This window comes from Panthera pardus, unplaced genomic scaffold (genome assembly GCF_024362965.1).
Source record: "Panthera pardus isolate Hobbes unplaced genomic scaffold, ASM2436296v1 HiC_scaffold_6, whole genome shotgun sequence".
Lineage (NCBI taxonomy): Eukaryota > Metazoa > Chordata > Mammalia > Carnivora > Felidae > Panthera > Panthera pardus.
In genome coordinates, this window is record NW_026526991.1 from 4,119,333 (window position 1) to 4,257,293 (window position 137,961).

General features: G+C 53.4%; 5 protein-coding genes, 2 long non-coding RNA genes and 1 other non-coding gene across 12 annotated transcripts; 5 read left to right on the forward strand and 3 right to left on the reverse strand.

Moving 5' to 3' along the window:
- The first annotated feature begins 6,480 nt into the window (after nucleotides 1-6,480).
- SERHL2 (serine hydrolase like 2) lies at nucleotides 6,481-27,926 on the forward strand. Of its 3 annotated transcripts, none has more exons than XM_019447083.2 (12): nucleotides 6,481-6,573; nucleotides 7,515-7,664; nucleotides 7,777-7,890; nucleotides 8,267-8,308; nucleotides 8,732-8,751; nucleotides 9,221-9,295; nucleotides 10,765-10,874; nucleotides 11,538-11,617; nucleotides 18,619-18,653; nucleotides 24,991-25,073; nucleotides 26,563-26,659; nucleotides 27,478-27,926. In XM_019447083.2, the coding sequence occupies exons 1-12, from the start codon at nucleotides 6,570-6,572 to the stop codon at nucleotides 27,589-27,591; spliced, it is 924 nt and encodes a 307-aa protein (XP_019302628.2). In that variant the 5' UTR covers nucleotides 6,481-6,569; the 3' UTR covers nucleotides 27,592-27,926. The 3 variants fall into 3 exon arrangements, 2 of the variants coding, with proteins under 2 accessions (XP_019302628.2, XP_019302627.2); XR_002079290.2 differs by lacking the exons at nucleotides 6,481-6,573; nucleotides 27,478-27,926 and adding exons at nucleotides 6,580-6,724; nucleotides 25,272-25,871 and having other exon boundaries at nucleotides 26,563-26,665; XM_019447082.2 differs by lacking the exon at nucleotides 6,481-6,573 and adding an exon at nucleotides 6,580-6,724.
- On the reverse strand, nucleotides 27,891-35,489 carry RRP7A (ribosomal RNA processing 7 homolog A). 2 transcript variants are annotated; one of them, XM_019447085.2, is made up of 8 exons: nucleotides 35,372-35,489; nucleotides 33,216-33,358; nucleotides 31,504-31,629; nucleotides 30,719-30,836; nucleotides 30,201-30,298; nucleotides 29,636-29,834; nucleotides 28,268-28,401; nucleotides 27,891-27,996 (listed from the first exon to the last, which is right to left on the reverse strand). In XM_019447085.2, the coding sequence occupies exons 1-7, from the start codon at nucleotides 35,442-35,444 to the stop codon at nucleotides 28,316-28,318; spliced, it is 843 nt and encodes a 280-aa protein (XP_019302630.1). In that variant the 5' UTR covers nucleotides 35,445-35,489; the 3' UTR covers nucleotides 27,891-27,996; nucleotides 28,268-28,315. The 2 variants fall into 2 exon arrangements, with proteins under 2 accessions (XP_019302630.1, XP_019302629.1); XM_019447084.2 differs by having other exon boundaries at nucleotides 27,891-28,401.
- A 7,447-nt stretch (nucleotides 35,490-42,936) lies between these two features.
- Nucleotides 42,937-65,142, reverse strand: POLDIP3 (DNA polymerase delta interacting protein 3). Its single transcript, XM_053894873.1, has 9 exons — nucleotides 65,000-65,142; nucleotides 56,712-57,102; nucleotides 55,696-55,782; nucleotides 54,191-54,286; nucleotides 52,276-52,455; nucleotides 51,626-51,703; nucleotides 48,715-48,844; nucleotides 46,272-46,338; nucleotides 42,937-45,313 (listed from the first exon to the last, which is right to left on the reverse strand). The coding sequence occupies exons 1-9, from the start codon at nucleotides 65,056-65,058 to the stop codon at nucleotides 45,136-45,138; spliced, it is 1,266 nt and encodes a 421-aa protein (XP_053750848.1). The 5' UTR covers nucleotides 65,059-65,142; the 3' UTR covers nucleotides 42,937-45,135.
- A 301-nt stretch (nucleotides 65,143-65,443) lies between these two features.
- Nucleotides 65,444-65,593, forward strand: LOC128775108 (U12 minor spliceosomal RNA). Its single transcript, XR_008419768.1, has one exon. It is a non-coding gene; the product is annotated as a U12 minor spliceosomal RNA (small nuclear RNA).
- A 204-nt stretch (nucleotides 65,594-65,797) lies between these two features.
- LOC109265668 (uncharacterized) lies at nucleotides 65,798-70,077 on the forward strand. Of its 2 annotated transcripts, XR_002079293.2 has the most exons (3): nucleotides 65,798-66,174; nucleotides 67,767-67,917; nucleotides 68,557-70,077. It is a non-coding gene; the product is annotated as an uncharacterized LOC109265668 (long non-coding RNA). The 2 variants fall into 2 exon arrangements; XR_008419670.1 differs by lacking the exon at nucleotides 65,798-66,174 and having other exon boundaries at nucleotides 67,199-67,917.
- Nucleotides 69,168-96,855, reverse strand: LOC109265667 (NADH-cytochrome b5 reductase 3). The gene is made up of 9 exons (XM_053895723.1): nucleotides 96,725-96,855; nucleotides 88,850-88,981; nucleotides 85,469-85,541; nucleotides 84,977-85,083; nucleotides 82,799-82,928; nucleotides 82,204-82,287; nucleotides 81,900-81,985; nucleotides 77,255-77,354; nucleotides 69,168-70,335 (listed from the first exon to the last, which is right to left on the reverse strand). Exons 1-9 carry the CDS (start codon nucleotides 96,743-96,745, stop codon nucleotides 70,163-70,165), a joined length of 906 nt encoding a protein of 301 aa, XP_053751698.1. The 5' UTR covers nucleotides 96,746-96,855; the 3' UTR covers nucleotides 69,168-70,162.
- Nucleotides 96,743-97,828, forward strand: LOC128772481 (translation initiation factor IF-2-like). Its single transcript, XM_019447088.2, has 2 exons — nucleotides 96,743-97,270; nucleotides 97,547-97,828. Exons 1-2 carry the CDS (start codon nucleotides 96,744-96,746, stop codon nucleotides 97,611-97,613), a joined length of 594 nt encoding a protein of 197 aa, XP_019302633.2. The 5' UTR covers nucleotide 96,743; the 3' UTR covers nucleotides 97,614-97,828.
- A 1,624-nt stretch (nucleotides 97,829-99,452) lies between these two features.
- On the forward strand, nucleotides 99,453-109,341 carry LOC109265666 (uncharacterized). The gene is made up of 3 exons (XR_008419671.1): nucleotides 99,453-100,675; nucleotides 105,334-105,433; nucleotides 108,221-109,341. It is a non-coding gene; the product is annotated as an uncharacterized LOC109265666 (long non-coding RNA).
- Nucleotides 109,342-137,961: the final 28,620 nt, after the last annotated feature.

The window sequence follows — 137,961 nt, forward strand, 5'->3', positions numbered from 1 at the left end:
TTGGTTTCAGCTCAGGTCATGATCTCACAGTTCATGAGATCGAGCCTTATAGCCAGCTCAGTGCTGACAGCGCATAGCCTGCTTAGGATTCTCTCTCTCTCTCTCTCTCTCTCTCTCTCTCTCTCTCTCTCTCTCTCTCTCTCTTTCTCTGCCCCTCCTCTGCTCACGTGTGCATCTCTCTCTGAAAACAAATAATACATTAAAAAAAAAAAAGAGTGGGCTGCCTAGGTGGCTCAGTGGGTTAAGCATCTGACTTCGGTTCAGGTCACGATCTCACTGTTTGTGGGTTCGAGCCCCACATTGGGCTCTGTGCTGACAGCTCAGAGCCTGGAAGCCTGCTTTGGATTCTGTGTCTCCCTTGCTCTCTGCCCCTCCCCCACTCGCATTCTGTCTCTCTGTCCCTCTCTCTCAAAAAATAAACATTAAAAAAAAATTTTTTTGAAAGAGGGAAATTTGAACACAGAGGCAGACATACACGGAGTACAGACAACACGAAGCCCCAGAAAACACTGTGTGTAGATGAAGGCAGAGATTGGAGCGATACATCTACAAGCCAACAAATGCCAAAGATTGCCAACAAACCATCAGAAGCTGGGATAGAGGCATGGCCAGATTCTCCCTCACAGACTTCGGAAAGAACCAACCCCGCCAACATCTTGATCTTGGACATCCACCCTCTAGAACTGCCCGGCGAGAAATTTCTGTCGTTTGAAGTCCCCGGTTGTGGTTCTTTGTTCCAGGCAAACTCATACAGCCCATCACCAAACTTCATCTCCAACCATACCCACTTCTCAGATGATTTAAAAAGCAAAAGTAAGGAGGAGGAGACATTCCAAATAGAAAGCCATCCCAGGCCAATGTCTCTGCTGGGGTGAGCATGGGTGCCACAGTGGCCTTAGGACCCCCGGGGAAGATCGTGCCGAAGAACTAGAATGGTTCAGTTGTCTTACTAATGGCCAGTCGGGTTTGGACAAGCCTTTCCTTGACGGAGTGTGGTCCTCTCCACTGCAGGGGCCAGAATGAGCCTTATTAACTTCCCCTGAGCTTTCACACTCACTCCAGACCGTGGCCAGATCCTTGAAGGTACCCAATTACCACATGAGCACAGGAAGTAAAGGCACCTCTTTTCTCCTCCAACCCAATCTTGGAATAAGCCCTAATCCGTTTAAACTGGGATAGAATCAACGGAGTACGGTATAGAGTACAGAGGATGTGACCTCATTTCAAGGTTTTGTTTTGTTTTTTCCGACCCTTCTCTTTCCTCTTCTACCCATTTCGGTTTAAGTTTTATAGCACGTTTCTTCCAAATACTCTCAGGTGGCTACGTCCCCGGCCCCATCCTTGAGACCGAGCCCCTGGAAACCACAGCCTGGCCTCATTGCCTCCCCACCTCACCTCCCATTCACTTTTCAATTCTCCATGCCAGCATTCTGATGCCATCTTGGCACTGAAATGGGTGACCTTTTAGCCTCGCGCTCGCATTGACGTGGTTCCATCTTCCATTTTTGTTGTTCTCTCTGCGGCTCTCGACGCTGTTGACCACTCCCTTCTCGACAGGTTCTCCTCTTTTTGGCTTCCCACGGACCACGCACAGCTGCTTCTCTTGCCACGGGTCTGCCCACACTGCCTAAATTTCCCTTTGTCTGTCCAGGAAATCCCAAGGCTCCCCAGGATCTCCGGGACCTTTTCCCTTCTCGCGTGACACGCCCTCCCAGCAAACTCCGTTCAACTCCCTGGCATCATTTGCCGCCTGGATGCCCACAGTTCCAATTCTATATCTCCGTCCTTAAGAGCACTAAACATTGTCTTTTTATTACATGTCATATATAGAAGAGTGTAGAAGACACCTACGACATTATAAAGACTTGCAAAAATAATAAGGCAAACACCCAAATAACCACCACATGGGTTAAGATGAAATACTGCCATCATCTTAGAAGGAGTCTGTGTGGCTCTTCCTGATCACGTTCCCAAGAGTAAGAATTAATAGGTTCCAGGGATTAGGACGTGCACATCTTTTGGAGGCTTTTTCCTACCTACTGCGATATGTTTTTAGCTTTGTCCTGTTTCTGAACCTCTTTTTTTTTTTTTTTTTTAAGATTCAATTGATTCATTTTTTTTTAAGTAAACTATCCACCCGACGTGGGGCTCAAATTTACGACCGCGATCAAGAGTCTCGTGCTCTACTGACCCGACCTTGTTATAAAGTGCTTTGCCCTGTCATTCTCTTTCGCTTCTGTCGCTCAACATTATCTTTGTAACAGCATCTATGCTGGCGTGTAGAGCATTCCTTCTTTTGTCATTGTTGTATTCAAGTCCATCAAATCCATATACTACAATCTGCTTAGCCACGTCTTCGTTGACGGCACTCAGATCCTTTCAGCTCTTGGCTTTCGCAAGCAATACTACGTGCACCGGTTTCTTCAGGTTCTACACCTACGCGTGGAACCGCTGGGTCGCGGCGTATCAACCTTCAACTTAAACAGCTGAAGCCAAAACTGTTTCTCAGGGGGCCTCAAGTTAGACGTCCCACCAGCGGTTTCAACCGCTCTGTACCTTGCCCAGTGCTTGATGCCGTCAGACTTTTTCTCTTTCGCCCATCTGGCAGGTACGTAAAGGTATCAGCCGGTGTCTAAGTAAGTGAGCAGAGGCTTTTCAACCGGAAGAATTTAACAGCGGAAATGAAATAAGGGCTCAGGGCGACGTCGGCACGGAAGGGAGAGCACACTAAGAAAGACTGCAGGACTCGTAATCGCAGGAAGTCAACACAGTTCCTGGGACTACGGCAACAAAAGGGAGGAAGACTGATACATCCTCTGACACAAGCTGCTGGGAGCTAAGAGAAACGCACTCAGGAGTCTCTGGGAACACAGAAGGGGGCTCCCCAGAGCACCTCTTTGTAGCCTGCGGCTCAATGAATTTTACCTTTAGCCTCCTCGCCATTTCTTCTGTTGTCCTCATCTTGAGGGCACACACCAGTACCCGCCAGTCACCCAGGGTCAGAATCCTGGCAGTCACCCTCCTCTTCCAGACTCCCCCTTCCTCTTCAGTGCCTCTTCTCATTCCTGTCACATAACCCTGCCCGACACCAGACATGCTTCTCTATTCTGGCTCCCAGCACGTGATCTTATGCAAACTGCCTGCTCAGGAAATGTTTCTTTAATGAATCTGAAAACAAACATAACGGTGTGGGGACAAGAGGAACCCTAAGATCCCCCTCGAGTGGCAGGGTACCTGGCTGGCTCAGTCAGTTCAGCATGCAATTGTTGACCTCAGGGTTGTAAGTTCAAGCCCCACACTGGGTGTAGAGATTACTTAAAAATAAAATCTTAAAAAAAAAAAAAAAAAAGGGAGGGAGAGAGAAACTGGCTTCCCTTTCTAACCCGAGGCAACAGGAGGACAGGGTGGCTGGGCTGACAGCGTGGCTGTACCAGCTGCTGAACTCCTGAAATGTGCTCGTACCTGATGGTACAGGGTCTCCCCACGCTCCTCCCAGGGACTCCCTGCGGACCTCTCTGGCCACAAGGGGCTAGAACCCTCTAGTCTGGTAGGTGGTTGCACGTTTTTTAGTTGTGTTTTGTTGTTGTTGTTGTTTTGATGTTTATTTATTTCTTTTGAGAGAGACAGAGCGAGCCAGCAGGGGAGGTATGGAGAGACAGAGAACCCCAAGCAGGCTCCACGCTGTCAGCACAGAGCCCCACATGGGGCTCAAACCCACCAACTGTGAGACCATGGCCCGAGCCGAAATCAACAGTTGGACGCTTACGTGACTGAGCCGCCCGGGCACCCCACATTTTGACTATCACTCCAGAAGGGTGAGTTTGCAGGGGGAGAGGGTTTCACTGAGTCAAGATCTGTTGGTTTGAGTGAACCCTATTTTGTGACTCTTTAAAAAAAATTTTTTAATGTTTTTATTAATTTATTTTTGAGACAGAGAGACAAAGCATGAGCAGGGGAGGGACAGAGAGAGAGGGAGACACAGAATCCCAAGCAGGCTCCAGGCTCTGAGCTGACAGCACAGAGCCCGACGCGGGGCTTGAACCCACAAGTGGTGAGATCATGACCTGAGCTGAAGTCGGACGCTCAACTGACTGAGCCACCCAGGCGCCCCTCTATTTTGTGACTTTTAAGCCCTAAATGAAATCAGCTGAAAACCCACTGTCTCTGAACCAAAGAAGAGAAAAAGGAGAAGCTGTGGGTATTCTCAGGACGGGCTATTTGCTTTGCTTTGTTTGTTTGTTTGTTTGTTTAAAAGAGATATAGAGTCATCTCTCTCTCCCATATCAGTCCCTTTAGGGCTCTAAGGAAACAGGTCAGGGAAGGGCATGAAGGGAAGGGGCGGAGGGAACAGCTGACCTTGCAAAGGACACTTCAGCCACCGTGCCTGGTGAGGCCTACTGGCACAGGGCGGGCTGGCAGGCCAGCAGTCAGTTTAAGTGGAGCTTGGAGAGCTCTTATGACTACAGGCAGGGGGCGTCAAAGCCTGAGTTACCGGCTCCAGGACTGCGCGCCAGGACTTCGTGCCGGCAAAGAGTTTTTTTTTTTTTAATTTTTTTTTTTTAACGTTTATTTATTTTTGAGACAGAGAGAGACAGAGCATGAACGGGGGAGGGGCAGAGAGAGAGGGAGACACAGAATTGGAAGCAGGCTCCAGGCTCTGAGCCATCAGCCCAGAGCCCGACGCCGGGCTTGAACTCACGGACCGCGAGATCGTGACCTGAGCTGAAGTCGGACGCTTAACCGACTGAGCCACCCAGGCGCCCCCCGGCAAAGAGTTTTTAACAGCTCCCGACTGCCAAGCTTCCCTGGAGTATGGCGCTCACTCTGAAGCCACTCGCACCAGGACCAGGCACACCACAATCAACCGGCATTTCTGCCCATCCCCGCTGGCAGGCATTGAAGCCCCCTCTGCACCCTCGGGCTGCTGAGATGCCCAGCTCACCAGCCCCTCCGCCATGGTAGGCTGGGCCACGACCCGGTCACCGTTGCAGTGCTCTGGCCGCACCCAGTCCCCTAACTCCCCAGCAGCATTCCTGAATCTGTGCCCCAACAAAAGAGGGTCTGCTCCGTCCTGAAGCCTCAGGAGTGCACTGCGCTCACTGGCTCCCTCGCGCCCAGCGTGCAGGGCATTTGCCTGGAGCCCAGTCCAGTCTAGCGGTGGGGCGGGGGACAAGGGGGACTGTCCGGAGGCTGAGTCAATGCAGGTCACCCTTTGTCAGGGCCCCTGTGACCAGGTGTACATTTGTGTAGAATAGTGACTTCTCTGTGCGATTCCCCGAGGAAGCAAGACCAGAGCTGCCACGGTGCTGTTGGTGGGGGAGGGCGGTCGGTGGCAGTAGTCATTGTTTCTGTCACCCCACGATCTCGGACCCCCAGCATAACGTGTCAAGGAAGCCAAAGCACTTCCGGAACTGAGGCACCACTGTGCATGTACCCATTATAGGAATGGACTCATCACTCCTAGCTCCAAGCCCCTCCCCCAGACTCCCACCATTCGGTAAGGTGCAAATTCCTTAGGGCCGCACTGAGCCCCAGTGCCCCCCTTCCCCACATTTTCCAGCCACCAACAACATTCCCTGCTTTGTGGCACACCCCCGCCTGCCCCCCTTCAGGGCCTGGATCTCCTATCATTTCCCGGGGAGAATTCACTCTCCAGCCCCCATCTGCTGGATTATAGTTGACCATTTAGGGACTCTGCTGGACTGTGACCTCTGAGGGGTCAGACCTTCCAATTAGCAAACGGTGGTGGATGTTCAGGAGGCACTTTCCCTTATTTGTCAGAGACTTGCCTCTGACTCAGAGGATGGACTTCAGTGACTTTATTACAGCATTTAGTACCCCAAACATCCCCTTCATGCGTTAGGGATCTCAATCCTTCCCAAGCTCAATGTTACTGTCCTTCCAAACCCGGGGAGGTTCTCCATGTCCCCGATTTACATATTCATCCATTTGTGCAACAAATATTAAGGCTGGTTCGTACCAGGCACTACTGGTGACCCCAGGACACAGTGAGAACATGCTGGAGGCAGCCTTGCCTTCCAGGCAAACATTTAACCACTAAAGAATCACGCCACCTTTAGTCCTACGGAGCGAGCCAGGGAGGACCCACCTGGCAGCCCCGCTCGCTGTGACTGCTCCCTGGGCCTCCGCCCGCTCCTGGTCCCGCACGGGAGCGAGGCCAGCCGTGGTGACTGCCCAGGGTCAGGGTCCGGCACCCACGTGTCAAGCAGAGACTTCACTCTCCTCGACATCATCCCGGGTGTAGCCCAAAAATTTGGAGGAGGTTTGGCCACCTCCCCAGGCCTCCCTAGCCGCTCTGCTCACAGCCTCTGCCTGGTGGGTGAGTCTCCGGGCTCTCAGGGCCCCCGGAAGGAGCCAGGCGGATCACGAGCCCTGGCAGGCGGCGCCAGCAGGGCCCTTGCGGGCGGTCGGGGGCGGGGCCTGGGCAGAGGGGCGGGGCCAGGCCGGGGCCGGCCCGCGGGGGCGGGGTCTGGAGCTCAGAGGTTCTGACTACCGCTGGCGACCTCGTAGCGGAGTGACGGCCCCGTGCGCCCCGCAGGACGACTGTAATGGGTGAAGACGCCGCGCCCCGGGCCCCTTATGCCGGAGTGGGATGGGGGAGGCCACGCGTGCCCTTTCACCTGTCCCAGCTACTTACGACTGACCACGCCGCGTTCCCCGGGGTCGCGACTCCACCACTGGCACCCTCGACCCCGGAGCGGAAGTGGGAGCAGGCCGGACCGACCCGCGGGAAGGAAGGGGGGGCAGGACAGGGCTACACGTGGCCTCTCAGAGGTCTGAGAGCCCAAGAAATAAGCGCGGGGGCGCGGGGAGTTCACGGGTCTCCAGCCCGGCGGGTGGGCTAGCGGGGTGAAAAGGTCAGCGCCAGGCGGTGGAGAAGGCAGCCCGGCCCAGAGCAGAACAGAGACAGCGTGGGGCTGGGTGGTCGGGACTGGGGTCCTGGGGCTGTGCCGCCTGCGCCAGATCCTGGCCCTGCTTCAGTCTCCGTGGTGACCTTGGGCATGAATCGCACCTCCCCGTGCCTCGGTTTACCGGTTTGCGAAGGGAATGTGATCATGATCAGATTTACTGTGAGGAAGCGAGGAGAGGGGCCATCCCATCTGCCCTTCTGAAAGTTTAGAGTATGTTGTTGGTACTCTGTTGACGCCAGCTTTACAGAAAAGAAACCTGGGGCTCAGGAGGTTTTTTTAGTAACTGGCCCATGGTGCCACAGCCAGCAGGTGGCAGAGCCGGGGTCTAGCCGATTTCCCCAGCCAGTTCCGTAAAGTTCTGTCGGTTTTCCTCATTCAGGGGACCCAGTTTACCTTTCCTTCCTCTGGGTATGCCCCAACCCACCTCACGCTCTCTCCTGGTAAGCCCCAGAGGGCAGTGTGGGAATCTGAGCCTCCCTGGGCTGTGCTGGGAGTGCTGTGAGTCCCGACACGTTGGGACACTGACGAGGCGCTCAGAAAGTGCCGGCTTCATGGATGAGTGGGTGGGTGGCTGTCTTCTAGGTCTGACATCAGAGATGAAGCTGGCTGTGCCCTGGGGACACATCGCTGCCAAACTCTGGGGCTCCCGGCAGGGCCCCCCGGTTCTTTGCCTGCACGGCTGGCTGGACAATGCCAACTCCTTTGACAGACTCATCCCTCTTCTCCCAAAAGGTAGGGCTGAAGGGAAGCCGAGGGGCAGCGGGGCATAGACTGCAGGAGAGTGAGAGGTGGGGGGAGACGTCTGACCTAGGTGCCTTCTCCTAACCCCTGTCTCTCGTCTCAGACTTTCATTACGTTGCCATGGATTTCGGGGGACATGGGCTCTCATCGCATTACAGCCCAGGTCTCCCGTATTACCAGCAAAACTTTGTGATTGAGGTCCAGAGAGTTGTAGCAGGTAAATAAGAGGCCGAGTGTGTGTGTGTGTGTGTGTGTGTGTGTGTGTGTAGGGGTGCACTGGGGACATCCCCTGTCCTCTCTGGAGTGGGGTGTGGTAACCAGGTAGCGATCCCGGCCTGGGAGTGACCTGGGGTCTGGCCTTAGTCGTGCCACGAATTCATGGGTGACTCTGGGAGAGCTGGAGAGGGCTAGCCAAAGAAGAGCTCTATTCCTCCTGTGGGTTCCGCTCCCGCAGGGAAGCTGGGGTCCCTCTGAGCTAGTTTCCTGAGTGGGGCACCCCAGATGCTGGGGAAGGACGTCGTGACCTCAGGGACTGCAGGACAGAGGTTTGCGGGAGGCTGGGCCCATCCAAAGCTGGCTCCTTATGTTTTCAGCTTTGAAATGGAATCGTTTTTCCATCATGGGCCACAGTTTTGGTGAGTATACATTACACTTGGGCGGGCAGGGGGCTGACTGGGCTGGGGGGCTGCGAGGGAGGGAGAAAATCGGTACACCAGTACCCTGCACTTCTGGGCACTGCAAGGAGAGGGGAAGGGGTGTGCGGGCACTATGGGCGCTCTGCCCTTTGGCCTGAGGCAACTCCCCCAAGGGACATACGGCCCCAGAGGTGGCTGTCTTCCAACGTGACAAGAGAAATGTGGCCTTTTGAGTGGTTAGGTCTGACGAAGGGGCCATATGGCCCCAGGGAGGGAACCCCAAGTTTGACGGTGAATTAAGAGCCCCAGGGGGAGAGAGGAGCCAGGCCCCTAGCCTGGGGTGGGGCAGCCCTTGGGAGGAAGTTTTCGTAGGACTTCAAGAGCTGGGAGAATACCAGCCCACTCTTCTTTTGCCCCCCCCAGGTGGCATTGTGGGCGGAATGGTGAGTAGATGGCTTTGCAGTGACCACCTCTGGCCACCTTGGGTGCTCTGACAGGTGGCGGGGGGGGGGGCGGGAAGGGGGTGGTGGTTGCGGGGGAGAGCGGGAGAAAGAAGGGGACGGCGCCAGGAAAGGAAGTGTGTCCTCCTATCACAAATTTGAAGCCAGCATTTTATGACCTAGTGTCAGATTGCTCTGTCACTGGCGGTAATCATTATTGTGGGGAGGTTGCTGAAACTGGAGATTCCTGATGGAGTTCAGAGTTTCCACATTCTTCATCCCCAGGGAGCCCTGGAATCTAGCCACAGCAGGAGGTGGACCTTGGTCTGAGTGTGGACCTTGTGGGGAGGGGAGAGGAGGCTACCCTGAAGGGAACAAAGACACTGGAAATACCAGTGTCCCCAGGGAAAAGCTGGAGTCTCATTGCCTTCTTCCTCTCCTACTCATTGTTTCCTTTTTGGGTCCCATCAAGTATTCCTGTACCTTCCCCGAGATGGTGGATAAACTTATCTTGCTGGACGCGTTGCCATGTGTCCTGGACTATAAAGTAAGAATAAAGGCTTTCATGCGTACCGTCATGGGGGAGACCCAGGCCCCCCGGTAGTGTCCTCAGCCCTGTCTCTTTGGTGGGTACCAGGGAGATGGGAGAAGGTGGCAGAGGGTAGACAAGGGGGGATCAGAGAGGATCCCCACAGAGGACAGGGTTGTGCAGCCTATACCCCAGGGAGTGGGCAGAGAAAGGGGTTGCAGGGGTCTTTGTGATCCTTGGAAACCCTGTATGCGGCATGGCTACAGAATGCCAGATCAGTCATGAAGTGGCAGGGGACAGGGAGGGTAGGAACGGTGGATTGAGGAAGCTCTGGGGGCACACAGCTTGGCGAGGCCACCCGCATTCATGCTCAGTTGCATGCTTTTGCGCTGTGCACACACTGGACAACCGCACACAGCAGCCCTGAGTGCAGACCAATGGGAAAGTGCCGATCCCTCTCGCCGCTGCCACCAGTGACAACAAACAGTGCCGTCCCTGCATCTGAGTCCTGGCTCTGCCATTGACCTGCTGGGTGACCCTGGGCAAGCGACTTGGCCTATCCGGACCAAAATGAGATGGTTGGGCTGGATGACCTCAGAGGTGTCTGCCCCCTCTCTCACATTCGGTCATCCTGCTTCCCGAGGCCTCAGCCCCTCGGTGATGACACAGCTTTGTCACCAACTCCAGTTTCTTATCTGTAAAATGGCCACAGATGCCAAAAGGGCATGAGCCACGCTGTCTTTTTATTACCACATGCCCAATCCCAGCATACAGTAAGCGCTCAGTAAGTGCTGGTTTCATGAGTAGATGGCCTGTGGGTTAACGTGAGGATCCAGTGAGACTTGGGCTGCTCTTCCTTCTTTATCTGAGTCACCGAACAACGTGCCCCAGGATCTTCCTCCCGGGGGTCTGGGTATCTGGTCCTCTTTGTCCTGCATTCTCAGGGGGTTGGATGGGAGCGTCACTTCCCACTGCTGCTCACGGAGCCGACCGTGGGCAGGGCTGGGATGCTCTCAGAGGGAGCTGGGTTGGGAATGGGCACACTCGAAGGGGGGGGCTGGCAGCCCCAAGTGCTCCGCTCGGCAGTCTCCTCTCCACCATTTGGAGTGAGAGCATTAATTAAACCAGATGAACTTGCCGACCCTGGGTGGTGCTTGACTTCCGGGCCTACCGCTGCACCTTTGCAAAGCTCTGGCAGTTGACCGAGGTTTCCTTTCCCTTCCATCCTCCTCCAACCTGATCCCTGCCGCTGTCTGACCCCGGGGGGGGTGGGGGGGGTGGGGGGGGGGCTGGCCTGGCTGTGACCGAGGCAGACAACTTGCCCTGATCACAGGACTAACTAGCAGGGGCTGATCCTGTGCCCCGCCCCCTCACTGGGTCAGAAGGACTCCCGGCTAAAGGGGGTGCATGGGGGGCGGGGGAGGAGCTGGCCCCCTTTGTCTGCAGCCCGGAGTCCTGCCCACCCAGCAGAACCTGCAACCCCCCAGGAATCGGAGAACTTGCTGACCTATAAGCGGAGAATGATAGAACACATGCTACAAATAGAGGCCTCCCAGAAGCCCCAGCGAGTGCTCAGCCCGGAGGAGATGTTGCAGGGGTGAGTGCAATCCAGGGAGACGGGGCTGTGGCGGAGCCGGAGGAGCTGTGGGATACCAAGGGAGGACATCTCTGGGGCACAGAGGGGGCATCTGTCTCCTCGCAGATGCACAGCAAGCCTGTTTCTCTCTGTGCTCCCCCTGGGCACCAGGCTGCCTGGCACTCTTCAGACACCCCAGCCGGGACTTGATCTGCCTCTTAATCCTCCCCGCTCTATAGCCACGCCCTTCATGTACCAGGACCCCTCTCCACACGTCCTCTGCCCCGCTTCTTCGCCCTGTAATTCTTCCCTGGTCGTCTCTGCAGGCACCTTGCTAACTTCCCCACTCCTCCTTCCGGCCTCGGCTGGCTGCCTCTTCCGCTGGGACTCTGACTCCCCCAGGTCCAGTTGCCCTGTAGGCAACTGAAGACCTGTGGTGGTGGCCGCTGGCGGGTTGCCTTTGTCCCTCCGGCACCTGGAAGTGTCGCTGGTAGTCAGGGATCTATAAATATTTGTGGTCTAAAGGGGTGAAAATACGCACACCTACGCACACTCACATACGCACCCTGCTGATGCGAACGTCCCCACCGACACATGCCTGTGTCCTCCGTGGGGCGGCCCTCCTCTCCTTTCCATCTGACCTCCCCTGCCCCAAGACGTTGAGCGTCCCTCTGTCTTCCCCAGGTTCCTGAAGAACAACAGTCACGTGGGTGAGGAATGTGCACGGCTTCTCCTGCAGAGAGGAACCACCCAGGTGGCCACAGGTAGGGACTGTCACCCTCCGAGACCGTCGCTTACTGGCACTGTTCTTATTGAGGAGTGATAGCTAAGCTCCAGGGCTGCTTGCTCTGGCCCTGGCATCACGCTAAGTGCTCAGCAAACAGTATCTCATGGAACCCCCCTGCTGCCCTATACTCACCCCCTCCAGGGCTGGAGAAACTGAGGCTCGGAAAGGCCAAGTGACTCACGCCAGCTCAGGCAGCTGAGAGTCGTCAGGTGTCTTTGGACTGAACGTTGGGGAATGTTCCAGCCATGCTGTGCTGGCCCGTGTGGCGGGTGCTGGTGTCCGAGGCTAGGGTTTGAGGCAGCGTGACTCAAAAGAGGTTTTTCAAAACGGACAAGCGGACAGGGTGCCTGGCAGGCTCAGTCAGTAGAGCACGTGACTCTTGATCTCAGGGTCGTGAGTGCCACCCCACGTTGGGCATGGAAAAAAAAGAAGGCGCGCCGTGGGGGGCTCAGTCGGTTAAGCGTCCGACTTTGGTTCAGGTCACGATCTCGCGGTTCATGGGTTCGAGCCCTGCGTTGGGCTCTGTGCTGACAGCTCAGAGCCTGGAGCCTGCTTCGGATTCCGGGTCTCCCTCTCTCTCTGCCCCTCCCCTGCTCTCACTCTGTCTGTCTCTCTCTCAAAAAGAAATAAACATAAAGGGGCGCCTGGGTGGCTCAGTCGACTAAGCGTCCGACTTCAGCTCAGGTCACCATCTCGCAGTTCGTGGGTTCGAGCCCTGCGTCGGTCTCTGTGCTGACAGCTCAGAGCCTGGAGCCTGTTTCGGATTCTGTGTCTCCCTCTCTCTCTGACCCACCCCATTCATGCTCTATCTCTCTCTGTCTCAAAAATAAATAAACGTTTAAAAAAATAAAAAATAAAATAAACATTAAAAAAATAAATAAATAAAAATAAAATAAAGACCCCAATTTCCAACTATCCCCCTTTTACTAAAACAAATCTAATTGTAAGACAGCCTTAGAGTTTATGGGTCTGTGAATTAGTCATTTCCAATTAGAATACGGCCAGGTTTGTGCCAAATTACCAGAACCTGCAACAACAAACCGAATGAAGCCCAGGGTGCTTCTGTTAGCACTGGTCTTCCCCCAAAAGTTGGAGGCTTCCCTGATCAACCCAAACAGCTCCCTGGTTTCCGGTTTCTTAGTCTTAGGGGCGGTCTCCTCTACTTGTGCGCGCATAAGAAGCTAATTCAGACGTATCAAGAGAATGCCCTGTGGCCGTCTGAGACTCCGGTTTTCCTTAAATTTCCCCATTTAAGTAAGAAGCACTTACAAGTACAGACTCACGTGTACCACGCAGCGACTTCCTGGAGTGGCCCGTGGCGGGCTGTTAGTTTTTCGCGGGACCGTTCCCTCCTTTGAAGCGCGGTTCCCTGTGCCTTTTAGTTTCGGTTTTATTTTTAGAGTAAGGCTGAAATAAGATCTAAGGATATTAAGTGAGGCGGATCCAGGGGATGCTGCTCATGAGTGTCGCTTCCAAAGGGCCCTGAGACACTCTCACGTGTCTGGGTTTCTCCCAGAGAGGTCTCAGACCACCGGGGGAGCTCAGAGCACCGGACGGTCGATCCTTACGTGTGCCTCCCTGGCCAAGCCAATCACTAGTTACCTTACGAGATGGAAGTGGCTGTGGGACCGCCACACGGCTGGAGGAATAGCCTCAGACGCTTCCGCTAGGCCGGAAGGAGCAAGTGTCCCCTCCCTTCGGAGCTGAGTGATTCAGTCTCTCCTAATTCTAGCCAGAAAACTGACCCAAGCCTCACATTAATAACATCCATTAGTATAAGGCCAACTTCAAACAGTCCTGTCCACTCCACCCTCTAGGTTACAGATCACCTTTAACAGCTCGAATAAAAGTCAGGACCGTCAACTCAAATTGAGGAGGTCCGGGTATCAGGAGAGCTCACCAGAGACACCTGTGAGGTGCTGAGAAGTCAGGGGCGGGGACGAGGGGCCCGTGCGGGCACCCAGCACCGAGTCCTGAGGACCCCCCGGGTGCACTCAGGCGAGCTGCTCTGATATCCTGCCGACCACGCCGAGACCTGTTAACACAACACAAATAAACAGGTATTTTCTCTTAGGGCATTTGCTCTTTTTTTTTTTTTTTTTTTTTTTTTTAATTTTTTTTTTTTAACGTTTATTTATTTTTGAGACAGAGAGAGACACAGCATGAACAGGGGAGGGGCAGAGAGAGAGGGAGACACAGAATCGGAAGCAAGCTCCAGGCTCTGAGCTGTCAGCACAGAGCCCGACGCGGGGCTCGAACTTGCGGACCACGAGTTCGTGACCTGAGCTGAAGTCAGACGCTTAACCGACTGAGCCACCCAGGCGCCCCAGGGCATTTGCTCTTGAGGCACCTGCCCAGTGTCTGCTCGGGGCAGAAATAGAGATCATGCCTGGGAGTTCAGTGAAGCCATCCTGACCGCAGTCAAAGCTCTAAGTGTAGCTTCCCTGGGAGCCTAGGGGCAGGGCCCACAGCCATTCAAAGTCCAACATTTCCTTTATCATGGTTTTCTTTTTAACAAGAGGGAGGCTCTGGCACAGTTTTCACTGAAGGGTGGGGAGGTGAGGAACCGCCTGAACTTGGCACTGGCTGCAGGGTGGGCCCCTGCTCAGGCTGGGGTCAGGGTGGCAACGGCAGGTGCTACTTGGCCAGCTCTTTGCTTTCTTGCCGCAGTTGGTTGAAGGTTTTTTTTTGTTTGTTTTTTTAAATTTTTTTTTTAACGTTTATTTATTTTTGAGACAGAGAGAGACAGAGCATGAACGGGGGAGGGTCAGAGAGAGGGAGACACAGAATCTGAAACAGGCTCCAGGCTCTGAGCTGTCAGCACAGTGCCCGACGCGGGGCTTGAACTCACGGACCGCGAGATCATGACCTGAGCTGAAGTCGGCCGCTTAACCGACTGAGCCACCCAGGCGCCCCTGGTTGAAGGTTTTAAGGAGTCACCGGGACCTGGTTCCGCTGGGGATGCCTGAAAACTACACATTTCTTTGGGAAAATGCCAGGAGTGTTTCAAGGTGGGATTCCCCCACTGGGTGCAGAGAGGGGACCATCTGGTGGCTGGCCTGCTGGGCATCTTCCTCTTATTCCTGGGGGTTCTTAGCCCAAGGGGTGAATATTCCCATTTTGCAGAAGGAGGGAGGGCTGGTTTCTAGAAAACAGATGCAGAAGATAACTGTCTACTCCGTGATGGTTTTCCTTCCTTCCCAAGCATATCGCGTTAAGGAGCGCCCGCCCTGGGAGAGCACGGGAAGGCAGGGGGTGGGCTGGAGCAGTCACCTGGTGAAGGTCCTTCTGGACAGCATGTGGGCTCAGGGGCAGGAGAAAGGAGGGTGGCCGGGAGGTGGGAGGTTGGAGGAGGACAGAGGGGAAGACCTCGTGGGCACGCTGAGCAACAGGTGGTGAAGGTGAAGGTGAAGGTGCCCAAGGTGGTGGGTGGGGACCCACTGAAAGGTGGTAGCCGCGCCCCCTGCCGCCACCACCCCGAGCGAGACTCTGCAGAGTCCAGTTCTAGAACAATCTGGAAGGTGGCAGGGGAGGCCAAGTGGGGCTGGAGTCGGGAGCTGGGTCTGGAGATGAGAGGGGAACCGAAGCAGGGGCCCTGGGCACGGAAAACGACTTTGTCTCTGTGAGGGAGAACCGTTTCTGTCCTGCGGAGCTGACACTGAGTGTGTGGGTGTTTCCCACAGTGACCGACTCTTCCAGCTGGAGGTCCTGTGTCTCACTTATCTCAGTTCTGACACGACCCACCCACAGGTTAAGGGCTCAGTCCCACGAGGCTGCCCTCACTGTGGATGCCAGTTATAAGTCCAGGCTCCTACCTGTGCTTCTGACTCACTGGCTATAAATCTGGGGTTCCCTGGGAATGCAAGCTGGTGCAGCCACTCTGGAAAACAGTATGGGGCTTCCTCAAAAAACTAAAAACGGAACTACGTTACGACCCAGCGATGGCACTACTAGGCATTTATCCACGGGATACAGGGGTGCTGTTTCGAAGGGACACACGCACCCCAATGTTTATAGCAGCACTATCCACAATAGCCAGAGTAAGGAAAGAGCCCAAATGTCCATCGATGGATGAATGGAGAAAGAAGATGTGGTGTATACACACACACACACACACACACACACACACACACACACAATGGAGTATTACTCGGCTATCAAAAAGAATGAGATCTTGACATTTGCAACTACGTGAATGGAACTGGAAGGTATTCTGCTAAGCGAAATTAGTCAGTCAGAGAAAGACAAAAATCATATGACTTCACTCACATGAGGACTTTAAGAGACAAAACAGATGAACGTAAGGGAAGGGAAACAAAAATAATATAAGAACAGGGAGGGGGACAAAACGTAAGAGACTCATACGTATGGAGACCAAACTGAGGGTTACAGGAGGGGTTGTGGGAGGGGGGAGGGGCTAAATGGGGAAGGAGCACTAAGGAATCTACTCCTGAAATCATTGTTGCACCATATGCTAACTAATTTGGATGTAAATTTAAAAAAAAAATTTTTTTTAAAAACAAACAAACAAATCTGGGGTTCCTTCCACCCACTCCTCAGTTTCAGAGGCTTACAGAACTTGGGAAACCCATTTACTCCCTAGGATACAGTTCATTATAAAGGATACACCTGAGGAACAGCCAGACGGGAGAGATCCAGAAGGCAGGGTGTGAGGGAGGGGTGCGGAGCGTCCACGCGTCCCCTGGGTGCACCGTCCTCCCAGCACCAATGTGCTCACCAGCCTGGGAAGCTCCCTGAACCCCCTAGTTGAGGGATTTTTTTAACGGAGGCTTCGCCGTGTAGACATGGTCCATCATCACAGTTTCTGGCCCCTCTCCCCTTCCCAGAGGATGGGGAGGTCGACGTAAAATTTCAGGCTTCTAATCACAGGTTGACCCTGAAGCCCACCAAGAGCCCCCTCATTAGGACCAAAGGTGCTCCTATCACCTAGGAAATTGCAAGGGATTCTGAAGCTCTGTGCCAGGACCTGGCCTCAAAGGCCAAATATTAGAACAAAAGATGCTCCTGGCACCTTTATTGCTTAGATTACACAGGCTTTAGGAGCTCTGGCCAGGAGCCAGGCCTGCAGACTAAAATATCTACTTCCTATTATATCACAACAGCACAGTCTTTATTGGCTGTGGCAGGAGACGGGTGGGGGGGCGGTCTAGGGTTCTGATCACATCTCCCGCATTCGAAAGTATTTTCTTACGAATTGTATGTTTCCCGCGACTTGTTAGGGATTCCAAAAGTCTTGGAGGAGGTGTCGGCTCACAAGTCACTGGCCCGGCTAGCCCGAGGGGCCCCAGCAGGGCTGGGGCAGAGCCCGCTCTGGGCAGGCCGAGCCCAGTCTCTCCTCTTTCCGGGGCTCACGCTGGCCTCATCCCTCTCAGTTCCTTCCCAGTGAAACAGGTTGTTAAGGGAGTTAAGTCAGTGCAAAGCCCCGCTGAGCAGCTGCTGGCCCTGATGTCGTGGGACCTGAGTCTGAGAAGAGCACCAAGCAGCCTTCCAGAAAAGGGCTGCTTGCTCTTGGATCTGTTCGTGGAACTCCTCTAAGGGGTATCTGTGCTGGCCTGCTGGTCTGAGAAACACATTTCTGGCCTTCGAAAGTCTCACTGTCTCATGATGGGGCGGGGGAAGCAACAGAAAAGCAGCCAGGCTGTGAGCCTGCTGGGGCCTGTTTAGGATGTGCCCAGTGGAAGCGAGTCTTGGAATAGGAGGAGGATGTGGCCAAAGAGAAGAGAAGCCATGGCCCAGGGCAGAGAAAACAGCTCGGTAGGAACCCCCAGGTACCTTGGGGGTCACCCCACCCTTAAGGTAACCCCCTTTCAAAGTTGTGTCACATCCTCTGAGCAGCTGGAGCCCAGGCCTGGAGGAAGGAGGAAGCAGCGAGCCCAGGTGGGAGCCCCGGGGTTGCCTGTGGTCCTGCACGGGCAGCGAGGGGCTGGTTGTCTGTGCAGGGAGGTCACGGCCAGAGCCGAAGGTCACCCAGAGGCCTCAGCCTTGGTTTCATTAGGCCGAGATGATTACACGGTCCTCCCAAGTATTTTGAGTCCCAAATGCCTAAGAACCTCTAATAACAGTTAATCGTCTATATTTAAAACTATGTCTAAAAGTTCCATAATCTCTCTAATTAGAGGGGGAAACCTAATAATTATGGAAAAGAGCTCTCCTTAATGTTCCCATAATTGTTTCTCGGAAAGCCATTTTGTATTCAAACATCAGTTTTCCAGCAGGGAGACCTCACGCCCTTCCCCTGGTGGACCCCCCCACCCGTGCGTCCTGCCCAAGTACCCCTTCCTCCGGATCTGATGGGGGTGTACGAAGGGCTGGGCACGGATGCCAACCCAGTCGCCATTTTGGTTTTGCTTTTTACGTGAATATTACTTTTTCGAACAGGTGCTACATGACGTGGTCTGAAACACAATGTACCATAAACAGCTGTGCGTGTCTCGCCGTGTCTTACCCCTTTCCCATCCTTGTGGCTCAGCTCACCCCCCAGGATAACCCGCTTTTTAAGCGTGCTCATATCCTTCCAGTCCACCGTCAGGCTGCGGCAGAGAACCGAGGCTTGGCCAGCAGGTGGGACCACGGGTCTCCCAACCCTGCCAGCCTTCTTCAACCTTCTGTCAACCTCTTTGACACTTGATGGCACTGATGCTTAGCCACTGGGTACTTCCTGGGGTTTAAAGATCACACGATCACCTTAAGGTTCTCAGAGATGACAGCCACCATCCATCACCGTCCTGCACCGCTCTCTGGGGTGGCCCGAGGGACGTGCCCGGGTGGGCCACACTGGCCCGTGTCCGGGTGGCCGTGGCCAAGCTCTGCTGCCCTGGCTCGGTCCCAAGAGGACACGAGTGCAGGCTGAAGAAGAGCACCCCGGCTGGAAGGGCCCCGGGTCCCCAGGGAAGCCGTGCCGAGTCCCTCACCCCGACAGGCAGCACTGAGGCCCCCGTCCTTGTGCTTCCGTTCCAGGTCTGGTGCTGAGCAGAGACCGGAGGATCACTTTGGTGAGTGCTGCCATCTCCCTTTCTCTTTTGTTATCGCCGTCCCACATGCGTGGCACAATAGCCATCGTTTTACAATCACTCGTAAGTGTCCAGTTCAGTGGCGCTAAATACATTCACAATGTCCTACAACCATCATTGCCCCCAGAAAAACTCTGTCCCCACCGAACACCGGTTCTCCACCCTCCCCCCGTCCCTGGTGGCCACCGTTCTGTTTTCTCCGTATGAACTTGGCTGGTCTAGGGACCTCATCTAAGTGGAATCATGCAAAACGTGGCCTCCTGTGTCCGGCTTGTTTCACTTACTGTTTCCAAAGCTCATCCGTGTTGTGGCAGGTGATGGAATTTCATTCCTCCCGTGACTGAGTAACATTCCGCTTGTCTGGATCGATCCACACGTCCGTCGATCGACACTTGTGTTGTGTCCCCCTTTCGGTGACTATGAACCATGCTGCTGTGAACATGGGTTATGAATATCGGTTCGAGCCCTTGCTTTCAATTTTTTTGGATCTACACCTAGGAGTGGAATTGCTGGGTCCCACGACGATCCCGTGTTTCACCTTTTTGAGAAAACGCCAGACTGCTTTGCGCAGCGGCGACCGTCTTCGTTCCCACCAGCCACGGGCAAGGGTTCCGATTTCTGCGCCACCTCACCAGCGCGCGTCACTTTCCTTTTCAAAAAATTTTCAGCCGTCCTGGCGGGTGTGAGGTGGTGCACAGCCTCTTTCGAATCGTTGGTCTCTTTGTGGCAAGGGCTGAGGTGGAGAGGGATCCCCAGGGGGGCCGGCACGAGTCGGGGCTGCACCGGGGTTTGCCCTGCACCTGGGAGACATGGAGGGACGCCGGCGGGAGGTGGCCACGGTGCAGCGGCCGCTCCTGGTCCTTCCAGGCACCTTGCACGTGTGCCCGGGTAGTCCTCACTGCAGCCCCAGAGGAGGGACCTGTCGGCCCCCGCAGGCGAGGACACGAAGGCAGCCTGACGACTTGCCTGCGGTCAAGCAGCACCGTCGGTGGGGGCTGCACACCCACGAACGACTGAAAAACCATTACTGACACACAGGGGCCCACAGAGCAAAACGTGAACGTCAAGGCCCACCGTTGGCCACGTTGAGGGCAGATTTTGCAGCCCCATTTGTGTTTTCGTGACTATGAACGTAGACGCCGACCTATTTTAGGGCTCTTTGTTTTTGCTGTTCGTTTAGGCTTTCACATAAGTGTTTGCAAATGCTTCCGTGGATGTGGATTAACTGGAAGGGCAGCAGGAGTTCAGGAAAGGCACTCTGGCGGCGGGGGGGGGGGGGGGGGGGGGGAGGGGGGCAGGCAGAGGGGGCAGTCAGAGGAGTTTCCTGGAGGAAGTGGGACGTGAGCCAGGTCCAGAGTGGCGGAATCGACCTGGGTAAGAAAGGGGAAGACTTTCCAGGTACCTGCTTACCACGTAGATAGGGGCTTAGAATAGGCTTAGAGCATGTGTTGAGATGGGGTTCCTGATGGAGGGTGTGAAGACCAGAAGGGGAGAGAGGGGCTGCATAACACGAGGCCTGGAAGCCAGCAGCCAGCCGGAGCTGTGCGACAGGGGCATTTGCAGAAACTCCACCACAGAGGCTGTGTGACCTTGGGCAAGCCACTTACCTGCTCCGAACCTGTCTTGTGTGCAAAAATGAAGTGCATTCATTGGTTTATTCATCCATGCAGCCGGTTAATGAAAAGCTAGGAGGTACCAGCCCCTATGCCCACCTTTGTGGGGTTGCTGTGTAGACTAGTTAAGGCCTGTGTGTTGAGCGCTCTAGCACATTGCTTTAGGTGCTCACAGACGGTGCTCTTAATGAGATTGTTTAAGAGAGTAACTTGTTTTGCACATGTGAGATGCTGTCATTAGAGGTAGGAACCTCTGGCCTCAGGTGGTCTCAGGGAGACCACTGAGAGTCGTCACCCAGGCCCAGATGTGGACATGAGGCCAGGACCAGGGCATTACCCAAAGGGATGAGAATGTTTGACTTTTGGTTTTGATCCAACTGGGATCTGTTCTCAATATGGCGTGAGGTAGGGATCCATTTTCATTTTCCCCCCAGATGAATAGCCAGTTGGCCCATTACCAGTTATTGGGGGTCCTCCTAACCACTAAGACTCACTCATCGTGTTTTGTCTTCTGTGTGCTGGTCCTCAGGCTGGGAGCTAATTGCCAGATTCTAACCAGTGGGGTCCTGGAGGCCCCTGTTGGAAAGCTTCCCTCCAGAAAGAGTGATCCTGGCTGGACCCCTGACCTGAGCCAGGCAACCCTCTAGGCAGCAGGGCAGGGCCCCAACTCTCCATCGCTCCGCAGTGCGGGTTGGGTTGGTTACTTTTTGTGGCATTTGGAAACACCCCTTCCCCCTCCTAGGAGCACACAGCTGTTCTGCAGCGGGGTCATGGTCAGTCACAGTGCCCAAAATGGGAAGAGTGCCCACCGATTTGAAGTTTATGTTTGGAACATAGATACAAATTCTAAAATTTCATTTTAGAATTCCATTTTTTGTTCCACTGATCTTGTCACCATCTGAGAAATACCATTCTATTTTAATTCCTATTTCCTTCTAATTGTTTTGATAGTTAGTGGAACCAGGGCTCTCTCCTTGTTCTTCTTTTACACGTTTCCTTGGCTTTTATTGCATATTTTCACTTCCAAATGAAGTTTGGAATGATCGTCTTCTGCTAAAAATTATATTGGGATGGGGCATGTGGCTGGCTCAGTTGGTAGAACATGCAGCTCTTGATCTTGAGGTCGTGAGTTCAAACCCCATGTTGGGCATAAAGCTTACTTAAAAAAAGATTATATTGGGATAATACTGAGTTTGTAGAATACTTTGGGAATTTAGTTACTGTTAAAATTATGAATGGGTATCACTTATTCATAATAAAGGCACCACCTCAATTTAGTGGCTTTCAGGCAATGGGTTATCCATATGAAAAAGTACGATCCTAGATCATTGCCTCAAACTACACACAAAAATAATTCAAGATGGATCACAGATCATAACATGAGAGGTAAAACAGTAAAGTTCTAAAGAAAACAGGGAATACCTTCATGACCTTGACGTAGACAATATATTTTAAATAAAACAACATACACATGTGAATCAATAAAAATATCGACAAACAGGTCTTTATTAAAATTTAGAATTTCTGTTCATCATGGGGGCACCTGGGTGGCTCAGTGGGTTGAGTGTCTGACTCTTGATTTTGGCTCAGGTCATGATCCCAGGGTTGTGGGACTGAGCCATGCATTTGGCTCCATGCTGAGTGGAGATTCTCTCTCCCTCCCTCTGCTCCTTCCCCCCACTTGTGCTCATGCACACTCTCTTTCTCCCTCAAAAAGAAAAAAATAATAACAATACTTTCTGTTCATCAAAAGACAATTTAAGAGAGTGAAAAGTCAAGCCACAGACTAAAAGAAGATATTTAAATGCATAGGTCTACTAGAGGACTCATACACATAATATACAAAGAGCTCTGACAAATCAATAAGATAAAAACTAACAACCTCATTTTTAAAAACAGGCAAAAGATTTTAACAGGCACTTCAAGAAAAAGGCTATCTAAGTGGGCAATCAACACATGAAAGGTGCTCATCATCGTTAATTAGGGCAATGCAAATCAAAAGACCAATGAGACACCTCTACATCACTGGAATAGCCAAAATCAAAACGCCTGACATCACTAAGTCTTTTTTTTTTTTTTAAGTTTAGTTTTTGAGAGAGAGCGAGCAGTGGAGGGGCAGAGAGAGAGAGAGAATCCCAAGCAGGCTCTGCACTGTCAGCGCAGAATCTGGTGTGGGGCTTGAACTCACGGACCGTGAGATCATGACCTGAGCTGAAACCAAGAGTCAGACACGGACTGAGCCACCCAGGCGCCCCCTGACAATACCAAGTCTTACTCGGGGCATGGAGCAACCAGAATTCATCTACACTGCAGGAGGAAGTACAAATTGATGCAACCATTTGGAAAATTGGTGCAGAACCGCTAAAGCAAAATACAGGCAAATCCTGTGAGCCCGCAATTCCACTCCTAGGTGTAGACCTAGCAAAAATACGTGCCGTGTGCATGAAAGACACGTGTGGGGATGCTCATAACAGCTTCATTCGTAACAGTCCCGAGCTGGAACTCACCTACATGTCTTTGAACGACAGAATGCATAAGTTGTTATATATTCAGACACCGGAGCACCGCACAGGAACGAGGAAACCAACACACTCACAGAGCAAAAGAAGCCAGAAAGAAGAGAGCACTCCGTAGGATTGCATTTACCTGAAGCTCAAGCAGAGGCAAATTGATCTCTGGGGCTAGAGGTCTGAATAGTGACGTCCTTGGAGAACACTCCAGGGGGGAACCTGCTGGGTGCTGGCGACGTTCCAGGCTTCGATCTGGGTCACATGATGCATTTATATGTGAAGGGCCATCCCGAACCGACACATCGATCTGGGGACTTTGCCGTAAGTTACACTTGAATTACAAGAGAAAATGTGGGGTGCCTTGGTGGCTCAGCTGGTTGGGTGACTTGATTTCAGCGTAGGTCACGGTCTCACGTGGTTTGCTCACAGCATGGAGCCTGCTTTGGATCCTGTCTCCCTCCCTCTGCCCCTCTCCAGCTCACGTCCTCGCTCTCAAAAACAAACAAAAAGAGTCAAAAAAAATTTTACAAAAGAAAAATATACATTGGGAAGTGAAAGTGGACTAGGGAAAGAAGGTAAGAGGAGAGGGAGGTAGACGCAGAGACAACCAAAAAAAAAAAAAAAAAGACAAGCACACCCAACAGCCTTTGCTCTTAAAGACTTTCTTGGAGAAATATCCTCCTATCGTGGCCTTGGAAGAAACCACTGCAAAACCCCAGCCTTGTGTTGCGCTTTCACGCCTGGAGACGTATGTGGAGGGAATATCCCTCGGTCTCTGCCTTGGGGACCAACACAGAATTGAGTCGAGGGCCTGAGCCCACAAGCCAGAGAGCCCCAGTTCGGCCAGAGAAGCCTATGGAAGCAAGGCGAAGAGGATGGGGGCTGGGGGCAGACACCTGAGCCGAGTCCTGGTGCCGTCTCCTGTTTGCTCTCGTGCATCTTTAGCCCGTGTGATCCTCCACCAAAGCACCGTTTTAATACGCCCATCAGCACGGGTCCCGGGGAGCCCCTCTGTGGGCAGGAGCCACCTTGGTGCTTTTCCTTGAGCTGGGCGCTCTGCCTGGAGGAGGGGGTGCAGCATGTCCGGGTCCTCGTAGACCGTTCATCTGGGAACGCCTGTTTCTGGAAGAGCACCCAAGGTCACTTTCGCCCAAGGAGCGGGAACTAGCTGGGAGGTCGGCGCAGAACAAGGGCAGTGTGCTCTCGTGGCTGTGACTGGAGGTGTGCCTGTGTGCACGTGTGTGCTCTCATGAGGATTTCATACTCGTCAAGGGGGTGGAGGAGTGTCGGGCACTTGACACAGTCAGCCCTCGTGGGAGCTTTGTGGAATTCATCCGCTCAGCACCCCTGTATCGAGCTCCTCCTATGGCACATCTCGAGTTCTGGGGCTGGGGCAGCACAGTCCGGTACAAGCATAACGTGAGCCTCGTGTAATTTCACGTCCTGGAGTAGCCATATTAGAGTAAAAAGAAACAGGTGAGACCAACTTTCACATTTTTTAACTCCATGTATCCGAGATGTAGTCAGTATAAACATTTCAGATATTGGGCATTTTTTCATGCTGTCTTTGAAATCCTCTGTCCAGTTTCCACCTACAGCGCATCTCAGCTTGGACTAGCCCCATTTCGAGCACTCATAGCCACGTATGTGTCCCTTGTGGGACAGCGCAGATCTGACGCCTTCAATGGTCATAAGACAGGGTGGTCCGGGCTATGATGGAGGCCTGCGGGGGCGGTGGGGACATCGAGGTATATTCATTCTGCCCTGTGGCTTAAGCAGATTTCTTTCTCGTGGAAATGGCCGCTGCCTGGCCCGGCAGCACTACAGGGCGGCCTGTGGATGGGGAAAGGGGTTTCGGGGCGAGGGGCCACACCTAGTCCTCAAATCTAGGCCCAGAAGCAGCCCGGGTCACTTTTCTGCATTTAGTCGCACAAACACACCAGGAGGTAAAGGGATTTGGAAACGTCTGGCTGGGCAGCCGTGAGCCCAGAAAGAGGGAGAACAGATTTAGGGGGGAAAACCAGTCTGACCCGTGGGGTTTAGAGAGGCCTCTGTTGAGGTGACGTGTTTGGGTACTGGGGCAGATGGCCACGGTGGCCCCACGAGGCCCCCGCTGCCCCCAAGAGAGATGGGCTTCGCACCCACAGCAGCACCCGCTAACCTGTGGGAGGACTCACTGTGGTTTTGTCTCTGCAGCCAGAGTACAGCATCGATTTCATCAGCAGGGACCTGCTTGTGCATTTCATCAGGAAGCTGCAGGCCCACATCCTGGTCATCAAGTAAGTTGGAGCCATGTGCCCGAGAGGCTCGACTGTCAGGAATCTCCGCGGCTCTAGGGGGAGGTTCCCGGTTCTACCAGCGAGACCTGGCCGTCATTTTTCATGGGTGGCTGCTCCCACTGCCCCAAGCAGTGGAAGGCAAAGCAAGGGGAGGGCTCGGGCAGCGGGTGGAGCGGATTCGAAGGCACCTCTCAACAGGGGTCTGCGAGGCAGGGGCCAGCGGGCCTGACAGCGGGACGCTCGCTCTACCGAATTCTCCAGCCACACCAGACCCCTTAGGGCCCCAGATCCGGGCTGCTCACCTGCCTTCCTCCCCACTCCCGGCGCCCGGCCGGAAGCAGTCCCACAGTGAACATCCTTCCGTGTGGCTTGGATGCCGCTTTCTGCTCTGCTGCGGCCAGCCTAGACTGTGGCATGCCTGAGGCAGGAACCCCGACTTCTGGGGACACGTGTGTCTCTGGTGCTGAGCACGGGGGTTTAGGAGGCAAATCCACACCACAGGGAAATACGCCGCACGTCCTCATTAGGACGGCCAGACTAAAAGATAACCGGTGTCGGCAAGGATGTGAGACACCAGGACCCTCGTGCTGGGGGGCTGTAACACGGAGCAGCCACTTGGAAAGCAGGCTGGCAATTTCCCAAGCCAGTGTTACCACAGGACCCGGCAACTGCACTCCCTGGGCATCTGTGTGCCCCACACAGGACCACACGACAGCTCGTACGTGACGGCTCAGAGCAGTGTTGTTCACAACGGCCCAGAGGTGGAGACGTCTGTCAGCCGGCGAGCAGATGAGCCAAGTACAGTACCTCCATACAGTGGGCTATGTTTTAGCCACAAAGGGGAACGAACTTGTACAGGCCACACGGGCGAGCCTTGGGAACATTATGTAAAGTGGAAGCCAGCCACACAAACCCATGTACCCACGTACGATTTGCTTCACATGCAAGTCCAGAGAGGAAAGTCTAGAGAGGGTTGATCAGTGGTTGCAGAAGATGGACTGGGCACTCTGTGTGTGTGGGGGGGGGGGGGGGGGGGGGGGGGGGGAGAAAGAAAACTACGGGTTTGGGATGTTTGAGACAATAACAACTTCCTAAAACTGACCGTAGTGATGGTTGTACAACTCAAATATACTAACAAACATGGAATGGTACATGTTAAATGGGTGAAGTTCTCTCAGTAAAGATGTCGGGAGAGAAAGCATCAACTTAAGAGCCTGTCATCACCTCCTGGCCCTGCCATTCAGAGGCTGTGGCCACAGGCAGGTCCTGCAACTCGATGGAGTTGAACCCACAGCACTTGGCTCACGTTGGCCAGTGAGCCCCGAGTGCCCGCAGGTGCCCGGTGCCTCGACCCTGATTTACACCTGGGCTCTGAGGGAAACTCAGAGGCAAGCCCGGGCCTGTCTCCTCTCGGCCTGGAACCCAGGGCAGGGGCGAGGCACCGCAAGGTGGCCCTAAGGTGAGCCCTGATTTTTCTTTGGCTTTCCAGAGCAATGCAAGGGTTTTATAACGTGAGAAGAGAGAACGACGCTGACAAGGAGGCCCTAAATCTGGTGAAGGACATACTGAAATCTGTCCTAAAGGAGGTAGGTGTGCGGGGCTCAGCCAGGCTGGGGGTCAGCAGGGTCCTCACCCAGGCTCTGGTCTGGCCCCAGGTCTAATGGGTGACTGCCAGGAACTACCAGGCCTCACTCCCCACTGTGGCCAGTCCCTGGAGCCACATGTGACTCAGCACAGGAAACACATTTAATTGGCAGAATCTCCCAGTTTTATTGTCCTCACATATCCTGTAGGCCAAGCCCAACTGGGCCAGAGGCCATCCCACAATTTCTAGGGTGAGCAGGTGACCAGTTACATCAGTGGGTGATGGCTGCAGGTGAGGGTGGGTCTCCCAGTTGGGGAGCTGAGACTCATGCTTTGTCCCTGGGAGCACCTGGCACTTTCCGACCATCACCCACCATAAACACCTGACCCCGGGGGGCCTCTGCTAACATCTCGGCATCATCACTGGAGTGGCCGGCTGGACGGTCAGCGGGCAGTGCCTTCCTGCCTCCCAAGGAGGATCAAGTTTGAAAGGCTGCTCATTTTTCAAGCCAACCTTAAAGTGGCAGAATGAACAGCACCCCGGGTCCCTCCCCAGCCTCGCTCTACAACCTCACCGCTCAGAACAGTCCAGAAGCCCAGGGTTTGGACACTTACCCCCCCAAACAGGCCTTTCTTGCTGGCTCTGAGCCAGGCCCTGACTTAACCAGAGGGTGCCCCTGGAGCTGCAGGTCAGTCACTGCCCCGAGGGTCACTGTGAGGGACCCTCCTGAGACACAGGGAGGCAGCGGGCCCTGGGAAGAGGGGCCCACGGAGCCCCCGCATCCAGGCCTCACCTCACCACGCATCCCTCCCTCTCCAGTGGTTCCAGTACACAGAAGTCCCGGGCAATCACTACGTCCACATGAACCAACCCCAGCATGTGGCCGGGATCATCGGCTCCTTTTTGAAGAGCAGTACCCCGAACCAGCTGTAGCCTGGGCCTGGGGCTTTGCCCCGCTCCCCCCACTCACCCCCCAGACTCCCTGCTCCCAATCCCCACAGCCAGGCCAGGTGCGGAGGGGACAGGCCTCGCGGGTCTTGGAGACCAGCAGGGGCTGAGGCAGAGAAACCAAACCAGGGTTTGGAGGGATGGGGCCAAGATTCTGACTTTTGGTATCCGAGACTTCAAAGGGGAGACACTGTTTGGACCTGGAGGGTTGTCCGTTTTGTGGCCGATAATCGGCAGTGAGTGGGTAGCAGATGGAGGAAGGAAGGGCCAGGTTGCTGCCCAGCTGGATGAAAAATAAAATGTTCTGTATTCGCACTGTTTCCGAGGCCGTTTCGCTGCCAGCGGGGGCCCTTCCAATGGGGGAAGGGGAGAACACAGCAGACACTTAACCTGAGAGGAGAGTCCAGGAACAGGCCGGGAACAGAGATGAGAAGGGAGCAAGCGCTCCCCAGGCTGGTGGCGTCCTGACAAGCCCTCACACCGGGCAGGCCCCGCCAGCATGGGGCCCCGAGACTGCAGAAGCACCAGGGCCCAGGGAGGAGCTGTCGTTCACCCCACCCGTGGGGACTCCGGCCTCGGGGGCTGGCTGACACGGTAGCCCCTCGGCCTGGGCAGCCGGGGACGAGCGTTCCAGACCTCCGCGTCCTCACCAACCGCGCACCGTCACCGTTCACCGTTCTGCTCCGTGGGGCCCGTGGGCCAACTCAGCTCAGTAGGGTCGGAATTTGCGCTGGGCCCGCATCAGTTCAATCCTCTGCTTGTCCTCCTCAAACTTCTTGCGCAGCTGGGCTAGATCTAGGGCGGGAAGCACAAGGGGAGATGGGGCCGGATCGGTCAGTGTGGCCCCGTGGGGGGGGTGGGGGTGGGGCTGTGCCGCGTGGCCCCCAAGCCTGCTGGCCTCTGCTCTGAGAAACGGTTGGGACCTTGCATGGAGACTGACTAGCATGCAGGCCCAGTCAGAGGGTGGAAGCTGAAGACAGGGCGGCACACCTGAGGTTTCAGAGGAACCTCCTCAGTGAAAGAAAAAGCACGGAGAAAGCAAGGCACCTGCTCCCTTCCCGCCCCTACCCCACAGACCCAAGGTGAAGGCAGGTGGCTTTGGGGGTGTCAGGAGCCCCCGGGGCACCTCTCCCAAACCCTCCCCACTGCAGCAGACTGGGGACAAGGTCGGGAAGTAAAGGGACTCCGCCCTGAGAGTGCCACGGAACCCAGATGGCAGGTCTGTCACCAGGTGAGCAGTCGAGGAGCCCAGAGGGAGGGCTGGCAGAGGCCCGCCGTCGGTGAATCTAGACAAAAGGGCAGGAGCGGGGGTGCAGGACACAGTGGGGAGCAGCAGTGAGGCCGGGGAGGGCACGGTGTGCCGGGCGGCAGGTTACCACCTGCCGCAGAGCTCGTCCCCCTGCCGAGGACGGGGCCAGGGCCAGCACCCTCTCCCCCAGGCCCCCGGGCAGCTGCCCCGCAAGCAGGGGAATCGGGGGCCACGGCAGCAAGCTCAGCATCATCATGGCCATGAGTCAACCACAGGCGATCGCTCACCCCAACACTCTCCTTGTGGGCCCCCCCCACCCACACATGGCGCCCACGCGCACTCTTTCTCTCTCTCTCACTCACACACACATGCACGGTGCACACTCGAGACCCCCCCCCCCCCCCAAATCATGTCCAGCAGCGGCCCTCTCTGCACCCGGTGAGCACTTGAGATCCACCCTCTGCCACACGGCCCCTTGCTGGAGGCTGACAGGTTCCGGCACCAACTGCTCAGGGCTCTGCAGCCTCTAAGCAACCCAAGGGCCCCCACAGCTGCCGTTGGGGAGCCACGAGGGGACCACCACGGGGGATGCTGCAGGCTGGGACCCCCAACTCCAGAGCCTATCGGGAAGTCTGTGCCCAAGGACACCCCCACCCCGCACCCAGGTCTGGCCGCCCTCCAGATCTCTGAGTTCCGGCCGCGGCTGGCAGCAGTGGCCACGGGCCGGGCCGGCCCCGAGGGAAGCGGGGCTGAAGCACAGGGGCCCGGGGCGCTCCTTACGCTCCATCTTGGTCTCTCGGTGCTGCCAGGCGTAGAAGTTGAGCAGCTCTTTGCGGGCGCGCTTCCGTCTCTCCCTCTCCAGCACCCGCAGGCTCGCCGCCTCTGTCCGGGGTAGCACCGGCCGCCGGCCCCGGCGCGTCACCTTCACCCAGCCCTCCTCGTCCGGAATCCCTTCCTCCTCCTGGGCCTTGGCCTCCTCCTGCAAGGAACAGACCCCGTGATGGGCAGGCGCCTGGGACCCCGCCCTCCTCTCATGGCTCTCTCCCTCCTGCGCCCGGAACGTCCCCGGGCACACATCACCACCTGCTGCGCCCTCTCCCTCCCGGTAGCTAAGGACGGGGGGACGGGGGAGCACAGGGGTGCCAACGCTGCCTCCTCCCTCAGACTGTTTTCCACAGACCACTTGGAGACTAGAGGTCACCCAGCTAGGTGACCCAGGACTCAGAAGGGAAAAGAGGAGTAACCGGGACAGGCTGCCACCCGCCCCTCCTCCTCAGGAGCCACACACAACACCCACGACACCTCCTTCCCTGTGGCCGCGCAGCCGCCCCTCCCGAAGCCCCACCTCAGCTATCCTCTTGTCATACGCCTCCATGAACGTGTCCACTTCGACCCTCAAGGCCTCAGGGTCCGGCACCGAGTCTGTGTAGTTGCTGACCCACTCTGAGGGAGAAAGGAGTGAGGGACGGGGCCTCCTCAGGCCCGATCCCTCAGGGCCAGCCAGTCAGGATCTTTTTTTTTTTTTTTTTTTTAAAGTGGGCTTCATACCCAGCATGGGGCTTGAACTCACAACACTGAGATCAAGACCTGAGCCGAGATCAAGAGCCGGACGCTTAACCCACTGAGCCACCCGGGCGCCCCCCAGTCAGGATGTTCTTCCACAGGCCACGAGGATGGCGACGTGTGGCCCAAGCTTCGGGAGCTAAGAAGAGTCTAGTGGCGGCGAGCTGGGCCCTCACCTCCGGCCACCCTGAGTGCCAGGCCCAGGCCTCCCAGGCACACGCAGCAGGCACGGCCCCCACAGCGCCTCCCCGCCAACCCAGGGCCCGGGACGGAGGTGCCCGACATCGCCGCGGTACTGACTGTGAACGCCGCTCTTCACAGGGTGACCGTCTGTCGAGACCAGCAAAGGGCCCTTCAGGGCTAAGGCAGCCGACACCCCACCTGGCTTCTGGAACACCACGTAGGCTACCTGGAACCCCTGGGGGAAGAAGGAGAGAGGTCAGAATGCCAGGGCCCTTCCCGTCCTCCCAGTCACCCAGCACCAGGGATGCCACCTGCCCTCAGCTTGGCTTGCTGCTGGACCAGGGGATGTGTGCTGGGCTGTTCCGCCACGAAGATAAGCAGAAAGTGATCTGTAATCCTGGGGAGGGACGGCCGCGCTCCTGATCTTCCCACTGGTGCTAGAAGCGACCCAGGCGAGGTGAGACACTCGGGACCTTCCTCCCAGTTATGGGAGGGACTCTGTGAAAAGCGAGCTCACCAAGCACCACGGGCGGACACCAGTTCACACGCGCTATGCCCGGAGCAGGTGCCTCACGTTTCCTCAAGGGGAAACGAGACCAGGCCATGGGGCCTAGGGAGGAATGGACTTCGGCGGACTTCGGGAGCTCAGAGAGGCTTTCCCCCAGGATGCTGGGAAAAGCTAGGCAAGAAGCAAAGGGATGTGGCAGATGCAAGGAAAGGAGCAGGGCGCCGTCTGCCCAACAGGCATCCTCAACCACACGAGCGAGGACTGGCCTAGGACCACGGGGACCACTCAGCCGCCCTGCTGTCACCCTGCCACCACCGCCCCACGCACACCGCGGACGCTGTCCCAGCCCCACCTCGCGCCCCATGCGAGCAGACCGCAGAACTTGAATGCCTACCCGAACGGGCGTGGGGTGAAAAAACTTGGACTTTGGTTCCTCTGAGCGGTCAGCAAGGTCCGGCTTCTCCTGTAACTCCACAGACTGGACGGGGCCGCAGGGAGAGAGGAGGCGGGCCAGGCACTCCTGCCGAAGCGGGGGCAGGGGGTTGGGGAGGGGGGAAGCTCGGCATGAGAGGCAGCAGGGCCTTCTGGAACCCCCTCTGCCCAGGGCAGCACCACTGGGGGCGCGGTCTCAGAGTCCATGTGTGCCCAACGAGGGGGGCGCACACACAGGCCCGGGCAAACCACATCCTCCTCGGCACCGTCCCAATCCTGCCTCCCGTGGCCCATGACGTCAATCTTGTGAATTTTCACGTTCAAAACTCTGAGCAGAAAACCGCAGTGCCGCTGGCCAGGGGACGTGGGAGGAAGGAGGCAGAGTGCGAGACAGAATCCAGGTATAAGCCTTTTGGGGCTTTGCTGGAAGCACATGCCCAGGAGGGGGTTTGGTTTGTCCCTGAAAGGGCTTCCTCACTTTGAAAGGCCATCTCGCTGAAAGATCAGTCCTTCCCTACCAATTTCTCTGGGTGAGTGATCCCCAAAGTAGGACCAGGTTCTATTACAAGAATAGGTGAGGACGTTTGGGGGTTATGCGGAACATTCTGATTTTAGGAGACAACCGGCTAACTTTTCCTCCCCACAGCAGCCGTTTGAAACTGAAGTTAAATCAATGTTGTAGTTGCTGGACTCAGGCTGGCGGTGACCCTCGTTGGGGGGCGGGGGGAGGGGCATGAAGGGATTTCTTGGGCTCAGGTCATGTTCGGTTTCTGGGTGCTGAGTACACGGGGTGTTCCGTCTGTGAAATGGAGCGAGCTGTGCGCTAGGGCCCAGGCCCTTCTCTGTATACACAATACGGTTCAGGAAAAGGTAAAAAATGATGCCCTCTCCTCTGCTTCTTTCTCTAGAACAATCTTTTAGAGATCAGTATTTCCTTTTTGAATCCCAATTCACCTAAAATCCAGCAACTCCCTTAGTTTCTCTTCTATAAAGTTATGGAAGGCAAAACTTGACTGTTTTTTGTGAAAGAAAGTTCATGTCTGGATAGATTGAGAAGTACTTTTATATTTTTCTTACGGAGATGTATCACTTTTATAATCAGGGAAAAACATGTAATTCAAACAATTCTGGGTAATAGTAAGAAGCTTTGAGCTCCTCAGAACTATAGTTTTTAACTTTTTTTAAAGTTTATTTATTTATTTGGGGGGTCAGGGACAGAGGGAGGGAGGGAGGGAGGGAGAATCGCAAGCAGGCTCCACACTGCCAGCGTGGAGCCTGATGTGGGGCTTGAACCCATGCACCACGAGATCATGAGACCTGAGCCGAAACTCAGAGTCAGAAGCTCAACCGACTGAGCCACTCAGGTGCCCCATAAAACACAGCTTTAAAAAGCCATTTCCGGGGCACCTGGCTGGCTTGGTCCAGTGTGACTCTTGATCTCAGGGTGGTAAGTTTTTAAGACCCATGTTGGGTGTAGGGATTACTTAAAAAAAAAAATTTTTTTTTAAAGCCACTTCCTATCAAGAGACAGAGGCAGACCTCTAGATTCTCCCTTGGGGCTTCAGTTAGATGCTTCCAACTCACCACTGAGGACTTGGTGAAGGCCAGTGGGAGCCCAGCCCTGCCTGGGACTCCTGGCCAGCGCTACAGGTTCCCTCCCAGACACCCGCTCACCTCTGTGCAGTATGGGGGCACATTGAGGACAAAAAGCGTCCGCTTCTGAGGCCAGGACGACTTGGTGCCTTCTCGAACTCTGTGCTCTCTCACATAGAGGTAGTGGGAAGCCTGCTGCTTTTCCGAGAACTTGATCGGGATGGCTGGACGGGAAATGGGGGCAGGGGTGGATGGCGTGAAAATCAAGTTCAGGCTGTCCCTTTCTAGTTCTGTCTATCCATTCCATCACTGAGCCCTTCCCCTAGGCAAGGCCTGTGCAGGAATTGTGCAGGCTGGGAGAGTGAACGAACAGAGAACCTGCCCAGGAGGGGCTCCCAAGCCGGTGGGGGAGAGAATGTAAACGGGCAATTATTACAGGTGGGGAGCGAAATGAGAGGGGAGTTCAAACCCTGCGGCTCTTGGGGTCAACACCAAAATCCCGACAATGGCTGGAGGCCTTGCCAGATCCTGACCACCTTTCACCTCTTTCCATCCCCTCTTTCCCCAACCACTGTGTGGGCCCGCCACTCCACCCTCTCCCTATTCCTCAAGGAAGCCCAGACTTCACCTGTGCTCACACATTTCCCTTTACCTGAAACATCAACTCTCCTCCCTCCACCCGTGCTTCAGGTTTTCTTTTTAAGTTTATTTATTTTTAAGATTTAAAAAAATGTTTATTTATTCTTTTTTTTTTTTAATTTTTTTTTAACGTTTATTTATTTTTGAGACAGAAAGAGACAGAGCATGAACGGGGGAGGGGCAGAGAGAGAGGAAGACACAGAATCTGAAACAGGCTCCAGGCTCTGAGCAGTCAGCACAGAGCCCGACGCGAGGCTCGAACTCATGGACCGTGAGATCATGACCTGAGCCGAAGTCAGACGCTTAACCGACCAAGCCACCCAGGCGCCCCTTAAGTTTATTTACTTTGAGAGAGAGAGAGAGAGAGAGAGAGAGAGAGAGAACGAATGGGGGAGAGACAGAGAGAGAAGGAAACAGAGGATCTGAAACAGGCTCTATGTTGACAGCAGAGATCCCAATGCGGGGTTCTAACTTACAAACTGTGAGATCATGACCTGAGCTGAAGTCAGACACGTAACCAGCTGAGCCACCCTGGCATCCCCTATCCTTCAGGCTTTAACTTCCATGGAGAGCCTTTCATGCCAAGTTAGAACCACCTGCTCTGTGCCCTGCCAACACCTCTCATGGTCTCTAAGCCTCCATCTGTGTGATCATTTGGATAATCGCTGACATTCCTGTAATGCTAGGGACTGTTTTCTGTTCTTCTCACCACCTCCTTCAGAGCACAGTACCTGTGCTCAGGAAGCTCCCATGGGAGCGGGAGATGGCAATCAACGAGAAAGCACGGAACAAGATTCTATCAAATATGAAAGAAAGGGGAAAACAGTGCAGGGTGGTCGGGTGGCAGAGGCCTTTAGACAGGCCATCAGAACGGCCTCCTTGAGGAACTGACATTAAAGCCAGAAGGCACAGCTGTGTGAGGCAGAGGAGGGCACAGCAGGTGCACAAACCCTGAGGATGTAAAGACTTTGTTGTCTCAGAGGAACAGAACAAGCTTTAGGTCAGCCGAGCCAGAACATGGGGGTGGGGGTGGGGGCCCACACAAATCAACGTAAGAAGTCTGGATTTTGTTTTAGGTGCCGACTCGTAAAACCACTGGAGTGAGTTCTGTGGGTATGGAAACACAAGTAAGCCTGTGAGGCAAAATACTACTTCTGTCTGACTTTAGAAAGAACATCCTGGCACCTGGGCGAACGGTACGCAGGGGCAAGAACAGAAGCATGAGAACCGATTAGGAGGGCACAGCCAGGTGAGGGCTGACAGAGGCCAGACTAGGAATTGCGAAGAGATGACAGGAAGTGGCTGGGCTCACCTGCGGGGCGGGGGAGGTGGAGGTGTGAAGACGGACACGGGTTTGTCCTGGCGAAGAGTGTGGACAGACATGGGTTTGTTTACCTAAGGGAAGCGTTGCCCCAAATGGGCTCATCCCTGGAGAACGCCGCCAGACGCAAGCAGGGCGCAGCATCGAGCTCGCGGACCTCGGGGCCTCCGGGACTCACACCCAACAGCGCGGCCGCTCCCGGGGTCCCCTTGCCACCGCCGCCTCCCGAGCCAACTCCCGGAGAAGCCTGGCCATCCCCGGACCCGCAGCTCCTCACCTGAATACCCGGGCGGGCTCGGAATCCCCTGCTCGGAGCCCTGTGCCCCACGCTTCCTCCTGCGCGCCACCATCTTGCCAACCGGAAGCTGCGGGGGCCGCTGGGAGTTGCCGTTTGGCGCTCGGAGCCCGACCGTTTCCATGACGACGGCGCCGCGTGCGGGCCCGCCCCCTTGGCTCCAGGCCCGCCTTTCCGCCCTAGTACGTTAAGGGCGCAACCTTTGTTTGCTCTGAGTAAGGTCAGCACGTAAACGTTCGAGTAAAGGTCCGGATGAGGTTGGAACGCCACCATCCATCCATTCCAGAAATGGCAAAGGAAGCCCCATTGAAGTTGGCCGTTTTAACTAGCCATTTTTTAAGTGTACAATTCAGTGGCATTAAATACGTTCTCATTATTGTGCAAACCGTCCTCAATATCCATCTCCAGAATTTTTTATCCTCCCAAACTGAAACTCTACCCGTGTCCTCCTTCCCCCCGCCCCTGGTAACCACCCCTCTATTTTCTGGGTTTTTTTTTTTTTTTTTTTAATTTTTTTAAACGTTTATTTATTATTGAGAGACAGAGACACAGAGCATGAGCAGGGGAGGGGCAGAGCCGGGGGTGGGGGGTGGGGGTGGGAAGGGGGCCCGGGAGACACAGAATCTGAACCGGGCTCCAGGCTCTGAGCTGTCAGCACAGAGCCCAATGTGGGGCAGAACTCACAAACCGGGAGATCATGACCTGAGCTGAAGTCGGTCGCTTAACGGACTGAGCCACCCAGGCGCCCCTCTACTTTCTGTTTCTATGAACACGACTATTCTAGCTAGGTACCTCATATAAATGGAATCATACAATATGTGTCCTTTTGTGTCTGGTTTATTTCACTTAGCATGTTTTCTTGATTAATCCACGTAGTGGCATGTCTCAGAATTTCCTTCCTTTTTAAGGCTGAATAATATTTCATTGTACGTATAGATCATATTCTGCTTATCCATCTGTCTACGGACATTTGGGTTTTTCTACTTTTGACTATTGCGAATAATGTTGCCGTGAAATGTTCTATACAACTTCGTGCAGACATATTTTAATTTCTCTCGGATATATATCTAGGAGTAGAATTTCTTGATCATATGGTAACTCTATGTTTAACTTTTTGAGGAACTTCCAGACTGTTTTCCAAAGGCTGCATCATTTTAAAATCTCACCAGCGGAGCATGAGGTTTCCAAATTCTCCACATCCTCGCCATTATTTGTTATGCCTATATTTTGATCATAGCCATTCTAGGGGATGTAGAGAGACATCTTATTGTTGTTGTTTTTTTTTTTTAATGTTTATTTTTGAGAGAGAGAGAGAGAAAGAGCGAGCAGGGGAGGCACAGAGAGAGAGAGAGGGAGCCAGAGAATCCTAAGCAGGCTCCACGCTGTCAGCATAGAGCCTGACTTGGGGCTCGAACTCACAAAATGTGAGATCCTGACTGACCTGAGCTGAAATCAAGAGTGAGATGCTTAACCAAGCCACCCAGGCACCCCTCTCATTGGGTTTTGATTTGCATTTCCCAAATGATTAATGATGTTAAGCACCTTTTCACGTGTTCATTGGCCATTTGTGTATCTTTTTTTACTTTGAGAAATGTCTACTCAAAGTCTTTGCTCATGTTTTATTGGGTTATTTGTACTTTCATTGTTGCATTGTAAGAGTTCTTTATCTCTCCTGGATGCAATTACCTCATAAAATATATGAATTGCAAAGATTCTCTCCTATTCTGTGGGTTACCTTTTCACTTTCTTTAAGGTATTCCTTACAGCATGAAAGATTTTAACTTCGATGAAGTTAAACTTTTTTTTGAGAGTATCCATTGTCTTCACCATTTGTTAAAAAGACTGTTCTTTCCCTGACCGACTTGTCTGGCACCCTTGTTGAAAATTTAATGGACAGATATATGAGGCTTTAATTTTGACTCTCCATTCTATTCCATTGGTCTGTATGTCTATCCTTATGCTAGTACCATAGTGTCTTGATTACTGTAGCTTTATAGTTAAGTTTTGAAATCAGGAAGTGTGAGTTCTTCAACTCTCCTCTTTTTCAAGACTGTTTTAGCTACTCAGAATCCCTTTAAATTCTTTCAACAATGCCTTGGAGTTTTCAGAATATGTTTTACGCTTATTTTGTTAAATTTATCCTATTTTACTGTTTGATTCAATGCTAAGTGGAATTATTTTTCTTAATATGATTTTTTAAAATGGTATCTCTGTGTGATTTTATTTATTTATTTATTTATTTATTTGAGAGAGAGAGAAAGAGAGAGTTTGTGCTTAAGTGGGGGAAGGTTCAAGGGAAAGGGAGAGAGAGAATCTTAAGCAGGTGCCACACTCAGTGAAGAGCCCAATGAGGGGCTTGATCTCAAGACTCTGAGATCATGACCTGAGCTGAAATCAAGAGTTGGATGCTTAACCAACGGAGCCACTCAGACACCCCCACCCCATGTTAATAAGATTATTTACTCATTCATTTAAAAATTTTAAGTTTATTTATTTTGAGAGAGAGAGAGAGAGTTTGCGTGCACAGGGGAGGGGCACAGAGAAAGAGGGAGAATCCCAAGCAGGCTCCATGCTGTCAGGGCAGAGCCCAATGCAGGGTTTGATCCTACGAATTGTGAGATCATGACCTGAGCCAAAATCAAGGGTCAGACCCTTAACCGACTGAGCCACCCAAGTGCCCCTTAAGGTGATTTTAAGATTTTTCGTTGTAAGTATATTGATTGATCTCGTATTCTGCAACATTGCTACGTTTGTTAGTTGTAGTAGTCTTTCAATGGATTCCTTAGCATTTTCTGTATAAAGACCATGTCATCTACCAAGAGAGATCATTTTCCTTTTGTCTTTCCAATCTGCACGCTTTTCTCTGGAACTCCCCCACTCCTCCCCCCCACCCCCAAACTCCCTGGCTAGAACCTCTAGTGCACTGTTAAACTGAACTGGTAAAAGCAAAAAAAAAAAAACAAAACAAATAAACAAGCAAACAAACAAACAAAAAAACACCCCCAAAACAACCACAAAAAAGAAGGGGTAAAAGCAGACGCCCTTGTCTTGTCTCTGGTCTTAGAGGAAACACTTTCAATTTTTAACCCGGGGATTATGGGTTCCATTGTGACCAAAGAACACACTGTATGATCTCAATTCTTCTCCATCTGTTGAGATTTGTTTTATGGGCCAGGATATGGTCTACCTTGGTATATGTCCCATGGTATTTGAAAAGAGTGTGTCTTCTCCTGTTGGGTGGAATATTCTTTGTTGATTGGATCCTGTTGGTTGATGGCGTTAAGTTCTACATCCTTGCTGATTTTCTGTCTAGTTGTTCTATTGCTGCAAGGGGTGTTCAAGTCTTCAGGTGTGGACTTGCTATTCTTTCAATACTACCAGATTAGCGTCACACGTTTTGCAGCTCTGTTATTTGGTAAATACATATTTCAGATTATATCTTCTTGGTGGGTTGACTCTTTTTCTCACCATATAATGTTACTCTGTCTCTAGTAACTTTCTTTGCTCTGAAGTCTAATATATCTGATACTTATATAATTGCTTTTGGGGGACTACTTGTATGATATGTACTTTTCAGTCCTTTTACTTTCAACCTTATATTGTCATATTTGAAGTGAGTCTCTTGCAAAAGCATATAGTTAGGTCATGTTCTTTCATCCACTTCGCCAACCTTTCAATAGATATATTTAGACCATTTACATGTGATACACCGTACTTAGTGATCTATGTAATCTCCCATTTTATTTTTTTTTCTGCCTTCCTGTGGGTTACTTGAACATTTTTAAAGAAATCCTTTTTATTTTTTTATTTTTAAAAATGTTTACTTATTTTTGAGAAGGAGGGAGGGGCAGAGAAGATTGGAGATCCAGAATCCGAAGCGGGCTCTGAGTTCTGAGCTGTCAGCACAGAGCCCGACGAGGGCTTGAATTCACAAACTGTGAGATCATGACCTGAGCCAAAGGTCAGGATGCTTTTAACTGACTGAGCCACCCAGGCGCCCCAATCCTTTTTACTTATTATTTATTTATTTATTACATATTTACATCTGTAGTGTTTTGGTTGTATTATCTTTTTTGAGTGGTTGTTCTAAGAATCTCATCATATATACTGGTTACCACAGTATATTTTTGTTGACATTTTACCATTTTAAGTGTAGAAACCTCTCTATTCCCCTCTCGCCTTCCCGTTTATAAAGCAATTGCCTTAAATATTTCCTCTGTGTACATTTCCTCTATGTACATCAATATTATAATTTTGGTTTCAACCATTAACCACAATTTAGAAAACTCATGGGAAAGATATTTTTATTTACCCATAGTTTTACTATTTCTGTTGTTCTCACTTCCTTTCTAGAGAGACAAAGTTTCCTTCTTTTACTTTTTAGTTTTTAATTTTTAATTTTATTTTTAATATTTATTTTGAGAGGAGGGCACAGAGAGAGAGAGAGAGAGAGAGAGAGGCAGAGAGGGAGGGAGAGAAAGAGAATCTCAAGCAGGCTCTGCACTGTCAGCGTAGAACCCGGTGCAGGTCTTGAACTCACGAACTGTGCGATTGTGACCTGAGCGGAGATCAAGTTGGACACTCAACTGACTGAGCCACCCAGGCGCTCCTCCTTTTTCAGTTTTTCCTTTAAGGTTAGAGAAATTTAAAGCCATTATTTTAGGGTAGGTCTGCAGGCAACCAATTCCCCTAGTTTCCCTTCATCTGAGAATGTCTAAGTTCCCCCTAATCCCTGAGATTTTTCTTTGCTGGACACTGTGAAAGATACACCACATTCTTCTCATCTCATGGTTTTTGGTGAGAAACCTGTCACTCACATTGTTCTTCCTTTATAGATAAGGTGTCATTTTTCTTTTGCTGCTTTAAATATTTTTAAAAAAATTTTTTTTAACGTTTATTTATTTTTGAGATAGAGAGAGACAGAGCATGAACGGGGGAGGGGCAGAGAGAGAGAGGGAGACACAGAATCCGAAACAGGCTCCAGGCTCCGAGCTGTCAGCACAGAGCCCGACGTGGGGCTCGAACTCACGGACCGCGAGGTCGTGACCTGAGCCGAAGTCGGCCGCTCAACCGACTGAGCCACCCAGGTGCCCCAAAAATTTTTGGTTTTGGCTTTTCAGAAGTTTGGCTATGATGAATCTTGGTGTTAACTTCTTTAGACTTATTTTGTTTGGGATTTTCAGAGCGTCTTGAATCTATAGGTTTAAACCTTTCGCCATTTCTGGGGAGTATATGGCTATTATTTCAACTACTTTTTCAGCCCCGATTTTTCTTCTCTCCTTCTGGTACTGATGATGACACAGATTTTAGATTTTTTGTTATAGTACCATAGGTCCATTGTGCCCCCACCATCTTTTTTTAAGTATATTTCCTCTCTGTTCAGAGTTCAGATTTGGTAATTTCTATTGTTTTATCTTCAAGTTCAAGGATTTCTCCTCCATTGCTTCTTTTTTAGTAATTACATTTTTCAGCTCTAAATGATTTCAATTTTCTTTGCTGACCGATTTTTTTTTTCATTTATTTCAAGTGTGTTCACAATTACTTGTTGACGCTTTTATGATGGCTGCTTTTGAATCTTTGCCAGAGAATCCTAACATCTCTGTCATCTCAGTGTTGTCCTTTCCCCTTTGAGATTCTCCTGACCTTTTCTAGGAGTGAGTTTTGACTGGAACATGGACACTTGGGGTTGCTACGAAGACTGAATCCCACTTCATCTTGTTACAGCACACCCCCTCCGATAGGGATGGAGAGGCACCACTTAATTACCGCCAGGTTCAGGTTCCTTGCTTGAGGTCTGCTGATGCCCAGGGTGGGAGCGCCTCCCAGTTACTACTTTGTGGGGTGAGTTCCATCATCCATTACACCTCTGCTTACAACACCCTGGTTGGGAGGGGCTGGGGGGCCTCATTTCTCAGGTGGCCTCCCGTGACACCAACCGCAAGTTCCAGCTCCCTGCCTGGCCTTCTCTGATACCACCCCAACAGGAAATTTGGGGGTGTCCCCAGTACAACCTAGCTAGGAGAGAAGCCTAGGTTCCCAATTTGGCGTATGTTGGCAAAGTCAGGGTGGTTTCTTCTGTGGTTTGGCTGGAGTTTTTAGTCTTGCTAAGCCATCCGTATTCTGGCCCTTATTTGGGCTTGTGTCTGCTTCTCCAGCACTGGCCGGGAGATGTGAAGCAAAAAGAAATCCATGGAACTCAGTGCAGGTAATCTGCTCTCTCTCCACCTTTCAGGCTTATGCTTGTTTTATATAAAATTTCCAGGGCTGGGGCGCCTGGGTGGCTCAGTCAGTTAAGCGTCCGACTTCGGCTCAGGTCACGATCTCACGGTCCGTGAGTTCGAGCCCCGCGTCGGGCTCTGGGCTGACGGCTCAGAGCCTGCAGCCTGCTTCCGATTGTGTCTCCCTCTCTCTCTGCCCCTCCCCCGTTCATGCTCTGTCTCTGTCTCAAAAATAAATAAACGTGAAAATAAATAAAACTTCCAGGGCTGTATTTAGTGGAAAGGATAAAGGTAAGTTTTCCATCCCGCCTTTCCAGAAGAGGAGCTGTTCCACTTTTAATACCATAATAAAACCATGTGAAAATGTGCAACGGTACAGCCACTGTGGTAACTGAAATAGCAGTTCCTTAAATTACAAACAGAATTACCACGTGATTCAGCAATTCCACTTCTGGGTATGGACCCCCAAAGTTGAAAGTAGGGTCTTAAAGAGAAATTTGTATACCTGTGTCCACAGCAACATTCTTCGCGATAGCTACAAAACGGAAGCAATCCAGCTGTCGGTCCACAGACCAATAAGAAAAATGTGGTATATGCGTACCATGTAGGATTCATCAATTTAAAAAGAAAATTCTGATGTATGCTACCTGGCAGAAGCTTGAGGACATTTTGCTAAATGAAATAAGCCAGTCATACTGCAGGATTCTACCTACGCGAGTAGTCAGAATCTCGGAAAGTATACGAATACTTGCCAGGGTTTGGGGGGGGGCGGGGGAGAACGGGCAGTTGCTGTTTCATGTGAATAGCCTTTCAGTTCTCCAAGATGAAGAGTTACGGGGAGGATGGTGGTGACAGGTGCACAATGTGAATGTATCTACCACCACTGAAGCACACACACACATGGTTAAGATAGTAAATCTTATGTGTATTTTACCCCCCCCCCCCCCCACACACACACCCCATCAACGAATTACTTTCTTTCTAATGCGTAATTGGTCGAAGGTCAATTTCGCTGAGGAGCTGAACTTCAAACCAAGGCCAAATTCGGGCTCTCTTGTTCGCCATGAACAGACCTGATTCTATGTCAGGGCTGACGATGCCGGATACCCAGTGAGGCATTTCAGGCCCAGGATGTACCGAGGCACAGTGCCCGGTGCCTCACAGACTCATGCTCACGTCCCAGGCTGAGGAAACTGGGGTTCGGCAAGTCCTGTGAGGAGCTGCGCAAGGTCATAGCTGGTGAGGAGGAAAGCAGAGGCCGATTCCTGTTTTCTAGAGCCAAGTCCCACAAGGCCACTCATCATCTTTTAAGAAAGGACAGCTCAAAGGTAGGAATAACAAATATTTATTCAGAAATGGGTAAGTAACATATAGTCTCCTCTATCCCTTAATGTCTCTTCCTCTCCTTCTGAACAAGAGATACACGTGAGGAATGTGGAGGGGTGGGGAGGTGGAGGCACACAAGGATTGGCCCATCACCTTCTCTTCCATTTCCCATGACGACACCCTACGAAGCACGGGAGGCCAACAGGCTCCACCCCGCAAAGGACCACACGGCCGTCCGGAGGACAGGGCCCAGATGGCCAAGAGGCTGCAGCTGGGCTCCGTGAACTCTGTGATCACTGGAGTACCTGGCCCGGGGGGGGGGGGGGGGGGGGGGTGGGGGGGTGAAGCCATATGCAGGCAGGCGATTTACCATCCCTACTTGAAGCAGAGTCCAAGGAGTGATCCGACTGTCCCCAGTACCTGAAAAACCAGGTCCTACTGCCTTGTGGGTGCTCTCATGGATCAAGAAGGGGAAAGTGTAGGAGGAATGTCTTCCAGCTGCTGAGGAGAACTAAGTTTGCACCCGTTCAAAGTGGGGAGAAGGGAAGAAAGGAACAAAAGCAGCATCCTTTAGAGAACTGGAAGCTGGGGCACCGTCAGGTACATTCCTTGGACTCCTAAGGCCCAAGGAACCTCAGAGCTGGAGGGCTGCACAGCGTTCACAGCCTGAGTCCTTCCCGCTTACCGACAGAACTCTGAAAACATGAGTTTCCAGATTCTTCTTCACTGGGCTGGCCCCAAGCAGGCCATGAAAGACTCTTTAGTGTCTCAGGTCCCCTTTACTTCCCAGACTTATGCCTTTCACAACACTCGCTACGGATTCTGTAGCGCTCCAGAGCCCTGCTGCCCAGCTCGCTCCAGCTCTGCCAGCCTGGATTCCCTCGAAGTCCCAACAAAGCAGCAGCGGAGACGGAGAATGCCCCTGGAGCCATGCTGTCCTGGTATTCGGGGGCTGCCCCTGGGGGCTACAGTTTTGCGCCAACTGCCTGGAACCACGCTGAGGGAACAACCTACCAGCTTGCCTGGAAGGGCTGCTCTGCTCTCTCAACACCCCCCACCCCCCCACCCCCCACCACCAAGGCCACCCACCACTCCTGTGCCCTTCACTGCCAAGGCAGGAAAAGACCCCTCTGGTCACGAATGGATGGGTCACTCCCAACAATGGGAACAGTGCCCCTCGGTGGTGGCTGGATCTGTGCCTCTCTCAGCATCCCCACTGTCCTGTAGGCATCTGAAGCCAGAAAAAGCCAGGAGCAAGACATTACTCCCGTTCAAATAACCCCCCAGACCCTCAGTGTCACAGAACAATAATAGCCAGACCTTTATATAAAAAAACAAGACAAACCCAACTAGCGGAGAGCTGGTGTTTGCACCTAAGCCTTGCACCCCAGGTATGAAGAGTGCCGTGCCGGGTGAGCACTGGGAAGGCGGCCAGCCTCTGCCCGCAACGATACCGAGAAGGCTGAGAGCTGGGGCGGGGCGCCAGGCATAACCCAAAGAATGGGAACCGTGAACTCGAGAAGTTACCAAGTCACCTGAGACGGCACAGGCCCTCGAAGCCAAGGGCCGGGAAGGCTCTTCCTAGTGGCGCAGCAGCACCCCCCGCCGCCCTTGCCGCGTGGCCCCTCCCGACCACACGGGTCTAGAGCCAGTCGCGGTGAGAGCACCCAGGCCGCCTGCAGTGACCAGGCAGGTGAGCGGCCCAGCTCCGGAGCGGACCTGGCTTCGCTAGGACGGCAGGGGCGCCCTTCCTCACTCCGCTTAGAAGTTTAAAAACAAGAAAGGGGAGGCAACTCCTCGCCTCCTGGAGAAAAGAAGTGTCCTTCAAAGAGGCCCTTCCCTGCACTCCATGGGGCCACATGAAAGCCACCCAGAGAATTTAGGGTATCATTTTCAGACAAGGAATCAGTTCAAATTAGGGGCTCAAATTAGGGGTAGAGACGCTCCGAGCCACGCAAGCCTACCCTGGTGATGAGGTGGAGGGAGAAGAGACAGACTACAGGAAACATTAACGCACAGAGGAGCACGGGGTAGAACACAACACAGAAAGGTGGGTTCCGTCCAGCGAGGAAGCTCTCTACCCCTGGCGACCCTTCCCACGCTCAGGGGCCTCCAGTCCGACGGCCCATTGGTCACAAGCTTCGCTTTAGGAAACAGAGCCACCCTCCTCTGCCCCTGCTTCTGGCTGCCTCACTCCCCTGCTCAGAGTTTGATTTTGAATTCTGTGGGCTGTGTAGTCACAGAGGCCCCTGAGGACTTGAAGAGCGCTTTCAGGATGGTGTCAGGGTCCACTTCGGCAGGAGGGTTGGAGGAGGCAGTAGAATTCACCCTGCGAGGCAACTCACTCTCCTTTTTCACTGAGGGGCTGTCACTCAGCCGTCTGTGGAGAGCAGAGAAGAGTCAAAATCCTTGTCAGTTCTCCCTCGGATGGGGAGGGAACCCACCATTTACCAAGCAGGTTACGAAAGCTGGGCGCTGAACGTAAAGCTCTCCGCACCCCTTGATCGCATTACATTCTGTAGCCTGTTGTGATCAGGGGTTTTAGGTTTAGGAAACACTCCGTATGTCCTTGAGGGGTGGTCACACACGTCAGCTTAGTATGGATTTGGAGAAGTCTTGAAGTACGGAAACTGAATTCACTCCGTTTAGCACAACGGTTCCCAGACTTATTAGGTCATTAAAACCCTCATTTTTCAGAATACAACTTATTCCTGGAATACAGCTTTAAAAACTTGTCCAAATCACACAATTCAATATCTAAGGTCCAAATCCTGGTCCTTCTACATTTCAACGTCCGTCTGCCTGCCCCACCGACCTTGGCAAGTCTAATATCCTCCTGAGGTTTTTGTCTCCTCATCTATAAAAGATGTCCTGCCAGGCTACATTTTATGCATCTCAGGCTCTGAAAAATCCTCAGTCCTGGGCCAGACATGTATGTGCAGGTGTGAAAAAAAAACAGGGCTGGCACCGGGTACTGTCTCCATCAGGGTCAATGACAAGGAGATGGGAGTTTTCCAATCACTTGGGTGGTGCACACAGCTGTACAAAGGACACAAGTGGCCTGCTCTCCACTTCCTTCTGAGGCATTTCTAAATTATAGAGCTGAGGACAAGGTCTTAACGCTAGCTCGTGGGGTCAACCCCTGCAGAAATGACAAGACGTCTCACTTTGTACAAAATTCAGCACTCCGACTGACCACCTGCCATCAGAGCGGAGGAAACGGAACAGAGGAAAGCGGTTCTGCAGGCAAGTTACCCCGAGGAGAAGAGACAATCACACAGAGTAAACAAGGAGATAAGCTCCACTCTGTCCCCAGCACCACCGCCTTTGGAACTTACAGCAGAATGGGCTGGTCTGAGGTGATAACGTTCCCATTCATGTGAAGGTTGCACTTCATTGGTTGTCCTGAAAAAGAGCAAAAAAGAGAAAGCTCTGCCATGAGATTTCAGCCTAGGACAAAAGGCCAAGGGCTGTGACCTCTGCACCCACCACTGGCAGCTCTGGCTCCGTGACCAGGGATGGAGCGGCCAGGCTTTGGGGATCCCAGGCTGAGGGCTATGAAACCTCAGCAATGACAGCACCAAAATGCAAAGTGGCCAACATTCCTTGCTTCTAGCAGAAGATGAGAACCGAAAGGAAGGGAGACACTTGAACTCTGTGACGCAGTCTAAACTTCTTTGTGAAGCAGTAAAGGAAAATGTTTACGTGACGAAACTAAGTGAAAAAAGAATTCAAAAGTGAATATACACACTTCTACTTCGTCTATGAAGGATTAACTGTGACAAGTACCACGCTGCTACTTTGCACGCTACGTGACTTAGCACTGCAGTAACAGCACAAAAAAGGGGGGAAGAAGGAATACAGCCAAGCAGGAGCAACATTTTTATATCTCACTAGAATTCGGTATTTATCTGAAATAGACTCTGATAAGTTACCACAAACACTATAAACCCTTGAGCAGTAAGATAGTGACTCAAAAAATATGGTGAAAAAAATTTTAAAGGAACTAAAATACCACACTAGAAAATAGTCATATAATGTAAAAAAAAAAAAAAAAAAAAAAAAGCCACATTAAATGTGAATGGATTAATTAATCCAATCAAAAGGCAGGGACGGTCAGACCAGATTTAAAAAAAAAAAATTCAACAATACGCTATCTGTAGGAGACAGACCTTAGATTCAAAGATACAGAAAGGTTGAAAGTAAAAGGATGGAAATAAACATATTACCCAAATAGCAACCCTAGGAAGCTGAAGTGGCTATTCTAATATAAGACAAAACAGACTTTAGAACAAAAAATGTTATCTAGAGACAAATAGGAACATTTTGTAATGATAAAAGGTCAATTCACCAGGAAGAAAACCATTATAAACATAAATGCAACTAACAACAGAGCTTCAAATACACAAAGCAAAACCAGCGGAATTTAAATAAGTGAACAATATAGCTGAGGATTTCAATACTTCACTTTCATTAATAGATACAACCACCAGGCAGAAGACCAAAAAGGAAACAGAAGATTATAAGTCACCTAGACCTAAGAGACATCTACCAGCAGCAAAACACATATTCTCCTTGAACACTTATGGAACAGAAGGAAATTTGGCTAATTCACAAATATATGAAAATTAAACAAAACAGTTCTAAATAACCAACAGGTCAAAGAAGAAATCACAAGGGAATTCAGAAAATACTCAAAGGTGAATGAAAATAAAGACACAATATACGAAAATATATGGGATGTAGTAGCTAAGGCACTGCTTAGAGGAAAACATACACCTGTAAATGCATACATTGAATACAAGAGTGAAAAGACAACCTACAGAATGGGAGAAACTATTGGCAAATCACTTATCTGATAAGAGACATATTAAGAATATACGAAGAATTCTTTTAGGGGTGCCTGGGTGGCGCAGTTGGTTAAGCATCTGACTCCTGATTTCAGTTCAGGTCGTGATCTCACGGCTCACGAGATCAAGCTCCGCACTGGGCTCCGTGTTGACAGCGCAGAACCTGCTTGGGATTATCTCTCTCTCTCTACCCCTCTATCCCCACCCTCTCAAAATAAACAAACATTAAAAAAAAATTCTTTTAAACTCAACGGTATGCAAATAGCCTGAATACACATTTCTCTAAGATACACAAACGGTGAATATGCACATGAAAAGACACTCAACATCATTCACCATCAGGGAAACGCAAGTCAAAACCCCACCAGCTGTCTATTAGTCTCTGCATCGATGTACGTACGCAATAAATACACAAATTATTCAATAAACACAGAAAGAACAGAACAGTGGAGAAAGTGGCATGACAGAGTTTCTCTCTACAGGCTAACCCGAGATAAACAATGTGACTCTAAACTCAGTAAAATCAGTAGCTTACTCCCTAGAAGCAGAGCTCACCCAGGTGCTAACAGTTAGACAAGGCTTCAGGCCTTTTAGGAACCTGTTTCCTAGCAGTAATCAGACCAACATCTGGAAGGAGGCGGCTAGGACTCCTGGCTTCCCTGGCAAGACCTCTTAAGAGAACTATCCATGGGGAAATGGTATTTCTCTGCTTGCTAGAGTTATGTACTAGAGCTGGATGAAAACCTGTAAAACAGGCAGCCCAGGGTACTGCACGTCCCTATGTTCTTGGTGCAGAGGAAATCCCAGAGGGATGAACGAACCAGGAGCCCCTCCCCGCCCCCCATCTCAGAGGAAGGCCTGCTCTGATGGCCTGCTGCTTGATAGCAATGAGCAGCAGGACGGTAAGGTGGCTGCTTTCTCCCGGACTCACCATCCAAACACCTGTTGTTATACTTCTTATATGCCGTAATGGCATCATCCTTCTTCACGAAGACCACCTCTGCTACCCCAGGATGGACCAGCCGAGCCCTTTTGAGGGCTCCACACACACAGAAAAGCTCCTGCAAAGAACAAGAGGGGTTAGCATCATCATAGGAGAATTTGGGGCCATTATACTGCCTGCCTGCCATTCACACACTCCAGGGGGCTCTGGGTAGACTGGTGGCTACACTCCAGTTGAATATGCCCAATGCCAGGATTTCAGGGAGGTGCCATTTTAGGTGCCTCTCACTGTGGGACCAGACGAGGGGACAAGCTGAGCTGGCAGCAAGAAATGGGTCTGGGTTTATAAGCCTTGGAGTCCCTCCGCCCCCAGCAGGGCATCCCAAAGTCCTGCTTCGGCATCCACTGTCTCAACAGAGAATTTCTCTGAGAGCTCTGTCACGAAAAGGAACATGTAGGCTCATCACAGGTAGTGGATGCTATGTCACCTGGGAATGTGCAAGTTACTTCTCTGACAATGAGTTTTCTCTTCTGGGGGGCGGGGGGGGGGGGGTGGGGCGGGAAGGAAGGTCTCACCTACTTCCCAGGGCTGCTGAAAGCCCAAATGAAGTCATTTTTCAGGGCAGTGCTTTGTACACGTGTCACTGCCAGCACCATGTGCTCTGACGCCTCATCGTGTCTTGCAGAGCAGGAGGTGAGGCCAGAGAGGGAACATGGAAATGGCCCACAGAGGCCGACTCCCACCCATGCCGTTTCTTCACTAGTAACTCCTTTCACGAGGTTGTTATGAGGACAAAAAGTCACAGAATGATTTGGTTTATTTTATTTAAAAATTTTTAAAAAATGTTTATTTAGGTGCGCCTGGGTGGCTCAGTCAGTTGGGCGGCCGACTTCGTCTCAGGTCATGATCTCACGATCCGTGAGTTCGAGCCCCGCGTTGGGCTCTGTGCTGACAGCTCAGAGCCTGGAGCCTGTTTCAGATTCTGTGTCTCCCTCTCGCTGACCCTCCCCTGTTCATGCTCTGTCTCTCTCTGTCTCAAAAATAAATAAAACGTTAAAAAAAAAAAAAATGTTTATTTATTTTTGAGACAGAGGGAGACAGAGCGCGAGTGGCGGAGGGGCACAGAGAGAGGGAGACACAGAATCCGAAGCAGACTCCAGGCTCCGAGCCGTCAGCCCAGAGCCCGACGCGGGGCTCAAGCCCACGGACCGTGAGATCGTGACCTGAGCCGAAGTCGGATGCTTAACTGACCGAGCCACCCAGGCATCCCTGGAATGATTTGTTTTTAATGATAAAGTGGAAAATGTTAAATTCCAAAACCAAAATGTGGAAGTGAATACTAAGTGTGATCCCAACTTCATCACTGCTGTTCTCCACACATTACCTGTGTCGGTTAAGACGGGAGGGTGGCTACTACCAGCGGTTACTCTGCGTGGTGGTGACCACAGGCAGTCAGTTTCCACGACCCTGCATACAAAGTACCTGCCACCTAGTAAGTGCTCAATAGGGGCGCCTGGGTGGCTCTGTCGGTTAGGCGTCTGGCTCTTGATTTCAAGCTCAGGTCACGATCTCATGGGCCTGGGATGGAGCCCCGTGTCAGGCTCTGTGCTGACAATGCGGAGCCTGCTCTGGATTCCCACCCCTCCCCCCCCCCCCCCCCCCACCGGCCTTCCCCCGTGTGTGCGTGCCTATCTTTCGCTCTCAAATAAATTTAAGAAAAACAAAAACAAGTGCTCGATATGGTAGCTATTACTCCTTTTATAATCAGGAAAAAAAATCTGTTTTAATCCCTTATTAACTCGTGAAGTATTAGACAAAGTAGGCTACAACCTCCACCGTGCGTACCGTTCACTGGGGAGCCTGCTTCCTTCTCAAAGCCATCACACAGCAGTCACGTTTCACAACCGAAACCACTGTCAAGCGAGGCGGCCACTATGGGCTGTGACTGAATTTGGTGCGTTCATTCTGTGATCTGACAGTTCACAGCTAAAAGGGGACCTGGACTTTTAAACCGATGGTGGGGTTTTTTGGTGCCCAAACGAAAACGAGGCAGACAAGCAGTGCCGGCTGGACCTGGCCGCCTGCTTCCCAGGTTTAGGTTCTGTCCATGAACTAAGGGTGGGACAGGACAGACCAGGGCACTCTAGAGAAGCCAACCACCAAGCAACACCAATCCATCCCATTCCTTTTACTTTGGAATCATCGTGAAAACCCCTGGAGGAGGCAGAAGTTCCAAAGGCTCACAGGAAGACAGGAACCACCGGACTTTATGCCACGGAACAAGAGGATCTCATTCGAGTCCCATCCAGCACGGTGCCCTGGCCCTGATTTAGAAGCTGTGAAGAACAGAGTTGACACAGCCGGTCCGACGGCTATCTTCTCAAAGACCGGCTTCCAAGGCTGCGCCCCGGCTGGTGTCTGGGAACTTGGAACTTGGGACTCCCACCACCCTGATCGATAAGAGTGGTTCACTGAGCCTAAACTGTGCAAACGATGTGGTTTATGCTGAACACCTGCTTTCCTCTGGGGCATCTTGGAATGCTGGTATGCACTGGCAGAGGGTGCCTACGTAACTAGTTCCTGATAAAAACCCTGGCAATGAATCTAATGAGCTTCCCTGGTTTCATGCGACACAACTCGCTGCTGGGAAATAGAGTGCACCCTGACTCCACGAGGAGAAGAATCCAGAAATTTGCACCTGGACCCCCGGCCTTTGCCCCACGAGCCTTTCCCTTTGCTGATTTTGCTTTGGATCCTGTAATAAACCCTGGGCCTGACGTGACTCCACGCGGAGTCCCGTGAGCCCTCCTAAAGAACCAGCAAACCTGGCGGTGGTCTCGGGGGCCCCTGACACAGAAGCGGCTTGAGATGTAAGATTCTGGCAGGATACAGTACTCACCACGATGTCCTCCTCAGTGACTCGAGGGTGCAGATTGTTCACTGTCATCTTGGTGCCTTCCAAGGGGCTGAGGACAGGCTGCCAGACAAGACAGTTACCAGAAGTCACACAACAGCTATGCGCTCAACAGCAGCACGTGCTCTGGGCCAGCGGCCAGGAAGGCCCAGAGGAAACCCCCTAGAGGCCCCACCACCCCACGCTAAGGGCCGGAACCTCTCATCACCTCCCAGATATGCCAGACACTCTCAGGCCTCTGAGCCTCTCCACGGAATGCCACTCATGTTTCAAGACCCACCCGGCTCAGGTGGACCTTCTCCTCGAAGCCTTCCCCGCTTGCCCAGGGGACCAATGCTCTTTCCTCAGTGCTCCCGGCAGCTCTCCTCTGGACAGACCTCCGTTCTACCGCCACACAAAACTGCCCTGTCTGCACCTCTGTCCTCCCCACTCGCCTGCAAGCGACCGAAGGGCAGGGGCCACCGGGTCTAGGTTTGCTCGCTTGTGAAATGGAGGTGGCCGCGTCCGCCTACCTCACGGAGGTGCCGTGAGGACGCGACACGGCGCGCACAACACACTGCCCACCCAGCGCGGGCTGACTCTCCACTGGTATGCTCGCTTTCTCTCCTTCACCTTCACCTTCACCTTCACCTCACCTCAGCAGGCGGCAGCTCTTTGGGAGGCTCCTCCTTGTTCACTAGCGTCCGAGACATGTTGGTCAAGGCTTTTGTTCGAACAGAGGAGGGGAGGGCAGGAGCTGTGTACGCATCATTCTGAACCACTTTGGTGAGAGGGAGGGCCTTGGACACGGAGAACTTGGAACTGCTCAGCCCGGCCTAGACAAGAGGCAGACAGGAATCTGAGGGGCTAGAGAAGAAGGGGAGAGAAAAGCCCTAAGGGGCTCACGACCGCCACCCCCGAGCCCTCCCGGCTCCGCAAGTCCCTTAGAGGTCTGGAGCCAAAAAAGGTTGCGAGGGACTTCCCCAAGGAATGGGCGGGAGGGGAGAAACACAGTTTGTGCTCACAGAAGCCACTCTCTAGTGCAGAAGTCCTTGGTGAGAAACTTCCATGCAGGCCTGATCTGAAGCCACAGGCCGACCCATACCACGCAGACTTTACGAAAACCCTATGATTCGGGGCTAAGCAGAAGGCCGAAAGTTTGGGGTCAAGTTCATTCCCAGACCTGCTTCTCACACAATGGGCTGATGATCAGTTCTGCGCTGGCGAGGCACAGGAACCCACTCTTAAGAAGGCCCAGACTCCCAGCTTTTTGGTCCCCGTTTCGACCACACAGAGGCACCATGCAGACCCCTGGCCCGATCAGCTCCCAGACCGTCAGGGACAGGCTGCCAGAGCTGGCAGGTGCAGACCAGCAGACGCAGTTCCCTCCCTCCCCTGCTGCCCCTGACTGGGGATGTGGTCCCTTGGATATATAAGCCACTCAACTCCCGGGTGTTAGCGCGTCTGAGGAAAAAGAGGTCGGAGGCAGAAGCGGCAGGGCTGATTCACCAGCTTCTCTGAATCAAATGACGCGTCCACTCCTCACGCTCGACTCCACATTTCTCAAGCTGCTGAGTCTTGAGAGCCAGTGCAGTCAGCGTAGGGGTTACAGGCAGGGCCTGGGAACCAGACTGCTTGAGCTGGAATCTCAGATCCCCTATTTATAAGCTGGGTGATACTGAGCGTATTTAACCTCTCTGTGCCTGATTCCTCATCTGTAAAACAGGAACGACAGTAGTACCCACCTCACCGGGTGGGGGGGGAAGGGGAGTCTTAAATTGGTTCACACAAACCCTGCATTTTCTCAATCAGGGTGAGCCACGAACCGAGCCAGCCGACACCCCCCCGGCAGCAGACCTCAGCGACGCAACCAGCGCAAAGGCCCAGTGCCTGTAACAAATCGGCAACCTTCAGCTTCACGTATCACTTTAAGAACTTCAGTGGCAACCAGGAAACTGGTCCACACATTCAACGCAGTGACAATACGGAGTCTTTGGGTCTCTGCAGGCCAAACAAAGGCCCTCGGCTCGGGTGGCCCCTGGCCGCCCTCCCCGTAACTGGCTATACCCGCTGACGCCAGCCTCCCTGCCATTCCAGATACTGCTCTCTCTGCTTCTCTGCGTGGCATCTGACCAGCACCCAGTCTTGCCCTGCAAGCGGGCTGCACGTGGTGGAGAGCACAGGCAAGGTCGTTTATCCTCGCTCACACCGACTGAGGGAGTCCAGTTTCAAAAATGGAATTGGAGGGAAGGAGAACACAGAACATTCTGCCACAAAGGAAAGAAAACGGGATTCCCTCCCGTGTGATCTCACACTTCCCCCCAAGTGCCTCCAGCAGCAGCTGGAGGGTGTAGCCCCACACTTCACTAGCTGCGGGCCCTTGAACACGATCACCGGCCACTCTGGTCTCAGCATTTATGAAACCAGCCACTGGATTAGTTCCAGTTCTGAAAACCTTAGGACCCGAAGGAAGAAAGATTTCGGAACTGAAAGGCCATACACTCGCCCACGTCTCCCACCCACCCGATCTGCTATGCATGGCGAGCGCAGGAAAAACATAAAATGCCTTACCACGTGGTGGAGAAAGCTGCTTGAGGCTGCAAATTTCATCTGTTTACTGGGAATGGGGGCTACAGCGTCATCATCGTCCTCCAGGTCATATACATTCTGAAAAGAAAGAAAGAACAGCTAACGTGGCCTGCAGACTCTCAACAGACCTTTGGAACAAGGACAGCAAGACATGGAGCTGAATGATGGATGGAAAAGCGGGTGTGTGTGGGGGTGCTTGGGGAGACTGGCCCGGGAGGCCAGGGTTCAAATCCTGATAGGCTGGCTCCTCACCCACAAGGACCCCCACAAAAGTGCTGCGACCTCCAGGTACATTAGAGTTTCCTCTCCACAAGTGGGCAACACCTAGAAACACTTATGATGTTTGTTTACAATCTTGGCTTAGAAAGTCCATCCCAGGCAGTCTGGCCTACAGAAATTAAATCCAACCCCGAGAAAGAGCTCTAGCCACAACAATGTTCACAGAAGGATTTCTAACAGTGAAAATGACAGGAAAATGGCTTAAGTAAACTGGAACATCAACTCAAAGGACTATGCAGTTATTAAAAACGTTCACAGTAAATGTGAATCAGAGAACTGCTTGAGTTATAAGTGCAAACAGAATGACAGAAAATCGAATAATAACATAACCACAACTACAGCTATGCATTAACTAAACAATAATGACACTCAAAACAAAAGGAACCAGGGCAGAATTTCAACAGCAGCTGGCTTTGGAGAGCAGGACCAAGAGGGACTTTTTTTTTCCTTTTTAATCTTTCTCTATTTTGCAGTGTTCTGAACTAAGCACATACTACTATTTTTAATGTTTATTTTTGAGAGAGATAAAGAGACAGAGTACAAGCTGGGGAGGGGCTGAGAGAGACAGACAGACAGACAGACAGACACAGAATCCGAAGCAGGCCAACGCGGGGCCCAAACCCATGAACCGCGAGACCATGACCCGAGTTGAAGTCAGACGCTTCACCAACTGAGCCACCCGGACGCCCCCCGCACATACTACTTTTATAATAAAAAAGAGAAGACTTTCAATCTGCCTCTCTGCCTCTTAAATACTCACACCCCCCCCCCCCATAAGAAGTTTCTTTTTAAAAGTCATAAACTGAGGGGCGCCTGGGTGGCGCAGTCGGTTAAGCGTCCGACTTCAGCCAGGTCACGATCTCGCGGTCCGTGAGTTCGAGCCCCGCGTCAGGCTCTGGGCTGATGGCTCGGAGCCTGGAGCCTGTTTCCGATTCTGTGTCTCCCTCTCTCTCTGCCCCTCCCCCGTTCATGCTCTGTCTCTCTCTGTCCCAAAAATAAATAAAAAACGTTGAAAAAAAAAAAATTAAAAAAAAAAAAAAAAAAAAAAAAAAAATAAAAGTCATAAACTGCAAGAAGCTAAATGTAATTTCTCCAATTCTTCACACTGGGAACCTTGGCCAGGCCTCAGTTCATCCACTCAGAAGAGTCCATCAAAACACACACGTGTGCACATACACCCACGCGTGCACACACACTCTCTCTCTCACCTGCTTGGCCGGGTGGTTATTGACAACATTGATCCTCATTCCAGCAGGATGGGTGTGAAGGGGTGCCATGGCCTTCTGCTGTGGAACCTAGAAAACCCAGAGACCAGAATTCATCCCCTGGGGTCCACACGTGCCCTCCGTGCGTCAGGAATCACTGAACTTGAAGTATGGTAGCGCTCAGTTTGGGTCTGTGGTAAAAAGCCCTAGAGTGCCTCATGTCCAAAGCAGGAGTGACAGAAGCCTCGTCACCCTGCTCGACGAGCCGGGCTCGATACATCCGCGGCCGCTACTCCTGTCACCAAGGTTGCTGCGAAGGTTGAAGGATACTGTTTTCGCCCCCCTGGGCAGCTGCGCTAGCGGCCAGGGCACGGGACAAGGAGTCGGGTGTGACCAGGCTCCTACCCGGTCCTCCCATTCACCGGTTGCGCTAGCCCTGGGCACCATAATTCACAATTGAGACCTCGAGTCTTCTCTTATAAAACTGGGGTAATGGGGCGCCTGGGTGGCTCAGTCTGTTGAGCGTCTGACTTCAGCCCGGGTCATGATCTCACGGCTCGTGAGTTCAAGCCCCGGGTCGGGCTCTGTGCCGACAGCTCAGAGCCTGGAGCCCACTTTGCATTCTGTGTCTCCCTTTCTCTCTGCCCCTCCCCAGCTCACGCCCTCTCTCTTTCAAAAATAAATTAAAAACAAAACAAAACAAAACAAACAACTGGGGTAATGATCCCAGAGTTGCAGGAGAAATAAGGTCATAGGTGGTAGTGCCTGCCACACAGCACGTGCTCCACGGCGTCCGTCCTCTCCCTGCTCTTCCCTCCATCGCTAGCTCTCTTGAGGACGTCACTTACTTCTGCCGCAGCCCCCTTTCCTCTCCGCGAAACTCGCTGAAAACCCCGCCTCCCTCACAGGGTTACTATCCAAACACTCGGGAGAGCTGTCATTTTGGCCAACCGCTCCTGGCCCCCACCGCCTGCCCGAATCTACAGTTGTTCCCGCCTTCCCAGGAGAGCCACGCCTACCTGGATGGTTTTGGTGAGCTTCAGGGCAGGGGTCACTGTCCCAATGGGGGGGCTCATGAAGGCGGCTGGGGAGTTCCGCTTCAAGCTGATCTTCTCCCGGGCATCGGCCACCTGGCGGGGCTTCTGGGGCACCGCGCTCTGCTGCTTGCGGGAGTTCAGCATCTCTCTGGCATCCTGCACTTTCCCTTTGATCCGGAACCGAGCATCTTTCTGCAGAAGCTTTTCCCGGGCATCCTTGACTCCCAGCTTGAGCCGGGCGTCCGAGAGGCCGATCTTCTGCCGGGCATCAAACCTCTGCTGGAAGGTGGCTGTGCGCGCTGGCTGGCTGAGAAGGCTCTGCTGGGTCCCAACACGAGATCGAACACCTCCAATTCCTGGTCTGGCATTGAGACTGCAAGTACAGATTGCACATTAAGTGGATCTGGGCGTCGAGAGCGGCCCGTGGAAGTAGAGCCATCGTAATACTGGGAAGAGAGGGAGTTTCTGGAGAAACCAGAAGTCTGCTCGCTGAGCAAACAGGCTTATGTTGAAACTTCTTTTCTGGTTCATGACTTTTAACTTTGCATTGCAAATAAAATTCGGAAGAGGGGCCTGACGGTTTCGATCACTGGGTAACACACTGGTTTCCTCCCTAGACCAGGTGTTCTGAGACGTCATTAGGAACAATAACCTCCAAATGACGCTGGTGCCAAAAAAAGGCATATCCCCCAAATAGTGTAACCCCACACAGGGGAAGAACAACTTCTGTTTCCAAAGTTCTTCACAGGCTTGCTCTCAGTCAGCCCTCTCAGCACCCTGTGGGGTGGGTCAAACCGGCTTGGAGAGATTCGATGATAAACAAAAGACACCAGCCTGCCTTGGTGGTCCAGGTCTCCAGGGCACAAGATCCCCACTGGGCTGGGAGCAGGAGCCACCCGCTAACAGGTAGAAAAGAAAAACAGCCACTTTGTCTGAATTGTTTCCACTCACAACACTTCTGACACCAAAAGTGTGGGTGTTCTCCTGACATCAACCCTTCTCAAACTTTCTAGACGTCACCGGGTGTCCTATGATTCAACTCTGACACAACATACCCAGAGTCTGCGCAGACCCCACAGGTTACGGGCTCAGTCCCGCAAGACGGCCCTCACTTCAGATGCCACTCCCAAGTCCTGGGCTTCCCATCCTTCTGACAGACTAAACCTGAGGGGACCCACGCCCGCTCCTCAAGTTCGGTAAGTTGCTAGAGTGGCTCACAGAATGCAGCAAAAACAGTTTATGCGCTACCATTAGTTTGTTATAAAGGATACAACTCAGAAACAGCCAAATGGAAGGGGTGTGGAGTTCCCATGCCCTCTTGGGGTGCACCACCCTCCCAGCACATACACGTGTTCACCAACCCAGAAGCTCCCCAAATTCCACTGTACAGGGGTTTTTATAGAGGTTCCATTATGTAAGCAAGGTTGAATGGCTGGCCATTGAGGACAGCCTCCGTCTCCCTGGAGGGAGGAGGGCGGGGAGGACTGCAAGTTCCAATGAACCATGCCTAGGTCTTCCTGGTGACCAGTCCCCGTTCTGAAGCTAGCCAGGGACCCAGCAAAAGCTACCTCATTAGAACAAAAGATGCTCCTACCACCCTTATAACTCAGGGTTTTAGGACCTGTGGGCCAGGAACCTGGGATAAAACCAAGTACGTGTTTATCACACTCTGCAACAAGAATGTCAAATCCAGAAACTGTTAAAATCGGAAATGAACCAAACTCCATTACACAGGCCTCATTTGCTTGCGGGGTTCCTCTGTTGGCCCTTCAGTGGCTCGTGAGTAAAGAGAAGGCTCTTCCAAGTACAATCCTGGAAGTCCTTCCTGGGGTCCGCAAGCTTCTCCCTCACCCCCCCCCCCCCCCCGCCCACCACACCACGAGGCCGGTCTACTCCAGCTGCTGCTGCCACCACCGCTGCCCCCACCCTCGTGGCGGGTGCCCTGCCTGGGACTCTGGCTCCCAAGGCAACATCTCCTCTGAGGGAAACCCTCCTTCTCTGCTTGTTCCGGGACAGCCCTCCTCTGTGCCTCCAACTCCATCTGCTTGTTTTCTCTTCCCCAATGGACTGGGAGGGGAGATCGGGGCTCATTCTGTTTCAGGGCCCGGTGCTTTACAAGCGGTGCTGAAACCTGGCTGAGCTAAGTTAGAAACTCTGGTGGAGCTGCTTCAAAACACAGCTGTCTAGACTCTGTCCTCACAGCTCCTAAATCCAAAATCTGGGTGAAGGCCTGGGCATCTGCACTTTTGACTCCATAGGTGGTCCTGGATTAGACGGCGGTGTTCAGAATCTCGGACCTGGTGTCAGGAGGCAAAATTCTGCTGAACAAACAAGTTCCCGTACGGCCTCCCACATCTGTGTCCAGGCCTCCCAGGAGGCCTCCTAGTACTCCCGCGGGCCTCCGCAGCCGCCTGGGGACTGTCCCGCAGCTCCCGTGCTCACAGCAGGAGCGTACCCAAAGAACCAGCCAAGGCAAGCCTGGACTTTCACCCGGTTATCCTTAGACTGGAGGAAACACACCTGCTGCCCCCAGCATGCCAGAACACTGCCCGAGACCGTGATGCGCGGACCAATTTTCTTTGAAAAACAGCAAATTATTTTAGGATTTAAATACTTTCCAGTGGGTCTATACAGGAACTGGGTGGAAGAGACAGGGAAAGGATCATTTACAGAACTGATCCGATTAGGTTTAAGGTGGGGGTGGGGCTGCTTGTCCGTCCCTGTCCCGTTTTCTCCTGTAGAGGCAGGGGCTTAAAAAAAAAAAAAAAAAAAAAAAAAAAAAAAAAAAAAAAAGGCAAAGCCAAAGGGCTGGGGTGTTTAGGGAGGCCAGCAAGAGGAGAGAGGAACAGACAGCACCCCCCACCCCCCTGGAGTGGCCTGCCCTCAGTTTCAGGGTCAGCGAGGCCTCGGCAATAGTGGAGCTGGGCTTTCTGGCGGCACCGAAACCCACAGCTACTGGAGGGACCCCTGGTGTTTATGGAGGGAACAACACACGCTTCCTAATAAAGCCCTACCCGCAGGCCCAACTAGCTGGTGAGGTGACCCCACTGTTTTTGTTTGTTTGTTTTTTAATGCCTTCAGCTCCCTACATCTCCCTACACCCATCAAAGAAAAGCAACAGGCTGTCCGTGCAGACCAGGAGCTACGACTGCAGGCCTACTCATAAAATGGGGAAAAGGATTTTGATCAAGCTTTACTGCCCAGATCCAGGAGAAACCAGCGTCAGTGGAAAGCACTCCAGATAAAACTGTCTGCTTATCACACAGGGGACCTCTCTGAAGCCACAGGCTTTGGGCTGGGGAATCAAGTCACCACAGAGAGCATGGTGAGGAGCACTCCCGCTCTAGGAGAGGAAGGCTCATGCCTGTGGGGACGCCACGAGCCGCCAGACACACCTGTGGGGCAGCGAGAAGACTTAGACGCGGCCCGGGTGTTTGGGAAGAGCAGAGGGTGTCAAAGGTCACACAGACAGCCCACCGTAGCCTGCAGCCTCTTTGCTCTCGCAGCAGCTCCAGTAGGTTCCCCGGTTCCTGCCCTCCTGAGCACTCCCTCCTCGCCTCTCCCTTACCGCCTCCCGGCTGGCCCCGGAAGCTTCCCTCCTTGGGGAAGGTCAAGCCCAAGTTGCCGGCGCTGAATCACAAGGACCTGTTCCCAAGCCCGCACCTCCTGCAGCACTAAGAGCCTCTGTAAACCCTGCCATCTCCTCACCTGGGTCAGCCCTGCACCAGGGGAATAAAAAAAGGCTCCAAGAGCTTTCCAGTTGTGAGCTCCCGCCAAGTGGTGTCAGGGACCCTACAGCTGCCCCACCCCCGTAGATTCTCCTTTCACGCTCACAACTGCGAGGATTAGGTTATTATCCACATTTCACAGAGGATGTCCTGGTGAAGGCTGGTCTTCACTGCATCTACTTAAAGCACCAATAAATGAAGCATGGGTCAAGGATAAAGACCAGAGACTGAGGGGTTGAAGAAGGGGGAGTGCTGTCCCAGGCTACGGAAGATCTTAGGCCCCCAGACCCGTCCAGGACCACAGCACACTCCCTAGTGACCAGGGGGTGAGCGCACACACATCGAGCGTGGCGCGGCGTGCCCACTCTGGCGCCACGCTGCCTGTCTGGCAGGAAAGGCCACCGAGATGCCTCAGGCCGGTCTTTCTATCTCCGTGAACAGCACAAAAGGTCCATCGGGGAGGGAGGGCACGTAGTTGTGGATGTGGGAGCGCGAGTGAGCCGCTTCCCCGCAGTCCCCCGCACTCAACCCCCAGGCCTTTCAGCTCCTTTCCCAGCAGCTTTAGGGGCTTCAGTGTGCAGGCTTTTTATAATCGCCGCCCCTCCTCCTGCATGAAAGGACAACCATTCATCCCGGCGGGCAGCAGCGCTGGGTACAAGGCAGGCATTAGTCATCAGGAATTTTTCAAATAAACACTCCCGCTAGGTCCGGGTCTCCAAAACACAGAGCCTGCGGTGTTACCCTCCGGTTCCAAGAACCGCCCGAGGGCTCCCTAACAAAGCCCAGCCCCTCAGCAGAGCCTCTAGTCTGGCCCGGCTTCCGCCTGCAGCCTCGCTGCAGACTCGCCCCGAGGTCCCCGAAACACGTTCTGGCCTCAGCACTCGTTGGGAAGGGGCGGGGGAGGTTTTGAGCAAGTCTCTGGACTCTGAACTGCCCCACCCGGCTCTGCCCTGGCTCCGGAGCCCCACTAGTACTCCACGGGGTCCTGGGGAGAGCGCTGCGGGTGAGAGCCAATGCCCCCACCCCGGAATCTCAGCGCCTGCCCCGGACCCCACTGGAGCCCGGGTGCTCTCCCCCACATCCTGACCCGAGCCGGCTCTGGACAGATGTCTAGTCCAAGGATCCGGGCCCATTAGTGGGGCCCTGGGTTGTTATTATAAAGTGGATTTTAATCCACGGGCATCTCTGGGTCAGGGTTCATGTGTGTCGAGGTCATCTTTATGTGGAGGAAACACAGTTTAGTTCTGTTACACGAGAGTCAGTTCTGAATTAGGGGCTTCACGGACACAAAGAAACAAGATACCATCCCCTTACCCTCCAAGAGACTCTCGTGCAGATGTTTTGTTTTAAACCACAATTCTTCCCCTCCAAGTTACAGAACGACTGACTTTCCTCCTCTTTGCTTCAGGTCTACAATTCCTTTATCTTATTTCAACAAGGAAACAAACCCCAAGTACCAGGAACAGAGAGCCCTGGCCTGAAAAGGAGACCAACCTCCTTCCCCGTGGCTCCCAGGACTCCCCAGACAGGGCATCTGGCCCAGAGCTGCTCAACTCCGGCATACTCAAGGTCCAACCTTCCCACTAAGGCTGCCTGCCACCTTAGAGGAACCTTCCCTAACCAGGAGGCGGCAGTGGACGGACAGCTGTCATCTGAGAGCTAAACTCAGAGCGGGCGACTTTGCTAACGTGACCAGCAGTATGCTCAGATCTTAAGGAAAAAAACGACGAGAACGGGCCCGCACCGCAGCTGGTGCCCAGTGCCCTCCCGGGGAGACTCATCCGTGGGCCTTGAGCAACTGAAGTCCCCAGGGAGTTCTGTGCAGGGGGAAGGACAGCGCCCCGCCATGGCTGAGTGAAGTATCATTCTCTCCCTTTCTCTATTTTCACATTAATCATGGAAATCTTTTGATTAATGGGGGGGGGGGGCAGGTAGTAACAAGCATGACCCCTTTCTTGGCTCACAAGGTGTGATGAACACAAAACAGAAAGACTGCTCTAAAGAATGAATACATTCCATGACCTGTGGGGAAAGAGGTGATTTACATCTCCACCGGTTCTTTTGCTATTTCCACTAAGAAGAAGAAAGTTTTCGGGGACAGTCGCAGGTTCCACATAAACCATCAAGCACAAGGGTCTTCCTGGGACCTCCATGCACCATCATTCCACAGTCCCAGGAAGGGGACAGTTCTTCCAGCAAGCAGGTAGGACAGAATACAGTTACTGTAGGAAATGACATTTGTTCACTGAAATAAGCTCAGACCTTTCAGTTCTTGACAGGGACACCCTGGCTGTAGTTTCTGTTGGCTTTGCAAGTAAAATAAAAATGAAGTTTCCACCAGGTTTAATCCAAACACAGCACGCATACTAGTCTCTGTCTGCACGGTCCCCCCTCCAATCTTCACATGATAGCAAAGTAATACTATCTCACGTATCGTGACACAAAATTGGATGTTGCTTCTTTACTTAAAAGCCTTCCATAATGATGACCATAACTAACATGTATCAAACACTTAGAACCATCAAATACTCTGAAAGTACTGTACACAGATTAATTCACTTAGTCCTGACAGTCACCCAAGAAAAGAATTATTATCCACATTTTATAAGTAAGAGAGGTAAGGAATGGTTACGTAACTTGCACAAGCTCATGTGGACAGTGAGAGAAGGGAACTCAAACTTCACAGTTTGATTCCAGGGTTACCTACCGACCCACCCCCCCCCCACCCCGCATCGGGGGGAGGGGTTTGGGCATCTACTCCTTTAAGGAAAGATCCACGAGAATTGCCAACATTTGCTGAACACTCACTACCTGGTACAAACTTTAAAATATACATTTTTGGATTCTATCTAATCTTCTCAGCAACCTGCCAGGAACCAGTCTTACAAACGAGGGAGCTGCCCAGCTCAGAAGTCATCTCGTCAGGGAGGCACAGAACCCAACAACGGGCCCAGAAGGGCACCGGGCCTGCCTGCTCGCAGACAGGTGTTCATCCCACGGATCCCCCACCCAATGCCCAACATGAGACTCTGCGCACCTCCACGCTAAAAAAAAAAAAAAGTACAGACCCAACAGACAGTACAGACCGCCCGCAGTCAGGGCCGTGGGGGAGCTGATGGCATATGCGTGTCCTGGGAAGCTGGTTCATTCAGCAACTGTCCAGCAAATCTATGAAACCCAGATGGATTCCCAAGTGGCCAGAGGACCCAGCACCAATTCCACACCAGTTATTGGAGGGGAAGACCTAGGAGAGAACAGCTGCGCAAATTAATACTTCCTGTGCGCCTGTTGCAAAGGAGGAGCCAGGTGGAGTGCTGGCTGCTGAGTTCTGCAGAGGAGGCAGCAGGTGTAGTGGATGTGTGGGTGGGGGTGGGGGGCTGGGGGTGGGATCTCCCTTTCAGTTAGCAACAGCAAGGATCTATTTTCTAGCCACAGGCACCAGGGGGATATTAATAAACATCTGTTGGGTGAATGACATGGGAGAAAACAATATCTACAGCCAGTTTAGGAAGACACCTGAATTTGTGCTGGAGAACTGTTGGCCACGTTCCCACTTACTTCTTCATACAGCTGATCTGGAGCCCATAAAGGCTGGAAAGGACTAACAACACTTAAGGGTCCAGAGGAAGTTTGGGGCACATCACTGCAAATCGTCTCCTCACTCAGATCCAGAACAGTCTACTCTGACAACTGGGAGTTACAAGCACCGAGCAGCTCTAACCTCCAGCCAGTTCCACCTGTTTTTCTGCCCAGGCCTGAGGTCAACTCAGCCAGCTGCTAAAGGGCACTCAGCCCCGATTCTCAGCTCTTCGTGGCCTCGGGCAAGTCTCTCTAACCTCTCCCGGCCTCAAGCTCTTCATCTGCAAAATGGGGAAAATATCAGTACCTGGCCGGTACGGTTGCGAAAAGAGCAAATGGGACAAGAGATACTTGAAAGCGCTTGCAGAACTTGAAACGCCGCACCTCGGAGGCGAATGTTAGAGGCAGCGGGGCCGGGAAGCGGACGCAAGATTTGGACGTGAAGCTCTGGGTTTGAGTCTCGGCCTCGGCGGTGGCGGTAACAGATCGGAGGAGTCCGAGCAACTCACTTCCCCGCTACACTTCAGTCGTCCTAACTCTAAGGCGGAGCAGAGATCGTGGACGGCGGGGCCCACGTGCCGGTCTTCCCACGGGAGGGGGACGTGCGCGGAGACCCCCCCCCCCGACCCTTCCGTCGGGGACGGCCCCTCCCCCCGCGCGACCTGCCCCAGCGCGACCCCCACCCCCCACCCCAACCCCCGGGGCCGCTCCCACGAACCGGGCGCCCCGGCCCCGCCGCGGCCAGCGGCTTCCCTGGCCCGCCAGGGCGACGGCGCCTCCAGCCAGTGGACGGTCGGGCGGCCGGGCCCGCAGCGGCGGCGGGGCCTAGCCAATGAGGAGCGCGGCTGCGGCAGGGGGCGGGCGCAGACGGCGCTCCGCGTCGCTCCCGGGCCGCTCCCTCCCCCGCCCCGAGCCCCGCTAGGCCGCGGGCCCTGAGCACCGAAGGGAGAAAAGGCTGCTCACCGCCCCTTCGTCGCAGCTCCGCGCTTCCGGATGAGCTCGTCCAGGGAGATGTCCGCCATCTTGCACCGCCGAGCGAGCCGCGAGCCGCTTACACTCCAGCCCTCGAGCCCGCCCCTTCGGCCGCTCCGGAGCAACTAGCTGCTTCCGGCGTTCGGCCGACGAACTCTCGCGACAACTCCACCAGGGCAAAAACCGGAAGGGGCGGTGCTCCCCGTGAGGCTTTGCGACGCCAGCTGCTTATCTGCATACGGCGGTCGGGGGGCCTACGGTTCCCTGTTCTCCTCAGACGAAGAAATAAAATGGAAAGCGACATAAAAACTTAACTAGCGAGTGAGACACACTGCGAAGGAATCGGGCTCTTAGTTCAATGCTCGACTCTGATAGTCACCGTAGGGCAAATGAGAATGGAATTTATTACCCTGGGAGTAACAGGCGCTCCTCTTTATGCCTTAAACTTATGAGTAAGGAAAATAACGATTCGGGGTGACGCCCGAATCCTCACTGCTAATGTGAGACGAATTTTTGAGCGGGTAAAGGTTGCCCCTAAGGTGACCCGCCTACTTTGCGGGATGCCTGGGAGTCGCGATCTGCCCGTCCCCCTTCTAATCCCTGAAAAAGCAGACGAGTGTCTTCTGGTTAAAAAGTCAGTTTTTACAGTAGGTGGTTTCTTGCGAAGTAAGACCTTTGGTTGCAGAAAGGTCTGTTTGTGCTTGTCAGCCGCGCCCTTGGCTTTTATTATTCCCGGGTTTTTTTTGGTTTTTTTTTTTTTTTGTCTTGCTAAGTTGGCCCGGTTTTTCGATTATAGTGATTCACGGACTGCCTTCCGCTTGGCGACCGTAGCCAGTTTCTTGCCCCTGGAATCCTAGAATAAGTCGTGGGTTAGAGCGAAAGATGCCTGCGGCTTCCGGCTGCGCACAGCAGGCGCTCGCGTTGCCGCTCGCGGGGTGACAGCTGGAGGACCCCTTGGGTCCCCTCGAGCCGCGCTTCGTGGCGGTATGGCTTTTTCACCAGCAAATCGCTTCTCCTCGTTATGCTGCGGTTTGCTTGGTCTATAAAATGGGGCAAATAGCAGGTCGGTGCGAGGGTTGCATGATAGACTGAAAATCTTGGACTCGTGGAATTGCCTTTGCTATAGAAGGGGCCGCCCCAGGACCCAGCGCTGAGCCCGGCACGAGGTAAGTGTCCAATATGTTTGTTGCGTGATCGGTAGAAAAAGAAAATCATAATAATAATACACGCAACGTCTTTAGAACAGCCAAGAGCACGTCCCGTGCTGAGTTACTAATTTCTCAGTCCGGTGATGCCAGCGGAGTTACTGTACTGTCGACCGAACACGCCACCATTCAGACTGGCATCCGAAGCTCTGCGGGCAAGGGCTGATAAAGCTGGAGGGCTGGGCACCAGACCGAGGAAGGGAATCCAAGTCCCATCCGCGCAGCCGCGGTGGGGTGCTGGCTGGCCTTCCCTTTCTTAGCTCTAGAGCGGGACCTCTAGCCTCTCCCTTCCTTCCTCCTTCCAGGAATGGCGGGGAGGGGGACCAGGTAGAGGAAGGGAGGGTCCCAGGCTCGCCTGCTGGGCGGGTGCAGAGGAACGAGGGAGGGGCCAGGGGACCGCGGGAGTTAAGGCCCCGACACGCCTTCAGGGCGATGTAAAACAGTGACCGAGGGGTTATTTTTTAAGCCAGTCCAGTAAGGTAATGAATTGAGATCAGCTGTCAGCGGGTGGCCCTCCCCGGGAGGCATTTCGGAGCTCCGTAGGGTGGTGTCGGCTGGTCGGCGGGACACGGATCCGGGAATCCTGTCACGTGGCGGTTGGGGGCTAGGGTGGGGCCGTCCTGAGGCGTGGGCCCTCCCCACGCCCGCGGCATTCCAGGAGGGGTGAGGCCTGTTACGGTTCTCCCAGCCGGGGCTTCGCTCCATTTCGCTTAAGAAGAGCACGCAGGACTTTTTGCCCAGTGTGAACAGGCACGGGGTTGCCGGGAATGCAGCCGCGCCATAGCCAGAGGAATTGGGTCCTGCTTTGTTTGGAAACCCACCAAGAACGCTGCCCCGCCTGCGAAATCCGGGTCCTGGAGTCAGGTTGCATTTAGGGGCTGTGACAGTCCAGGGACTCCGCGCCTGGGCACACCCCTGCCCACCCTCCTTCTGGGGGACATGGGCCAGCATTCACACACTGAAATGTGTGTGCACAAAATGCATCATTTTGTAAGTTCCTTTTCTTTCTTGCTCTTTTACAATATAGCTGGAGATTTGTGTTGATTTTTTAAAATTCTGTGTGTAGGCCGGTGATATTACCTGCGAATTCACTTCAGGAGGCTAAAAGGGTCTGTTATAAATGTCACTTTAATTTGTTTTTTAATGTTTCCTTCTTTTTGAGAGAGACACAGAGACAGAGCATGAGTGGGGGAAGGGCAGAGAGAGGGAGGCACAGAATCTGAAGCAGGCTCCAGGCTCCGAGCTGTCAGCACAGAGCCCAACGCGGGGCTCGAACCCATGAACTGTGAGATCATGACCTGAGCTGAAGTCGGACGCTTAACCGACTGAGCCCTCCAGGCGCCCCTGTAAATGTTACTCTGAAAGGGTGGGAGTCAAGAGAGGGTAGAGACTCATGATCACTCACCCATTTTATGGGTGGGGAAACTGAGACCGGGTGAGAGGGTAGAGACCAGGTCCAACCCATGCCCTTCTCAGCTCCTGGGAACAGCCCTTTGTGAGCTCAGGCAGGTGTACATTCTGACCCTCAGGCCTGTTTTCTCATCCTCCAAAAGGGACCAGGATTGAGGAGACCTAACGCGAGTCCAGTGCTCTGCAGAATCCCCAGCACATGGTAGGGGTGTGGAAGGGATTCCCAGGCCAAGCCCTTTGCTGCCCCAAGGAGCCCAGCCCTGCTCCAGGATGCAGGCCAGGGCCAGAACAGAGGTAAGAGAAGAGAGGAAAAAGGGGCTCCCGGGCCTGTGGCTTGGCTTCAGGCGTTTGTTCCAGTGCACTTCCCCACCCCCACCCCCCACCCCCACCCCCCACTCCCCTCCAGCCACACTGACCTTCACAACGTTCCTGAAGCCCTCCGGCAGACCTCTGCCCCAGGGCCTTTGTGCTTGCTGGTCACACCCTCTAGGGCACAGCTAGTTTGCCTCCTTTCCAGCTTCATTTCCGCTGTCCCCTCAGCCACCTGCTTTCTTCCATCTGTTTCTTGACGTTAATCCCACAAGCTTGCTCCAAACCCAGCGCCTCTGCACTCCCCGTTCCTGCCACCTTGAACACCTATCCCTGCAGAGCCAGCTTCGTTGTCTCTTCAGAGAAACCAGCCCTCATTCCCACGTTGCCTTGTGGCCTACTTTGTCTTGGCATTTACCGTTTCACTCATGACACCATCTGGTACTTGGCTTAGGACTTTCTCACCAGTGCCCCAGCAGTCGGGGAGGGTGTGTTGGGGCAGCCGCGGCCGAGTCCCCAGCACTTGAACGGGACACAAAGGCACGAGGGGGCTAGTGGACCCCCTCGGAGCCCTCCACGGGGGGAGCAACACCTGCCTTACTCAGGACTCCCCTCCAACCTGAGGCCATTCGTCGCCGAGCCTCAAATGAACCCTGCCTCTCAGGGCCGACCAGCGGGGAAAGCAAAAAGGAAAACAGTGCAGACACACGGAGTTGTACAGCACAGGGCTGGAGAGGGCTTCTCGCATGGCTGAGATGACATGACTAAGGCTGGGCAAAAGCAGGGGCATTGAAAGGCTGGACCCCAGTGTCCCCACGCCCTGGCCCAGCTTTCTGTCTCCAGGAATCTATCCTCAAAAAACAAGTCATCTGACAGGAGGGTGAAGAGAGCCGCTGTCATTTTCAAAATCCACAGGTGGGAAACAATCCGGCTGTCCAACCCCAGGGGATCTGCTACATAATGAATCATGATCCATGTGGGCTTATGGAGACCGTGTGACACGGCCAACAGCGGCGGCCTCGGGTGGGCCACGTGGCTTCACCAGGGCGGTCGGCGTTTGCCTCTGGATGTCCGGTGTCTTTTCTCCCGTGTATATTTTTCCGTACTGTCCAGACTTCACACAACAAACACAAACACACGTTTGAAATGAGTGCCGAGCCCCTTCTTGTCTCCTCTCCCCCCCCACCGTCCCCACAATGACACAAGTCACAGAGCCTCCAGGAGCCCCAGAAGGGTTAGTATTAGCAAAGTTTTATTTCAACGTCTTTTCTGCTCATAAATGATTCTGGAAAAGCCGATACGCAAGAGGCTCACCCACCCTCGTCTAAAGGCAACACTGAGGTCACTGAGAACGCTGCTCAGACAAACTCCCTTATGCTGGGGCACAGGCAGCAGGACGGGCGGGTTTGGGGCAGAGGAATAAATAAACATTGTCTCAGCTCTGCCATCAGGGCTGGGGGCCCAGGGCCCAGAGGCAGCCCATGAGACTGCTGGGCCGACAGCTTGGAACTCCCAAAGCTGCCCGAACGTTAAGGTGTGTCGCAGAAAATGCCGAGGCTTCCGGAGGGCCCGCGTGTCCCCGGGAGGAGCCCTGGGCCGGTGGGCCAGTCTCCTCCTCCTGCTCCAGCCCCGGGAGAGCCCAGCTCCCTGCCGGCGGGGCCTGCCTGGGCGCTGGAGCGGGGGCAGACTCTCATCCCCACAGTCCCTGCCGAGAGCACTTTTCGGCATTACCTGTTATGTAGTGTCAGGTGGCTGTGACCCAGAGCAGGTAGTGAGGGGTGGCAGGTGAGGGTCCCGAGCCGGTGGCTGGGGGAGGGGGAGGTCCCTGGCACCTGCAGCTCTGGGCTGCCCGTACCACCTGTGTTTGCTTCCAGACTGCGGTCTGCTCTGGGAGGGGTGGGTGGATCGCAGTGCTGGAAGCCTTGGCCTAGTAGTGTGTGGGTGGGTGGGGTGGAGGCAGGGCGGGGCCAGGGCTGAGCATCACGGGTAAGAACTGAAGAGGGCCAGATGGTGGCTGGAGGTGGCCTGCCTGTAACAGAACCCTGCTCCCAAAGGGGTCCCTCGGGGGAACCAGCCCAGCGGGGTCACCACCGCAGCTCAGGCAGGGCGGGCTGCACCCAGGGCCGCAGCGGGAGATGTGGCAGGTTAAAGAGCAACGGCGGGGAGGGCGGGTGTGGACGGGGCACGGTGAGTGTGCGGGGCAGGCGTGCGAGCAGCCAGGGCCTGGCCGTCAGAAGGCGAAGCAGCGCTCCTTGGGGTGGCCCACGCGGTCCAGGTTAGGCAGGCAGGCATACTGGATCATGGGCGGGGGGCCGCACATCAGTATCAGCGGCTCCTCCTCCGGGGGCGGAAGGTGGTCCCGGATCATTTCTTCATTTACGAAGCCCTGGCTGTAGTCCCAGGCTGCAGGCGGGAGACAAGGTGAGTCCCAGTGTGGCCGTGTGACTGACCAACGACCGCCCACCTACCCCAAACCGCCTCCCCCTGACCATTAAACTGCTGTGCTGTGAATTCCTCCCTTCTTTCAACAAACATCGAAGAATGAAGAGGTTGATCCGAAGCAAACGTGTGCCGTGATCCCCTGCCCCAGCCTGGCTGACCCAGAACAAAGCAGCCAGTAAATAATTAACAAAATGGCAGTGAGTATCTATCGATAATTACTCTAAGCGTAAATGGACTAAATTCTCCAATCAGAAGTGACTGAGTGGGGGCGCCTGGGTGGCTCAGTCGGTTAAGCGTCTGACTTCGGCTCGGGTCATGATCTCACGATTCGTGAGTTCGAGCCGCTCGTCGGGTTCTGTGCTGACAGCTCAGAGCTTGGAGCCTGCTTTCGGATTCTGTGTCTCCCTCTCTCTCTGACCCTCCCCCACTTGTGCTGTCTCTGTCTCAAAAATAAATAAATAAATGTAAAAATAAAAAAATTGGAGAAAAAAAAAGTGACTGGATAAAAAACAAGACCCATCTGTACCAACATAAAAACACATAGTTCAGTGAAACAGAATAGAAGGCCCAGAAATAAACCCATGATTATGTGGTCAATTAATCTTCAACAAAGGAGGCAAGAATATACAATGGGAGTGGTGTCAAATAAAGCCTCGACAGGGCACTGGGCTGCTGTTGGTCTGAGGGGGGAAAATATATATACAATGGGAAAAAGACAGTCTCTTCTACAAACGGTGTTGGGAAAACGGGACAGCCACATGCAAAAGAATAAAACGGGACCACTTTCCTATGCCGTGTGCAAAAATAAACTCAAAATGGATTAAGATCCTAAATGTGAGACCTGAAACCATAACATTCCTAGAAGAGGGCACAGGCAGGAATTTCTCTTAACATCAGCCATAGCAACATTTTTCTAGGTATGTCTCCTAAGGCGAGGGAGACAAAAGCAAAAATAAACTATTAGGACGACATCAAAATAAAAAGCTTCTGCACAGCAAAGGGAACAGCCCACAAAACTAAAAGACAGCCCGCTGAATGGGCGAAGATGCTTGCAAAGGACTTATCTGATAAAGGGTTAGTGTCTGAAGTATATAAAGACCTGACACAGCTCAACATCCAGAAAACAATCTAACTAAAAACTGGGCAGAAAACGTGAATATGCATTTTGCCAAAGAGGACATCCAGATGGCCAACAGACATATGGAAAGATGCTCATCATCACTCACCATCAGGAAAATGCAAATCAAAACCGCAATGAGATATCACCTCACACCTGTCAGAATGGCTAAAATCCAAACACAAGAAACGACAGGTGTTGGCGAGGATGTGGAGAAAAGGGAACCCTGCGTACCGCTGGTGGGAATGCAAAGTGGTGCACCTGCTGTGAAGACAGTATGGAGGTTCCTCAAAAAATTGGAAACAGAATGACCCTATGATCCAGAAATCGCACTACTGGGTATTTACGCAAAGAATACAAAAACACTAACTCAAAGGGATACATGCACCCCAGTGTTGATAGCGGCGTTCTCTACAACAGCCAAGATATCTTGGGAAGCAGCCCAAGCGGCCATTGATAGGATAAACGGATAAAGAAGATGTGGTACGTATATACGAGGGAGTATTGTTCAGCCATGAGATGCCACGAAATCTTGCCATTTACAACAACGTGGATGGAGCTAGAGAGTATTACGCCAAGTGAAATCAGGCAGTCAGAGAAAGACAATCCCATACGATTTCAATCATAGTGGAGTTTAGGGAAAAAACCAACAAAGAAAAACAGAGAGACCAAAAACAGACTCTCTTAACTGTGGGAAACACAGTGATGGTGGCCAGAGGGGAGGGTGAGGGCCTGGGTGACACGGTGAAGGGATGGAGAGCACACGTTTCGTGATGAGCGCTGAGTAACGTATAGAACTTCCGAATCACTACCCTGTACGCCTGAAACTAATAGAACACTGCGTTAACGACACTGAAATTGCACGAAAACAGACGAACGGGACCTATCTATGTGCTGCCTACAAGAACGCACTTTAGACACTTGGGAGGACACACAGACCGAGAGTGAAGGGACGGAAACAGATGTTCTGTGCAAGTGGAAACGAAAAGAAAGCTGAAGTAAATAAGGGACAAAGATGGGAGAGACATAATGGTAAAGAGGTCAACCCCACAATGATGTAATAATAATCGGTAAACGCTTATGTGTCCAACATAGAAGTACCTGATCACATAAAGCAAATACTAACAGATCTAAAGGGAGAAAGAGAGAGCAATACAGTAAGAGCGAGGGATTTTAATACCCTGCTTATAACAATGGCTAGGTCACCCAGACAGAAAATCAGTAAGGAAACATTGGCCTTAGGCGACACATTAGGCCAGATGGACCTAACAGACGTTTACAGAACATTCCATCCAAAAGCACACCTCACATCTGTCAGGATGCCACCATCAAAAAGACGACAAACAAGTGTTGGAGAGGATGTGGAGAAAAGGAAACCCTTGTGTACCGTGAGTACGAGCGAGTGCAGCTACTGTGGAAAACAGTATGGAGCGTCCTCAAAAAATTAGAAATAGAACTACCCTATGACCCAGCAATTCCACTTTTGGGTGTTTATCCGAAGAAAATGAAAACACTGGGATGCCTGAGTGGCTCAGTTGGTTGAGCGGCTGGCTTTGGCTCAGGTCACGATCTCAGGGTTCGTGGGTTCGAGCCCTGCACTGGGCTCTGCACCGACAGTGCCGAACCTGCTTCGGGTCCATTCTCTCTCTCCTCCTGCCCCTTCCCCCACCTCTCAAAAATAAAATAAAATATTAAAAAAAAGAAAATGAAAACACTAACTCGAAAAGATATCTGCACCCTGTGCTCACTGCAGCATTGTTTACAGTGGCCAAGATATGGAAGCAAACTAAATGTCCACTGATGGATGAATGGATAAAGAAATTATGGGGCGCCTGGGTGGCTCAGTCGGTTAAGCGGCCGACTTCGGCTCAGGTCATGATCTCACAGTTTGTGAGTTCGAGCCCCGTGTCGGGCTCTGTGCTGACAGCTCAGAGCCTGGGGCCTGTTTCAGATTCTGTGTCTCCCTCTCTCTGACCCTCCCCCGTTCATGCTCTGTCTCTCTCTGTCTCAAAAATAAACGTTAAAAAAAAAAAAAAATTAAAAAAAAAAGAAGTTATGCTACAAATGCTTTCACAGAGCAAGAATTCCTTTCCCTTGAAAGGTCCTTCTAGCTGGACTAAGAATCAAGTTGACATGAGAGGGCTTAATAGGCAAAAATCAAATTTAATAGCCTATATACAGGGAATCCACACAGACATGGAAATTCCAAAGGCAGTCAGGCAAAATGAGATCTATATGTCATTCTGAACCTGGAGAAGGGGGCAGGCGTCAGACTTCAGAGGGAGGGAATGTACTTCACGGCAGGGTAAGAAGGGATGTTTATTAGATATTTGCCCTGCCATACAGATGAGTCACTCAGATAAAATTTACCTCTGACAATAGCCCTCATTCTGAGAAAGACCCCCTATTTATTTATTATTTTTAAGTTTATTTTTATTTATTTTGAGACAGAGAGAGCAAGCAGGGGAGGGACAGAGAGAACAGAGAGAGAAAATCCCAAGCAGCCTCCGTGCTGTCAGTGCAGAGCCCGATGTGGGGCTCAAACTCACAAACCAAGAAATCATAACCTGAGCTGATATCAAGAGTCAGACGCTTAACCGACTGAGCCACCAGGTGCCCCGGAAAGACCCTCAATTTAGATTCTTCTGTGTGGTTGAGGAAGGGACAAAAGTTTCTCTTGAGCCCAACAGGGTCTCAAGTGCCTTCAGCTCAAAATAACCCACATGCCAAAGTGGCACGTTCTGGAGGGGAGGGGTGTGGGTGAGACCTGAACCCCTTCAATACAATGGAATATTATTCGGCCATAAAAAGAATGACATCTTGCCATTTGTGACAACATGGATGGACCTCGAGGGTGTTATGCTAAATGAGTCCGACAGAAAGACAAACACCGTATGAGTCACTTACATGTGGAATCTTTAAAAAAAAAAAAAGAAAGAAAAAACCCAAAAACAAAAAACCGCAAGCTCACAGACAGAACAGATTGCTGGTTGCCAGAGGCAGGGGAGGGGGCTGGCAGAGGTGGGTGGAGGAGGTAGGAGTTTCTTTTGACTTTATTTTTGGTCTAAGTTTATTTTACTTTTTAATGTTTATTTTTGAGAGAGACAGAGTGCTAGCGAGCAGGGGAGGGGCAGCGAGAGAAGGAGACACAGAATTCGAAGCAGGATCCAGGCTCTGAGCTCTCAGCACAGAGCCCCATGCGGGGCTCGAACCCACAAGTGGTGAGATCATGACCTGATCCCAAGTCTGACGCTCAACCGACTGAGCTACCCAGGCGCTCCGGTATAAGTTTATTTTTAAACATATGCACGGGACTAAGCTGTATTTGCTAGTATGTAAAACGTGCGGCTACAGAAGACTTCGCAAACTGACAAGGATTTTGTTTAAATGGTGCGTTTTTCTTTACACGTGTACTGCACAGGTCAGCTGCATTTGCACGTGAGCTGGCCCCAGGCCCCGTTCCTTCACTCAGTTCCACAACGGCCCTTGCCCACCTGTTACACCATCTTTCTCGTGACACCCAGAATTTCAGCTTCTACCTAACGTTGTGGCAACACCTCGACTCCTCCTGAACTGTGGGTCAGGGTAACAATAAACGTAAGCGTGAAGTGCCAGGAGACGACCCAGCCCGGCTCCTCCTTTGGCGGGTAACGGGTGCCCCTTAAACAGCCCCCAGGAGGCCGCGCTCTGGTGTGTGCCACCAGCAGGGGTCAGCGCCGGCCCCTCCTCCGCAGGCAGCGGGGACAAGGAGGCCCCCCCCCCCCCCCCCCCCCCCCGCCACTGCTACTAGAAACTGTAACCAGAAGGGAGTAAACCTCTCCCATTCCTCTCATTCCCGCCCTCCCCCACGCCCCCGACTTCCAGGGAGACACAAATACAAGCTAAATGTTCCTTTCTTTACTGTAAAAAAAAAAAAAGCAACTCCAGGAACCAGTGCTCCTGCCACCCCTCCCTGCCGGACTCTACAGTTTGCCCGTGAACAGCACGGGTCCACTTACATGTACATTTTTTCCGGTTAGTGCAGTACAGTAAATATATTTTCCTTATGGTTTTCTTAATACCACTTTCTCTAGCTTACTTTATCGTAAGAATACGGTGTGTAAAAATACACACAATGTGTGTTAATCGGCTGTTATCGACAAGGCTTTTGGTCAACAGGCTATTTTAGTAGTTAAGTTTTTGTGGAGTCAAAAGTTATATGCTGGGGCACCTGGGTGGCTCAGTCGGTTAAGCGTCCGACTTCGGCTCAGGTCATGATCTCACGGCTCGTGAGTTCGAGCCCCGCGTCGGGCTCTGTGCTGACAGCTCAACCTGGAGCCTGCTTCGGATTCTGTGCCTCCCTCTCTCTCTCTGCCCCTCCTCCGCTCGCTCGCACTGTGTCTCTCTTTCTCTCAAAAATAAATAAACAACAAAAAAAAAGATATGCAGATTTTTCGATGGCACGGTCAGCGCCCCTAATCCTGCTGTTGCCCAAGGGTTAGGTCCCCTGCTCTATAATGTGCTAATAAACCTATTTCATGTTCATCTTCCTCTACGAGAGCGTCAACTCACGGGGCCAAGCTGGCTTCCTGAACAGAGCGAGGGCTCCACCAGGAGCCTGGATGGGCCGGTCCAGGGCGGCCGGCCAGCGAGGGGCCTCAGGGCGCCGCCGTCCGGTCCACAATTCACCTACATCCCAGCCTAGGTCTCAGCCAGGAGGCCCAGGACCCGATCTGTCAACCCTGAAGGGTGGCTCCTCCCACTCATGAGATGGGCACCTGCCCCTAGAGCGTGTCTGCCTGGTTCCAGGGGAGGTGGACGCCGGGGGGGGGGGGGGGAGGGGGGGGGCGGATGCGAATGACATCACACGCCGGTGCCCTAAGGATGCTTCAAAAATGTCCATTTCCCACCACTTAGAAGTTTCCCATGAAAATGCAGGGCCCTGCTTCTCTTGAAAAGCGGAAAGGCCCGGCCCGTGGGGCTGCAGCCTGACGCGAAGGAAGGACACGGAAGGACGGCTGGCTGAGGGGCCTCTGGAGGGAGTGGGGGTCTCCGAGGCTGCACCACCTCCCTGCAGGCTCCCAACCCTGCAGCCAGACGCCATCAGGACCACCGGCCAAGAAGCCCGACCTGCTGCTTTTCTCACAGCAAAGAGACTCAGGTATTTCCCGTACCCACGTCTCCACCCAAAGCGGGAGAATGAAGCGGAATTTAACTCCCAGGGGGCAGCCTCGGTTCGGGTTTTGGAGGTGGCCCTCATCCACTGCCTCCTACATGACCTTGGCAAACAGCCTACCCGGACAGGTCGAATGAGGGTAAGGGTGAGTCAGCCCGGCCCGGCCTCCAGCCGCTGCCCAGGGAGAAAGTGGGCGTAACGTGCCTTACAGGGTACAAAGTGCAAAGCGGGGGCAGTTGCCCCCAACCGCAGCAGTGACCCTGAAGACCTGCCCCAGAGTGAGCCCCCCACCAAGGGGAGAAAGGCCAACTTTCTTTGTCCGGTGGGAGGCGGGGCAGCCAGGGAGGGCCTTGGGCTCTGGGGGAAGAGGATGTGGGTTCAAGCCCCGGCTCTGGTGCTTTCCAGCTGTGTGCTGTGGGACACTTACTTCCCCTCTCTGATCCCTCCTTCCTCATTTTTGTGAGAGGGCATCATACTACCTCCCTCGCACACGGCCACCCTGAACACCACTGGAGACGAAGGGTGCAGAAGGCTCAACCCCGGGAAGGATCCAGTGCCTCCCACCCCCCCCCCCCGCCCCCGGCCCCCTCAGCGCTTCCTCCCCTCACCTTCCGGGGCTTTGTCCACCGTGTACCAGAGCTTGAAGCGAGCAGAATGTTCGTTCCTCAGTTCCTCCAGCTCGGGCCGCAGCAGGATGTCCTTCTCAGTCTGCGGGGGACAGGGCCCAGCGGTCAGCAGGGACGGCTCGTCATCCCACCCGCTGGGGGCCACGCACTTGGCGGCGCTTGCTGGGGAGGGGCCCGGCGGAGCCGAGCCAGACTCCCAGAAACTCCCAGAAACCCCCGCCCCGCTCTGCCCACCTCGCCGGAGGAGCGGATCAAAGCTGCAGACAAGACGTTCATTACAAACGGCGTCTGCGGAAGGCGCCCAGCGCTGTGGGAGACGTGCCCCCTGTAAGCGGGAGCGGGGACAGCGAGCAAACGAGGCCGGGCACACGCAACCGCAGAGCAGGGACGGACCGTCCTGACCGTCCACTTAAAAGAGCCAACGGTCCCGCCACCCTCATCCCTTCGGCCAAGCCTCTCTGTGCTCTGGCGTCTCGGGCTGTATATCCGTAAACTGGGTCACGGAGACACTGCTCCCCAGGTCACACCCGCTCCTTCCACAGCCTCGCCCACGCTGACCCCCTGCTTGACCTACAGCTCCCCACTCTCTGCTCACACCGGCCTCATCCGGCTGGCCCCACGTGACCCTGTCCTTCAGCCTGGTACCACCTCCTCCAGGAAGCCTTCCCGGACTCCCCAGGGGCATCAGCGTGCTCCTCACATGGGCCCTCTGACCACGGGCCTTTGCCTCATGCGTTCACAGATCACAGAAGATAGAAGGGGCTCCTCCAATCAGTGGGCAGCCTAACTGACCTCATGGGACTGTTATTAAACTGGGGGCCAAAGAGCTCTGTCAGCCAGAAGGGATCGCCCGCTCACAAAGCACTACTGAGCCCCTGGGCCAGGGCAGAACGGCCCTCCCCACGGAGGCAGACAGCGAGAGATGCAGAGATGTATTTTCTCTGTCCCACGTGACCAACGGCACCCGGACAGGCTCAGCGAAAGGGACTATTGGGGGCGCTTAGTGGCATCGAGAGGTGGGCAGGAAAAGCCAAATAATCTGAAGCCACAGCGATGAACATTTGCTGAGTACCCGCTGCGTGGAGGGCGTCTTGCTACAGGAGGGGCTGACCCAGCCGTCCTTGCAGTCCTGACCCCTCAGTGTTCCCCTCCGGGAAATGGGCTGCAGGCGGGAAGCACGAGCCTCTGAGTGTCTCGGGGAGGAGGGTGTTGATCGTTTCTCCCATTTCTAAGGGGGGGCAGGGGGCCGTGCCTGTGCTGATGGGACTGAGAACACGGCCAGGGCTCAGGCTCGACAAGCTCTGTGTGAAAAACTAGAGAAAATATAGGAGAAAAGAAAAATCACCCAACAGTCTTCTCAGGTCAGTCTATTACCTGATAGAGATAACACGTTAGAATTTTTTGTGTATCTTTTAGACTTTGTTTTCTTTTTCTTTTCATGTTTGTTGGTCTATTTATTTATTTATTTTAAGAGAGAGTGAGCACGTGCATGTGAGAGAGCAGGGGAGGGGCAGAGAGAAGAAGAGAATCCCAAGCAGCCTCCATTCTATCAGCACTGAGCCTGACGCGGGGCTCGATCTCACAAACCATGAGATCATGACCTGAGCTGAAATCAAGAGTCAGACACTTGACTGACAGAGCCACCCAGGCACCCCTAGACTTTGTTTTCTAATAACTACATATCTTTTCTTTTTAACAAAAATAGGACCAGGGCGTGCAGGCCACCTTGCCACCTGCTTTTTTTTTTTTTTTTAATTTTTATTTATTTTTGAGAGAGACAAACAGAGAGCATGAGTGGGGAAGGGGCACAGAGAGGGAAGGAGACACAGAATCTGAAACAGGCTTCAGGCTCTGAGCTGTCAGCACAGAGCCAGGTGCGGGGCTGGAACTCGGGAACACCGAGATCGTGACCTAGGCTGAAGTCGGACACTTAACCAACTGAGCCACCCAGGCGCCCCGCCACCTGCTCTCCTAAGGAAAGAACACACTGCAGACCCCCCACGCGTCACCGGCCTCTGAGCACCAACGCTTCCCTTACCAGCTGCCCAGCTTGTGCTGGACCAACGGACTGTTCCCTGCTGAAGGACATTTAAATCGTTTCAACACCCTCCTTCACAAACAATGTCTCCTTGACCATCCTCACTGCCCTAAGTTCTTAGATGAATCTGAGAAAGTGGAGTTTGGGGCAGAAAATTCCACGTGGGTAAGGCATTCAATACCCGCAGCCCCGTATTCCCTGGGTGGGCCTTTCTCACACCAGCAGCGACGAGACTGTCTGTCTTCCTACAGCTTTGCCAGCTCTGCGTAAAGACCGTTTCACAGCTCTGCCCATCAGAGGCATGGAGCGTCGATCTCACGTTTGTTTGCTTGTTTGCTTTTAAGCAATCTCTACACCCAATGTGGGGCTTGAACCCATGGCCCCGAGATCGAGTCTCACGCTCTTCCAACTGGGCCAGCCAGGTGCCCGTATTTATTATTGTTTCAAAAAGAGAGACGTCGTATCCCTAGCTCTATCTTTTTAGTTTGAAAAGACTCTTTCTATAGTGGTGCTGCAGCCTGGGTTTTTTCCCCAGCTGTTAATCTACCTCATTTATAGGGTTTTTTTCCATTTTTAAGCAGATGGGCTCTCCTCTGGTGTTCTGTTTAGACGGCCCATCCCCATTCATTCATTCAACACTCACAAAAAGGCTCACCTAGCGCCTCTAACGCACCACTTTTCTACACGTACATTTTTAACCTAAATCTCATTTTACTTTAAGGTTAAAGTAGGGTCTACTCAGCACTTTCCAAAGTCATACCAGCTGACCCAACGCTCCTTTCCATCTCTCTCCTCGGGTTTGAGACGCCACCTGCACCAACTGGACAGTCTCGTGTATACTCGGCCCTGTCCCTCGGCCAGTGCTATTCAACCGAACTTTCTGCCACGATGGATGTGGGAATGTTCCGGATCTGTGTTACCCGATACAGTAACCGCATGCCACGCGTGGCTACGGAACCCACGAGAGAGGGTGTTTTCCATCTTAGTTAATCTTCGCTAACTTAAATGTAAATAGCCACGTGTTCTAGCATGTTCCGGCACAGTCTGGATTTTCCATCGCGTCACCTGGAAATGCTTTAGCCCCAGTAAGCCCAGTTCTCGTGTGTGGCTTTGGAGCCACTGTTTCCATCACGGATGTGTTAGTAACACCATCAAGTCTACCTTGTTATGCTCTCTTTTCAAACTTCCTTGGCTGCACACGGACACTCTGTCTTCCCAGAACACTAGCACCTTGTGTGCGTGTTTCACTCTCCTTCCATCACGGCGCACGCTGGGACTCCCGAAGGCTCCGTGACCTGCCACGCTGCCCCAACGGAACGCAAAACCAGATACGGGATCCGGCGGCTTCCACTCAGCCAGACATCACAAAGGCTTGCAAAAACGTAAAACAAGACCGTATTTCCTAAAATACAGTTACTCTCGTACACTACGCTCTGCCTCGAGTCCTGGTCGCGCTCCTTCCTGTGCGACTGGCAGGTCCAGCACCTCTCCGGGTCTCTGAGCCCAGAGCTATATAAAGTGGAGATCATTCTACCGCCCAGCCCAGTGGGCCGACGGGCGTGAGGATGTCCTGTTCAGGTGACAGAGGACTGACGGCCTCCAGAGACTAACCCAGCAGCACCAAGTGGAACCAGCGTCCCCCATCCCACCTCACCCCATCCCCACCACCTCGGAACACTGGCTCTTCCCACCCACCCCTGGGCCCCTTGGCAGCCCCCTCGGTGGGCCTCAGAGCTGTGTCCTGCAGCTGTGCGGGCCCAAGGACTCAGGCAGGCCCCTCCCCCTCTGAGCTTGGTTCCTCAAAGATGGACGGTACAGAGCCTGGGCCAGATGGGCCCTGGGGCAAGCTGACCTGAACCACATCCGAGAGGCGCAGGGGGCTGGGCATGGCCCCCCCACTGTTGGGGGATGGGTGTCTCACCTTGGCTTTGCCCCAAAGGGGTATCACTCTGCAAAACCCACACATTCAGTCATAAAACAATGAATCTAGAAAGACCCTTGGGATGACCTGGCTTCATCAGTTCATTCCACAATGAGGGAGCAGAGCCCAGAGACGGCAAGTGGCTTGCCCGAGGCCACACGGCAGGCCTGGGCAGGCGGGCAACAGGCACGGGGAGGGGGACACGCACTCAGGAGCCAGAGAGACCGGGTCCAAACCCCGCCCCAACACCCCCAGCTCAGGGACGGCATGCACGTGTGCTCTCGGCCCCTCTGGCTCCAGGCCAGCCCCCACCCAGCCCAGTGTTCTTGCCCTTCACTGCTGGGTTCCTCACTGTTTGTGGAGTGAGCTCTGAGATTCAGAGGAAGCAGCCAGGGAGCAAACCCCAGGGTGGGGGGTGCTCCAGAAGCATCACCCCCTCCGCCCCCCACCCCCCCCAAGCAGCCCCACTCAGGTCAGACCCTGGGCTCTGGACTGTAAAGCCTGACACCCACCAGCTACAGCGAAAGCTACCCGTGCACAGGACGCTCAGAGGACCCTCACGTTTCAGCCACACAGCCGTGCAGACCCCCCGATGGGTGCCCCACAGGGGCCGACGCCCCCTCTGGGGGAGCCGGGCCCGCGTATCTGTGTCGGGAACACTCACTGACCTGGTTGGCAAAGAGCAGGTGGCACACGGTGTGGTCATCTGGGTCTTTCATGATGGCGCGGATCACTTGTAGCATCGGAGTGATGCCTGCAAAACAGCAGCCCCCCCGCGCTGTGAGTACCAGCTGTGTATGGGCACACAGGCCCAGCAGCGCCAGGCAGGCACGGGGTGGGGTGGAGGTGCCAGGACAACCAGGCCTGGGCTCCTGACCTTGGGGAGCTCATGACTGCTTCTATCTGTGCCCTGACCCTGACCCGTGACATCTGCCTGCTGGGGGCTCAGCGAAGGGCTCTGGGTCCACATACCGGTGCCTCCTGCAATCATGCCGACAGACTTCGCCGTCTTGATGACGGGGTTGGATTTCTTGTCTGGACGGATGGCAAACTTTCCTGGGAAGAGGAGAAGGTAGAAGGAGACGGGGAGACCCCAGCTCTCAAACAGGCTGTACGTGGGGCTGGACGGGCTGGGGAACCCGCTCCCACTTCGGGGGCCTGAGGTGTGGGCAGCCAGCTGGGGGCAGGGAGAGGATGGGAAGGCGGAGCTACAGGCCAAGGGGAGCGCGAGGGTGAGCCCCTCGCTCCCACCGCAGACGGTACTGGGGGGCAGGGGGAGGCTGGGGAGCAGCGGGGAGGCTGGGGAGCGGGACGTGCTCCAGCTCGAAGCTTTCACTTGTTTTCAGACAAACCAAGCTGGTCTGGGGGCCACATCTGGCCCCCAAGGGCAGCCCGTGTGCAGGCCCTGTGCTGGCCAATCTCCCTCCTCTATGGCCGAATAAACCGAGGCCCCAGAGAGGAGACGGCCTGCCCAACAAGAGTCACCCACCCAGACAGCGGCAGAATCGGGGCCCTGCACCCAACCTTCACCGCGCCCGCGGGGCCCCGGGATTCCAACCCAAATCACCTTTGCCCTGGTAGACCAGCAGCCCGTTCGGGCCCCGGAACTCAATGGTGTCCCCAATCTTCATGCTTTCCAGGTACTGGGACATCTTGCCCCCAGCAGGAAACTTGGGATGGGTGTCTTTGAAGTAAACCTGCAAGACATTCCCACAGTCCTTCCTCCTATCCGCAGGGTCACCAGAGTAAGCTCCGGGCCACAGAGGCAAGAGAGGAACCTCTTCTGGGTTTCTTCTGCAGCCTGTGTGTGGCTTTCTCACTCAGTGCCCCGGCCAGCCGTCTGCGTGCCAGCCCCCCCGGAGTCCGCCCTTCCCCAACATCCCCCGGGAACACAGAGCCTCGGCCTGCTGCACAAGGCGACCAACCCGAGGGCCTGCTGCATCAATGTTCTGCGGAGAACTGTCTCCGTGCCCCCTCCCTGCAGGAGATTCCCACGCGGTCGGCGCAGAAAAGCCTCTGGGGAGATGGGCTGGGCCCCACCCCTTCTGTGTATCCTCAGCTCTTTCCGTTCTGTGCTGTCATAGAGACAGCACTCCTGGAACAATTCCCCACCGCCACCCCCCCACCCCGCCGTGCCCTTTGGGACTTCCCCTCCGGAAGAAGGGAAGGGCTACAAGAAAGACATGGGGAGACCGAGGGTGAGCAGCTCGCCCTGGCCAGGGCTGAGGGTGCTGGGCCTCGAGGGGCAAGCAGGAGTGATGGGCAGGGAGGGGGCGGCTGGGGAGGGGGCGGGGACAGGGAGAGGCATGTGGGCCAGGACTCTGGCCAACGGGGAGCAGGGAGCGAGGTCTCTGAGGCAGGAGGGTCTGGTCTTCCTGAGTGTCCCATCCTCTACTTGGATCTCCACCCCCGCCACCGACACCTTCTCCACATCCGGCTAGAGTGATTCCAACAAGAACAGAGGTCCGAACCGGACCACCTTCCCTCTCCTTCTGGATAAAGGCCCAAACCTTACCGGGCCCCCAAGGCCCTGCCTGCCCCCCAACCTCCCCCTTCTTGTCCTCTGAAGCCCCCGCCCTTTGCGTCAGTCTAAAAGCCTCCTTCTGACTTCAGGGCCTTTGCACCGGGAAGGTCCTTTTCCTTCCTCTCTGTCTGGGCAACGCGTCCTCGGCCCCCACATCTCACCCCCCTGTTGCCTGCCCAGGGGAGCAGCGCCCATCACCCCACCTGCCTCAGCTCTGGTGCCATTCCAGGCGCTCAGTCTCACATGTTTGTCCCCTGGAGCAAGGGGGTCCGCTCTCCAGGCAAAGACAGGCTCCCGAGGCTAGGCCTGGGCACCCAGCACAATCAAAATGACCCCAAGCTAAGGAGGGACCCAGGCCACAGCCCGGACTGACAGACCCTGCTCCCTTCCTGCCCTCACAGCCCCCGGGCCTCAGCTCTGGCCCAGAGGGGGTCTCTGCCGGTCCCTCCACCATGAAGTGCCTAGTGAGGGGACCCACGCAGCGGAGGTAGGACAGTAAGCCTGGTCCACAGGAACGCTGAGCCAGGGTGGCCATGGGGGTCGGGGCCCATACTGGGAGGGCCTCCGACAGCCCACATCCAGGCCTGGGCTGGTTCACAGTAGTTGGATGTGTAATCCAAGAACATGGATCGTTCGGGAAAGCCTGTGCTTCTAACTGTCACAAAAGTGTACTGTGCTGTGGTTGGCGTTGCTTTTTCCACTCAATACGATGATTTTTAAGATCCTTGCTGGTTATCCTGCGCCTCTCTGGTTCTAAAGGCTGCGTCTCCACAGTGTGTGCTCAGCCCTGGCCCGCGATGGATCCCAGGTCTCCAGACAACAGCCCCAAGCTCCTCACACTGCTCCTGAGGGGCCCGTGGGCCGTTTCCTCAGGAAAGGACCTGCCGGTCACAGAGACCGCGTGACCGAGTGCAGTGAAGCGAGCAACCCGGGGGCCACCACCAGGGACCCGGTGCCCCAGGCTTTGCCCGTCCAAGAGCGGGAAGGTGAGCCCCGCACGAGCTGCTCGACCTTCCCGGTTTCTCTTCTGCGGACGATCTGTCCTGAGTTGAAGACGCTCGTCCTGAGCCCCAGCGCCTGCCCTCCGCCGAGACCTCCATACTGGCTTTTGCTGGGGAGCCAGAGTTTGCCAATCGTTCAGAAACCAGGCGCAAGGGGGCACTGGGCCTTCAGAGACCAGGTCACCCCCGCCCCCACGCGGTCATGGCCCTGAGACCTCACCTTGATGACCAGGTCCACAAAACCCTTGTCGTCATCGCTGGAGACGGGAGTGTAGGGCCGGATGACCAGGTTGCCATCGATTCGAGCCGAGAGGTAGATGTGCTGGCCTGCAGGACGAGGAGGGGTGACTCCGGGAGTTCCGGAGGGGCCGCCAACTGTCTCTGCGGGGCCCACTGAGTCCAGTCAACCCACCGCCCTTTGCCCCGCCCCGTACTGAAAGCCTGGCCTGGCTTCGGCTCCACGACCCCCTTCCCGCCCCCACGGGGATTCCCACCATGTCCCAGTTCCTGCAGCCACACCTTTGCTCACGCTGGTAGCGCTGCCGGGGACAGCAGCGACTTCCCCTCTCGGGCTGACGCTCATCCCCGGAGGCCCCCATGGCTGTCGCCTTCTCCTTGAAGCCTTCCCCACTCTCCCGAGTTCAAGGGCAAAGCTCCCACCCCTGCGGCCCAGCACCCGGTTCCACTTGGGCTGGGTCAGGGCTGCGCTCACCGACGGGGAGGCCCAGGATGTGCTGGGGTGACGGCAGGGCGAAGCGGAACCGCCGGGTGTCATGGTTGATAACCTGCAGAGAGGCCCGAGCTGTTAGACGGCACCCGGGGCAGGGGGACCCCCAGACCTCTGAGCTCCCGGCGCCCAGTGTGAGAAGTGATGCTGATTCATGCGGACTCACAAGCTGCACACACGTGTGCCAACGCTGGGTGTGCCTCTGCTCTCACTGGCCCAGAGAAGGGCAGGGACCCAACCGGGGCCACACAGCAAGGTGGTCGGGGTAAGGAATGAACTCGGATCCCAAAGGAAGGCTGCCAGATGGCTCAGAAAATTCTGGGGGCAAGAGAGAGGATCCAAGCCTGCCATCAGCTTGGACAGTGTCCTGGGGTGGCAGGAAGAGCTCGGGCCCCGGGCTGGCAAACTAGGGGCAGGGCCGAGACAAGGCCTCTGTGGGGTCTCCCCTGCACCCGGTGCAGCCAGGAGCATGGGTGTGGAGGGGCCGTCCGGACGGCAGGCAGCTGTCGGGCACGCGTTCACGCCCACGTGAGACTAGGCGATGTGGCAATGTGCACTCGTGGACACGGTGTCATCACTGGGGACAACAGACTTCTCCGAAGGCACGGAGCATCGCTCTGAGCGTCCCTGAAGTGTGCAAGCAGAGCCCGGGGGTCTGATCTCAGGAAGCCAGAGCCCAGCCACCTCTCAGGACACGGGGCTCGGCAGCCAGCGGTCTCCCCACCCCAGCAGCCCAGGCCCGAAGCCGCATCCCCCCCGAAACCTTGCACTCCATGCAAACTGAGCCCCAGGCCTCCTGGGAACGGAGCCCAGGGTTCTCAACTGGTCCTGGGGCTCCAGGTCAGAAACCCACATGCCAGTTTTTGGAAGAAGAACAGAAAGGAGGGAAAAACACTGATAATTATTGTGCCGGCCAATGCTAGCAAGGCACAGCAAAAGTCACGCGCGAACATCGGTGCAGAGCTCCGCACGGTGCCGGCATTCGGCTGCTGGCCATGATGAGCTGAGCAGTAGAGCCCCAGAGGTTCAAGGGGACCTTGCAAATCAGTGGGCCCAGGAAGGGCAGGCGGTGGGGGCCTCCCTGTGCCTGTGGGGGAGCTCGGCGAAAGCTTCCCAAAGTCGACCCACCCGCTGACCCCAAAAAGCCACCGCTAGGCTATAACGGGCGTGGGGGCAGATTTAACTGCTAGGACATTTGCCACAGGCCCGGTCAAAGGGAACTGGGGGGGTCCACTGTGTGACGTCCCCATGAGGAAATACGAGACAGTCATCAATGAACTAGGGGTGCACCTGGGCGGCTCCTTCAGTTGAGCGCCCAACTTTGGCTCAGGTCATGGTCTCGCAGTTCGTGGGTTCGAGCCCCACGTCAGCCTCTCCACACTCAGTACAGAGCCTGTCCCCCTCTCTTCCCCTCCCCCGCGTGTGCTTTCCCAAAGATAAATAAATTTAAAAAATAATAATAATGAACCAGGGGAGCCTGGGGGGCTCAGTCGGTTAAGCGTCCAACTGCAGCTCAGGTCACGAGCTCACGGTTCGTGGGTTCGAGCCCCACATCAGCCTCTCCACTCTCAGTACAGAGCCCGCTTCAGATCCTCTCTGCCCCTTCCCCGCTCACGTGCTTTCTCTCTCTCTCTCAAAAATAATTAAAAAAATTTTTTTAATCAGGCTATTGAAAGAAAGAGAAAGTAAGTACACACCTAAAACTCCATACATCATATATACGCGAATGTGATGCCCAGAAGAAGGCTCACACTGGCCCATGAATGGGACCCTCTGCACAGGGGTGGTGTGGGGGGGATGGGAAGGATGGGGCATTCATACTTTATAAACAGGATTTTTAGAGTGAACATATATAAATCATACATTACTTCTGGAATTAAAATTGTTAAAATGTCTACAAAACATATTGAAAGGGTAAGTCTGGTCTCATCCGGGAAGTGGCGGGTTTTTTTCCTCTTTGGTTTTTGACTTTTCAATGAACTCCTGGTACGAAAGCCGCTCAGGAAGCCCCAATTCTGCGCCTCAGGGACTTGGGACTGATGTGGAGCCTAGGGTGGAGCAGGGGCCCAGGGTTCAGGGCCTTGCAGGTGACTTTCTCTGCTCCATGACTCAGTTTTCCCTGTCACACCCCTTCCGAGGCAGCTGCGGGTGGCCAGAAATAGCACAAGGGAGGGGTTCTGATGAGGGAGAGAAGAGCAGCCGCTAAAGGGAGGCAGGGCAAGGGAGGGAGAGGGTGGTTTTAAATCATGATCAGAAGTTTGAAACGGAAAAGCATCCAACAGGGAGGGCGGGAGCAAGCCTTCCAGAGAGGCAGGGGGAGCCGCACAGAGGGATCATGAGATCACGCGGGGAATCTGCACAGATGCAAAAGATATCTGAGTCCAAGAAGCACCAGGCCCCGAGTCGATGGCCGTGGGGGCGAGGAGGAGTCATTAGCTTTAAGGAAAGGGGCACCGGGACGGGAAGCATGTGGGACCAAGACAACGGGCAGGCCTGAGTCCTGGTCCTTCCCCTAACACACAGTGTGACCTCCGATACCCCCCTACTCCTCTTTTGCCCTCTGTTTTCCCATCTGTTCAATGGGTGCTTAGACCCAAAAGTCCTGAGGGGTCCCTCTTGCTCTGACCTTCTGTGGGATAGAGAGTGTGGTTCAGAGAACAGGCTCTGTGGTCAGAGACATAGCTTCAAATCCCTTTGCCACTTACTAGTAGCCTTAGAAAGGGACATCACTTCGGGGCACCTGGGTGGCTCAGTCAGTTAAGTGTCCAACTTCAGCTCTGGTCATGATCTCATGGTTCGTGGGTTTGAGCCCCACATCCGGCTCTGTGCTGACAGCTCGGAGCCTGGAGCCTGCTTCGGATTCTGTGTCCCCCTCTCTCTCTGCCCCACCCCTGCTTGTGCTCTGTCTCTCTGTCTTTCAAAAATGAATAAACATTAAAAAAAATAACATTTTTTTAAAATTTATTTTAACGTTTATTTTTGAGACAGAGAGAGACTGAGCATGAATGGGGGAGGGTCAGAGAGAGGGAGACACAGAATCTGAAACAGGCTCCAGGCTCTGAGCTGTCAGCACAGAGCCCGACGTGGGGCTCGAACTCACGGACCGAGAGATCATGACCTGAGCCGAAGTCAGCCGCTTAACCGACTGAGCCACCCAGGCGCCCCCCCAAAAAAAACATTTAAAAGAAAGGGACATCACTTCAATTTTCCCATCTGTGAGATGGGCAGACAATAGGACCTACTTCGGGGGGGGGGGGGGGCACGCCCTGGGCACACAGCAGGTGCCAACAAACACTGTGATGCAGGCAGGGAGACAGAGGAGCCTCCGGGGGCCCATACCCCGCCCCCATGGTGACTGGCACTCACCTCCTTGTCGATGAGCCTCAGTGGGTACTTGATGTCCGGGCTCTCAAGGGTGATGGCCGGGGTGGAGCGATGGAACAGCTTCATGAGCAGGTTGTAGAGGAACCAGACTGGGGAGAGGACCACGTGGCCCAACTGAAATGACAGTGACGGACCCACGAGGTCAGCGTGGGCACGGGGAGGGGCCTGCCACCTGCCTTTCCCGCAAACACACCAGTCGTTTCCAGGTGTTTCCACCTCCAGGCCTCGCTCTGCTCATGCTGTCCCCTCTTCCAGGAGCACCCTCTCCCCCACCATCCTCATCCAGGGAACCCCATCACCTACTTTGGTGCCGGCTGGGAGAAGTTACAAAAACAAGACACGTGAAACCTATCAGTTATTCCTAAGTCGCTGGAAATCTCCATTTCCCAGACGAACCAGGACAAAGAAAGCTACATAACTGGGCATGTATCCCTTTTCACTCTGGCTGCTAGGAAGCTCAGAGTAAAGCTCACAAGTAACTATGCTTAACCTTGAGCACTGGGTGCCTGTGCTCCCTCCCTCCTTCCCTTCCTTTAGTCAGTTTCCCTGGTCCTATTAAGTGATCTCAAGTGCTAGCTCTATTTAGACAGACAAACCCCCGAGCCCCAGGATTCCGCCTTCAGGTGTGGGGGACAGCTGAGGCACTGAACTGGACACTGGGAAGCTCTGCTCCTTGTTGGCTGTGTGATCCTAGGTAAGTCCCTTCCCCTCTCTGAACTGGACCAGGTGACCTGCAAGGTCCCCTGAAGCTCTGAGAGTCTACTGCTCAGCACCATGCTGAGCCCCACACACGTGTTAATCTCAGGACAACCCTCATAGGGTTGCAGATGAGCAAACAGCTCAGAGGGGTGCAGCAACTTGCCCACACTCACACAGCTGGTGGGTGGGGAGCTGCAATTTGAACCTGAGTCCACCTGCTTCCCCAGTCACCCTCTTAAACTACCGGCCCATGCTCACCGTGCTGTGTGACCCTGAGAGGCTCCTCCTTGCCAACGCCCTGCCCCCCACATCTCAACCTCACAAAGACCCTAAGAGGTGGTTTCGATTTTTGAAAAACAGACAAAACCCAAATCTACTGGCCACCTGTGCTTTCTAGCTGTTTCTTTGTCCCTGGGCAAATCACTTAGCCTCTCCGAGCCGCTTCTCCATCTGTGAAACGGGATCATTTCATCTGTCTACAGCCATGAGGAAACAGTGAGGGCTATTCTCCAGAATAACTGGCCAGGGCTCCTCCAAAAGGTCAATGGCACACACAAAAAAAACAAAAACAAAGAAAGGGTGGAGAACCGGTCCAGATTAAAGAAAGCTCTTGTGGGTTGAACGGTGGCCCCCAAAAGATAAATCCATCCAGATCCTGGGAATGTGTCCTCACCTGGAAAAGGGGTCTTTGTAGATGCAACTCAACTAAGGGTCTTGAGACGAGATCATCTTGGAATACCCTGGTGGGCCCTAAACTCCGTGACAAGCGTCACCGACAGCCACCAGAAGCAAGAAGAGACAAGAAGGACCCTCCCCTAGATTGCCAGACAGGTGATCTGCCAATACCTTGATTTCAGACTTCTGGCCTCCAGAACCGTAAGGGAGTCATTTCTTTTATGCTAGTTTGTGGTGATTTTTTACACAGTCCTAGGGAATCAACACAGAGGCCAGAGAGACAGAGCAACGGAATGTGATGTGTGGTTTTGGATTGAATCCTGGGCCAAAAATAAAATAGTTATAAACGTCAATACTGAGGCAATTGGCAAAATATGAATTAAGGCCCACAGATTAGACACGAGCATTGGATCAATGCTACTTTCCTGATTTGATCCACTGCCCTGTAATTAGGCAACAGAACATCCTTGCTCTTAGGAGGCACCCACTGAAGTACTTAGGGACACCGTGTCTGTAACTTACTCTCAGATAATTAAAAAAAATAAAATATGCACACACACCTAACAAAGCAAATACAATAAACGTTTACAGTTGGGCCATCCGGGCAAAAAGCTTACAAGAATTCTTCGTACATTCTTGCAATTTCACTGTAAGTTTGAAATAACTTCAAAATAAAACTAGGGCTGGGGTGGGGAGAAGGCCACAATGGTGGTTCAAACAGTGAGGCTGGGAGCACAAAACACTGCTTCTCCAGAAAGCTGTCTCATGTCTTGTTCGGCACCCGTGACCAGTACACCTCCCTGACTTCGGTTCTCTCACCAAACGACCATGTGTTCTTCTTATCATAATCCTACTAGATCCCTTTTTTGCCTTGGTTGCCAGGAAGCTCAGAGCCAAGTTCTCTGCTGGCACGGAGGCCTCTCTGCTTCCTTTGAGGGCTTCCTGAGGTAGTGAATAGACTTGGAGGTGGTCCTTGCCCGACTCAGGGCTGGGTGAGAGGACCCTGCTCTCTCGAGGCCCACCCTACTGCTCCCAGGCTTCCTAGAAGCCTTGCCAGGATTCCCACTCTGTGTCAGGTGCTCTGGCCGAGTACCTGAGCCTCAGTGTCTCATCTGTAGAAGGAAGGTAAGAGCTACCGCTCGGCCCACCTCCTGGGGGAGTCAAGATATGAGATGAGATAAGGGTGCTCAGGCCACAGAGGGATGTGGGCGCACACACAGGAGCTTCTCTTGACCCCCAAGTGAAGAAGGGCAGAAGCACCAAGATCCCTCGCCAGGCCTGGCCCCTGCTCCCCAAACCGGCCCGGCGGCTTCAAGTTACCCTGTTGCGGCTGTGGGCTGCGGTTACAGGCGCTTTGTCACAGGCGCTTTGTCGGGCTTAGAACAAGGTGCCTCTCTCCCAGGCGGGGCCTCCAGGCTGAGTGCGGTCCAGGCCTCACCCCACAGAGCCCCGGGTCTGTGATTGACGGGTCCGAAGGAACGGGCTGTGGGAGCCAGCCAAGGCTCCCCTCTCCAGCCCCACCCACCACGCGGCAGGGGTCTCTGGCGGCCGCACATTTAACCAGCACCTACCGCGTCCCAGGCACCGCACAGCGTTCTACCCGTCCTGGGTCTCATTAAAGGCCCTCGTTAAAGCCCCAGCTCAGGACCTCAGGAGAGAATCGTGGCCTCTCCAGGCCCCACCCCCCTCAAGTGCAAGAGGACAGTCTCCTCCAGGGCTGGGGAGGACAGGAAGACAGGTGAGAGGGCCGTGCACAGAGCAGACGCAGCGAACGTTCCCAAGCTGGCACGGCTCCAGGAGTGGGACGTGAGCTCCCGGAGATAATCCTCGTTTTCACCTTGGCTGTAGGCGCTGTGATTATCACCAGGTTACAGATAAGGAAACTGAGGCCCAGAGAAGGTCAGCGTCTTGCCCCAGGTGCACCACAGCGGATCCTTGGACGACCACACTCACAAGTGATACTACTGTCCCTGTTTCTCAGAGACGTTAAGTGACTTGCACGTGGTCCTACAGCAAGTCAAGGGTGGAGCCAGGACTCAACCCCAGGCCCGTCTAGCCCTTCCCCAGCCACCTCCCAGGACAGGTGCCCTCTCTGTGCCCCAGCCACAGAGCCCAAGGCCCGAATCCCACAGCCTCATACCCTGCCTCTCGTGATGAGGCCCCAACTGCCAAACCAACAGGCCACCCATCCCCTCCTCAAACACCCACGATGGCTCCCCGCTGCCTGCCTCCACTCAAGGCCCCTGCTATGTGGCTATAACGCTGGCCAAAAGCCTTTCCTCAGGCCTTTGCACACTCTTCTTTCTGCCCCAGATGCCCTTCCTCTTCCCTCATCCAGCCAGGAAACTCCTACTCATCCTTCAGACCCCAGTCTAAATGTCAAATCTTCCCTGACTGGCCCCTCCCTAGCTCATCAGGCCCTCGGCAGACTTCCATAGCCCCTGCTCCCCTCTCTAAACTCCCCTGGGACTGAGGACTATTCTGCAGATTCCTCTGCTACGGGCCCTGCCATGTCAAGCGGAGAAGCCATATCCATGGGGAACACTGGTTAGGGAGAAAGTGGAGTGAAGTTAGGTTTGCATCGTAGGGAGCCCGGGAGATGAACTTGAAGGACAGTGAGAGCCAACTGGAGTTGTGTTTGGTGCTCCCTGGAGTTTTGATTTCCCCCAACACAGCCGCTTGGCCCGCAGCTCATTGTACAATCTGCAGAGAACCTTCCCCTGTATTTCCTCACTGACCCGCAGCGGTAGGAAATAGACCAACTGCATTCTTCATTTAACAAATGAGGAAACCAAGGCTCAGGGAGGCCCTGGGTGGAGGCCGCAGTCCTAGCCTAGACCTTCCAGCTTCAAGTACCAGCCTCGTGTACCCGGGATGCCAGCCATGGCTCAAACGGCTGGGCCAGAGCCTACGTGTGGTCACGGTCGCCGTGAAACAGCAGATCCTAGATCAGAAGCCCCAGAAGGGGCAGGGGTGGGGGGGTGGGGGAATCTGTGGTCTCATCACCATTGCATCCCCAGAGCTCAGAGCAGAGACACTCAAACATGTGTGGATAAATTCGTGAAGGGACAGCAACAAGCAACCCCCCCCCCCCCCCCCCAGGTCTCTGTCTGACTCTTTTTATTTTGCCTGGAAGTTTCAGGAGTCAGGGCAAGAGGCCAGATCCCTCCCGGGTGAGGGCGGGGCACCAGCTCATCTTGTCCCTTTGAAGACCCACAGTCCTCCAGAGCACAGGCCGGGGTGGCTCCGATCCTAGCTTCGATCCTGGCTTCCTGGCGGCTCCGCATCTGTGAGGCACGCCTACCGCGTGGAGGGATGCTGGGATCAGAGCCATGGCCGGAAGGAGCCGCCCATGTGGGCAGCTGATAAATGTCAGCAGCAGCCCTCCTTCCAGCCTCCGGTCCCCAAAACTGGGCTATGCAGAGCGAGGTACAGCTGCTTGGCTCCTATCATCTCACATAATCCTCAAGCCTAGGAGACGGGAGCTGATACCACCCCCATTTCGGGCGAGGAAACAGAGGCCTGGGTGAAAGACCTGGCCCGAGGGCCAGGATGTGAACCCAGGCACGTGACCGAGTCCACGCACTGAGTCACCGTACCGCCCTGCCTCTCTGCGCCTGTGGACTCTGCATATGTACGAACTCCTACCTGGGGAGGCAGCTGTGGGCAGACCCTCGCTGTCAGTCAGTCGTTCAGGCCAGAAACCCCAGTGAGCACACCTATCGGGACTCACGGGGGATTCGGGGAACACCAGCCAGGGGACCCTGCCCCTGAAGAGCTCAAGCCAGTGGGGAAGACAGACACAGTCCCGGGAAAGGGAGCAATGGAAAGTTAAAGGTGGAGGCTCTACCAGATTCACAAGGGGTAGGGATGCCCTGTTCCTACAACCTGGGGGCAGAATGAACTCTGCAGCCCCTCCTAGTCCACGGTACCACCCCCACCCCTGCAAGTCGTGGACAGAGTAAACAGGAGGCAGATGGTGAAGCCAAGGCCCCACCCCAGCTCCCCCTCAGCCTTGCTGCTCAGACACACACACGTACACATGTGTATGCACACATGCGCGCACACACACACACAGTCACCACAGCCCCTCGGGGGGATCTAGGGGACAGCTGCCCCCCAGGCCTTGACCTGGTGCCCTGCAGGCCGTGCTCGGCCCACCGGGGAACCCACCACCTGCTTTTCCTCACCTCTGCTGACACAGAAAGAGAGAGGGAAAGGGGCAGCCAGAGTCCCAGGATGTCTCCAGGGCGCCCCCAGCTCGCCCACCATTGCTGAGGGGATGGGCAGCCTTGCTGCCCCCCACACGGCACCCTGCCCAGCTGCCCCACTCCGTGGAGTTCCCTACTGGGACCCGGGCACCCGCTCTACCCAGGTGGGGTCTGAGCACAGGCCTAGCCCTCCCGGGGGGCCGGCTCCCGGTGCTGAGGCTTACCTGCCTGCCGCCCGCCAGCTGCCCCGCTGGGATCTGAGTGTCCACCTCCCTCTGGGTCCCCTTCTCAGGAAGTGGAAGGAAGTGGGAGGGAGTGGAGGAAGTTCTGCAGCGGGGGGCTCCTGGCTCGCAACCGTGGGGGAAGTGCACCCAGGAGGAGGGGCAGGTGGACAGCAGAGCCACTTTCCGTGGAGGAGACACAGTCCCGCTCCCCTGGAGCTAGGGGCAAGGGCCACGGAAGAGCCACAGAGCTGCGGGGGCAGCGAGCAAGCCTGGGACTCTACCTGTCGTGGCGGTCTATCGGGGCCCACTGAGCACTCACGGATATGCCGGGGGCAGGGGAGCCACGGTCCCGGCTGGCAGGCCAAACCCCCGATGTTCCCCCAAGTGCCAGTCCCTGAGCTGGGGCCCCCTGGAGTATAGGAGGAGGCCTCCTGCAGAGCCTGTACACCCCAGATAAGAGTCTGGTGCCCAGAGCCTGAGCCGGCCTCCCGCGGACCCTGTGGAGCTGGTGCGCCAGGAGGCCCGGCTAGGGTCTGCTGTGGGCATTTTGGGCTAGGTGGGGACCCCAGCAGGTCAATCCCTGCCCGCCTCTTGGACAGAGGGGGCCGTGGAGCTGGTGAGTCTCCTAACTCACAAGGGGGGTGCAAGGGGGCCTTGGCAAAACGTATGGAGCGGCCACATGCTGGGGGCACAGTGACAAATCCAACCAGCACCAGCTAGAAAGCGAGAAGCACTGTGGGAAAACAGCAGGGGTGGGGGTCCGGGGGCGGGGTTGAGTAACGAAGGAGGAGGGTCAGGATGTTACCCTCAGTAATGCCCACAGGTTTGCCCTGGGCAAGGCTGCTCCTAGGTCTGGATGTCCCCCAGAGTCCTGGGCTGGGCCACAACTGCAGGAACAAATACCCGGAGGCCAAGAGAACCATTTGCCTCACCCTGAGCAGGAGCCTCACAGAGCCAGAGGGAAGAGGCAGGCGCCTGGGGTGGAGGTGGCTGTGGACGCAAGTGGCTCTGGGCCTAATCCTCTTGATGCCCGCCCTGCCACTGCTCCCGGTGCCCAGCCAGCTCCCGGGACCAGAGCACGCCCGGGGGTGGGGGGCAGGAGGGAGGCTGGAGCACCCGTCCCCAGGCCCTCCACTGTGGCTTTTGAGAAATCCCAGAGAGGAGGCACCGGGAGTCCCAAAAGTGACAGCATGATGGTGGACTTTGGAGCCCCACGAGTTCAGCACCACCGCCCCCAGCATGGGAAGGCGGCCAAGTGTGAGTCGAGTTTCTTCATCTGTGAAGCCGGGCTCCTCGCGAGGGCCTCACAAGTCTCGCAGCCCCGCAGCAGCAGGCAGGGGTGCAGCGGGGTCACCGGTGCCCGGAGAAGCCAGGAACCCTGCCATGCAGCCGCATCGCCCGCACGCGCCCCCTCCCACATTCACGCGCTCGCAGAAACTCTCACACACGTGCACTCGGCCACACACCCTCTCACTCACTCATACTCTCCTGTTCTCGCACCTCACACCACACCCACTCCGTATGCTCACACTCAGCCACACATCTGCACACACACACACACACACACACACACACACACCCGCGGGCGCTCGCGCACTCTCGTGCACGCTCACAGTTCACAGCACACCCCGCCGTGTCATGTTCACACTCGGCCACACACGTGCACTCACCGACTCGCGCGCACTCGCATTCTCACACGCACTCCCGTGCACACTCGCACACCCGGGCACACGCCAACTTTCCCAGCCACACCCTCTCTCCCACCCTCTCTCGCAGGGCTCACGCGCAGCCCGCTCCGCCCTCCACGGGGCGGGACCCGGAGGGATGCGGGCGGCGGCGGGGCGCCCCAGTGCCCGTCAGCCGGGTGCCCGCCGCCCGCACGCCCCTCGGGAGGAGGGCTGGGTCCCGGCCATGGAGGGCCGGGGCGTGAGTCACGGCGCCCACCGGGCACGCGCGCGGCGGATGGGGGGGGCCCCGCGCTCCCGACCCCGCGGCCCCGTCCCTGCCCCCCGCGCCCCCCGCGCCCCCCGCGCCCCCTCCCCGCCTACCGTGCTCAGCTGGGCCCCCATGGTGGCGCCGCGCCTCGCTCGCTCCGCCGCCGCCGAGACAGTCGGGCCGCCGCGCCCAGGGCCCGTCCCCTGGCGGCGTCACCCTCGGAGGGGGGGCGGGGCCGAGCGGGCGGCCCCGCCCCTCACGCCGCCGCGAGGAAGGGGCGGCGGGGGGACCCCGCGCACGGCACGTGGCCCGCGGTGGGGTCGCCCCGCTAGCGCTCGGCCGGCCCCGGCTCGCTGGGCGGCCTCGGGTGAGACGTCGGCCTTCCCAGAGGCCCCCCCTCCCGGCTCGTCGCCAGAGAGGGGGAAGGTGGCGCCCTCCCGCGATGGGATCCGGAACTTAAAATCCGGAAACCACCAGGCCACGCCTGGCCTAACCTCGCAGGGTGGCCCTGAGCGCGGGGCTGGGCCTCACAGGCCTCCATATTCCAGACCCGGTTTAGCTCGGGCCCCCTCCAGGCCTGTGAACGTGCTGTTCCCTCTCTCCGGGACACTATCCCCAGCTGCCTCAGGGCCAGCCCTGGCTTACTGTTTGGCTGTCAGGTCAGCTGTTCCCTACTCAAGTCCTGCCCTGCTCCCCGTCTCCAGGCTGACCCTGTGTCTTCGTAGCACGTCACTTGGAGCCGAAGTCATCCCGTGTGTTGTATCGGGGACGGTCTGCCCCCAGCCCCACCGCATCCCAGTGGGCTGTGGACTCCCTGGGGGCAGGACTCTGCTCTGAAGTCCCCTGCATGCCCGGAGCCTAGCACAGAGCCTGGCATACAGTAGGTGCTCAATACTTGTTGAATGAGTGAATTTAACAGTATCTCCTCTGTGTAGGCCCACGATGGTCCCTGGGGGGCTCTCTGGCCCTAGCCTCCTGGAATGGTCTTGGACCCGGATGTGAGCTCCTGATAATCTGACTTGGTCAAGCTGCCAGGTGATGTGTTCCTGCAGCATGGTTCTGGCCAGGCGGAGAACTGGGCCTTCCAGGCAGAAGGAACTGGGCAGAGCCTGGAGGTAGGAACAAGGTGGACAGACACAAGGTCACAAAAGCCCCGAGGGACTGGAACAGCGGAGCTGGGGGCACAATGGTGTGATGTGAAGTCGGGATGAGGCAGTATGGGGGCCTGGGTGGAGAGAACTGGAATGTGGGGGACTGTGGGGGAAGATTTAGGCCTGTGGGGGAGTGAACAGCTGGTTTTAAAAGAGGAGTGGGGACAGTGTGGAGAGAGGGACAGAGAAAGAGATCTGCTGCCTTAGACTACAAGGGTAAATGTGAGAGCAGATCAGTTAGGCATGATTTCAGTTGTATTGGTCACATTTTAAAATTAATTATTATTGGGGCGCCTGGGTGGCTTGGTCGGTTAAGCGTTTGACTTCGGCTCAGGTCATGATCTCACGGTCCATGAGTTCGAGCCCCGCGTCGGGCTCTGTGCTGACTGCTCAGAGCCTGGAGCCTGTTTCAGATTCTGTGTCTCCCTCTCTCTCTGCCCCTCCCCTGTTCATGCTCTGTCTCTCTCTGTCTCAAAAATAAATAAACGTTAAAAAAAATTAAAAATAAAATAAAATAAATTATTATTATTATTACTATTATTTAGTAATCTCTATGCCCAACATGGGGCTCAAACTCACAACCCTGAGATCAAGAGTCGCATGCTCCACCGACTGAGCCAGCCACCGACTGATCAAAATTACTGATCACAATTTTAAGATCACAGTAGTTCTGTTTCTTTGGAGAGGGAGGGCTAGATTTCTCCCCAGACTCCACGGGAACTGCTCACCTCCTGCAGGACAGTAGGGCGGCCATAGTGTCGAGGGGTATGTGGGGAGCAGAGAGAGGGGCTGGGATGACATTGATTAGGTGGCCCCCTCCTGCTGTTAGAACTCAAATCAAGCGGGTAGTTTTAACTGCCATTCACTGGTGTGACAGGCTCAGGCCTTCCCCATTCAGGGTCTTCCTCTGTGGGAGGTGGGGGAGGGCACAGTGTCTTTAAGACTTTTTCTTTTTTTTTTTTTAATGTTTATTTTTGAGAGAGAGAGAGAGAGAGAGTGTGTGTGTGTGCTCAGGGAAGGGCCAGAGGGAGAGAGGGGGACAGAGGATCCGAAAAGGACCCTGTGCTGACAGCAGTGACCCGGCCGTGGGGCTGGAACTCACAAACCGTCAGATGTCATGACCTGAGCTAAAGTCAGATGCTTAACTGACTGAGCCACCCAGGAGCCCCAAGACCACTTCTAATTCTGATATTTTATTTCTGGGTGTGCCCTCAGGCTTGGAAAAATACCCAATGGACAGAGAAATTGCAAGAACAGTGCAATGAACTATCAGATTCCCCCGCTGTTACCATTTGACCTGTCTCTCTCTCTCCCATCCTCCCTATATGTTTGCTTTTGCTGAGCCATAGAGAATTACAGATATGTGACCTTCACCTTTGAATACTTCACCACATTTCTCCTAAGAACAAGGCTGTTCTCTGACATACCACTGTTCAGTGATCAAGTTCAGGAACTTTAACATTGATACAATACTGTTACCTAGTCCCGGGTCCACGTTCCATCGCCCCAGATGCCCCTGTAATGTCCTTTCTGGCTGTTATTTTATTTTATTTTTTTTCTGGTTCAGGGTTTAATCCCAGGTTAAGCGTGGAGTTTACCTGGCAGGTCTCCTTCGGATCAGAGGGCAGGTGATGGACTGTTCCCTGTTGTTGCCCGGCCCGGTCTACCTACAATAAGGTAACTTCTTTGATGCTATGTGAATGCCCTGATCCCCAACAAATTTTGATCCAGTGGTTTTTAGCATGTGCGGATGCTGCTTGCCTGAATCAATTACCACTGAGGAGGTGGTTTAACTGGTTTACAAGGTGCTTTGGGTTGGGGGAAGACGTTCATCCTAATCATTCCTCAAGGTCCTTCCATGAGCCAAAGAACAGAAACTCCCCCCAAGCCTGTTTGCCTTCTGGGCACGCCCTGCCAGCTGGGAATCCCCTCCTCTAGTCAGGGGTTTGATCCTTGGGAGAGACTGAGAGGATGGAAAAACCGTTAGTTTCATTTGCTAGAAGAGGAAGCTGAGGCCCAGGGAGAGGAGAGACGTGGCCTAAGTGGAATAGCTCCTCCCGAGGAGTCTCTGGGCTCCATGGACGAGGCTGGGCGTTTGGGAAGGAGACTTCCGGGCAGAATAACGGGCAGGGTTTCTGGGTCCAGGTTGGGGCTCTCTGACCCCTGACAGCCCCCCTCCCCGGTCCCTGTTATCTGTGTAAGATCTGGGTTGCCTGATTTCGCAGATAAAAATATAGGGTGCCCGGTTAAATTTGAATTTTAGTTAAACAATGAACTTTTTTTTAGTAGTTAAGTATGTCCCAGTTGCTGCACCAAAAATTACACTAAAACCTCATGATGTCTAGGATGTTTGGACTGACACTCGGGTTGCCAAGTAAGATATAGGACATCCAATTAAATTTTAATTTCAGGATACCGATGAATAATTTTTAAACTCAGATGTAGGGAATAAAAGCATGTGTGGCAGGTGTTATCAGATGCAAGAAATGAGGCAGGTGACATTGGTGGGCCTTGAATGCTGGGATGAGCTGCCCTTCTGTCAGAGTAGATGACAGCCCTGGAAGAAGGGACTTGAGCTTGGAAGGCCCTTGCCAGACAGTTCTAGAAAGCTCCCTCTGGGGGCATCTGGCTGGCTCAGGTGGTAGAGCATGCGACTGTCGATCTCGGGTCGTGAGTCCAAGCCCTAAAGAGAAAGCTTCCTCTGGCTGTGGGAGGCGGGGAGTGTGGGCAGAGGTGAGCAAGACTGAAGGTCAAGGACCAATCAGGGGGCAGCTACAGTGACCAGTGACATGCCATAAGGTTCAGACGAATGCTCAGGGGATGTAAAGAGCGTTCAGGGGGCAGGACCTATGGGGCCTGAGGCCCACCAGCTCAGGAAGGTGGGCAGGAGGCCTCTGGCCTGGCATGAGCGGGGTAAGTTTAAGGGGCTGTGGGAGAGGGGGCGGGGAAGGCCTGAGAGTCAATGGGGTCCGGCATCTGGAGTTCAGAAGGGGCCAGGCCCGAGGAGAGAATGGCTCCGGGGCGGGGAAAGAGGGACACAGGGCTACGGTGGGGCAGGGGGCTGTGCAGCGGGGACCTGGGAGGCATTTCTGCCCAAATTACCTCCTGCCGTAGGAGGAACTAGGGGAACACAGTAGCAGCAGCTGCAGGGCTGGGGTGGCTGCCTAGCCAGAGGCCGAAGCATTAATGGTGGAATCCAGCCGCCTGCTCCGTGTGTGAAAGTGCTGGGACAGGGAGGGTGTGCTGGGACAGGAGGTTAGCCCCAGGGTCACCAGACCTGTTCTGCCGAGGCCTCTTTAGAAGCCAAGCAGCCTGCTCTGGCACAGTCTTCGTGTGGGCACCTGGGAGGCTGAAGAAACAGGAATCGGGGCGGTGTCTATTCTATGTGGCAACCTCATCAGTTCTCCTCGGAAGTACTCGAAGCCCAGTCCCAGCCGAGCTCGGGAGCCAGTCATTTCTTACCCAGGGTATTGTGTGCCCAGCTCACGGAGGAGAGGCGTGGCTCAGAGAGGGAAGAACCTTGCCCGAGGCCACATGTCACAACAGCTGATGGGGGTTTGGGTTGGAGTTTGAACCCGGGTCTATTTGCTTCTGAAACTCAGCTCTCCCCATGGCCGCCTGACCCTGGAGTTAGGCATCTGTTTTCCCTCTTCCCTGTTGGCCTGGGCTGCCTTACAGCGAATAGCAGGGACTGACTCCGGGGTGGGGAGCTTCGGGTCACTCCCCATAAAATACTGCCTTCTCTAGACCAGAAATTTTCTTTCCTTTTTTGTTTTTAAAGTGTATTTATTTTGAGAGAGAGAAAGAGCACACGCAGAGAGGGGCAGAGAGAGAGGGAGAGAGAGAGTGAATCCCAAGCAGGCTCTGCACAGTGTGGAACCTGACGTGGGGCTCGAATTCATGAACTATGAGATCACGACCTGAGCCGAAACCAAGAGCCGGATGCTTAACCGACTGAGCCACCCAGGCGCCCCTAGACCAGAAATTTTCAAAATCTTGGCTCTTGCCATGTGGCCTTGGGCAAATCACTCCCCTCTCTAGGCCTGTTTTCTTGCCTACAAAATAGACGACCATCTAGAATCTAGATAGAACCTCGCCAGAACGCAGGTCGCAAAGTGCTGGCCGAAGGGTGGCATCCAGCCCACGGGAGAATCTGTTCTGGGTTTCGGCTTCATTTGAATTAATTGCCAACTTAGGATTTCTGGCTTCTTATGATAAATCCGAGGCTCTTGCCGTATCAGCTTCCAGCCTGGGGGCCCTTCAGGTTCTGATGAGGCTGAGGTTCAGGTCCTCCCGAGGTGCTCCGACAGTGTGTAATTCTCATGCACTCTGCTCCCTGGAAAGCAGGAGTCGAGGGTTCTAGGCTTGGCTCTGCCCAAACCAGCCGTCTGGGGCCAGTGACCACTCCTCTCCGGCACACGTCCACAAACAGGGGCGATCCGCATATCTCAGAAGGCTATGTTGAGGGTTAACTGAGATGCCACGTGTAAACTGCTTCCCAAGTCTGGGTCTGTGGGCAGGTGGAAATGAGAGCTGGGAGCGTGATTACCTGAGTGTCTTTGGCATGCTGAGAGCAGGCTGGGGACTGAGAGATGAATGTGGCTCAGTCCCCAGGGACACACATAAGCAGCAAGCTGAAAACAGTGGGGAGGAAGCGGGGGGAGGTCAAGGCCTTTCACTTGCGGGTGAAATCAAGGGAGGCCTCACAAAAGAGGTGACATTTGGGCTGCCACCACCAGATTCATGTATTCATTCCTCGTGTCTTTACCAAGCACCTACTATGTTCCAGGCATCATTCTAGGTGCTGGGGGTCCAGCAGTGAGCAAGACAAAAATGCCTTTGAAGAGCTGGCGTTCTCATGGGGGAAAACAGAATAAAGCAGAAACAATTAAAAAAAAAAAAAAAAAGACATGTAATGTCTGGTGGAAAAGGAAAGGCAGAGCAGGGCCAGAAGGAGACGGGGGTAGCAATTTTATGTAGGGGCCAGAGAGGCCTTCCTGGGGTGATGACATTGAAGCAGAGACCCGAAGGAAGTCAGCAAGCAAGCCCTGTGGATAACTGGGGAAAGAGCATTCCAGGCAGTGAGAACAGCAAGTGCAAAGGCCCTGAGGCAGGAGTATGCATGGCTTCTTTAAGAAGCAGCAATCCTAGGGGCGCCTGGGTGGCGCAGTCGGTTAAGCGTCCGACTTCAGCCAGGTCACGATCTCGCGGTCCGTGAGTTCGAGCCCCGCGTCAGGCTCTGGGCTGATGGCTCGGAGCCTGGAGCCTGTTTCTGATTCTGTGTCTCCCTCTCTCTCTGCCCCTCCCCCGTTCATGCTCTGTCTCTCTGTGTCCCAAAAATAAATAAAACACGTTGAAAAAAAAAAAATTTAAAAAAAAAAAAAAAAGAAGCAGCAATCCTGTCGGTGTATTCCATTTCTGTGAGGCTAGCTTTGACCACTTGGCTCAGCCGACGGCCAGGCTTTACCCTGTAAAGCCGTATTGCATTTAGGAAGTCATCTATGGGATGATCCTTTGAGACTGTGATTACATGATTTGACTTAATCCTCATAAGCAGCCCTTTGGCAGTCTTAAAATATGTCTGTAAATTCTTTGACATTCCACCCTTTGAGAGATTGGGGGTTTGGGTCCCCTCCCCTTGAATCTGGGTTCTGCGACTTCTTGACCAATAGAATATGGCAGAAGTAAATACAAATCAAAACCACAATGAAGTACCAGCTTACACCCGTCAGAATGGCTAACATTCACAACTCGGACAACAACAGATGTTGGCGAGGATGCGGAGAAAGAGGATCTCTTTTGCGTTGTTGGTGGGAATGCACGCTGGTGCAGCCACTCTGGAAAACAGAATGGAGGTTCCTCAAAAAACTAAAAATAGAACTACCCTATGACCCAGCAATTGCACGACTAGGTATTTATCCAAGGGATATGGGTGTGCTGTTTCAAAGGGACACACGCACCCCAATGTTTATAGCAGCACTATCAACAATAGCCAAAGTATGGAAAGAGCCCAATGTCGATCGATGGATGAATGGATAAAGAAGATGTGGTCTATATATACGATGGAGTATCACTCGGCAATCAAAAAGAATGAAATCTTGCCATTTGCAACTACGTGGATGGAACTGGAGGGTATTATGCTAAGTGAAATTAGTCAGAGAAAGACAAAAATCATATGACTTCACTCCTATGAGGACTTCAAGAGACAGAACAGATGAACATAAGGGAAGGGAAACAAAAATAATATAAAAACAGGGAGGGGGACAAAGCAGAAGAGACTCATAAATATGGAGAACAAACTGAGGGTTCCTGGAGGGGTCGTGGGAGGGGGGAAGGGCTCAATGGGGAAGGGGCACTAAGGAATCTACTCCTGAAATCACTGTTGCACTAGATGCTAACTAATTTGGATGCAAATTAAAAAATTAAAAATTTAAAACTTAACATAAAAAAAAAAGAACATGGCAAAAGTGACACTCTACCATTGGCGGGGGTGGGAGGGGCAGCCCATAGGAAATGGGTGGCCTCCACGTCCCGTCTCCTGAGACGCTTGCTCTTGAAACCCGGCCACCGTGCTGTGAGGAAGTCCTAGCAGCCCATAGAGAAGCCCCCGTGGAGAGGAGCCCAGGCCTCGGACCCTCCGCTCACCTGAGCTCCCAGTCAACAGCCAGCACCAACTTGCCAGCCATGTGAGCACGCCATCTTGGAAGCAGGTCCTCCAGCCCCCGTTGGGCCACCTCAGCCGGCGCCCTGAGGAGCAGAGCTGAGCCACCCCCTGCAAACCCTGCTCTAATTTCACACAGATGAGAGAATAAGAAGACCGTTGCTGTCTCACACCACTAAGTTTTAGAGTGGTTGGTCACGCAATAATAGTTAACTGGAACAAACCTCACGAAGACAGTCTCCCCATTTTATAGATGAGAAACTGAGGCGCAGAGGATTGAACTAGTTCACCCAACGTCTCATAGCCACTTAGTGGGAGAACTGGCCTTCGAAATCAGCCTCTTTAGGTTGTATTTTGATGACCAGAAGTTCTGAATCTTAATGAAGTCCAATTTGGCGATCTTTTCCTACAGTAAATCTGTTTTGTGTGGATAGGCAGTTTCGAAACATTTTTTTTCATGTATGACTACATAATCTCTGTGGACATTAAACACATAATGGTGCTTATTTTTTACTTTATATTTTTTTAATTTTTTTAACATTTATTTATTTTTGAGAGACAGAGCGTGAGCAGGGGAGGTGCAGACAGAGAGGGGGACACAGAATCCAAAGCAGGCTCCAGGCTCTGAGCTGTCAGCACAGAGCCCGACGCGGGGCTCAAACTCACAAACCTCGAGATCATGACCTGAGCCAATGCTTAGTCCCATGCTTAACTGGCTGAGCCACCCAGGCGTCCCACATAATGGTGTTTAACAGCTGCCCGATGTCCCACTGTGTGGAGTACTAGCCTTTATTTGACTAAGCTCCATTCATAGGTATCTAGGTGTTTCCTAGTTTGTCACCATTTTGGACAATACTGTGGGCAATGCCCTTGCACGTACCTCTTTGTTTTTCCGATTATTTTGTAAAAGGTACGTGCTTAGACGTGGAACTGCGTGGGCAAAGAACGAGCAAAGTTCAAAGCTTCCTGGCAACACGGCCAGACTGCCAGATGGCACGTCGTGTGAGCAGGTGAGAGTTTTCTAGGGTGGCCGTTACCGAATGACGACAAACGGGCTGCCTTCCACAAACAGAAAGCTATTCTCTCACAGTTCAGGAGGCCAGAAGTCTGAAATCAAGTTTGGTTCTCTCTGGAGGACCTGAGGGAGTGGAGTTCCTACGCCTCTGTCCTAGGCGCTGGCGGCTGCCTGAACTCTGGTGTTTCTCAGCTTGTGGCACTGGGGTCTCTGCCTCCATTTTCACGCCGCCTTCTGTCTGCGTCTGTGTCCTCCCCTCTTCTCATAAGGACACCAGCCATTCGATTTAGGGCCCACCCTAAATCCAGGATGATTTAATCTCGAAATCTTTAAATAATTACATCTGCAAAGACCTATTTCCAAACGAGGTCACAGGCTGAGGTTCCGGGGGGACACATCTTTTTTTTTTTTTTTAAACATTTATTTATTTTTGAGACAGAGAAAGACAGAGCATGAACGGGGGAGGGTCAGAGAGAGAGGGAGACACAGAATCTGAAACAGGCTCCAGGCTCTGAGCTGTCAGCACAGAGCCGGACGCGGGGCTCCAACTCACAGACCGCGAGATCATGACCTGAGCTGAAGTCGGCCGCTTAACGGACTGAGCCACCCAGGTGCCCCCAGGGGGACACATCTTTTTGGAGGACACTATTCAACCCACGACGGAGCTGTTTTGTTGCTCCTTGGCACAGCCGGGTTGGGCACAGCATATTCCCGGCCGGAGTCCAAGCTGGGGACACCCTGGGGCTCAGGCAGATCTGGGCGGATCTGTCCAACCCCGTGGTTAATGGCTGTTTGTGTGAGCGGCCAGAGGCCCTGGGAGGGAGCTACCCTTGGGAGCAGGAGCTGGGCACCCGGGCATGACAGCCTTCACCCTTCCGGAGCACCTTCCAGCACCACTGCGCTGGGTCCCATATGTGGTGAGCTGCACCCCAAAACAAAGTTAGCCACTGAGAGAGGGGGCAATTCTGAGTCTATCTCAGTGTCCATCGCGGGCTGTTGGCCCGGGGGGGGGGGGGGGGGGGTCTGGCCTTCCGGGTGTAGCCAGGTGCTATTATAACTCCGCTAACCCCCCCGCGGTAAGTGTGGGCTACAGTGGGGGAAACTGAGGTCCTGAGCTATTCAGGAACGCACCCAAGGTTAAGTGCTGGCTGGCTTCAGAGTCCATGATCTTAGCACGTGTGATGTGCTACCTACCGCCCGAGCAGAAACCCGATTCAAACTTCGCTAACCAGGGAGGGCTTTACTAAAGGCTCTTCGAAGGAGCTCAACAAATCAAAGGAGGGAGAGGCTGGGAGACGCTGGGAATGGCCTGGATGCTGCCAGGACTCGGCTCCTGCACATCTTTGCCTCTCTCGTCCAGGGAGCTTCCTCTCTCCAGTCCTTCTGGGCCCCTTCCCGCAGGGATGCGCCTCCCGCCACCCACCAGACGGGTTTGAGCAAAGAAATCTTAGGGAAGGGTCCTGATTGGTCCGTTTTCTCATATGTCCTTCTTTGGGGACTGGCGCTCTCCGATTGGCCCATCTTGGGTCAGGTGCCTCCCCTTAGCCACCATTCTGGTGAGGGAGGTGGAGTCAAGCAAGGGTGGGGTGGGTGGGGGCGGGCTTGGAGGCGGGGTAACTCCCACTGAAAGCGCAGGGCTGGTGAGCGGTGGGCCCAGGAGGGTCCCCAGAAGGGGTCAGCAAGCCAGTGACCACAGGGCAGTTGAAGTGAGCTGACTGCCACCCACTGGGAGTCACCACTGGGTCCTAGAGCGGGAAAAGACTGCGTTCCTGACTTACTGTGTGACCTGGGCAAGGGGAGGATGGCAAGGTGCTCAGAGAACCTGGGAAGGCTGGGTGACTCTGCAAAGGAGGAAGGGAGCCCCCGGGTGCCAGGCGCTTTGCCTTTGTGGAGAGATAGGATCAGAGATGGTGATCTGGGCTCTGTCTTCCCCTGTATTTTCCTCCTTCCCTTTCCCTGCTCTGGCTGCCCCGGGGGAAGGGCTGGCCGTGGGCAGAAAGCCGGCAGCCTGTCTGTGAGAGGAAGAGGGCTTCCAGCATGGTCAGGGCTCCTTGAGAACACACGGAGGAATAAAGGCTCCCAGCCCTGACCAGAGAGGTGGACCCAGGGCTGGGGCAAGGCGCGGGAGGCTTAGGGAGGTCCCCCTCTGGGACATGGCCCTTCTCTGCCCCACGCTGGGATCCAGGGCTTTCTGGGCAGCTGCACCGGGTTTCAAGCTGGGTTTCCACTCCCCCCTCTGCTTGGTTCTTGGACAACGGGACAAGACGTTTCTAATGGCATCTGCTTCCCGAGCGGGCCACACTGCCAGAGGACAGACCCAGGTGGTGTGTAGAAAAGCCCCTGGGCCCCACAGGGATGAGGAGGCAGCAGGGAGCTGCTCAATTTCAGCCACCTTATGCCGATTTCTGAAGATGGGCCTCTTGGCCAAAACCTGTGGACCAGCCCCACCCAGCCCCCGACTTGTAACTCCTGAAGACTCTAGAGCTGAGGTTGTGTTTCCTCTAGAGTCTTGAATGAGGTTCATATGAGGACACACCAGTGACCTCACTTTATTCTCACAGCAACCTCTGAGGCAGGAAAGCCTATCACCTTCTTATAGATGAGGATCCCAAGACAGGCTCAGAGAGGTCCAGGAGCTGCCTGGGATCACACAGCCCCACAGCAGTGGCTTCAGGAGCACCCAGTCTCTACTGTGATCTCTCAGTCTCGTCTCCTGTCCTCTCCTTTCACTCATTTGACAATTTTTTAAAAGGTTTGTTTGTTTGTTTGTTTGTTTTGACAGCAGGGGGAGGGGCAGAGAAAGAGGGAGAGAGAGAATCCCAAGAAGGCTCCGCACTGTCAGCGCAGAACCCAACGCGGGGCTCAAACCCGAGAACTGGGAGATCATGACCTGAGCCGAAATCAAGAGTCAGAAGCTTAACCAACCGAGCCACCCAGGCGCCCCTCATTTGACAATTTCTTTGAGCACCAATCACACCCCTAGTCCCTGTGAGATCCGAGGGCATATGGCGGGGAACAGGCTAGGACTCCCTCAAGGAGCTGCAAAGTTCCCTGTTTACTACTTGGGTGACCTAGAGCTTGGCCTCTCCGAGTCTCAGTTTCATCATCGGTAAAATGGCTACAATAACGACGTGCTCCTAATGGCGTTCTTGAAAGGATCCAATCAGATCATCTACACTCTGGGAGGAAGCCTCTATGCACCCGTACACTCGAGCGAGAGTTATGCCCCACCTCCCCACGTTCAGGGCAGCTGCATAAGTTATTTGGAATTCTTCTATCTGCGAGATTTGTCTCCTCTCCCCTTTTCATTTATTTATTCAACCATTGATTTATAACAGTATGGACTTGTGGCTATATTTTTATTTAAAAAAAAGTTTTTCATGTTTATTTATCTCTGAGAGAGGGAGCGGGGAAGGGGCGGAAAGAGAGGGAGACACAGAATCTGAAGCAGGTTCCAGGCTCTGAGCTGTCAGCAGAGAGCCCAATGCGGGGCTTGAACCCACAAAACGCGAGATCATGACCTGAGCCGAAGTCAGGCGCTTAACCGACAGAGCCACCCAGGCGACCCTCGTGGCTATATTTTTAAAGAAATTTTCCTACTTTGGGTTATCGTCCAATTCTCTCCTTCTTTCTTTGGCCATTGGTAACTCTTCCAGTTGGCCCGCGTCCCTTTAGCACAGCATTGTGTGTGTTTAAACATTTCCTTGGTTCCTGGTGCTACAAGGTGCCCCAGGCTTATTTCCTATAAATCCTTCCCCAGGCTTAGAATCAGCCATTTCTCCAAGGAGCTTTGGTTCCTCTTTCTGAAGAATGGCATTAGAAACCAAGGTCTGGCTGAAGAACATTCTGTTGCTTGGATATATGGTCTATTTATCCATTCATCTGTATATGGATATTTAGGTCATTCACACTTTTTTTTTAATTCTTATTTTATTATTTTTGAGAGAGAGAGAGAGAGAGAGAGAGAGACAGAGCGTGAGTGGGGGAGGGGCAGAGTGCAAGAGGGAGACCCAGAATCTGAAACAGGCTCCAGGCTCTGAGCTGTCAGCCCAGAGCCCGACGTGGGGCTCGAACTCCCGGACCGCAAGATCATGACCTGAGCCGAAGTCGGCCGCTCAACCAACTGAGCCACCCAGGCGCCCCCTTGCTTCTCTTTTTGATTGCAGCCATCCGGTGGCTGGCTGCGAGGTGTCACCTCAGCGTGGTTTTGATTTGCATTTGCCAAATGATTAGTGACGTTGAGCGTCTTTTCCTGTGCTTGTTGGCCATTTGCGTATCTTCTTTGACGAAATGTCTATTCAGACCCTGTGCCCCCTGTTCGTTGGGTTGTTTGTCCTAATGACTGCTTTGGGGCACCCCCTTCAATTTGGGGCCTGATGACTCTGCCTCCCTCGCTTTACCCAAGTCCCATCCTTGACTGAAAGAAGAGAATGGGGCTCCGTGAGGCTTCGTAATGGGGTGACTCATCAATCCCCAGAGGCTTTCGGTGACCAGGTGCAGGATGACAGTGGGGCGACAAGGAGAAGGGGCCCTAACTCTGGGTGGGTGAGTGTCCTGGTGTTGGGGAGGGGAAGGGGCCAGAGGCTGTGCCGTCACCCACAGGACACGAGGAGTGGGGACCACCAGCGACACCTGTTTATGCACTGGCCCTTGGGAGATGCATCCCACTCTGGCTGTGAAGGTGCTCCCGGAGTCCCTGCAGCTGACACAAAACGGGGAGAAGCTGCCCCCCCCGGTGGGCACCCCATCTCTCCGTGCCCACAGGGTGCCTGGAGTGCCAATTTGGCTTCTCTCGAGGCCACTCCCACCCGAGAGAGATCCAGGAATTAAGTGTTATGTAAGGTGTTGAAACTTGGGCAAAACAGAAAAAGCGTGGTGGTTTCCATGAGAATAAACTTGAATCCCACGGGAAGGCTTGATACAAGCAAGTTGCTTCTACAAATTAGGCGGATGAGGTGGCTACGAAATACGGGGAGGAAATCAGCAAAACCCAGGAGGGGTCTGTGTGCCCGTGGCTGGCGAACCTCTGGAGGTTCTCGCTGCGCTGTGGGGGCCACGCCTGGAAGTCACAGAGGCCGCTTGATGGGGGTGGGCTAGGCAAGAAGCACGATCCCGTCTCCAGCGGCAGCCCCAGTTTCCAGGAGGGTCTGGGGTCCTCATCAGCAGATCCCGAGGGGATGTCCGCTTACACGTGCTAAAGTCAACCGTTGAAGGTACGGTGCTCCATTTGACTCGGGTCCGCTGACTCAGTGAACTTCCTCAGTAACTGACCCGTCTGTGGTCCTGATTGCAGAGGTCAAGACACCTCGACCGTGTGAGGCTTCCTGTGCTGCAGGTGCAGCGTGGGGAGACAGAGACTCAGGGTCAAGGAGAGGAGGGAGCACAGTGAGGGCCCGGGGACGCACACAGCAGCCCCGCGCGGGATACGGGCAGGGTTTCCCAGAGGCCATAACTGAGGCTCACGGGAAAGCCGGAGACGCCCCACGGCTGGGTGCCAGACTAGCAGTCCCGGCCTCTTCCCACGCTTCTGGCTGTGGCCCCAACAAAGAGCATCATGGGAACAAGAAATGAGTCCAGAGAGAGTCCCGGGGTGGGTTCCCAAGGAGCCGGCCTCCCGGATTCAGGAGGATTCAGACTCTCGATGCGGCGGAAGCTGGGCAGAGGACAGAACACAGGCTCCACTGTCAGATGGCGTTGGGTTCGAGGCCCAGACCGTCCACCCGCCTCCTGGCTGTGTGACCTTGGACGCGTCACTTGGCTGCAGTCTGTTTCCCCATTAGCAGTGTGGAGACGATGACGCCCGTGTGCCTCACACACCACGTCTGTGGGGCCACGCTCCCTCCTCCGGGAGGGGGTACCTCGCAGGGCCTCGTGGGTCAGTGGTGAGTGCTCTGGAGACAGAGCTGTTGCTCAAGCCCCTGACACTCAAGAGCCTTACGTCCTGGCTCTCGAGGCCCAGGCTGCCAGCCAAGGTACGGGCTCCTGGCCGCAGATGAAGGGGCCCAGGCCCTGTGGGCATGGGGGTGTGTGGGATGGCCATGGCAGGTTCCCACCTGGTCCAGGGGCTTTCTCTGTCATGGTCATTTCCCCTCTCAAGACCTCTGTTTCCTCAGCTGTACAAAGGTGACAATCCCCCAGCTCTGGTCACCTCCTGGGTAGCTGAGAGGGTCAGAGGAATGCATTCTCCATTCCCCCACCTCCATGCATTCCAGGGCATTCTGACAGATTTGGTCCATCTGAGCCCCACCTCTTCTGTTACGTCCTCAAACGGACTTACTAATTCTCCTTAAAAAACAAAAACAAAAACAAAAAACTTTGTGTCGGGGCCCTGGGTGACTCATTCGGTTAAGCATCCGACTCTTGGTTTCAGCTCAGGTCATGATCTCACTGGCTCGTGGGTTCAAGCCCTATGTCAGGCTCTGCACTGACAGCACAGAGCCTGCTTGGGATTCTCTCGCTCTCGCTCTCTCTCTCTCTCTCTCTGCCCTCTCCCACTCGTGCTGTCTCTGTCTCTAAATAAATAAACTTAGAAAAACAAAAACAAAAAACTTGTGTCATCCCAAGTAGAGAACAAGTATCATTTACAAGAAATAAAAAGTAACTTGGGGTGCCTGGTGGCTCAGTCGGTTGAGCGTCCGACTTCGGCTCAGGTCATGATCTCGCGGTCCGTGAGTTTGAGCCCCATGTCGGGCTCTGTGCTGACAGTTCAGAGCCTGGAGCCTGCTTCAGATTCTGTGTCTCCCCCTCTCTCTGCCCCTCCCCCACTCACCCTCTGTCTCTCTCTCTCTCTCTCTCTCTGCAAAAATAAATAAAACTTAAAAAAGAAAAAAGAAAAAAAAGCAACCATAAAGATAGGCACAATGGAAATCATGTGATTCATTTCTAGCCGGATGCTGTTGCCCTGGAGGCCCGGGGTGGGGCTGGGGATAGGGCTGTTCATGTCTGGATGAAAAGAGTGCTCTGCCAGGGTCGTAAAGGCCATCCACCCAATCGAGGCTTTCTTTTGCCCTAATGAGAAGGCTGGAAAGAGACTTGAAAAGGCAAGACCTTTCTCTCCGTGGGAGCCCACATTAGTTAACGTAGCCCGTCCACATAGCACTAAATAACCCCGGATCCCCAGTCCCAGTGGGTCACGGGTGCACCAGGTGGAGCGGCAAAGGGCTTGCTGGATGAAGTGCAGAATGGTGTTGGGCTTGTGGCCGAAGGCCTCCCGCTCCCCTCAGCAGCTCCCCTGGGCAGGCCACCCCACACACGTGACCATCTCTGTGAATCAGCACCTGGCTACTCTGGGTTCTTGGTCAGCTTCTTGGGAGTCTGGTTAGCAGAAAGTCAAGTCCCATATGGTCCACTTCCGGCCGTTCTGGGAACAGCAGGGGCAGAGGACCAACCATGTGGTAGGGTCCCACCCCTAAGGAAAGAAAAAACAAAAACAAAAAAACCTCAAGGCAACCTGGCTAGACCATACGTGACAACATCCCTCACGACCTTTCATCAGACTGCCTGTTTGCATGTTACCATAGATGGGAGACAAAGAGATAGAAAATATATTAAAAAAACTACGACGCCACGTGGCGTTCAGGGCTCAGCTCTTCGGGTATGAAGCCAACAGAGCGGTGCCGGCACGACTAAAGTTGCTTCCTGGAAAGAAAAGCCGCAGAGTCACGACTCTCTGTGCGAGAATCCTGCTACAACCGCAGATCCCCGGATGTCCGGTCCCCCCGAGGCCCTGTTCTGTCTGGACGCACCACCCACAAGGGACCTCGTGCTGTTTGTGCACTCGGCACACCGCCCGGAGGCCTCCGCGGGCCTGCCCTTGAGACGCTGTAGGTCTGGGGGTCCCAGGCCCAGAAGCAGGTTGTTATAGAATGACCAGCCCCCACTCTGGGTCCCTGCTTTAGAGTGGAGTTGAAGAAGGAAAAGAAAACATTCTGGAGCTGGAAGAGGTGGCAGGGACATGGCCGAGGGCGCAGCTGGCCAGGTGAGAGGCCAGCAAGGTCGGGGAGTCAGACTGCCCAGGCCCTGATCTGGGCCAGAAGTGTCACCTTGATCAGCGCAGGCCTGGCCTCCCACACTCTGGCGGGGGCGGGGGGGGGGGGGGCGGTTGTGAGCCAAAGATGACACCTGGAGGTCTGTCCAGGCTCCTGGGGGGGGGGGGGGGGCAGGGGGTGAGGAGGAGCCCCACGTGAGCAGGCAGGAGGAGCGCATCCCTGGGGCCCAGAGGGGAGATGTCCTAGGCAGCTGGGAAAGAGATCTCTGCAAAGCTCCGGTCCCGGCTTGGTATCCAGCGCCCCCAGGTGGACAATTCAGGCCACCCGAATTCTCCGTTTTGTCGTAAGTAAACATGGATTTCAGTCTCAGGAGGCCCTGGGCTAATTGCAGTTTCCTCCCCCTCCCCCACACGACCTGTTTTCACTGGTGTGGCCAGCTGGGAACAGGGTGACCTCAGAGGTCTCAGAAAATCTACAGGAGGCTGAAATATTAACATTGCAGTCAAAGGCAGGGACCCTGGCTCTGATTGACCTCCCTGCCGCGCCCCCCCCGCCAAAAACCCTGGGTACATTATTTTCCATCCCTCACCTCAACTTCCTCATCTCTAAAATGGGGTAAATGAGATGGTCTGCAAAGCACTCAACACTGAGAAGACCGTGTCATCTTCCAGGTGGGATTTAATTACAGTAAGTTAATTTAAATTAAATGGGATAATGAGCACAGCGTGTGGCCACCGCAGCGTCTCTACTAAATGCTGGTCCTGCAGGGACTCCGAGCCACCTCCGGGCTCAGCTGTTCCACGCGCGGGCCAGAGAGGCAGCAGGTGCGGGTGGCAACCAGGGCGGAAGGCAGAGTGGCCAGCTCTTCCCCTGCCGCCTGCCTCTTGGGCCGGCCCGGTGCTCTGAGAGGCTTCCTCGTGGGGCTCTGTGCCTCAGCACTCACCGGCCTGGGCCTGTCCGGGTCACCCAGCACAGCAAGGGGCAGGGTCCTGGGATGGCCAGGATGGGCTTGAGCCAGAGCCCGAGGCTCTTCTTCTGAGCCCAGATGCTTTCTTTGTGCCTGATTTTATTTTATTTTATTTTATTTTATTTTATTTTATTTTATTTTATTTTATTTTTTATTTTATTTTATTTTATTTTATTTCATTTTACTTTATTTTATTTTATTTCATTTTATTTTATTTCATTTCATTTCATTATTTTATTTTATTTTATTTTACTTTATTTTATTTCATTTCATTTCATTTCATTATTTTATTTTATTTTACTTTATTTTATTTTATTTCATTTCATTTTATCTTATCTTATTTTATTTTATTTATTTTATTTTACTTTATTTTATTTCATTTCATTTCATTTTTTATCTTATTTTATTTTATTTTATTTCACTTTATTTTAGTTCATCTCATTTCATTTTATCTTACCTTATCTTATTTTGTTTTACTTTATTTTATTTTATTTCATTTCATTTCATTTTTTTATTTTATCTTATTTTACTTTATTTTATTTTACTTTATTTTATTTCATTTCATTTCATTTTTTTATTTTACTTTATTTTATTTTATTTTATTTCATTTCATTTCATTTTTTTATTTTCTTATTTTATTTTATTTTACTTTATTTTATTTTATTTCATTTCATTTCATTTCATTTTATCTTATTTCATTTTATTTTACTTTATTTCATTTCATTATTTTATTTTATTTTATTTTACTTTATTTTATTTTACTTTATTTCACTTCATTTCATTTTTTTATTTTATCTTATCTTATTTTATTTTACTTTATTTTATTGCATTTCATTTCATTTCATTTTTTTATTTGATCTTATTTTATTTTATTTTATTTTTAAGTTTATTTTGAGAGAGAGAGAGAGAGAGAGCAGGGGAGGGGCCAGAGAGAGGGAGAGAGAGAGTCCCAAGCAGCCTCTGTGCTGTCAGCATGGAGCCCAATGAGGAGCATGATCTCACAAACGTGGAGATCATGACCTGAGCCGAAATCAAGAGTCAGATGCTGAACCAACTGAGACACCCAGGTGCCCCTGTGTATCTGCTTTAAAGTCAACACCATGAGGGGCGCCTGGGTGGCTCAGTCAGTGGAGTGTCTGACTCTTGCTTTCGGCTCAGGTCATGATCTCACGATGCAAGTTCAAGCCCTGCATCCAGCCCTGCCCTGACAGTACAGAGCTTGCTTGGGATTCTCTCTCTCTCTCCCCTTCTTTCTCTGCCCCTCACGAGCTCACTCTCTCTCTTTCAAAAATAAATAAACAATCGGAGGGCCTGGGTGGCTCAGTCGGTTGAGTGGCCGACTTCGGCTCAGGTCACGATCTCGCGGTCCCTGAGTTCGAGCCCCGCGTCGGGCTCTGTGCTGACAGCTCGGAGCCTGGAGCCTGTTTCGGATTCTGTGTCTCCCTCTCTCTGACCCTCCCCCGTTCATGCTCTGTCTCTCTCTGTCTCAAAAATAAATAAACATTAAAAAAAAATTTAAAAATAAATAAAAATAAATAAATAAACATTTAAAAAAATAATTAAAAAAAATTAAACCCACCCCTGTGAAGCCATGCCTCTGCCTGAGGGCAGCTGTATGCCCTTTCGTCTTTCATCAAGCCTGGTGGAAAAACCTTTTTCTTCTACCTTCTGCAACCCTGGGACTGCTTAATACCCCCTGCTCCGCCCAGGCCTGTCTCCTGTGGCTTTAACCTGTGTTTATGGGTGAGACACGGGTGGCTGCTGACCTGGGCTGGCATCTCCTGCAGGAGAGCAGGGATGTGGGGGCCACAAAGGCTGTGAGGACTGTGGGTAAGGCCTGGCAGGGGACTAGGGGTGCAGGGTGGCCTCCTAGGAGCTGCAAGGTCACAAGCATTCAGAGCAGGCAGCTTTGGGGGGCAGGCAGGTGATAAAGAGCATGGGCTCTGAGGAGCCCTGTCACCTGCCCATTGTGTGACCCTGGGCAAATGACCTGACCTGCCCGAGCCTTGTTTCCCGAATTGTACAGAACCTGTCTTGCACCATGAATTGACTGTAGGGGAAACAGCAAATGAGTGTCTCAATAGATACTAAGGAGGTATTTCATAAAAGCCAACATCCATTCCTAATTTTATTTTTTTAATAGATTTTTTCCCCGTTTTTTATTTTTAGAGGCAGGGGGAGAGGGGCAGAGGGAGAGAGAGAGAGAGAGAGAGAGAGAGAGAGCATCTCAAGCAGGCTCCACACTCCACGCTCCACACTGCCCCCCCACCCCCACCCCATGTGAGGCTCGATCCCACGACCCTGGGATCATGACCTGAGCCGAAATCAAGAGTTGGATGCCTACCCGACTGAGCCACCCAGGCACCCCTCCATTCCTTTTTTTTTTAAATTTTTTTCATGTTTATTTGTTTTTGATAGAGAGAGACAGGGCATGAGCAGGGGAAGAGGAGAGAGAGAGGGAGACACAGAATCCGAAGCAGGCCCCAGGCTCTGAGCTGTCAGCATAGAGTCCGACATGGGGCTCGAACCCATGAACCATGAGATCATGACCTGAGCCGAAGTCGGACGCTCAACCGACTGAGCCACCCAGGCGCCCCCCCCCTCCATTCTTAATTTTAGAAAAATATGTTATTAAAATAGGAATAGATTTTATGCTTCAGCATGGTAAAATATGTATAAACGTATGACAGCAAAAGCCAGCATTATGTTCTCTGGCGAAACACTAGATGCATTCTCATTAACTTCTGGAACAAGGCAAGTATTTCCTGTCACCGCTATTTAATGCTGCTCTGGGGGAACTAAGCCATGCAATTAGACAGGGCACATAAATAAAAGGGATAAGTGTTGGAAATGCAGAGGCCAAATTCCTCCGTTTTTAGATTATTACTTGGAAAAGCTAAGAGAATCGATTGGAACCACTATTAGAAACTTTAAGGAGATTAGAAAAAAATTACTACTTAAAAATCAAGCGAAAACTAGTCTGTGTGATACTTTAATGGTGTACACATGTCATTATGCTTTTGTCCAAACCCATAGAAGGTACACCACCAAGAAGAAAGCCTAATGGACTGGGTGACGATGACATGTCAATGCAGGTTCATCAACTGTGACAAATGTCCCACTCCGGTGGGGAGCGCTGATAACAGGGAGTCTGTGCATGTGTGAGGGCTGGGGGTTTTAGAGAAATCTCTGTTATCTTCCACTCAATTTTGCTGTGAACCTAAAACTGTTCCAAATAATAAAGGCTATTTAAAAAAATCAATTGCCTATATATAGTAATCGATTAGGATATGTATCTGAAGAAAAGACTTGATTCATAATAGCATTTAAGAAAAAACAGGAAAGTACCAGGAAATAAATTTAGCAAGGATTGTGTAAGTTCTATGTGAAGAAAAGGGGCAAAAAGCAAGACCTAAATCAAAAGTCGAGCTTCATTCTTGGAGAGAAACCCAATGTCATTAAAATGTCTATTTTTTTCTAAATTCCTTATGCATTTAATGAAATCCAAACAAATTAGTTAAAACATTAATTAAATAATTCATCCAGAAGAGTAAATGTATGAAAATAGCTAGGAAAAATTCTGGAAAGGAAGTGTAATGAGCAAAGACTGACTCCATTAGCTATCAAAAGATGTAGTACTTATTATAATTATCTAAGTTAATTGAGCACTTAATATGTTCCAGTAAAAACAACCATTTGATCCTCATTTAAACATCTGACGTAATAGATATTAGGGCTTTAGGGGCTCAAAACAGGTACTCTTTTCCCCCTGCCCAAACTCAAACCCACTGAGAGAAGGACAGAGAAGTCAGGGACACATCATTCTTACTGACAGAAGCTGGATTCGGGGTCGAGGCATAGGTGGTGGCAACAATGAGCTTCTCTTCCTCCTCCCCCTCCTCCTCCTCCTCCTCCCCCTTCTCCTCCTCCTCCTCTCCCCCCTCCAAATGTTTATTTATTTTTGAGAGAGAGAGAGAGAGAGAGAGAGAGATCACGCAAATGCGCAAGTGGGAAAGGGGCAACAGGGGGGAACAGAGGATCTGAAACAGACTCTGCGCTGACACCAGAGATCCCAACATGGGACTCGAACTCACAGACTGACATCATGACCTGAGTCGAAGTCGGACACAACCCACTGAACCACTCAGGCGCCCCTTCTTCTTCTTTTTTTAAAGTAAGGTCTATGCCGGGGTGCCTGGGTGCCTCAGTCTGTTAAGCGTCCAACTTCAGCTCAGGTCATGATCTCACTGTTCCTGGGTTTGAGCCCCACGTTGGGCTCTGTGCTGACAGCTTAGAGCCTGGAGCTTGTTTCAGGTTCTGTGTCTCCCTCTCTCTCTGCCCCTCCCCTGCTTGCTCTCTCTCAGAAATAAACATTTTACAAAATAAATAAAATAAGATTTATGCTCAACGTGGGGCTTGAACTCCCAACCTGGAGATCAAGAGTCACATGCTCTACTGACTGGGGGTGCCCCAATAATGAGCTTCTTAAAGCAGAACTCCATTAAGAGATTGAAAAGATAAGACAGAGTCCGGGAAAAAGTATGTGCAAAATACATATTTGATAAAGAACTTGTATCCAAAATATACAAAGAACTCTTATGACTCCATAGTAAGAAAAATGAACAACCCACAAATGGGCAAAAGATCTAAAAAGACACCTCACCTTGGGGCGCCTGGGTGGCTCAGTCGGTTACGCGTCTGGCTTCGGCTCAGGTCATGATCTCACAGTCCGTGAGTTCGAGCCCCGCGTCGGGCTCTGTGCTGGCAGTGCAGAGCCTGGAGCCTGCTTCGGATTCTGTGTCTCCCTCTCTCTCTGCCCCTCCCCTGCTCATGCTCTGACTCTCTCTGTCTCAAAAATAAATAAAAACATAAAAAAAAATTAAAAAGGAAAAATGAAAAGAAGTTCTAATAAATAAATAAATAAATGAATAAATAAATAAATAAATAAAAGATACCTCACCGAAGAAGACATACAGGTTGGCAAATAAGCGTAGGAAAAGATGACCAAAATCACATGTATTAGTCAATTGCAAATTAAAACAACAATAAGATACCACACACAACGATTAAAATCAAAATGCCCCCCCCCAAAAAAAAAAAAAACTAAAAATACCCAAATGCTGGTGAGCATGTGCATCAACGGAACTCTCACTCATTGCTGGTGGAAATGCACAACAGTGCAGCCATTTTGCAAGACAGTTTGGTAGTTTCTTAACAAAGCTAAAATGGCCTTCCCGTGTGATCCAGCAGTCCCACTCCTTGGTATTTACCCAACTGATCTGAAAACTTATTGGTCACACAAATCCCTGCACATTAATGTTTATAGCATTTCTATTCATAATTGCCCCAGACTGAAAGCAACTAAAATGTCCTTTAGTAGATGAATAGATAATGGAACGTACATCCATTCGATGGGATAGTCTTCAGGGCTAAAAACAAAACAAACAAACAAACAAGACTTAGCTATTAAGCCATGAGAAGGCATGGACTAACTTTAAACACATATTGCTGGGGCGCCTGGGTGGCTCAGTCGGTTAAGCATCCAACTTCAGCTCAGGTCACGATCTCGCGGTCCGTGAGTTGGAGCCCTGCTCTGTGCTGACAGCTCAGAGCCTGGAGCCTGTTTCAGATTCTGTGTCTCCCTCTCTCTCTGACCCTCCCCCGTTCATGCTGTCTCTCCGTCTCAAAAATAAATAAACGTTAAAAAAAATTTAAAAAAAACCCCACATATTGCTTAGTCAAAGAGAGGCCAATCTGACATTGTAATGATGGATACATGACATGATGCATTTATCTGAAACCACAGAACTGTGCAACCCAGACAGTGGGCCCCAGTGTAAATTGCGGACTTTAGTTAATAACCAGGTACCGGTATCAGTCCATCAGTTGTAACGAATGCATCGCCCTGATGTCAGATGTTAATAACAGGGGAGCAGTGGGTAAGGGAGGGGGGGTATATGGGAACTCTCTACTGTCTACTCAATTTTCTGTAAATCTAAGACTGCTCCAAAAAACAAACTCTATTCATTAAAAAAAGGAAAGGAAAACCGACCCAGAGAGGGACGGGCTTTCCCCATCCAGCCACAAGCAGCCGGGAATGCCACCAACCCCCCATACCTAGGAGTCGGAGGGGCTCTCTGGGGACTGGGGTGGTCGAGGGTGAGGGGACAGATACTGGCAGCTTTGTCCTCATCCCAGTTCACCAATCGAGGTCCCATGCCTGGGGCCAGAGCTCTAAGTACTGGGGACAGGTTCAGAACAAGTTACACCAAAATATGCAGCTTTGGTATATTGACTACGTTGAGCTGAAGGCATTTAACAAGCAGCAGCTGGAGCAAGGGCTCCCTGCCCACCCCCTTCCTACCTAAAAGCCCCTCCTAACATTTGCCAAGAGAAGCGGGCCCTCCCTGCGCTGAGAAGAGAACATTCTTCGGAAACTAGGGGTCCAAGCCAAATCGGATGTGTAGAAACAAATCTAAAATAAGCCACCTCTTCCAAGAGTTTCCCCATAGATTTCCTACTCACTGTCCCACAGCGTTACTGCCCCAGGCAAAACCCTTTGTCTTGTCACATCCCTACACGGTACTTCCTTCTTCTTCTTCTTCTTTAATGTTTATTTCTTTTTGAGAGGGGGGAGGGACGACGAGAGAGGGGAAACGGGATCTGAAGCAGGCTCTGGGCTGACAGCAGACAGCCAGATGCAGGGCTCGAACTCACGAACCCGTGAGATCATAACCTGAGCCGAAGTCCCATGCTTAACCAACCGAGCGCCCCAGGCGCCCCAAGATATCTCGTTCTTTATGCAAAGAAAGGTATACAAGCTTGGGGGCCCAATGGCTTCTTTGGGTCTTTATTTTTTCTTCTAGAGATTCCTGTGTACACATAGGAACATTACATAAATCTGTATGCTTCCTTCGGGATAACCTGTCTCAGGTCAGTTAATTCTCAGGCCAGCCGCAGCACAAGAGAATACCCTAGGCAGGTAGCAAGGTTCCCCTCTGCTGGGAAACAGAGGGGGTGGGGCGGAGGCTCCCTGGTTCTGTCCAATGCAGAATAGACATCAGGGGAACATTTGAAGTCCAGTGTCAAGGTGACATTTCAAATTAGGAAGGCAGTGATGAATTACTCAGTAAGTGGGCTTGGGACTCCCCTCCAGCCTGTCACTGGACCTAAAATTCCACCATCACAGCCACGAGCGCTACGGTGTGGTGTGGTCACAGCAGCCCTTAACCCACCCCACTCCTACAGCAGTGCTAGTTGTCGTGCGCACCTGCGAGTGCGTGTTTGCAGGAGTATGGTGGGGCGAGTGTGTGCCCCCGGCACGTGCGTGTGTGCCCACGGTGTGCGCGTGCCATCCAGCGTGGGGCGGGGAAGGGGGTGGATCGGGACGGAAAGGTCTGTCCGGTGGTGGTGGATTCAGATCTGCCGGACTTCGGCTCCCCCTGCCCGCTCCCTCCCTGCGACCCCGGTATTCCTGGAGGAGGCGCACGCTCTTCACAGACTCCCAGCCGGTCCTCCCAGACCGAGAGGACGCTGGGGAGAGGTGGGGTGGGGCAGGACAGGGGACACCGGCCTAGGGGCCCCGGGAGGCTACCCGGCCCTGAGTCAGCGGTTGGGGGGCGCGCAGAGTCAGGGTACGCGCCCGCGGGCAGGCCCCGGCCACCAGGGGGCGCCCAGGGCCAAGAAAAGGCTCCCTGCGCGGGTTTGCGGGCCTGCGGCCTCTTGCACCCCTAAGAGCCACCCCTGGCGGCGGCGTGTCTCCCTACGAATTGTGCGTGCATCTCCGCTGTGTGTGTGTGTGTGTGTGTGTGTGTGTGCGTGCGCGCGCGCGCGCGCACTCGTGTCTCCACCGCTCTAGGAGATGTTCCCGTTAAGCCGGCGTCTGTCCCCCTGGCAGACCCCTCGGCTGGGAGGAGAGGCCGCGGCCCCTCTAGGAACCGTGCAGTACCCTCGGGCCGTGGGCTCCGGGGAAGCCGCAGGGCGGAGCAGAAACTCTGTCCTGGGGCGGGGTGGGCGGCCTGGGGAGGCTGCCCGGGAAGGCCTGGGAGGATCGGCAGGAGTTCAATGGGTGGAGAATGTGTTCCGGCCGAGGGCGTGGCTCGAACACAGGCCGGGAGGTGGGAGAGCTGGGGGACCTGGTGAGGGGCCGGATCAGCCTGCGGAGAGCTGCCCCCCTTGCCCCCCCCCCCCCCCCCCCGCGCGCTCTCTGTCCGGGGCGCCTCAGACGCCCGGAGGGGCTGCGGGGCGCCCTCTGGAGCCTCGGGGTCGCCGTCTTGGTCCCCCGCGCAGCCTCGAGGCGGTGGCACCCGGCCACCAGCCCTCGAGATGAAATTCCCCTCCATCCCACCCATCTCCTTCCCTGGCCATCCCCTCCTCGGCTTATTCCCCCGCCGTGCTCAGCACTTCTAGCCCTGCCCCTAGTTCTCCAGGGCCCCGGGGGCTCCCGGCATCGGCAGGATGAAACTCTAGAACTGGGGTCCGGATGGCATCCGCGGGGGCGCGCACGCAGGGCCCATCCCCTAGGCGTCCCCACCTGATGGGTTCAAGGAGGTCCCGCGGTCAGTGGTGAGGACAGAGCCTGGCGCAAAGAAGGTGCTTAATAAACGTTAGCGCTTGGTAATAGCTGTCTTCCCCCAAACCTCCCATAGGTGCCCATTAACTCCTCCAAATTTCACACTCTGGAACTTTCTTCTGTCCCTTTCCACCTACCTCCTTTCAAAACAGACTCTGCTGCCTTTTACCAAAAATCAGGAAAGACACCTTAGCCCCTCCCTGGCTGTCTTCTACCCGATTGTTAAGACTTCCTAAAGTCTCCCCTCTGGGTAGCATTTCTATTTTATGAGAAAGTTCCGGCTACACAGCAACTTAAACCCAAAGGAAGTGATTATGATGCATTTTCAGGCACAGCGCCAGGCCCTCTAACCCAGCCAAGGGAGGATGGGGTCCTGGGGTGTTCTGGTCCAGACCCTGTCTCCTACCACCCAGTGGGACACACGTGCTGAGCCCAGAGGGAGAGCCAACATTTCCCAAGGGACTTTCTGCCCAGCCCTGAGCAGGTGAGGCCTGAGCAGGGGAGCCTGGAGGAGGCAGGCTACTGTGGTACCTACACCACCTTGGGCCACCTGTCCTCTGGGGCCACCTGTGCCCTGTGTGAAATCCTGCAGAATTCAAAACGGGGGATATTACTAAGGGCAGAGGTGAGGCCTAGGGCAGAGAGGTCTAGGCCTGGACCTGGCTTTGACATTGACTTTGACCCTAAGCCCATTACTCAGCTCCCTTGAGCCTCAGTTTTATAGTCTGTAAAATGAGAATAATTGCACCCATTCTGTCTCTGGCAAACGTTTTAATGCTCCGAGCTTCAATTTTCTCATCTGTAAAATGGGGCTAATTATAGCCTCTTCTGTCTACCTTATAGCGTTGTAATTAAATCCGTCCATCTGTTCATCGAATAATAATAAGGAAAGGAGGGTGCTTGTTGTATGCTATAAGGGACATTATAGACACACTGTAACACGTCCATTCCTCCCGACCGGTCTGGGCTGTCGGCTGTATTACCACCATTCCAGAGAAAACACGTCACTGACTCGCTTCCCAGCATCACGTAGCTGGGATCCAGGCAGTCTGGCCTGGCAGGTGCCTCTCTGGACACAGTCCCCAGGGACTGCTGTACAGCCAAGTCAAATAGTGGTGAGGTGAAGGGCACCGCCCAAGTGCCCTTCAGAGAGAGGAGCCAGCCCAGCTATTCTGACACGCTTTAGTCAGACTAGGATCTGGGGTCCACACTGCAGCCTGCACACGGACACAGATGAGCATTGCGGGTTTTTGCGCTGTAACAAGCAAGGATGGGATTTGTCATATATTTTTATCCCCATCTGAGATCTGGGTCCCCTGGGTAGTCACAGGGCAGGGGCTCTGAGCGAAAGCCTGGGACTGTCTGGTGTGGTTGACCGAGCATGAGTTCTGTCCTCTGAGAGACAGTGATTCAAGCCTGGACCTCTCTGAGGCCTCAAGAGCCCCATCTCTAAAATGGGAATCTTTAGGGGCACCTGGGTGGCTCAGTCAGTTGAGCATCTGACTCTTGATCTCAGCTCAGGTCTTGATCTCAGGGTCGTGAGTTCAAGCCCTGTATTGGGCTCCGCACTGGATGTGGAGCCTACTTAAAATGAAATGGGAATCTTTATTACAACTTAGTAAGGTGGTTGTGTGAAATAAACAAGAAAGCTAGGCGAGAAATCCTGCAACGTGAAATGAAACAGACCATTTTCTCTGGGGAATAATGCTGTGGCTGTTGCGGCAGGACCCTCCCCCCCCAAAAAAAATTAACTTTGCCTGGAAAATAACTTCTCCTTCTTTTTTAATGTTTATTTATTTTGGAGAGAGTACAAGTGGGGGAGGGGCAGAGAGCGAGGAAGACAGAATCCGAAGCAGGCTCCAGGCTCTGAGCTGCGGGCACAGAGCTGGACGCGGGGCTCCAACTCACAAAGTGTGAGATCGTGACCTGAGCCGAAGTCGGACCCTAAACTGACTGAGCCCCCCCCCCAGGCGCCCCCCTTAGACACCTTTCCTATGTTCTACAACAGCTGGGCTAAGTGCTGTGGTATAAAGACTAAAATTAAAGCCGATATTGCGTACCGCCTTGACTTCTGGTGAAATCAGAAGGCCCTCAAATGGCCTAACGGCAAGTGCCCCTAACCTCAGCTCTGCTCCTGTGGTTGGATAAGGTCCCCTAGCCAGACAACCCTCCTTATCACCTGCACCAGGTACAGTTCCCACTTACGTGTGCGTAGCGGGTTTCAGTTCCCTGGCAGCCCCAGGGAGCTACGCGAACAAGCCCATCACATCCTCCCGTGGGAGCCAGGGGCACCGCACACCCTCTCGATAGTACAAAGCTTGCCTCCCACCGCCCCTGGTTGTCGCGTCGTGCCCGGGTCCAGCCCCCAAGTGGCCCTGCCTGACCTGCGGTGACTCATACGCTGCTGTCTGTCCCACCTGTCCGGTGTGGGGTGTCGTGTTTTCAGCCATCCCGTAACCCCCCGTCTCACCCATGAGATGAACGGGAGGAGATTAAAACCAGTGTCTCTGCTTGTAGGCAACTTGGGTTACATCACCGGGGTCCCATTTTCCTCAGCAGCCACCTGCAAGCTCCTCACTGTGCTTGCACAAGACCCTTCGTACCGTCTGGTCCCCAAACCAATGCCACATGTATAAAATGCTTGTTTCAGGGAGAGGCACCTGGATGGCTCCGTTGGTGAAGCATCTGACTTCGGCTCAGGTCATGATCTCGTGGTTCGTGAGTTCGAACCCCGTGTCGGAGCTGACAGCTCGGAGCCTGGGACCTGCTTTGGATTCTGTGTCTCCCTCGCCCTCTGCCCCTCCCCCGCTCACACTCTGTCCGTCTGTCTCTCTCTCTCTCCTCTCTCTCAGAGATAAATAAACATGTTTAAAAAATGTTTATTTCAACAGCATCCTACTTCTACATACGGGCTGTCTGCTGGTCACCCGTTGCTTCGTAACCCATCCCCTTCAAATTTAGTAGCTTGGAACAAAGATCCTTTATTTATTTGCTCACACCTTGCAATTCCATGGGGTCGGCAGGATCATGTCTCAGCTCCACTGGGCATCAACTGGGATAGTTGACCGCCTGGAAGATCCATTTCCCTGATGGCTTATTCACACGGCCGGGAGCCTCGTTCTTGCCTGTGGGCCTGTCCCTGCACCTGCTTGGGCTTCCTCACGGCCTGGCGTGCGGGTTCTGAGAGGGAGGGAGTGGGAGCTGCCTGTTCTCTTAAAGGTCAGGCCCAGAGTGGCACACTATCCCTTCTGCCGCCGCCCTCCGCCCAGCCCAGACTCAAGGGGTGACCAGTAAGCTCCCCATCCTGATAGGGCATGTGGTGTGTGTGCCTTGAGTGGGAGAGACTGTTTGGAGCCATCTTTGGAGACTAGCCATCACACCCGTGAGTTAAAAAAAATTTTTTTAGGGGCGCCTGGGTGGCTCAGTCGGTTGGGCGTCCGACTTCGGCTCAGGTCACGATCTCACGGTCCATGAGTTCGAGCCCCGCGTCGGGCTCTGTGCTGACAGCTCAGAGCCTGGAGCCTGCTTCGGATTCTGTGTCTCCCCCTCTCTCTGACCCTTCCCCGTTCATGCTCTGTCTCTCTCTGTCTCAAAAATAAATAAACGTTAAAAAAAATTTAAAAAAAAAAAAAAAATTTTTTTAATGTTTTATTTTATTTTATTTTGAGAGAGAGAGACAGATTGCGAATAAGGGAGAGGCAGAGACACAGAATCCGAAGCCGGCTCCAGGTTCCGAGCTGTCAGCACCGAGCCCGATGAGGGGCTCAAACCTACCAACGAGAGATCACGACCTGAGCCGAAGTCGGACACTTAACCGGCTGAGCCACCCAGGCGCCCCGCACACCCATGATTTTATAGATGAGCAAAGTGAGACTGAGCAGTGGGACTGGAGGCTAAAGGGGCGGGGGGAGTAACAATGAAATAACAGCGTTTCCCGACCTTTTCCTACATGCCCAATACTGTGCCGGCCATGCACTCTCACAATCATACGAGGCAGGAACAATTACTATCCCCATTTTACAGATGAGAAAACGGAGTAACAAGCAGGTAAGGAAGTTGCCCGAGCCGTATGGTTTACAGGAAGAAGGCCCAGAATCACACCTGAGTAGTTAAACCAGAGTCAAACTCCAGAACTCATCCTTGGAGCCAGTAGCAGAGTCCAAAAAACATTACATTTTTATCTTGGGACACGGTTTTGGCATTAACAACAAAGTGGGACTGTGCCCAAGATGCTAGCAAGTTCCAAAGAAAACAAACTTTGACATTCGTCATGCTTTAGCGTGGTGCATTCTGGAAAACTGTGCCATAAAACGATCTGTATTTTCCCACAGGAACCCTCTGCGGCAGAAATGGCCAGTTTCTCCCAAATAACTATTTCCCTGTTTAATGTATAACAATAGACTTTTTAGTTGGGCACCTGGCACCCCGTCTAACAACTGTTTTTCCCAGCTCCCCTTGCAACTAACGGGAGTAGGGTGTAGCCAATGGGATAGAGCAGAAGTGATGGGAACAAGCTCTGGGTTGAGTCTGCTGGCTGAGTGTGGGTGCAATGGCAGGAGCTAGAGCAGCTGCTTTGGACCATGAGATGAAAGCTGGATACGGAGGGACAGAGCAGGGTGGCAGGAGCCTGGGTGTTTGGATGACTTTGAGAAGCAGCTAAATCCTTGAGCCCTGACTGCCGCCTTTGGCTTCTTACTTTTAGAAATAAAATGCTACTTTCTCTAAGCCATTGTCAATTTCAGTGTTTGTTTCTGCATTTGGAACCATATCAAAACTTACAGGCTATCTTCAAATGGAAGGGTGAGTGTTTGTCCAGGGATGTCACCGCTGGGCCTGTGGGTCTGTGGTCCCTCACAGTCCTGGAATTCTGTGGCTTTGTGATGGGAAAAGGCTGAGTTGGGTTGAGGACTTCCAGTAGTTTCTAGGCTCTGGACAAGATGCTGATCTTTTCCTCCTTTTCTTCATGTGAACTATTTTCCCGCAACCTTGCTTTGGCCTTCTGCGGTCGAACGGACACGTTGGACTACATTTAAAGCCCAGTGGAGGGGTGCCTGGGTGGCTTGGTCGGTTAAGCGTCCGACTTTGGCTCAGGTCATGATCTCACAGTCCGTGAGTTCGAGCCCCGCGTCGGGCTCTGTGCTGACAGCTCAGAGCCGGGAGCCTGCTTCGGATTCTGTGTCTCTCTCTCTCTCTGCCCCTCCCCTGTTCATGCTCTGCCTCTCTCTGTCTCAAAAATAAATAAACGTTAAAAAAAAAAAATTAAAAAAAATAAATAAAGCCCAGTGGAAAGTAAGAAGCTGTTTGAGATAAATTTTCCTTTCGGGCTCTTTGGGAAGTTGAGATAATTTATGATCATTTTGCAATGGCCAGAAATCTACTTGTAAAATGCTGTGTGTGTGTGTGTGTGTGTGTGTGTGTGTGTGTGTCTTTTTGCTCTATGAAAACATCATGGAGTCGTTTGGGACTTTTTTTTTTCCTTTTACTCTGATTAGGAAAAAAAAAAAAAAGCTTTGTTTCCCCATCATGGCTAGGATGTGGAGCTTTCTGGTGAAGAAATATTCAGTTGATTTGGCCTCTCTGGGCATGTGGGGACTTTCCTGGGACAGGGAACAGGACGAGGAGGCTCAGTAGTGGGGGGAGACAAAAGCGGCCCTGAGAAGGGGGAGGGGTTGCCAGGGGGTAAGGCCTGGAGCCCCAGCCACAGGGAGAGGCTCAGGCAGAAACACAGATGAAGGAGAGGGGAACAGGGCAGCGCTGGTGACGACAGAGGCCTGAGGGCAGGGAGCCAGGTAGCTGGTTCCAGGGGCATAGTCCCCCCATGTCTTGGGCCTCTCTTGGAAGACGTGCTTCTGTCCAAGGGGACGAGCCTCATGTGTCTCACCAGAGGAGTCAGGAGTCAGACTGGCCCAACATGGGAGATGTAGCAATTCGTGAAAGGCCAACCTCAGAATGACCTTGACCACAAATGGCTCATCTTAACCCAGAAGAGGCTTCGAGATCTTGTAAAGTGGGTCCATATGCCCCTTCTTCAAAGGGTGAGTGTGAGGGTAAGTGAGTTACACATGTAACAGCTGGCTGACAGCAAGGGCTGGAAAACTGTCAGTGGCCACCCCCACCATCATCACCATCATCATCATTTCCCCTCTTAAATAGATAGTCGCTGGAGTCCGCTGTGGCCTTTCATGACCAAGAAAGGCTTTGTCGTAACCAAGTTTCATGTTGCTATTAAAACAGTGGGTTGCTAAAGGCAAATAAGGAAGCCACTTCAATTTCCCCGAGATTTGAGGAATTTTAGGTTTGGGGTTTTTGTCTCGTAAGCACAGTCAGCACTGACACATGTCTGTTGGATGGGTTTCAAGTTCAAGGCTTTGCCGTAGTGCTTCCTGATCTCATTGCATACTTTCCTATTGATTTTTTTAAAAAACTGTTTATTTATTTATTTTGCAGGGAAGAGGGGGAGAGAGAGAGGGAGAGAGCGAATCCCAAGCAGGCTCTGCACAGTCAGAGTGGAGCCCAACTCTGGGCTCAGACTGATGAACCGTGAGATCATGACCTGAGCCACCCGGGGGGGGGGGGGCATCCCTGTTGGGCATCTTTTTGTGTGCTTATTGGCCATTTGCATATCTTCTTTGGAGAAATGCCTTCATGATCCATTGCCCATTTTTTTAATTGGGTTGTCTTTTTATTTTTGAGTTGTAACAGTCCTTTATATATTCCAGATATGCAAATATTTTCTGCCATTCTGTGGGTCCTCTTTTCACTTTCCCAATTGGGTGTCCTTTGAAACATCAACATTCTAGGGACGCCCCCCTGGCTTAGGCGGTGGAGCATGTGACTCTTGGTCTCAGGGTTGTGAGTTTGAGCCCCACGTTGGGTGTAGAGACCACTTAAAAGCTTTTTAAAAGGTGGGGGAGGGCACCTGGGTGGCTCAGTCAGTTGAGTGTCCGACTCTGATCAGCTCAGATGGTGATCTCACAGTTTTGTGAGCTCAAGCCCTGACTGGGCGCTGACAGCACAGAGCCTGCTTGGGATTCTCTGTCTCCCTCTCTCCGCCCCTCCCCCACTCACACTCTCTCTGTCTCTGTCAAAGTAAATAAACTTACAAAAAAATAATTTAAAAAATTCTTTTTAAAAAATTAATTAATTAATTATTAATTATGTAAAATGTGCATCCAAGTTAGTTAGCGTATAGTGTGCAACAATGAGTTCAGGAGTAGATTCCTTAGTGCCCCTTCCCCATTTAGCCCATCCCCCCGTCCGACAAACCCTCCAGCAACCCTCTGTTTGTTCTCCATATTTAAGAATCTCTGATATTTTGTCCCCCTCCTTGTTTTTATATTATTTTTGCTTCCCTTCCCTTATGTTCATCTGTTTTGTCTCTTAAGTCCTCATAGGAGTGAAGTCATATGATATTTGTCTTTCTCTGACTGACTCATTTCACTTAGCATAATACCCTCCAGTTCCATCCACGTAGTTGCAAATGGCAAGATTTCATTCTTTTTGGTTGGCGAGTAATACTCCATTGTGTATATATGCCACATTTTCTTTATCCATTCATCCATCGATGGACATTTGGGCTCTTTCCATACTTTGGCAATTGTCGATAGTGCTGCTGTAAACATGGGGGTGCATGTGTCCCTTTGAAACAGCACACCCGTGTCCCTTGGATAAATGCCTCGTAGTGCAATTGCTGGGTCGTAGGGTAGTTCTGTTTTTAGTTTTTTGAGGAACCTCCATACTGTTTTCCAGACTGGTTGCATCAGCTTGCATTCCCACCAACAGTGCAAAAGAGATCCTCTTTCTCCGCATCCTCCCCAACATCTGTTGTTGCCTGAGTTGTTGATGTTAGCCATTCTGACGGGTGTGAGGCGGTACCTCATTGTGGTTTTCATTTGTATTTCCCTGATGATGAGTGATGTGGAGCATTTTTTCATGTGTCAGCTGGCCATCTGGATGTCTTCTTTGGAGAAGTGTCTACTCATGTCTTTTGCCCATTTCTTCACTGAATTATTTGTGTTTTGGGTGTTGAGTTTGATAAGCTCTTTATAGATTTTGGATACTAACCCTTTATCTGACATGTCGTTTGCAAATACCTTCTCCCATTCTGTCGGTTGCCTTTTAGTTTTGCTGATTGTTTCCTTCGCTGTGCAGAAGCTTTTTATTTTGATGAGGTCCCAGTAGTTCATTTTGCCTAAAAAAAAATTCTTAAAAAAAATATATCAACATTAATTTATTTTTTTAAGTTTTTTTTTTAATGGTTATTTATTTTCAGAGAGAGAGACACAGCGTGAGCAGGGGAGGGGCAGAGAGAGAGGGAGACACAGAATCCGAAGCAGGCTCCAGGCTCTGAGCTGTCGGCACAGAGCCCGACGCGGGGCTCGAACTCACAGACCGTGAGATCACGACCTGAGTGAGCCACCCAGGCGCCCCCCCTCAACGTCCTAATTTTGACGAAGTCCTATGTGACTATTTTTTCTTTTGTCATACGTGTTTGTAGTGTCATATTTAAGAAACGGTTGCCTAATCCCAAATCAGAAACATCAATACTTAATGTGTTCATCTAAGAGTTTTATAGTTTTAGCTCCTTGATCCATTGTGAACTGATTTTTGTATGCGGTGTGAGGAAGGGAATCCAACTTCATTCGCTTGCCTGTGGATATCTGGTTTCCCAGCACCATTCCCCCCCCCCCCCCCACTGACTTGTCCTGGTACCGTTGCAAAAAAATAAATAATAATAATCATTGACCCAAACCGTAAGGGTTTATCTCTGGCCTCTTCAGGTAGCAGTGGTGCCCAGTCCAGTTTCAAGTTCTTCTCCATACTCTGAGGACGGGCGGGGTCCCACCTCCTCAGAGAGGCACCAGCTGACTGGGGTCCTGTCCTCAGAGGCCCGGGGCTGCTGGGTGGGACCCGTCCCCCAAGCTCCTGAGGCAGCAGTTGTAGGTGAGTAGTGTCTCCTTGAAGGTGGACTTCCAGTACCGGGGGCACCTCCTCCACGCCTCTAGGTACCAGCCGCTGCCCCACCCTTTCCACGTGTCCCCCAGCTCTAGAGGCGGTGGCCGCTTCCGGGGGCTGGCCCTGTTTACCTCCGGGCTCCCCTTATGGCCTCTCAATCCCTGTGAAGCCAATTCCCAATATAAATTATAAAAAAAAAAATTTAATGTTTATTTATTTTTGAGAGAGAGAGAGAGAGAGAGAGAACAAGTGGAGGCGGGGCAGAGAGAGAGGGAGACACAGAATCCGAAGCAGGTTCCAGGCTCCGAGCTGTCAGCGCAGAGCCCAAGGTGGGGCTCGAAACCATGAACTGGGAGATCATGACCTGAGCCGAAGTGGAGTGCTCAACCGACTGAGCCACCCAGGTGCCCCCCAATATAACATTTTTTATGGGTAAAATAACTGCTAAGATTTCCGTTTTCCTGACTTGACCCTCGCAGATACATGCTCCCGTTCATTCATTCTTCATTCATTCATTCTCTCACTCAGTTCACACTTCTGTGATGGGGCCCAGGCAGGGCAAAGCTGGGGGCTCACGGATAAATCAGACGTGGTTTGGGGTGCCTGGGTGGCTTAGTTGGTTGAGCGTCTGACTTCGGCTTGGGTCATGATCTCTCATAGCTCATGGGTTCGAACCCTGCATCGGGCTCTGCGCTGACAGCTCAGAGCTTGAAACCTGCTTCGGATTCTGTGTCTCCCTCTCTCTCTCTCTCTGCCCCTCCCTGCTTGTTCTCTCTCTCTCTCTCAAAAATAAATAAACATTAAAAAAAATAAATCAGACATGGTTCTACCCTTGAGGAGCTCACAGGCCGACAGGAGAGGCATTCACGGACACAGAGCGAGTCCCGAGACCAGCTGCCAAGGAAAACCAGGACCACAACTTGAAGACCCATGTAAGCCTTTCATGCTTCCTGCCTCCTCCTTGTCCAGTCCTGGGAGACTTCTGGGGGTGGGGGCTCTCACCCCTGGGAGCTGCTGGGGGAGTAGGGACAGATGTGAGTTGCATCAGCCCGGCTGGGGTCCCCCGGGGGCTGCTGAGGTTCAAGCCAGCCCACGGCAGGCTAATGGGACCCAGATGCCACAGCAGGTTCCGGCACATGCAGAGTCGGGCCTGAGGCCTCTCAGAGGAGCCGGGGGTGGGGGGGTGAGCAGTGGCTGCCCACAGGGGAGGAAGCGTCGTTCTGCCTGGATTCCCCCATCAGAGATTCGGTCTCTTGGCACAGAAAGGCCTGAGCCTTACCTGATGGGATGGACCGGACAGTGGGCTGGATCTGAGGGTGGTCCTGTGACCCTCTCTGCACGCCCCCCACCCCAATAATGAGTGGGTCCTTCTTGGGTTTCCCTAGAGGACGGCCGAGCGGCATATTCCTGGGCTTGGGATCAGACCGACCTTCATCACGTCTGGCTCTGCCTCCCACCAGCTGTGGACTTTGGGCCCGGGCTTCTCAGGGCATGGGTGTCTCCGCAGTGAAGTAGGGCTCATACCTGCCTCACAGGAAGACGGGGCACTTTGTGAAACGTCAAATCCTGCACCCATGCAAAGGGTCGTGTGATGACCTTGTCCTCGAAGCTCTCAGAGCCTGCAGGTGAAATGAAAGTTCTGTGTGTGGGAACTGCCGGGAGGGACAGGGGGCAGAGAGGGGCCAGGGGGCCAGGCTGTGCTCCAGATGGATCTGTTCCGGGTGGCAGGAACCAGCTGGGAATCCCTGGCCCCCTGTGGTGCCCATCTCCGGGCAAAATGACGGTCGTGATACCCGCCCCAGAGAGTTGGGTGAGGTGACATAAGGCAGACACTTTCCTGCAATCTGGGGACACATTGTCTCAGGCCTTCGTTGCCTCCGGGCTTTGAGGTGTGAGATCTCCGGGCGTGGATGCCCTATAATGGCTCTGCAGGCTGTATCCAGAAACTTCCTCCCAGGTGCTGCTACAGGTACTCCCAGGGCAGCTGGGTCAGAGCCCCCTGTCCCATCCAGGCCTCACAAAGGTCCTGTGGCCACATCCCAACTCTAGCCCCTGAGGCCCCTTGAAGTTTTTCATCCATTTGGGGATTCTATTTATTTATTTATTTATTTTTGAGAGAAGGCACAAGTGAGCGAGGGGCAGAGAGAGAGGGAGAGAGAATCCCACAAGGGGCATAGAGGGAGAGAGAAAGAGGGAGGAAGAGAGAGAAGTGGGGTTCACCCGAAGCGGGACTCAAGCTCACCCAAAGTGGGGCTCGAACTCACGAACCGTGAGAGCATGACCTGAGCTGAAGTCCAACGCTTAACTGACTGAGCCACCCGGGCGCCCCTGTTTGGGGATTTTAGAGCCAGAAACTGCTCAAGGGCTCCTTAGTACCTTGTCCCCACTTTGCAGATGAAGAAACTGAGGCCCAGAGAGGATGTGACTTTCTTCAGTCCCACGGGAGGTTTGTTGGCCCATGGAACACATTTCTTCCCACTACCCTGCAAGGCAGCCTTCCAAGGGGTCTTTATCAAGTATGCTTTGCACACCGCTAACTCTTTCGACTTCCTAAGGTAACATTTGGGCTGAATATCCCAAAGGCCCCGAATCCCAGGGCCCAGCCTAGCCCTCCCCCTCCTGGCTACGCTGGAGTCCTAGCCCAGCCCGGCTCTGTCCTCCATACCATGCGGCCTGGGCCGCTTCTGGCCCAGACTGCTTTGGCCCCCTGCTCATCCTCTGCTCCGAGAGCATGGGCTGGGCTGGCAAAGAGGGGCCAAGTCCCCGTCAGCCCTGCCAGTGCCTCCTCTGCCTGGGATCCCTGCAAGGCCTCCCTGATTACTGCCGACCCTCTTCGTAAATGCTCACTGCCCGTGCCTGGAGGGAGAGAGCCTGGAACTACTGGCCTGGGGGCTCAGAGGCCCCAGCTGTTAGCACCAGGGGCCTCTCTGAGCCCCAGAAGGACTGACCCCCCTTCCCCACCCCGGCTCACTTCCGGGACTCTGCTGGCTTCTGGCCTCGCTCCACCTCCTCCAGCTGCTTCTCCAGGACTCACTCTCCGAGGGGTAGGCATCCCCCTCCAGCGGGTCTTTGGCCTCCAGGGGCCTTCTTTGACACTCTTGCCTGGGGCCAGCTCGTCCTTTCTAAGCCATCCCTGGCCAGGGCCTTGGGTGAGCTCAGTCTGGGCTGTCGTGGAGCCCGAGCCGCATCTCCAGGGGCCGCTCACATTCAAGTCTCGTCTGAGTTTCTGGTCTGCTCACGCTCCCACCAGGCCAGCGGGCAGGCCGTACCCCAGGTCCCCGCGTCGTCCTGCGCTGCGGCATAACAGCCTCCCCAGCCCTCTCCCTCCGCCCTCAGAGCCTCCGTCCTGTTAGTCCAGCGAAGCACATAATCCGTAGATGTAAGACCAGCGGATTTTCACAAAGGGACCCTTCTACGTAGCCGGCACCAGATCAAGAAATGGTAACCGGAGCCCCGAGCCCCCTCCCAGGGCGACCGTGATCCTGACTTCCAACACCATGGATTATTTTGCCTGTCTTTGAGCATCGCATGAGTAGAATCTCATAGTATTGGGGTGGGTGCTGTGATGAGCTGCCCAGGTTCCCCTCCTGGAATGGAGAACTTAACTTGCTTCTGGGAGGGCAGCTGGAACATGGTCGTCGGTTCTTGGCCCTTTGGGGGCTACAAAAGCTGCCTTGCCCAAGGTCATGTCTTCTAGGGACTGCCTACATCCAGTGACTCGTCAGCATGGGCTGTAAAGACCCAGCCCCTTGCCCTAACTCGGGACAATCCTGCAGGGCCGTCCAGCCCCGTGGGTGCTGAGGCTGTAAAGGGAGGGCATCACGGTTCAACTCCTCCTTTGCAGCTAAGTTGTCCTATGACTTAAGTTCTGGCAAATGATGTGAGGTGTAACTATCACATGCCACTTTGGGGGACTCCCTCTAAGGGGCAGAGAGGGCCCTGCTTCAGTCCTTCCTTATTCCTTCTGGCTGGAATGCATACGTGATGCTGGCGCTTGAGCAGCCATCTTGGACTGAAAGGTGGCAGCCGTGTGCTGAGGGTGGTGCAACCCACAAGCCGATGGGAACCTGGCTCACTGACATTGTGGTGACCAGCCCTGGGCTGCCCTCCTTGGGCTTCTTCACAAGCGAAGAAAGTAACTTTTTTTTTTTTTTTAAGTTTATTTATTTTGAGAGAGAGAGAGAAAATACAGAATCCCAAGCAGGCTCCGCACCATCAGCGCAGAGCCCGATGCGGGGCCCGAACTCACGACCCATGAGATCGTGACCCGAGCCAAAGCGGGATGCTCAACTGACTGAGCCACCCAGGCACCCCGTGAGAAAGTGACTTCTAACCTGTTTAAGCCACTCTTACCTTGTTGTTGCTATTTACCATTGAGATGAATCCTGACAGATTCGTTTCATTCGTGATTAATGAGCCCTCAAATGGTCTCAACACCAGCCAGTCATGGACGAGTGAGAGGCCAAAAAGAGTAAAATTGTGCACTGCATCTAACGAAAGCAGATACCTCCCCCAAAAAACGATTTTGCAAGGAGCCTTAGGGTACTATTAAAACGTGCCTTCAGTTTTGATGTCGAATAAAACCCATGTCTCTGCAAAAATACTCTGCCATTCCCTCTTTCTCTGCCCGTCCTCTACTTGGGCTCTATCTCTCTAAAATGAATAAATGTTAAAAAAAAAAAAAAATACTCCGCCATTTACATCAGCATGGAATATTGCTTAAGATCTGATTTTGCCGGTCATAGAACTAAGAGGTTCCTGTCACCGGACTTCTGCCGGGGCCTCCCACAGTGGGAAGGGCCTGGCTCTTGAGTTCGACACACCTGGGCTGCAACTTGAGCTCTTCCAGGTGTTGACTGTGTGGCCTCAGGCAAGTCGCCTAACCTCTCTGAGTCTCCATTTCCTCACACGTGAAATGCAGCCGGTGTCGAGTGGGGCGAATGAAATCATGTGCAGGAAAGTGTCTATTGCCGGGCTTGGGGCAGAGCAGGTGGGCAGGAAATGCCAGTTCCCAGGGAAGCTCCTTACCCACACCCACACCGACCCTTCTTCTTTCTTGCTAAGGGAACCCTGATTGTGTTCAGCCCTCAGGTGGTCTAATGCTGAAAAGGAAGTGGGGCACCCTGCCCAGGCCCGGGGCGTGTAAATCTCAATTGGTCTAAGCCAGCCTTTGTCATTCTACTCCCTTTGCTAGTAATTGGGGTAGGGAAAGGGCTCTGCAGCGACAGTGGGGAGCCTACCTGGGATTCTCGCTCTCTCCCTCTCTCTCTGGAGACTTTTGGATGCCCCATCCAGGCCCAAGGGCCTTGCAGTGCTCAACCCAGGGCCATGATGTGAAAGAGGAACAATTTCTTGCCTTGTTTAAGCAACACCACTTTTGGAGTCTTTTCATGACAGCAGCTTCCTGAGTACCTTATGGAGACACCCTAAGTTGTTGAGTCTCTGATCTTGGTTCTCTCCTTGGAAGGTGGTGGGGATTGGGGCGGGGTTCTGATTCGTGTGGGTGGTGGACCATGGCTGTGACGAATGTCTTCCTGTTTGGGGACCTCCCCCCAACCGGTTCAGTCTCACCCACCACCTAGGTTCCCCCCTGCTGTGGCCCTTGGCCAGGAAAGTGGGTTCCCCTCCGCCACAGCCCAGATCACCCCTGAGTCCACGGGCGTCCCAAGCCCTGACCTCACGGCAGAATTCCCAGCATGCCTTGCACCGGGCTGGGCCACGTCAGGACTAGCAGAGGTTGAGGGATAAGTGAACCATGAAACCAGACTTCCAGGAACACACTTCTTAGTTAACTTACTCATCCTCCGCCTCTGTTAGGCACTTGGATGGAGGACGTCCCAATTTAATATTTAAACAAGAAGTCGAATTTTGATACAGGGGCGAGGGGACTTGTTCCCCTAGCCCAGAGCTGCTGGAAAAGCTACTGTCCTGCTTGCCTGGGCTTGGCCAGCCAGGAAGGTTCATTAAATTACTGACAATACACCTGCCTCAGGCCCTGCTGGGCCCCTCTTGACCCCCCCCCCCCCCCCCCCCGTAAAGGG

What these genes read in the sequence shown, in the direction of transcription:
- SERHL2 (XM_019447082.2), top strand. Translation starts at nt 6,601, where the DNA reads ATGCCGGAGTGGGATGGGGGAGGCCACGCGTGCCCTTTCACCTGTCCC. An exon ending in GTGGCATTGTGGGCGGAATG is followed by an intron (nt 8,752 to 9,220) that starts GTGAGTAGATGG and finishes GGTCCCATCAAG; the next exon opens with TATTCCTGTACCTTCCCCGA. An exon ending in TGAAATCTGTCCTAAAGGAG is followed by an intron (nt 26,660 to 27,477) that starts GTAGGTGTGCGG and finishes CTCCCTCTCCAG; the next exon opens with TGGTTCCAGTACACAGAAGT.
- RRP7A (XM_019447085.2), bottom strand. Translation starts at nt 35,444, where the DNA reads ATGGTGGCGCGCAGGAGGAAGCGTGGGGCACAGGGCTCCGAGCAGGGG. An exon ending in TGCCCCCATACTGCACAGAG is followed by an intron (nt 31,630 to 33,215) that starts GTGAGCGGGTGT and finishes CCGCTTCGGCAG; the next exon opens with GAGTGCCTGGCCCGCCTCCT. An exon ending in TTCACCCCACGCCCGTTCGG is followed by an intron (nt 30,837 to 31,503) that starts GTAGGCATTCAA and finishes TTCTTCCCCCAG; the next exon opens with GGGTTCCAGGTAGCCTACGT.
- POLDIP3 (XM_053894873.1), bottom strand. Translation starts at nt 65,058, where the DNA reads ATGGCGGACATCTCCCTGGACGAGCTCATCCGGAAGCGCGGAGCTGCG. An exon ending in AGCTCACCAAAACCATCCAG is followed by an intron (nt 55,783 to 56,711) that starts GTAGGCGTGGCT and finishes TGGGTTTTCTAG; the next exon opens with GTTCCACAGCAGAAGGCCAT. An exon ending in AAGAGCTGCCGCCTGCTGAG is followed by an intron (nt 51,704 to 52,275) that starts GTGAGGTGAAGG and finishes CTTGTCTGGCAG; the next exon opens with CCTGTCCTCAGCCCCTTGGA.
- LOC128772481 (XM_019447088.2), top strand. Translation starts at nt 96,744, where the DNA reads ATGGTGGCGCCGCGCCTCGCTCGCTCCGCCGCCGCCGAGACAGTCGGG. An exon ending in GCTTACTGTTTGGCTGTCAG is followed by an intron (nt 97,271 to 97,546) that starts GTCAGCTGTTCC and finishes TCCTCTGTGTAG; the next exon opens with GCCCACGATGGTCCCTGGGG.
- LOC109265667 (XM_053895723.1), bottom strand. Translation starts at nt 96,745, where the DNA reads ATGGGGGCCCAGCTGAGCACG. An exon ending in CATCCTGGGCCTCCCCGTCG is followed by an intron (nt 85,084 to 85,468) that starts GTGAGCGCAGCC and finishes CTCGTCCTGCAG; the next exon opens with GCCAGCACATCTACCTCTCG. An exon ending in ACCTGCTCTTTGCCAACCAG is followed by an intron (nt 77,355 to 81,899) that starts GTCAGTGAGTGT and finishes TGTCCCCCGCAG; the next exon opens with ACTGAGAAGGACATCCTGCT.